The sequence below is a fragment of the Ailuropoda melanoleuca genome, chromosome 4 (genome assembly GCF_002007445.2).
Source record: "Ailuropoda melanoleuca isolate Jingjing chromosome 4, ASM200744v2, whole genome shotgun sequence".
Taxonomy (NCBI): domain Eukaryota; kingdom Metazoa; phylum Chordata; class Mammalia; order Carnivora; family Ursidae; genus Ailuropoda; species Ailuropoda melanoleuca.
In genome coordinates, this window is record NC_048221.1 from 55,108,128 (window position 1) to 55,225,716 (window position 117,589).

Here is a 117,589-nt window from a genome sequence, read left to right on the forward strand (position 1 = left end):
AGAGGGAACACAAGCAGGGGGAGTGGGAGAGGAAGAAGCAGGCTCATAGCGGAGGAGCCTGATGTGGGGCTCGATCCCATAACGCCGGGATCACGCCCTGAGCCGAAGGCAGGCGCCCAACCGCTGTGCCACCCAGGCGCCCCACATATTAGAAGTATTATGAAGATACATGACTGGGTTCTTTTTTTCCAAGTAGCAAGACAGACAATCTTCTGAAAAACTAATTCAGACATCACATCTCCCAACATTCTCCATGAGGCAATAAGCCCAGAAAATTTAGTGACTTGCTGCTGGTCACAGAGCCAGGACACCAACCCTTTCCCAAATCCACCAGGCTCTACTAAGAAAGTTTTCTCTCTTTTCTTTTAAAAGATTTTATTTATTTATTTATTTATTTATTTATTTATTTATTCATTCATTTATTTATTCATTTATTTATTTGACAGAGAGAGAGAGCACAAGAAGGGGGAGTAGCAGAGGGACAGGGAGAAGCAGGCTCCCCCCTGAGCAGGGAGCCCAACGCGGGGCTCAATCCCAGGACCCTGGGATCATGACCTGAGCCAAAGGCAGACGCTTAACCAGCTGAGCCATCTAGGTGTCCCAAGAAAGTTTTCAAGGAGGTCCAAAAATATATAACAAAGCAGAAATATGCCGGAATAAGGGAGATCTAATAGCTTTGCTCAGAATCTTCGTAGAGTGGGATCTATTATGATTAAGGAGAAAGGTAATCACTACAGAATTAAGTACTGCCAACAAAAAGAAAAGAAAGCCTTAGGCACTGCAATAGCCCAGAAGCAGGCAGTTTACACAGAAGTGATTTCCTAATCCCCCAACAACCCTGCAGCAGGCCAGGAGGGAGGTGGTTTGGGGAAGGTTCTCTTATTTCAGACTTGCTTGAAACCCTCCTGTGGCCCTTGTGCATTACTGATGGGAATATAAAATGGTGCGGCCAGAGTGGAAAACAGTTTGGTGGTTCCTCAAAAAGTTAAACATAGAATTACCATATGACCCACCAATTCCACTCCTAGGTACAGATCCAAAAGAACTGAAAATAGAGACTCAAAACAGATACTTGTATGCCAATGTCCATTGAAGCATTATTCACAGTAGCCACAAGGTGGAAACAAGCCAAGTGTCCATCAACAGATGAATGGATAAACCAAATGTGATACATACATTCAATGGAATATTATTCTGCCATTAAAAGGAGCGAACACAGAAAATAACAAGTGTGGGGGAGAATGTGGAGGAATTGGAATCCTCATGCTTTGCTGGCAGAAATGTAAAATGGTTCAGTTGCTGTGGAAAACAGTTTGGGTTCCTCAAAAAACTAAACGTAAAATTACTATATGACCCAACAGTTCCTCTCCTAGCCATATACCCCAAAGAACTGAAAGCAAGGAGTTGAATAGATATCTGTACAGCAATGTTCATATCAGCAGTATTCACAATAGCTGAAAGGTAGAAATGACCCAAATGTCCAAAAATGGATGAATGGATAAACAAAATGAATGGATAAACAATGCATGAATGGATAAACAAATATTAAGGCTTAAAAAATAATGAAATTCTGGGGCACCTGGCTGGCTTAGTCAGTAGAGCATGCAACTCTCGATCTTGGGGCTGTGAGTTCAAGCCCTACGTTGGGTGGAGAGATGACTTAAAAAAAATTTTAATCTTTTTAAAAGTCCTAAAAGAATAATAAAATTCTGACATATGCTACAACATGGGTGAGCCACGAAAACATGCTAAGTGAAATAAGCCAGTCACACAAGGACAAATATTATATGATTCCATTTATTTGAGGTCTCTAGAATAGTCAAATTCCTAGAGACAGAAAATAAGGATGGTGGTTGCCAGGGGCTAGGGGAAAGGGAATGGTAGTTAGTGTTTAATGGAGACAGGTTTGGGAAGATGAAAACATTCTGGAGACAGATGGCGGGATGGTTGTGCAACAGTGTGAACATATTAATGCCACTAAACTGTTTGCTTAAAAATGGTTAAACTGGCAAATTTTATGTTATGTATATTTTACCAGAATAAAATAAAAGCAAATGAAAACATGGCATATTTAGGACCCCCCCTCAAAAAAGGGAGTGAACTTCTTTTTTTTTTTTTTTAAAGATTTTATTTATTTATTTGACAGAGATAGAGACAGCCAGCGAGAGGGGGGACACAAGCAGGGGAGTGGGAGAGGAAGAAGCAGGCTCCTAGCAGAGGAGCCTGATGTGGGGCTCGATCCCATAACGCTGGGATCACGCCCTGAGCTGAAGGCAGACGCTTAACCGCTGTGCCACCCAGGTGCCCCAAAAGGGAGTGAACTTCTGATACATTCTACAACATGGTTGAATCTTAAAAACATTTCTAAATGAATAAGCTTGATGCAAAAGGACAAGTACTGCATGAGTCCACTTAGATGAAATAGCTATAATAAGCAAATTCATAGAAGCAGAAAGTAGATTAGAGGTTACCAAGGGCTGGGAGCAGTGGGGAATGAGGAGTCGTTGCTTAATGAGTACAGAGTTTCTCTTTGGGGTGATGGAAAAGTTTTGGAACTAGGTACTGGTGATGGTTGCACAACACTGAAATTAATGCCACTGATTTGTGCACTTGAAAGTAGTGGAAATGGTCAATTTTATATATATTTCCCCACCAAAACAGACGAAGAAACAAAAACCAAAAAACCCTTTGGTTGCTCCACAGCTTTGCAGAACTAAAAATTCTACACGTCTATGGCTGGCAGGCAGGACCCTCCGTTCTGCCTTTCCAGACTTCTTTTCCACCAGTCCTTCTTCTACCTCTTCTAGGCTGCTCTAGGCCTATGCCCAAATCCTACTGGCCCAGCTCCGCTAGGCCCTCTCCAACTTCCAGTCTGAGAGTCTGGCTCCCTCCTGTGAGTAACCAGCCACTCCTGTACCACGTACCGCCCCACCCTGACCCCTCCTAGGCCTCAACTCTGAGTCATCTGGGCTCACATAGGGCTGTCTGCTCAGCAATTGCATAGACCAATAGAGAGAAAGCAGTTCATGTAGAGGCAGGGGCTGGCCAAGGTCACGCTTCAGGGAACAGCATGCTCAAGCAGAAAGGCTACCAGACTTGCTGTCAGAAGACAGAGGTCCACCTCTGTCACCACCTAAAGAGTGAGCATGGACAAGCCCCCTCTCTGGGTCCGCTTTCTCTTCTGTAAAATGAGAGGGCTGGACTGGTATCTCCAAGAATGGTTCTAATTCCAGGGCCTGGGGACCAAACGTAGGTACACAGTACAGCAAGATAAGCTTCTTTCCTACAGTTTTCAACTGTTAATTTTATCCTCATCAGGGCACCTCGGCAGTCTCTAAAGTTTCTTGAGAAACAAATGAAAAAAAAAAAAAAACCAACAACAAAACACACTGGAGGGTTTTGAAGCCGACTTATCTGATAATCTGAGTGCTCATTATGATATTAGGATTTTCACAAAAGAAATGATCCAAAGAAGATATTTAGTTATTCTCTCTATGCTGAGCCCACAAATGTCAGCCTAAGATGTTGAGCAGAACCTGGATGTTAGTAATGAACAGCTTAATGTAGAAGTCAAAGGAGGCAGTGAAGCGGGTGTGGCCATGGAATACTCGACAGTGTTGACAAGGAACCGAGCAGGACTCCCTGCCACCACACGGATGAGACTCACAACCACACACGGTAGGACTCCCCTTTATCAAATGTCGGGAAGTGGCTGAAACTAATGGGCGGTGATTCTCCGATTCCACCACATGCCAGCTTGAGCTAACTCTTAGGTATTTAAAATAAAATATGGAACAATTAGGGGAAAATGTTTAAGACATTTTAACTCATCATTTTCACTTCTGGAAATTTATCTTCATGAAACGTTTGACAATGTGCACAAATATTTAGTTGTAAGGATGTTCGCTGAAGGATGTTGTCATGGACTGAATATTTGTGTTTCCACCTCCTCAAATTCATATGTTGAAACCCTAATCTCCAGTGTGATGGTGTTTGGAGGTGAGGCCTTTAGGAGGTATTAGCTCATAAGGACGGAGCTCTCCTGAAACGGATCGGTGCCCTTATAAGAAGGGCTAAAGAGCTAGCTTGCTCCTTTTCCGCCACGTGAGGACACCACAAGTCCACAGCCATCTGCAAACCAGGAACTGGGCTCTCAACAGACGCCAGGTCTGCCAGCACCTTGATCTTGGACTTTCCAGCCTCCAGAACTATGAGAAATAAATGCTTGTGGCATAAGCCCCCCAGTCTATAATAGTTTGTTATAGCAGCCAAATGGACTAAGATAATTGTTTATAAAACTGAAAAAGAAGAAACAACCTAAATGTCTAAAGATTATGAATTGGTTTTGTATATATTATATAGACAGATATGATGGCATACGTATAAATAAACATACACTAGTATACATATGCCACTGTAATCAGTCGATCGATATATATGCCAGATATATATCATATGTACATATAATTAAATAACATGGAAATATATTTATATTCTACAAATTCTATAAATCTGTATTTACTTAACATGCCAGTGTATCAGTACAATGGAATGCTATATAGCTATTTAAAATTTAGGATAAGCGTATTTAATCACTTAATAATAGTAACTAACATACACTAGACCTAATTAAGCACTCCACATGTATTATCTCATTTAATCTTTATACTATAACTCCTTATGATAAAATACTTCCATTTTTTATTTTTATAGCTGAGAGCACTGAAGCATGAGGGTTAAGCAACTTGTTCAAGCCACCTAGTTACTAAGTGGCAAGCCCAAAACACATTCATTAATTTGTTTAAGTGAAAAATAAGGTATGCAACTGTATGTAGAGTATTATCTCATTTTAATTGCTGTAGTTTTGTTTTAATTTTTCCAAACATGTGTCTGTACAGATAGGTAAAACATAGCAACATAACATACATACACAACACACACACAACCTCAACAAAATGTTATCAGTGATGGGATTATGAGAAATTATGACTTTCTTCTTTTTGTTTATATGTATTGAGTGGGTGTGCATATGAGCTATAACTCAAAGTCCTAGTTCTGGGCACTAGGACTTGATAAGATTATCAATTACCAACATACGGGGACTGCCCTATCCTAGGGAGGGTCAACACATCATACCAGTGTCAACATATTGGGGTTGCCCATTTGCATATTCATGAGACCTACAGCAGAAACAAATGTGCACCAGTCATACCTAGAAACAACACATAGGGTTTGCCTATTTGCATGTAGCCCAACAGATCAGAGTAAGGAAGGCAATGGGCAATGATTTCACTGAGGAAATCCATCGCAGAAAGCCACTCCCCACTCCAGAGTTCAAGAGCCTGAGCCTGCAGAGCTTGTCGGCATTAGTGCCACTGCAGCAAGGGTGGCGTGCTGTTTTCCCATTCTCCAACTCTTGAAGGTGGAGGGAGACTCCAGTTGAAGGCTCTGGCCTTCTCTCTGATGGGGATGTCTTTGGCCGGCATCCAATCCACAGTGAGCAAGCACCTAGCAGCTGTGAGGAGGGGGCATCCCTAACACGATATCCACCTAGAAGTTAAGGTACTATATATGGCCTCTGCTCCTACCCCACAGAAATTTGCCTCTGTGTGCTGCTGCTTAATAGGAAGCTGGGGTAGATTAGATATTTTATATTGGACAATCTTTTGTTATGTTTAAGAATTTTATAATAGGGGCGCCTGGGTAGCGCAGTCGTTAAGTGTCTGCCTTCGGCTCAGGGCGTGATCCCAGCGTTGTGGGATCGAGCCCCACATCAGGCTCCTCGGCTGGGAGCCTGCTTCTTCCTCTCCCACTCCCCTGCTGTGTTCCCTCTCTTGCTGGCTGTCTCTCTGTCACATGAATGAATAAAATCTTTAAAAAAAAAAAAAAAGAATTTTATAATAAATTCATGCCTGGTTGGCTGGCTCAGTCCATAGAGCATGTGACTCTTGATCTCAGGGTTGTGAGTTCAAGCCCCATGTTGGGTGTAAAGCTTACTTAAAAAAAAAAAAGAAGGAAATATTTGGTTTGATCTCAGGGTCGTGAGATTGAGCCCCAAGTCAGGCTCCACGCTCAACGTGGAGTCTGCTTGAGATTCTCTTCTTCTCCCTCTGCCCCGCCCCATGCTCATGCTCTCTCTCTTTCTCTCTCTCTCTCAAATAAAAAAATAAATAAAATAAACAAGTAAATAAAATATTTTTAAAAGGGAATTTTATAATAAATATGAATAATTTGAAAAGGCCGCCTAAGCTTCTACTTCATTGTATCAAAGCCAGTGGACTCAATAAAGTAGCTTTGACAAGGTCTGTTCTCTAAAGTGTCTTTAATGAATGGGTAAAATTTTTGCTATGAGTGTTTATTGATAAAAAAATATTTAAAACAAAATTTTGAAAAATTAGAGATGCCTGGGTGGCTCAGTCAGTTAAGCATCTGACTTTGGCTCAGGTCATGATCCCGGGGTCCTGGGATCGAGCTCCGCATTGGGTTCCCCGCTTGGCAGGGAGCCTGCTTCTCCCTCTCCCTCTGCTTCTCTCCCTTGCTTGTGCTCTCTCTCTCTCTCTCTCTCAAATAAATAAATATTATTTAAAAAATGTTTTTTTAAAAGATTTTATTTATTTATTTGACAGAGATAGAGACAGCCAGGGAGAGAGGGAACACAAGCAGGGGGAGTGGGAGAGGAAGAAGCAGGCTCATAGCAGAGGAGCCTGATGTGGGGCTTGATCCCATAAAGCCGGGATCACGCCCTGAGCCGAAGGCAGACGCTTAACCGCTGTACCACCCAGGCGCCCCTAAAAAAAAGTTTTTAAATTTAAAAAATATTTTGGAAGAATTTTATTCATTTAACAAATATTTGGGAGGTGACCATGAGCCAGACCACCGAGAGAAAGAATGAAACAAGATTTGTAAGCCACGAGTTTACAGTATGCACATGGAAAAATCCATTTTCCTCCACTCCCCCCCGAACCAACAAGGAAGACCCTAGATTCTCTGTGTCTGGGTCTTTGGGGTATGGGCCCCCTGCCCTCCTGGCAGGCTCCTCCCCCAAGCCACTCTTACAAAGTCTTATGGCTGTTCCAGGCCTGTGGGAGCGCTCCTTTCTCTGGGCTAATCTGTAGTGTTCTTTTTTTTTTTTTTTTTAAGATTTTATTTTTTTAATTTGACAGAGAGAGAGACAGCCAGTGAGAGAGGGAACACAAGCAGGGGGAGTGGGAGAGGGAGAAGCAGGCTCCCAGCGGAGGAACCCAATGCAGGGCCTGATCCCAGGACTCCGGGATCATGCCCTGAGCCAAAAGCAGACACTTAAGGACTGAACCACCCAGGCACCCCAAACTGTAATGTTCTTATAACCATAACAGTTTATATTTATTTAGTGCTTATTGTATGCCAAGCATTTTTTATCCCTACTCTTACTCTTCCCCACAACACAATGAGATATGTACTCTTACCTTAAAGCTGAAAATAATGGATGCATAGAGAGGTCAGGTAACTTACAGGCAGTTACTTACCAGGGTTTGAACCCAGGCATACCAGCCCCAGAGTCTGCATACACTCTTAACCACTTAACTTTGCTTTGCCATATCCACCCCCAATGCCTGCACCCAACCTGGCTGGCTTGTCAAATTCTGAAGGCAGAAATCAACCTAGGTGTTCCTGAATAGCAGCAGACACTACAGTGGTCAAGACATATTGTTTCAAAATCCAATTTTTGGGGGCACCTGGGTGGCTCAGTCGGTTAAGCATCTGCCTTGGGCTCAGGTCACGATCTCAGGGTCCTAGGATCAAGCCCCACATCGGGCTCCCCGCTTAGCAGGGAGTCTGCTTCTCCCTCTCTTGTCCTCCCTGTTTGTGCGCTCTTGCTCTCTCTGCCAAATACATACATACATAAAATCTTTAAAAATTTTTTTTTTAAATTCAATTTTTCCCTAGAATCTGGACCCTTCCTTTTCTTTCGTCCCAGCTGCCTCTGCTGTGCCCTCACTGTCAGCAGCCTGCACGTGATTTAAGCCCCTCCATCAGCTCCACACTAAACCATGGGATGGAGTCCAGTTTCTCGCGTGGCAAGCAAGGTTCTTGATGACCCAGACTCAGCCAACCTCACCAGCTCCATCCTGCCCTCACATGGATCCCACCACACTAGAACCCTCACCGTGCTCAGCCTGCAGAGGCACCTGCTGCCCTTCTGATAGACCCAAAGTGGGCACAGGAGCTAGGTGTCATTAGGGAGACTGACATAAATGACAGACTCAAATACAGTGCAGTAAATGGTGAGAACATCCCGAGAAAGAGAAGGCATTCACTGGGCTGAGAAAAGCAGAAAGGGAGTCCCAGTGTAAAAAGATGTAAAAGGGCTTTTGTAAATTGTGATGTGCTCTGTGCTGTACAAATGTTACTTTATTCACAGTTACAGTGTGAAGACCAGTCTTTGGAGTCAGAGTCGGGGTTGTGATCCAATCCTGGCTCTACCCACTCGGCTCTGAGCTTGTTTACCAAGCAGTAAAAAGGAGATGGGGGTGGGGAGAGATAGGACATTTAAATAAGATATAGGAAAGCCTAGAGCATCATCAAGTGTCCATTTCTTCTCCACTGCAAACCAGACAACAGTGAGCTCTAGGCACATTTGGGGTTGATGTGTCATGCCTTGAACCTGTAAGTTTACTATGAGCCCTGTTTTACACTCAACTATGAAATCATTAATGACCTTATGCTAGCATTTTTTTTAAGATTTTATTTATTTATTTGAAAGAGACAAAGCGAGCAAGAGTATGAACGGGGGAACAAGAGAGGTAGAGGAAGATGGTTTTTAAATTACACAATATATTCAAAATCTATGGTGTTACTCCTGGGAAATTATTGAAACTAATTAATTGAATAAGTAGAAAAGGGCATACGCACAAAGAGGTTTCAATAAAAAATGAAAAATCCAAACAACTTAAGTATCCAAAAGAAGAATAATTTTAATTAATTTATGGATCATTTTGGGGCACCTGGGTGACACGGTTAGGCGTCGGACTCTTGACTTCGGCTTGGGTTGTGATCCCAGGATTGTGGGATCGAGCCCAGCATCAGGCTCCCCATTTAGCTCAGAGTCCGCCTGAGATTCTCTCCCCCCTTCTCCCCTCCCGCTCATGCTCTCTCTGTCTCAAATAGATAAAATATTTTATTTATCCATTTGAGAGAGAAAGAGAGCACAAGCAGGGGGAGCAGCAAGCAGAGGAAGAAACAGGGTCCCTGCTGAGCAGGGAGCCTGATGCAGGGCTTGATCCCAGAACTGTGAGATCATGACCTGAGTTGAAGGCAAAAGCTTAACGACTGAGCCACTCAGGCGCCCCTAAATAAATCTTTTTTAAAAATTTATGGATCATCTCCAGATGGAGTATTATGCAGCCATTAACCATTGTGAGGGCTATAACAAATGAGAAATACTTGTATCTTAAGGGAAAAAAGAGAACACAAAAGTATATATGCATTATGCTTATCGGAGAATCCAGAAACTATAAAAGCAAAGATATTCATATTTTGCTACTTAAAATATTTTAAGTTTTATGACAAAAAAACACTACTGAAAAGTCAGAGGACAAAGAATAGAGCAGGAAAAAACTAATACGTACAACAAAGGTAAACTACCTTAGTAAACAGTTTCTACAAATTAAGATCCAGTAGAAAAATGGGTAAATGATACGAATGAACAATTTATAAGAGGAAATCCAAGAAACACAACCTCTGCACTAGAGAATGCAAATTCAGGCAACAATGAGATACTAATATTCATTTGTGAGATTGGCAAAAACTGAAAAGAATGAGAACATCCAGTCCTTGTAAAGATTTGGGGGAAAAGACATTCCTGCTCGTTGATGGTAGGAGTGTAAACGACCAGAACCTTTTTGGAAAATAATGTGGTATTCGCAAAATTACACTCAGCAGCAAAAAAAGGAGAAACTACTGATATGAACAACAAGATGGACGGATCTTAAAGGCACTGTACCGAGTAAAAAAAGCTGGACATAGTGTCTACACAACGATGATTCTATTTATGTAGAATCCTAGGAAATTGAAACCTGTATGGACAGTGGGAGCAAGAACCTTCAGTGAAAGAGCATGAGAGACCTTTAGGGGGTGATGAAAAGTTTCGGATCTGGACTGCATTGGTGGTTTTGTTGGTTAATACGTTTGTCAAAATTCATTGAATGAGACACTTAAAATGGGAGCATTTTACTATAGGCAAATTATATCTCAATAAAGTTGGGTTTCCAAAACTAAAAATACAGGGACGCCTGGGTGGCTCAGTCGGTTAAGTGTCCGCCTTCAGCTCAGGTCATGATCCCAGGGTTCTGGGACCAAGCCCCACATCAGGCTCCCTGCTCTGCAGGGGGCCTGCTTGTCCATCTCCCTCTGCTGCCTGCTGCTCCCCCCACTTGTGCTCTCTTTCCCTCTCTTTCTCTCTCTGTCAAATAGATAAATAAAAATATTTTTTTTAAAAAACCTGGTTTAAAAATCTAAGCCAGGGGTGCCTGGGTAGCGCAGTCATTAAGCGTCTGCCTTAGGCTCAGGGCGTGATCCCGGTGTTCCAGGATTGAGCCCACATCGGGCTCTTCCGCTGGGAGCCTGCTTCTTCCTCTCCCACTCCCCCTGCTGTGTTCCCTCTCTCGCTGGCTGTCTCTCTGTCACATAAATAAATAAAATCTTTAAAAAAATAATAATAAAAATCTAAGCCAGAGGGGCGCCTGGGTGGCTCAGTTGGTTGAGCATCCGCCTTTAGCTCAGGTCATGATCCCAGGGTCCTGGGATCGAGCCCTGTGTGGGCTCCCCACTCAGTGGGGAGTCGGCTTCTCCCTCTGCCCCTCCCGCTGCTTATGCTCTCTCTCTCAAATAAAGAAATAAAATCTTTAAAAAAAAAGTACCAGTACAGAAGAATATACGTAAGTGGATGTTTTATTGCAGCACTGTTTTTAGAGCCAAAAACCTGGAAATGATAGGAATATTTATCATTAGGAAAATAGCTGAACAAATTAAGGTAGATCCTTCCTGTAGAGTATTATGAACCTATTAATTTATTCATTTAGAGAGGGAGGGGGAGGGGCAGAAGGGGAGAGAGAGAGAGAATCTTAAGTAGACTCCACACCCAGGGCAAAGCCCGACTTGGGGCTCAATCTCACAACCCTGAGACCATGACCTGAGCCAAAATCTAGAGTTGGACGCTTAACCAACTGAACCACCCAGGTGCCCCTATTATGAACCCATTTAAAAGAATAAATTAAATTGGTGGGGCACCTGGGTTGGCTCAGTCAGTGGAGTACGTAACTCTTGATCTCTGGGTTGTGGGTTCGAGCCCCATATTGGGTGTAGAGATTACTTAAAAATAAAATCTTTAAAATAAATAAATTGGGGCGCCTGGGTGGCACAGAGGTTAAGCGTCTGCCTTCGGCTCAGGGCGTGATCCCGGTGTTGTGGGATCGAGCCCCACATCAGGCTCCTCCGCTACAAGCCTGCTTCTTCCTCTCCCACTCCCCCTGCTTGTGTTCCCTCTCTCGCTGGCTGTCTCTATCTCTGTCGAATAAAGAAATAAAATCTTTGAAAAAAAATAAATAAATGAAAGAATAAGTTAAACTGGTATCTATTGACCTGGAGAAATATGCATGTCATATTTTTTTAAAAAGTGATTTGTCAAGAAATGTGAATAATACCCTATTCTTCTAAAAACAAAAAATATTTATTTTGCATATTTTTTATATCTGAAAGATAGAAAAATATGCATCCAGGCTGTTAATATTTTTTACTTTGGGGAATGGAATTAGTGTAAGGCAGATATAATTTTTCTTTCACAAAATTCTTTATTATTGGGGCACCTGGGTGACTCAGTTGTTAAGCGTCTGCCTTTGGCTCAGGACATGATCCCAGGGTCCTGGGATCGAGCCCTGCATCAGGTTCCCTGCTCTGCTGGGAGCCTGCTTCTTCCTCTCCCACTCCCCCCTACTTGTGTTCCCTCTCTTGCTGGCTGTCTCTGTCAAATAAATAAATAAAATCTTAAAAAAAAATTCTTTGTTATTTCTCTTGTAACAGATAAGCATGCATTGCCTTCGTAGTTCTTTCAAGTCTTAAAACTTAAGAATGACAAAGACTGTAATAGTAAATATTTTGTAATATAACAGAATTAAAATATTAAATTGACTTCATGCTGGATTACAACTATAAAAATGAAATATGCATGTGGATAAGGGCTGGTAAGGAGAACTCAAACAGGTTTTTGAGTTTTTTGGAGCGTGGGAGTATGCATTCTTTTTTTTAAACCTGTGAATGCTTGTGGGCAATAACCGGAATAGTTCTATTATGTAAAATATGCAAAATATGGATACAGTGAACAAAGTATAGATAGAAATGCAAAAATTAAAATTCTTTAGTAAGGATGGTAGGCCTATGAATACATTTTTTTTTAATTTCCCCAACTTTATGTAATATTACACCATCTTAGGATAAAAAGTAACTCCTCCCCTCTGAAAAACTAGGTTCTCCTTTTTTGGAATTAACAACATTAGAACACAAATTTGTATCATGCTACAACTAGAGCTTTGTCACAATATACCCCTATATGGATAAGGGCTAGACAACATTAGAACACAAATTTGTATCATGCTACAACTAGAGCTTTGTCACAATATACCCCTATATGGATAAGGGCTAGATATGAATGCTGAGATTGTGGAGGGTTTTCTAATTTTTATTCCCTTTATTGTAATGTTGCAAAAATACAAAGTGAGAATAGAGGGAAAAGACTTTTAACTTGTGCTTTTCCAGTTCCCAGAAGCTCAATCTTCTTTTTCAAGTTACACAAAGTCTCTCCTAAATACAAGCTGATTGGGTCATCCCTGAAACACATTAACTCGAGCTGCTGACCTTTGGAAAGCAAATCAGAGACCGTAACCAGAAAGAACTGTAATCAGGCCTGGCCACAGTGAAAGGTATTTAGGACAGAGGCTCACACTCAGTTACAACTGAACCCTGGGGGGCGGGCGGGGTCACTGGAACATATGACAGCCACTGTGTAAGGGACACAAGTGGCAAGGATCTGAAACAGGCTGGTTTTCAGGAGAGAGGCACAGGACTTCCTTGGCAATCTCTGCCAAGTGAGGGGACTGTGATTGGCCAGCAAGTGTTTTTGCTATATCTGAACATGGGGTGCAATTGAACATAATCCAACCAGGTTACTTTTCCCTGCAACTTAAAAAACAAAGTCAATCCTACATTTGATATCGTTCAAGTCAGCTGGAGCAGAGGGCCTCTTAAGGGGCTGAGTGAGGCTCAGGCCACTTCTAATTTGTTTTTCTATATGAAGAAATATCATATCAGGTTTAAAATCTGTGTTATACTTTAAATGCTTACTTTAAATGATTAACACTTTGAACACACAAGCATTGAATTTATAATAGTGCTATTCTAAAGATGACTACAGAATTTTATATGCATGTATGCAGATACATATATTTCCTTTTTGGAACGTATAGGTATTTTTGAAAGTCAAGAAACAGGATAAGTTTGTTTTAAAATAGTATATTAGTTACCTTTCAAATCATATGTTCAATATTTGTTTATTTTACTCCTAGCAACTTTTCCAGGTTAAAAAAAAAATCTAAACTTAAGATCAAGAGATCTGATTGTTCTCTTGAAAAAGTACATATATTATGAAATTTTTACATACATATGAATAATCTATCTATCTATCTATCTATCTATCTATCTATCTATCTATCTAACTATCTAACTTCTCATAGCGTACTCCAGGTGCTCTGGTTTGATAAAGGAAGACAAATTCAAGGTAATATGGTAAGCGTCTTCTTTTAATCCTGCCAAAGTGTCTCTGACTCACGCACACCCTTATATGGAGATGAGGCTCTTGGAGAATGCGCAACCTGGCTACCAGCCCATGGCAGGCCCTGCTATGAGACAGCAAGAGCTGCAGGCAGTGGACGAACCTATGGCACAAAATCAAAGGACTCATGTTGGTATTGCAGTTCTGCCATTTCTTGTGTTGACTCTGAGCCTATCTATGTCCTCCACGGCAAGATGGAGATAGTAATCAAACCTTCTTCACAGGGTTGTGGGGAAGAATAACTGAGGTAATACATAGGTTAGTGCCTAGCACCGGGGTTGCTCAAATGTTTGCTTCCTTGGACTGTCTCTCCCTGCTGGACATGAGGATTACCTTGGATGATGTATGTGAAAACAAATGGTGGTTATAATTAGAAATGGGTAACAGGGGCCCTGAATCTATGTCAAGACAGCATATCTGTTTGTATTGTAGATGGTAGTGGTGGAGGTCTTTGACTGCGTTGCCTCCCAACTCCCAGAACAGGGATGTTAGGCTTCAAATGCTACCATATATTTTAACCTCCTTTTGAGCCCCTCCCTTTTGGGCAGTTGCCAGATCTAGCTAGCTTCTCAGAAGGGTTCTGGAAAGGCACAAGGCCAAGCTTGTAGGCAAGGAAATATGGGTCACAGCTCCTGACATTCAATAAATACTTCAAGGCTGCATCCAAAGGTCCAGCAAGGCACCTGCCTGCTTCCTCTGACCTTACCTCCTATTCTCTCCAAGCTCTTCTCACACTTCAGTCACTCTGGCCCTCTTCCTGTCCCTAAAACATATCAGGTTGAGTTTTAGTCAAGGCATGTTCCTGCCTCCTTCCTTTGCCCTTGTTCTCTCTTCCTAGAACATTCTTCTCCAGATCATCACATGGACAGGCCCCTCTCACCACTTAGGTCTCCGTGAAGCTACCCCTCCAAGGAAGGCCTTTCCTGACCTCTTTAACTAAAGTAGCCATCCCTCAACCCCTAGTTACTTTTTACCCTATTATACTATTTGACATCCTTCTTAGCACTTATCATTAACTGAGATTGCCTTATTTGCGTATGTATTTAATATTTGATACCCCACAGAGGCAGAAGCACATCTGTCTTGTCCATACTGAATTTCCAGCACTTCCACACTCAAGAAATGTCTGTTAAGTGAATGAATGAGTGAAAGCCTCTATAACAGCTTCAACAGCAGAATGAATAGCCTCCTCCTGGTGACCCATGGCAGTATATCTATTCCTGCATGTGATGCATATTTCAATTGTGCTAGATAGGTACATTGGCGGTCTCCAATGAAACACAGCATCCAGTATTCATGCATGCTCTTTAGTCCCTCACATATGAACTCCAGGTTTGACCACATGACTCGCTTTTGTCAATAGGACGTTAGCAAGTGTGACGCAAGCAGAGGCTTGATAAGTACTTGAATGCTGGTTTGTCCTCTTGGGATGCTGTCTCTTGAGGTCCTGAATTACCTTGTAAAAGAGCTACCCTGATGAAGAGACCACATAGAGAGACAGGTGAGCCCAGCCAGCCCCCACTGTTTCAGCCATTCCAGCTGAAGTACTGTCAATGTGATTGAAGAAGTCTGCTGGACATTCCAGCCCGGGAGATACCAGGTAGAACCACCTAGTGGAGCCCAGCCCAGATTGCAGAACCATGAGAAATAATAAATCATTATTTTTTATAAGTTTGGCATAGCTTTTTACACAGAAACAGGTAGCTGAAATACCAGTTTACCTTCCATTGTAAATGGTTGTGTATGAATCTATTCCTAGACTGTGAGCCCAAGGCAAAGGGATGCAATATAATTACCTTTGCTTTCCCCACTTTGCCTGGCATCCTGCACAAGCTAAGTCAATCTAAGAGTCTTCATTCGAAGATTTGTTGAGCTCCTCTACACGCTAGTCTCTGCACCACCTGTGTGCAGATAGTTGTGTATTTGTGTATGTCGGGGATGGAGAAGGAGCCAAAAGAAGTAGTGAAGATTCACTCCCCAAACACTTCACAAGGCTGTTCTTGAGGGCAAAGATGATACCCAACTCCCAAGATGGCAGCCCAAGTCCAGGAGGTTGAACATCATGTCCAGAGAAGTCAAAAGAAAGGTCTGTGGGGGCCCAGAGAGGGCATGGCTAACTGCCACCCGAGACTTGGGGGGAAGACTTTACCCACCTCGGGAGCAGCTTTTGAGCTGAGCATCAGTGTTCCAGCCACTGTCCGAAAGCAGGGAAGTTGGCAAGATGAGTGCAGTCGTTTGCACATGTGATCTTTAAGACCACCAGGTGTAATAGGTTCGTTACAGTCATAGCTGGGCTACAATGAGTGAGCTCCCTGCAGACCTTCGAGTCACTCTGCCCTGTCCCTGACTCTGGAGGTTTCGGCATCACATCCCCCCCTTCCTGTGCCCTGGGCAGGCACACACCCATCCTATCTCCTGGCCCCCTTTTCCGCAGCCCCAGCTGCTCTTTGGGGGGGGGGTCTGCCTCACCTTGAAGCTCATTCATGTTTTTAAAAACCAAATCAAACGCAATTCTACTCTATATGCCTCCAAACCTAAGTTTAAGTTATTTCTTTTTCCTCTTTTTTAAAAAAGAGTTATTTATTTTAGAGAGAGAGAGAGAGAATGAGCACAGGGGGAAGGGGCAGAGGGAGAGGGAGACAGTCTTCAGCAGAGTCTGTGCTGAGCTCAGAGCCAAACTTGGGGCTCGATCTCACAACCGTGACATCACGACATGAACCAAAACCAAGAGTCAGATGCTTAACCGACTGCACCACCCAGGCACTCCTCTATGTCCTCTTTTTTCCCCTCTTGGATGGAATTAAGTAAATTCAAAGTGATGACACAATTTATTTCAAGGAGATTAAAAGTGATGATTGGTTATTTAAGAGTAAAAAAATAATTAACTTTACAGTTACAAATAAATACATTAAAAATTTTTAAATGGGAGGGAGTAGGGATTCTTTTATCCCTAAAATTTTTATTGCAAAGAAGTCTAGGGGCACCTGGGTGACTCAGTCAGTTAAACGTCTGCCTTCAGCTCAGGTCATGATCCCAGGGTCCTGGGATCAAGCCCCATGTTGGGCCCCCTGCACAGCAGGGAGTCTGTTTCTCCCTCTGCTCCTCCTCCTGCTTGTGTTCTCTCTCTCTCAAATAAATAAATAAAATCTTTTAAAAAAAAAGTCAAATATACAGGAGAGTTAAAAGATCCAACAGAGGTGCCTGGGTGGCACAGTCGGTTAAGTGGCTGCCTTCGGCTTGGATCATGATCTCAGGGTCCTGGGATAGAGCCCTACAATGGGCTCTCTGCTCAGCGGGCAGTCGGCTTCTCACTCTTCCTCCTACTCTCCCTCTCTCTCTCAAATAAATAAAATCTTAAAAATAAATAAATAAATAAATAAAACAAAAGATCCAACAATTAATAAGTGGTCATATTCGGGGCGCCTGGGTGGCACAGCGGTTAAGCGTCTGCCTTTGGCTCAGGGCGTGATCCCAGCGTTATGGGATCGAGCCCCACATCAGGCTCCTCTGCTAGGAGCCTGCTTCTTCCTCTCCCACTGCCCCTGCTTGTGTTCCCTCTCTCACTAGCTGTCTCTTTCTCTGTCAAATATATAAATAAAATCTTTAAAAAAAAATAAGTGGTCATATTCACCGTGTGTGTGTGTGTGTGTGTGTGTGTGTGTGTGTGTGTGTATTTTCCTCAAAGTTTTGGAGGCAAGTCCAATTCTTCTACATAACCACTGCAGCATTGTTGTACCTAAGAAAATAAACTATAATTAGACAGAATCTTTGAACGCAGGCCTTGGAGGAAGGAGATAAGACCTTTATCTCCATCTCTTATCTGGGAGCATAGGAAGGTCAGCCAGGATGCTCGGCCAAATGTAGGGGGTGTGAACAAAAGGGCTTTCTGATCCTCAGAGACCTGAACAAATGTGTGAAGTTGGCATCATTCAAAGGGGTATTTAAAACCATATGGGGTGGGGGTGCCTGGGTGGCTCAGTCGGTTAAGCATCTGACTCTTGATTTTGGCTCAGATCTTGATCTCATGGGTCATGAGATCAGAGCCCCTCATTGGGCTCCACACTCAGCAGGGAGTCTGCTTGAGATTCAGCAGTGTCTGTGCTGAGCTCAGAGCCAAACTTGGGGCTCGATCTCACAACCGTGACATCACGACATGAACCAAAACCAAGAGTCAGATGCTTAACCGACTGCACCACCCAGGCACTCCTCTTTGTCCTCTTTTTTCCCCTCTTGGATGGAATTAAGTAAATTCAAAGTGATGACACAATTTATCTCAAGGAGATTATCTCTATCCCTACCCTCACTTGCACTCTCTCTTGAAAATCAATCAATCAATCAATCAATCTTTTTTAAAAAAGGAGCTCCTCAGTTTGTAGATTCTGAGCATGTGTAGTTAACTGTCTGCATATTAGCAAGCCCAAGCAGACTTCACTGATGGACAGCATGAAAGTGACATGAAACACTGAAGTGAGTAAGTCCTTGAGAGAAGAAACAAACTGTAGACACAAGTCATCTTTGCACACATGAGAGAGAAAAAGAAAGAAAGGATTCAGCGCAATTTCTGCTGTGAATGAGCCCAGGTCTTCCCAGGGGAGATATAGGTGGGGCAATTTGACTGAGGAAGGAAATGAGGCTCCAGGCAGGAGGAAATTCTTCACTGTGTTAAATTAATAAAGAATGTGCAGAACTAATACCTCACTCTAACCACCTCTGCCAGCTCTGGCTACAGGGGATAATTCCTGCCCTGGAAGGCTTTTGGAGAAACTTTGTATGCATTTATGACGGGATGAAGCCTACATTCCTTCCTCTTTTCCTCCACCCCAAACACTCCCTCTCCACTCCCTACAGACTATTTTTCTTCATCCAAGTCCTTAAATGTCCTCATCCATATAATGGACTGGTGACATCTGCTGGCAGGGCAGCTTTCAGGTAGGCTACGTGGGGTGGTGTAGGCAATGGTGTCTGGCAATGTCAGGCACAACAGAACAGGCCCTAAGTAAGTGGTGTCTGAATCATTTCCTGGAGTGCTCCTGTCCTTGTGGAAACTACATTTCCCAAGCTCCCTTATCAGTTGGCTCATGGTTGGGTCAGCCAATGGGAGATGTTATTAGGAGACTGACAGGTAGGAGGGAGGGAGAACCCAGAGTCGATCTGCCTGTCCCCCTCTGCTTGAGGGTGGGATGGGAGCTGACGCTTCCTCCGTACAGCCCCTCCTTCTGTGGCCCCAGTGGCCCCCAGATGTCCCCACCCATCAGTTCCCACAGATGACCCCAGCCTCTGGGCTCTGGGAAAACCACGTCCAGTCCTAAGGGCAGGAGAGGCTTCCGGCTGCTGCTGCTAATTTCTGGGTTCCCTCAGTGCCTCCTGCTTATCTTCTCAGCTCTTCCATCACCTGTGTAACCAACTCCTTCTATTAAATCCTGTCTATTTTAAATAGCTAGAATGCTTTCGATTTTCCTGGCTGGAGTCTGGCTGATACACGTGGTAATTTTTTAAACTAACCACGCAGTAAAGGATTAACTCAGCAGGCTTGGGGTGCTCGAACCCTGCACAAGCCACAGAAAGGACTGGTCCTTGGTTGGCTCTGGGAGATAACCTATAAACCCTTGGAATATTCTGCCTGATAAGAGTATCTTTCTATACTTGGGGCATTGGATCACACCAAATAGCTTATGCTAACAATGTGACTTAGGGTGAATGCCTGTTTTTATTTGCTTGGGACCTTGGCCATGCTGTTTCAGTCTGGCTTGACTGGGGCTGGGGAGTAGTTGTGGACACTGAACACCCGTGGTCAGTCATGCTGGCACTCCATGCCCACACAACTGACCCTCAGTTAAAACCCTGGACACTGAGGCTCAGGTGGTTAGCAACATTTGTGTGTATTGTCACACGTCATCTCTAGAAGTCAGCTCTGTCTGTAAGGCTCCCCTGGGTAGGGACAATGTAACCACACACCTGGTCTCTCCTGGACTCTGCCTGATGCACTTTTTCCTTTGCTGATCTTAAACTTTATTCTTTTGCTGTAATGAACTGTAACCACGAGCTTTTCTGAGTTACATAAGTCTTTCTAGCAAATCAAAAACCTGAGGGTGGTCCTGGGGACCCCCAAAATACCAATTACAAAGGAAACTTTTTGTTCACAAAATGTCTAGGGTCCCCAGAATTTAAGGAACTTACCAGAACTGAATGCAGGTTCTGCCTGACTCTTAAGGTCTACCTCCTGTCACCGTGCCACCTGCCACTCTTGAGTGAGAAGTGTGGATGCAGAAAGACCACTTGACTGGAAATTTGAAGTAAAGATGCTGTTAAGGCCCCTTCTGACTCCAACGGTTTATAAATCTGTAAGTTAATAACACCTATTGAACTCTTAGACAAAGCAATTATTTGCTTTCCAGGGAGCCACTACAGAAGGTTTGTGTGGGCAAGGCGGCTGGAGCTGCAGAGAGAAGGAGGGCTGGACAGGAATGAAACAGGGTGGAAGCTACTACAGAAGTCCAGGAGACAAACGGGCAGCCAGGACTAGGGGGTAGCAGTGGAGACGGAGGGACAGGCTGGATTCAAGGGACCATGCAGGAAATGACCTCTTGGCTGGGCGCATTGTTTTCTGTCCCTCCCCCACACTGGTGGTGTCCTAGGAGACCCCCTTTCAAAAAATGTTATTGGCTAATTAAAGCCAGACAGGCATTCTCTTTGCTCCCTTTCCTTTGCCTCACTCACCCACAGCAGATCATGTTGATTCTGCTTCCAAAACATTACCAATGTGGGTCCCTTTCTCTCTCTCCCCATCCTCCACCTCAGCCCAGCCCAGCCCCACCTCTCGCCTTTGCACTGGCTGTTCCCTCCCCCCTGCCCCTGTGCTTGCCTCGCTGGTCCCTTCTCATCCCTCTGGTTTCATCCAAAATATGGGCTTCTCAAAGAAGTCTCCCCTGCCCATCCCAGTGAGAGGAGCCCCATGCTCCTGTTCTCTTCTATAGAATCCTCTTTTTGGCTTCATTCTCAAGGTTTCTTACTTAATCTAACAAGTACCATTTGTCGAGCCTACTTACTATGTGCCAGATAAATCCGATTTTACATTAATCTTCAAGTTAAGGAAACAAGTTTTAAACTGCTGTGTCAGCTAGAGTGTGGGCATCAAGAGGGCAGCGATCTTGCCTATCCTGTTTGTTGCTGATCCCCAAAGCCAAGCATACAGCCTGCTCCCTAAGGAGGAACTCTACACATATTTGCTGAAGACACAGTGAAGAATGTAGATGGATTGGATGTGGAGAATGAGGGGAAAGAAGATGTCAGGATGGTTCCAGGTTTCTGGATTATGCAACTGGGTGGTGCCATTAACCAGGTGAGGAGCCATGCAGAGACAGCCAACGGATAGACTGGAGACATGGGTATTGGTTGGGTTAGGGAATGTGGCACTGAGAAGTTAGTTATTATGTTTCCCTGGAGCTCAGTTTTGGGTGGTGGATGTGGATTTAGGAGTGGTCAGCACGTAGGTAGTAAATGGAGTCTGGAGGTAATTAAGATCACCCAAGGAAGTATGTTGAGTGAGATGAGAAGACCTAGGGCAGAACCTTATGCAATGTCAACATCTAATGTTGTGAGAAGAAAGCATCTAGCAAAACAGCAGCTAAAAAGTTAAGTGGGAAACCAAGGTAGTGTGATCCCCCCGCCACCACAGAAGCCAAGGAAAAAGAGAAGAGGGGTGCGATGTGGTAGCTACAGGCATTATTGGGCTGGAGTACACTTTTTTTTTTTTTTGGTCTGTCTTCTCAGCCTGCACAATATTTTAAAACACTTTGAGTTAGTTGCTACAATTTAAAAATGAGAGTATTTCTTTTGAAATCTCTATTCCAGGGGAGCCTGGGTGGTGCAGTTGATTGGGTGTCCGACTCTTGGTTTCAGCTCAGGTCGTGGACTTTGGGTTGTGAGACTGAGCCCCACACTGCGCTCAGTGCAGAGTCTGCTTGAGATTCTCTCCCTCTCTCTCTCTTTATTTGAGAGCGAGAGAGCACGTGCATGGGCAGGGGGAAGGGCAGAGGGAGAGGGAGAAGCAGGCTGCCTGCTGAGCAGGGAGCCCCATGTGGGGCTTGATCCCACACCCCAAGATCACAACCTGAGCTGAAGGCAGATACTTAAACAACTGCATCACCTAGGCACCTCAAATAAATAAATCTTTAAAAAAAAAAAAGAAATCTCTATTCTAGTTTCCCTGGAAAAATCATAATATGGGCCATTCTGGGCCTGAACTCCTGTTTGCCAAGAGCCAGACGCCGTGAGTCATGGCTGCCCCCATTAGTTGAGGCGTGTGCTCTCCTCTCTGTCTCAGTCTCCACCTATCCTTGTCGCGTCCCTAACACTGGAGGCCTGGCAAATGTCATTCACCATCTTAGTCAGCATGGGCTGCTATAACAAAATACCACAGACTGGGTGGCTTACACAATAGACATTCATTTCTCACAGTTCTGGAGGCTGAGAAGTCTAAGACGAAGATGCTGGCAGACTCAGTTCATAGTGGAACCCTGCCTACTGGCTTGTATGTAGCCACCTTCCGCTGGGTGCTCACATGGTCTTTCCTTGGTTCTTTTCTTTTTTTAAGATTTTATTTATTTGTGAGAGAGCAAGTGAGAGAACATGAGCAGAGTGAAGGGCAGAGGAAGATGCAGACTCCCTGCTGAGCAGAGTCTGGTACGGGGCTCGATCCCAGGACTCTGGGATCATGAACTGAGCCGAAGGCAGACACTTAACTGACTGAGCCACCCAGGTGCCCCCTTCCTTGGTTCTTATGATAGAGAGATATCTCTCTCTTCCTCTTCTTATAGGGCACTAATCCCATTATGAGGATCCCAGCCTCATGAACTAATCTAAATCTCCTAATATCATCACATTTAGGGTTAAGGCTCCAAATTATGAATCTTGGTTGGGGGGGGCACAAACACTCAGCCTATGACACCATCTCAATTGCATTATTGCTTTTCTTCTAATAGAATCAAAAGAAAGGAGAAGATTTCTTAAACGTATGTTTCTATTGAGAGTAGGAAAACAAAATATAGACTGAGACAGGCATTTTTGAAAAATGGGAGGAGCATATTTCTCAATGAAATGCCTTCTCTGCCTATGAGATTTCTAAGATGGTCCCCAAGGATTCTTGCCTGCTGGTGGCCATGCCCTTGTGTCATCCCCTCCCTTTGAATGTGGGCTGGACCTTTACTTGATTCTACTCGGTAGAGTATAACAAAAGATGTCACTTTTGTAATTATAGTCTTTCATATCTGGCTTAGATTTTTTTTAAAGATTTTATTTATTTATTTGACAGAGCAAGAAAGCAAGTGGGCACCAGCAGGGGGAGTGGCAGGGGGAGAGAGATGCGGGCTCCCTGCTCAGCAGGGAGCCTGAATCAAGGCTCCATCCCAGCACCCTGGGATCACGACCTGAGCCGAAGGCAGTTAACCAACTGAGCCACCCAGGAACCCTCACTTCTCCAATTAGATTATAAAAATTATGACTTTTACCTTGCTAACAGACTGTATATTGCCTTCTTGGTTTGCACGCTTTGAAGAAGTAAGCTGCCACTCTGGAGAGGCCTACATGTCAAGGGACTGGCGGTGGTCTCAAGCCAACAGTACACAGGAAACTGAATCCTGCCTACAATCATGCTGGAAGAGGATCTTTCCCCAGTCGGGCCTTCAAATGAGACCCCAGCCTTTGTGCAACCTTATGAGAGACCTGAACTAGAGGACCCAGATAGCTATGCCCAAATTCCTACCCACAGGAACTGTGAGATAATAAAGGTACTTTTTAAATTTTAATTGTGATAAAAGTACATAACATAAATTTTACTATCTTAACCATTTTTAAGCATACAGTTCAGTTGTGTTAGCTATATTCATGTTGCTGTGCAACACATTTCTAGTACTTCTTTGTTTTATAAACTGAAACTCTATATCCACGAAACAACAACTTCCCATTTCTCCTTCCTCCGAGACTCTGGTAACCACCACTCTACCTTCTGTCTTTATAAATTTGACTAATTTAGATGACTTATAGAAGGGGATTCATACAGCATTTGTCTTTTTGTGACTGGCTTACTTCACATAGCATAATGTCCTCAAGGTTCATCTGTGTTGCATTGTACATCAGCATTTCCTTCCTCTTTAAGCCTGAATCATATTCCATTCTATGTATAGACCACATTTTGTCTATCCATTCATCCATCAATGGATACTTGAGTTGTTTCCACCTTTTGGATATTATGAATAATGCTGCTATAAACATTGTGTATAAATATCTCTTCAAGATCCTATTTTCTGTTCTTTCAGATGTACACTCAGAAGTGGGATTACTGGGGGCACCTGGGTGGCACAGTGGTTAAGCGTCTGCCTTCGGCTCAGGGCGTGATCCCGGCATTGTGGGATCGAGCCCCACATCAGGCTCTTCCGCTATGAGCCTGCTTCTTCCTCCCCCACTCCCCCTGCTTGCGTTCCCTCTCTCGCAGGCTGTCTCTATCTCCGTCGAATAAATAAATAAAATCTTTTAAAAAAAAAAAGAAGTGGGATTACTGGATCAAATGGTAATTCTGTTTAATTTTTTCAGGAACCGCCATACTGTTTTCTACAGCAGCTGCATCATTTTATATTCCCACTAGCAGTGCATAAGGGTTTCAATTTCTCCACATCTTTGCCAACACTTGTTTTCTGTTTTGGGGTTTTTTTGGGTTTTTTGATAGTGGCTTCCCCAAAGCACATGAAGTGGTGTCTCACTAAATGTGTGTTGTTTTAAGCAGCTAAGTGTGGAGTGATTCTTACATAGCAAGAGAAAAGTAATATACCACTTCATTTTGTGAGTTCCAAGAAGGAAGTAGTTATTGGTTTCGAATGTGGCTTAAAGTTTGAGCAAGAGGCGAACTGAAACAAAAGCTCCTGCAGTCATCATAGAACAAAGGTGGAGACCTTGGACAGAGCAGACTCCCTGGGTGGAGGTGGGGAGAAGGGGGTTGGCAGTGGCAAATGAAGAATAAGGGCAACTTTTTAAGGAGTTGTTTTTGTAATTTTTTAAAAAGATTTTATTTATTTATTTGAGAGAGAGAGAGAGCAGGGTGAGGAGGAGGGAGAGGGACAAACCGACTCTGCACTGAGCACAGAGCAGACAGCCAGACAGCCAGACACAGGGCTTGATCTCACTACTCTGAGATCATGACCTGAGCTAAAATTAAGAGTTGGCCACTTAACTGACTGAGCCACCCAGGGGCTCCAGGAGTCGTCTATATAATTTTTATGGATTGTCTATGATTTTCCTGAGAGTGCATGATAAATGGAGGGGGGTGGTAGTCAGAAAGAGGGTTTTATTCTCTTTTCCTTTTTACGACAGGAAAGAATTGATTATGTTTAAATACCTGTGGCGTCTATGGCAGGTGGGACTGGAGCTCAACCTGAATGGCTTCTGAACTTGTACACTTATCAAAATGTTTTGCTCAATTGCCCAAGTCTGAAGCAAAATAAAAAAACAAGACAATATAAACCAGCAATGTTCTAATTTTTTTTTCTCCCTGATGGCTATTCTGACTGGTTTTTGGGTGGTAAATATCAAATATTTAATTACTTCAAGGATTCTCTCTCTCCCTCTCTCTTTCTCTATCTCTCCTCTTGGTGCTCCTGTTTGGCTGGGGTGCAAATACATGCTTAATCTGTCTCTTGGGCAATCCAGCTCCATGCCCTTCGTTCCCCAACAAAACAACTCTTGTTCAAGTCTCTTCCAAGCAAAGCATAATGTATAGTAGGCCCCCAATGACATTTTTTGAAAGAGAAAACGAAATCACCCCTATAGCTGAACTTCCTGGGAGTTCCTGAGTCAAAAGTCCTCCACAAACTGCACCATAAACACCCTCCAGGGCAATGTCAGAACCAAGTCCTTCACATGAAATGTGTTCCTGCTTTATTCACACAAGTATGACTTGTGTATACCCCACCACATCACGCATGTGTCTTTTAGCTGTTTATGAAAAGGCAGACTTGTTCTGGGGAACTTCTGAGTATAGAATCCTCAGACCCTGGCACAGGGCGTTTTGGGTTGTATAAAGCAGTCACTGAGGGGTGGATGCAGGCCTCAGAGCTTATCACAGATACTCCCTTCGGATATATTGGAAGGTCATTATTCTTCAGTCTGATGGGTGGAATGTTCTAACCCTTTCTATTCATTGTCATCAGCTCCTGATGAGTCACTAATAAGTATTCAGCTACTCCGCCCCTTCTGCAGATACTGCTTCTCCTCCTACTTTGCAGTGACAGGAAATCATCTCTCAGTAACCTTGAAGCTTTGCTGCAGGCCCAGTTGACTTTCAGTCGGCTCACAGTCACACGCTTGGAGAACAGCAGCATGGATGTTAACATGTTGCTTGGGAACCGAGGGTCCCCAAGAAGCTGAGTACTGCCCTCAGAATCCCAATCCAGGGCTCTGTCATCACACACACAAAAATCACTCATTTGTACATGGACACTGATTTGACTTTAGATGTTACATCATTTTCTTTTCAGTAAACTATCAGTGATCAACGTGAAGTTATTTATTACAGAAAAAGAATAAATGTGAATAAAGGGAATAAATGGGAAATTTTTCAGATCAAGGCTGGGATCTAGTCTCTGTCATTCATTCATTCAGCTGCTATTACTGCACACCTACTATGTGCCAGGTGCCAGGGACAAGCACTCAGGGAGCTGCCTTAGCAGCTAAAGTTGGAGAGATGACAATAAACAAGTGTGATGGCTAATTTTATGTGTCAACTTGACTGGGTCACGGGGTGCCCAGATATCTGGTCAAACATTTTTCTGTTAGAGTCTGTTTGGATGAGATTAACATTTAAATCAGTAGACCAAATAAAGCAGATTGTGCTCCTCAATGTGGGTGGGCCTCATACAATCAGTTGAAGGCCTGAATAAAACAGAATTGCTGACAAGAGAGAACTACATTTGATTGACTTCAAACTGAGATATCAGCTTTTCTTCTGCCTTTAGACTCGAATCGAAACATTGACACTTCCTGAGTCTTAAACTCGTCGGTCTTTGGACAGAAACTACACAATCAGTTCTCCTGGTTCTCAGACCTTTGGACCTGGACCACAACCAAATCATCAGGTCTCTTGAGTCTTCAGATTGTCGACTCACCCTGCAGATCATGAGACTTGCCCACTTCCATAACTGCATGAGTAAATTCCTTAGAGTAAATCAATTTCTCTCTCTCTCTCTCTCTCCACACACACACACACACACACACACACACACACACATACACACACACACCCTGTTGTTTCTGTTTCTCTGGAAGATCCTGACAAATACAGCAAGCAAATCAATGACCAATCTGAGAGTGATAAACTGCCACGATGAACATAAAACAAGATCACGGAAAAGAGAGGGGTGGTACTTTAGCTGTGGAGGTCAGGACCCCCTCTCTGAGGAGGTGGCCTTTCAGCTGACCCAGAGTGGGAGAGCAACAGCTATGCAAAAGACGCAGGGAGATGGTTGGGCAAAGGCCCTGTGGTGGGCAGGATCGTGGAGAGCTGAAGGGACAGAGAGAAAACCAGTGTGGCTGGAGGGGAGCATGGTGGGAAAGGGAGGCAGGATGCAGGGCATTAGGGATTCATAGGCCATAGGGTGGAGTTTGGATTTTATTCCAAGGCTAAGGAGAATCCTTTGGACGGTTTTAAGGAGGAGTGTAACACTCTGGCTGCTGGCATTCCTCGCTTGCTGTATGATCTTGGGCAAATGAATGTACCTCTCCGAACTTTAGTTTCCTGACATTGTTGTGAGGACCAAATGAGATCATATAAGAGAATGAGTTAGTACTGTGCCTGGCCCAAAGAAGTAGCTATAGAAATGTCAGTTTCTTTTTCTGGTTGTTCACTAGGGGCAATGACTGGTAAATGCTGACACTAAAACAAACTGGAGAAGTGGAACTGACATGAATTTGCTGGAAGGCAGTATCAGCACATCCTTTGACAAGGGGCTACCTCCCTTGTGGCCTAGGGAAACAAAGAGAAACAGAGACAAAACTTATACCAAAGATGTTTGTCACAATGTCATTTATACATGGGAAAACTGGAAACAACTAAATGTTTGGGGTAAGGGGTGGTTTAAAGACACTTTTGTGGGCACCTGGGTGGCTCAGTCAGTTAAGTGTCTGCCTTCAGCTCAGATCATGATCCCAGCGTCCTGGGATCGAGTCTTGCATTGGGCTCCCTGCTCAGCGGGAGACCTGCTTCTCCCTCTGCCTGCTGCTCTCTCGTGCGTGCTTGTGCGTGCATGCTCTCTCTCTCTCTCTGACAAATAAATAAAATTAAAAAAAAAAAGAAAATGAAAAGACAAGTCATGAACTGAGAGAAGATATTTGCAATAAATACAACTCTCTCTGACAAATAAATAAAATTTAAAAAAAAGAAAATGAAAAGACAAGTCATGAACTGAGAGAAGGTATTTGCAATAAATACAACGGACAAAGATCAGCACTCATAAGATATAGAGAACTCTTACACATTGATTACCCAAAAACAACAAAAGACATGAATGGGCATTTTAGAGAAATTTCATAGTTGTCCAAGTTTTCAGCTTCAGGGAAAAGCAAATTAGACTCCAGTGAAATTCCATTTATAGCCACTAGATTGACAAAAAATAATTTTAACAATACTGAGTTGGAGAGGATGGGGATTTATGGTGTGAATATAAACTGGTACAAAAACTTTGCGGGGGCGCCTGGGTAGCGCAGTCGTTAAGCATCTGCCTTCGGCTCAGGGCGTGATCCCGGCGTTGCGGGATCGAGTTCCGCATCGGGCTCCTCGGCTGGGAGCCTGCTTCTCCCTCTCCCACTCCCCCTGCTTGTGTTCCCTCTCTCGCTGGCTGTCTCTATCTCTGTCAAATAAATAAATAAAATCTTTAAAAAAAAAAAAAACTTTGGGGAACATTTGGCAATTATTTTGCATGGTTTAATATCCTAGGCAAGTCGTCTTATATATACCCAAACGGCATTCCTGCATATATGCAACAGAAAACAGGCACAAGAATGTTCACAGAAGAATTTTTGTGGTAATAAAAAAATAGAAACAAATTAAATGCCCGGCAACAGGAAAACAGATAAGTATGTTGTGGTATATTCACAATGGTGTATTACACAGCAATGAAAAGGATGAACCACAGCTACATAACCTTAAGATAAATCTTTGATAATGCTAAGTACAGAAAGTCCTGGAATACTACCTATGGTGTGATACTATTTTTATAAGGCCGTCAAACAACCTACAAGCTTCATTGTTGAAGCATGCATACGTAGATGATTCTTTTCCGAAAGGCAGGGAGACAATAAACTAAGGGTGGTAGTGACTTCTGGGGGTGGGCAGATCATGACAATGTAGAAGGACTCTGGTTATTGGTAAGGCTCTAGATCTCCATAAGTTTAGGGGGGTCACTGCATTATTATGCCCCCAAACTTATACATATGTGACATAAATTCTTTTGTATGCTCCAAACAGAAATAAAGATGTAATTAAGAAAAAGGAGGGATGCCTGGGTGGCTCAGTCAGTTAAACGTCTGCCTTCAGCAAGGGTCATGATCCCGGGGTCCTGGGATCGAGTCCTGCATCAGGCTCCTTGCCCAGTGGGGAGCCTGCTTCTTCCTCTGCCTGCTGCTCCCCCTGCTTCTGCACGCTTTCTCTCTCTCTGACATATAAATAAAAATCTTTAAAAAAAAGAAAAAAGGAATAGTTAATTTTCTACTTTTCATTTTACTTTGCTGTATTGTCCTAAGGTTTCCTCCCCCCAAATATATATGCTTTTTTTTTTTCTAATTGGAAAAAAAAGGAAATATATTACATTACCTGGGAAATGCATCATGCTAAATTCAGGAATCATTTAGAAACAGAACTGTGTTAGGATTCTTGGAAGAAATGGTGTAAGGAAAGCATATCTAGGGGGCTGACTGATACCCCAGGGCCTCTAATAACTATGTGTTCAGCACAAAACTTCCTGGAGGTGGCTTCTTCCTGAGATTTCCTTTCAGTTGATGGCTTGGGGTTCAGGAGAAGAAGCAGCAGCCTTCGGCAACCTGGGAACCTAGTTTCAAATGCCAGTTCTGTCATTCAGTAGCTGGGTATCCTTTGGCAACATACATAACTTCTCTGAGATTCTGTTTTTGTGACTGTAGAAGCAGTGATGTTTACTCTGACCTTTCTTTGGCTAGGTTAAGGATAAAATACATGAAGTATCTGTCTTCTGGTGAGTCCTTGATAAATGCCAGCTCTTATATTGTGATCCTCCAGCCCCAATATTGATCGTACCTTATTATAGTATAGCCCTTTACAGTTTGCAAGGGTGTATGGGGAGTTATGCCCATTATCTGATCTTGAAAAAAAGGTTAATTTTTATTAAGATAAGACCTTACGTGTATAGAGTACTTGCCATGTTTATAAGAACTATGATAGTGGGCGCTCAGTAAGTGCTGAATGACTGACTGAATGAATGAATGAATGCTTTCAAAGGTGGGTATAAGCACAGAAAAAATAATGGAGTGCTTCTTTGACGGGAATTCATTCTATGAGACTAGAAGCTGCCTCTAAAGCAAAGGTAGCCGTGAATCTCCATTATATTGAGAGGACTTTCAGGGCAGGCCAGGGCTCTGAAACTGCCCTGAGTCATTCTGCTGGACGCCAGAGTGTGGCGTCCTGCTCTTGTCAAAATACCCTGGCAGGGTTTTTCCCTGCTCTGACTTGTGAAAAACTAGAGGTAAAAAGAGAGAGAGTTGGTGCCACCTGGAGGGTGAGAGTAGGCACCTCAGAGGAAGGCTAGAAAAATTCTTACAACAAAACAGCTCTTTTAGTTCAGAGGTACAGGTGGGGTGGTAGTGGTAAGAATGCACCCTAAAAATAATCTCTGGGATGCCTGGGTGCTCAGTCAGTTGAGCATCTGCCTTCAGCTCAGGTCGTGATCCCAGGGTCCTGGAATCGAGTTCCACATCAGGCTCCCTGCTCGGCGGGAAGCCTGCTTCTCCCTCTGCCTGCTGCTCCTCCCTACTTGTACTCTGTCTCTCTCTCTCTCTGACAAATAAATAAATAAATCTTTAAAAAAATAAAAATAATCTCTGCTTTTTAAAAATTTAATTATTATTGAGATAATTATAGATTCATGAGCAGTTTTAAGAAATAATACAGAGAAATGCCATGTATCCTTTACCCAGTTTCCCCCAATGGTAACATCTTGTAAAACTAGTACATAGGGTGCCTGGGTGGCGCAGTTGGTTAAGCATCTGACTCTGGGTTTCAGCTCAGGTTGTGGTCTCGGGGTCATGGGCTGAGCCCCCAGGTTGGGCTCTGCGCTCAGCACAGGGTCTGCCTGAGATTCTCTCGTCCTCTGCCCCTCCCATTCATTCTAGCTCTCTCTCAAATAAATAAATAAATCTTAAAAAAAAAAAACTATAGTATATAGATCAGTTGAACAGAATCTAGACAATTCAATGGGCAAAAGAATAGTCTTTTTTTTTAAAGATTTTATTCATTCATTTGTCAGAGAGAGAGACAGAGAGAGAGAATGAGCACAAGGAGGGGGAACAGCAGGCAGAAGGAGAAGCAGGCCCCCCGTCAAGCAGGGAGCCCAATGTGGGACTCGATCCCAGGTTCTGGGGATCAGGCCCGAAGCGGAAGGCAGACGCCCAACCAACTGAACCACCCAGGCATCCCAAGACTAGTCTTTTTGACAAATAGTGCTGGGACAACTGGATATCCACATGCAAAAAAATGAAGTTGGACCCCTACCTCACACCATATACAAAAACTAAAATGGGTGAAAGACCTAAAATGTAAGAGGTAAAACTATAAAACTCTTAAGAAAAAAACACAAGGCTAAATATTCATGACCTTGGCTTAAGGACTAATTCTTATATATGGACACCAAAAGAACAAGCAGTGAAAGAAAAAATAGATAAATTGGACCTCATCAAAATTAAAAAAAAAAAAAGCTTTTCTTCTTCAAAGGACACTGTAAAAAAAGTGAAAAAACAGCCCACAGAATGGAAGAAAATATTTGCAGATCATATGTCTGATAAGGCTCTAGGATCCAGAATATATAAAGAAATCTTACAATTTTAAAAAACCCCAATTTTAAAATGAGCAAAGGATTTGAATAGACGATTCTTCAAAGAAAATAGACAAATGGCCTGTAAGCACCCAAAACATCATTAACCGTCAAGGAAGTACAAATCAAAACCACAAAGAAATACCACTTCACACCTACTAGGATGGCTATAATCAAAAAGATAATAATAAGCATTAGTGAGATGTGGAGAAATTGGTGGTGAATTGCAATTGCTAGTGGGAATATGAAGTGGTGCCGATGCTTTGGAAAATAGTTCCTCAAAACGTTAAACAGTTATCATATAACCCAGCATTTCTACTCCTAGGTATACACCCAAGAAAAATGAAAACATCTGTCACATGAAAACTTGGATACAAATGTTCATAGCAGCATTATTCATGAGAGCCAAAAAGTAGAAACAACCCAAATGTCCATGATAAACAAAATGTGGCATATCCATAAAATGGAATAATATTCAGGGGCGCCTGGGTGGCACAGCGGTTAAGCGTCTGCCTTCGGCTCAGGGCGTGATCCCGGCGTTATGGGTTCGAGCCCCACATCAGGCTCCTCTGCTATGAGCCTGCTTCTTCCTCTCCCACTCCCCCTGCTTGTGTTCCCTCTCTCGCTAGCTGTCTCTATCTCTGTCAAATAAATAAATAAAATCTTTAAAAAAATGGAATAATATTCAGCAATAAAAAGAAATGAAGTACTGACTCATGCCGTGACATGGTCGAACTCTGAAAACATTATGCTAAGCGAAAGAAGCCAGACACACAAAAGGCACATACTGCATGATTCCATTTACACAAAATATCCAGAAGAGGCAAATCCACTGAAACAGAAAGTAGATCAATGGTTGGAGAAGGGAGGGGAGTGAAGAATGCTAATGGATACTAGGTTCTTCCGGGAGTGATGAAATGTTCTGGAATTAGTGGTGATGGGTACACAACTCTTTGAATACACCAAAAATTACTGAACTGTATATTTAAAACAGTGAATTTTATGTGGTATTATACATTAATATTTTAAACAATTTTTAAACTAGCAAAATTAATTAAAAGTAATAACACAATCAGTATACTGATATTGATACAATCTACTGATGACATTCAGATTTTCCTAGTTTCTCTTATACTTTCAGTATTCTGTGTTTCTACAAAGGACTTAGCAGTTATCCTGAAGCGTAAAACATAAATATAAAACAACATTAAAAACAACATAAAAATAATAAAAGCTCTACAATTATATATTATATATATTAATATATTAACATACATATTAACATATATAATATTATATATATATGCCCATATATATATATGGGCCCATAGTTAGAGTTGGAGTCACCACCGACAATTCCCATTCTCAGAAAGGTATTGTAAAGATTGTACATTTTGGCCTTGGAATATAGTTTTATAGAATTAGTATTAAGACACAGAGGATATTTTAGCCCAATACAATTTATCTGTATTTAGCCCAATTCATCTGTATTTCACCCTCTTAACATAACAATCCAAATTTCTGAGGTTCTTTTCTGCTTTTTAACCACGAGGCATATTTATTTCACCTTAATTGTGAACACTTTTACACCCTGCTTTTCTCGTCTGTCTCATTTATTATAAGAAGTTTGCATATTGCCTCCCAAGTCATCAGAAATATCCCTTTATAAAGGGTGAGGAATATTTCATCTGATAGATCTACCATAATTTCTTTAACCAACCAATTATAGCTGGGCAATTAGGGTGTTTCCAATTACCTTACTGCAAACCTCTGCAGTGGGCAAGTTTCATTTTCTTGTGGATGATTTCCACCGGATAAGGGGTGGGGTTACTGGTTAAGGATTTTGAATATCTTTCTGGCTTGACAATTTCACCTTGGCGCAATATCCCCCTCCCCTGCTTCCCCCTAGCCCCCAGCCTCAGGCTCCGCAAAGCCTAACCCTAGAGTCTGGCCCATCCCCCTAATTCCACTCCTCCCGCTATGCTGTTACACCCTCTTTCACTTACGGGCCTCTGACCCACCCCCTGCCGCTCCTCTCCACCACTGGCTCACCAGAGCTCCTTCTCCTCGCCTGGCTTAGGGCAGCCCCCTCCCTAGGCAACCTGGTGCCTGACACGCATTGCAGCGCTCGGCTATCCTGACTCAGGTTTGCCGTAGCCAAATGCAGTTTGGCACGCTGGCACGCACCATCCTTACCTTAGTCCCGGGGTGTCCCGCGCAGGTGCCCAAGAAGACAAACTGTGGGTGACGTTTCTTTTTCCCCTTTCAGTCCATTCCCGCCTCCAGTGCTAGGGCGGCGCATCTAGTAGGCTCTCGATAAATATCTAAAGTATTTTAAAAGCACATTGACGTTTCTATGCTGGTTTTTTACTTTAGATCCCTGAAAGTTAATAAAGTACAAAACAATTTGCACCAGAATTAGATGTGATTGGGGGTGGGGTGGGCAGATATGAATTATTAGGAGACAGTTCATGCATTTCATGCATGGAAGTTCATTCGTTCAACAAGAATTGACTGACCACCTACTATAGGCCAACATTATCCACGGCAGTGAATAAAAGACAATAAAATCAATAAAATAAAAATACAGTGTGTTAGATGATGATTCGAGCTGGGGAGAAAAGTCAGGCAAGGTAAGGAGACTGACAGTGAGGACCCCCGCCCGAGAAGCTGACAAAAATAACAGGTACCAATCGGGTGTCTACTGCGGGCCAGTGTGCTAGGGGCCTCACCTTCGAAAGCCCGTTTAAACTAACGCCACAATGCAGTAGGGGAGGAACCACTGTTCCCATTGCACAGAAGGAGGACGTAAGGCGCAGAGCTGGGATGCACGTTAGCCCCGAGTCTAAGGCCTCCACCCTTCCCGGCGAACCCCGGGACCTGCGCCCGGTCCCTTCCCTGCAGGGAAAGGGTTAAAGCCGGGAGCAGCGCCGGGTTGTGCGCTTGCGCAGAGGGCAGATTGCGCTTGCGCAGAGCGCAGGGCGACGTGGCCGGCCGGAAGTTGCCTGTGCGGAACCGCCGCCGCATCGCCGCTGCTTACCGCACGGGTCTATCGCAGGGCTGCTGCGTTGCGCCCCGCTGGCACCACCATGCTGAAGAAATTCGACAAGAAAGACGAGGAATCGGGTGAGGGGGCGTAGGCTTGGAGGAGGCTGGACCCTAGCGCAGGCTCTCTGCACACCCTCTCTCGGAGCCCTCCTTCCGGGCCTCTGCCTAGACCTGAAGCCGAGACCCAGTTAGGGACAGGGGTTGTGCCAAGGTCCGCAGCTGGTCAGTGGCAGGCCTCGGAGAGCCCGAGCGTGCTCCTCTACCCCATCTCGTTAGTTCGGACCACGATTCGCGGAGTGACCTTGGGCGGGTCATGCGCCTCTGTGGGTCTCAGTTTCCCCAGCTGTCAGGGGGAGGGGCCCGGCCAGATGCATCATTGTGACTTTCTCCGTGAGACCTCTTGGGATTCGCCGAGGCTGCGCTGCTGCTGGCCAGACGGGCGTAATCTGTGGAGCCAGTGTTCTGTGGCTGAGAACCCTCTTCCATTCATTTATAAAGCAAACATTTATTGAGCGTTTATGGTATGCCAGACACTGCACTGCGCTCTGAGACTGCAGTAGAATCAATGAGACGCTCAGTGCCTGGGCTGGAAATAATACGTCACAGGCACAGTGGAGAAGATAGACACCAGCCAGATAATGACACATGTATTTGATTACAAATGTGACATTTGCTGTGAAGAAATCCTAGTCACTAGGAGATGGTGGTCCCCACGCATTGTAGGAACTCAGTTAAGTACAAGTTGCATAAATGAATGCAAGGCAAGACGCTATGAGAGGCACAGAAGGACTGTACCAGGGCTGCTGGGTGACTAAGTGGTTTGGGGTAGAGGGAGCTCCCTGCAGGAGAGTGGTAGGATCTATATGCAAGTTGTAGAGCTTTGATTGCCATTCTGGAGTAATTTGAACTCGACTAGGTAGACAGTAGTGTTATCTTTTCCTTCTCTGTGTTTGGAAGGTTTGCAGTTTAGGCTTACAACCTAGACTCAGTCTTCTCTGTTCTGTAGGTGGAGGCTCCAACCCATTCCAGCATCTTGAGAAGAGTGCAGTACTCCAGGAGGCAAGTGTCATTTGCCATCTTTCTTCCTAAGTGTTCACAATCAATGTGCGCAAAATACTAACACATTCAAAGCGGTGGTTTAAAGAACAGTAAGGGGGGTGCCTGGGTGGCACAGCGGTTAAGTGTCTGCCTTGGGCTCAGGGCGTGATCCTGGTGTTATGGGATCGAGCCCCACATCAGGCTCCTCCGCTATGAGCCTGCTTCTTCCTCTCTCACTCCCCCTGCTTGTGTTCCCTCTCTCACTGGCTGTCCCTATCTCTGTCGAATAAATAAATAAAATCTTACAAAAAAAAATAACAGTAAGGGAGAAAACCTGTTCGTGGAAAGACAGGAAAACTTTATTCCTGGAGAGACTTCATTATGCTTGCAGTTGTTGTCCTCTGTCTCTGTTTCTAGTTAACAAGTGTTCACTAAGCATCTGTTAGTAAGTCAGTACATCCCTAACTAATATTTAGGGAAGATTTGAGGAGTTGTTAATAGATGAATTAAGGAAAAAGCAAAATAAAAACTGTTCCCTTGCGAAAATAAGCTTATTCAGGCAAATGTATTTATTTACCCTGGGACTTCTCAGACCTTGAATGTGCTTGAGGGCAGTCAATGGGAGGGAAATAAACTAGGCAAGAAGGCAGTGTTCTTGGTTGCTTCTTCTTAGGCCCGTGTATTTAATGAAACTCCCATCAACCCTCGAAAATGTGCCCACATCCTCACCAAGATCCTTTACCTCATAAACCAGGTAAGAGGATGGAGCTTGGGGGTGGGAAAATGGTGCTGGGGGTTATTGGGAGGGTTGCTAAGTCAGATAGCCCTTAGGGTTTTGACAGCTCCTGTGTGGTTGTCATCCAGCTCTGGGTCCCCTCAGTGTCTAACTCTGATGTGTTGCCCTCGATGGAGCCTCTATAGGGTCTGGGGATCTGGCCTGGGCTGATGTGGCAGGAAGAGCCTTCTGGCCTCTCTGTCCCAGGCTGTGATTTCTTTTTTGATTAAAACAGGGGGAGCACCTAGGGACCACCGAAGCAACCGAGGCCTTCTTTGCCATGACCAAGCTCTTTCAGTCCAATGATGTAAGTGCCCTCAGTCAGTATGGTCTACGTCTGTGTGGATTGGAGTTTTCCTAATCTTGGCCCTCATGCTGAGCCAGGGGTGATAGTGCTTTTCCTATTTCTTTCCCAGCCCACACTCCGTCGAATGTGCTACTTGACCATCAAGGAGATGTCTTGTATCGCTGAGGATGTTATTATCGTCACCAGCAGGTGAGTCTTGGGTCTATGGATGGCTCCTTTGATGGATGCCATTGCCACAGAGGCCTTTTTTTCTCAGTGTATTAGGCAGTGAGATTTTGTTTGACATAATGCCAGGCACCCTTTCCTCTTTTGTCTCCCTCATCTTTCAGTTATTGCTGCCCACCGCATGGCAGACTCTAGAGTGTACAATTTAGCTTTTAATTCTCTGGACTTACTGTAGGCACAAATCTTTCCTTGCCTTGATTCCTCTCAGTCAACTGAACCAGCCTGGAACTTTCACAAAGACTTTAGTGAGTACCAGGAGAGAACACAAGAAAAATAGACATGGAGGGTGCAGGGGGTATACAGACAGGCTCACTTACCAAGTACTGGTTTCTGCTTTAGAATGAGTTACTCAGGGGACAGATGTGACTAAAATATAATCCCTGTCCTTAAGAACTAGGGCTCAGTTCTCTTATTCTTGCCACACTTTGGGGGTGGAGGGGGATGTCGTACATTCCATTGTAGTTTCATTTAGAAAATATTTATTGAATGTCCACCCGTCCCTGTGTATAGCTCTGGGAATATATCACCAAATAAGACCAACATGAGCTCTGCAGCCCCAGAATTAACAGTGAAATAGCCAGGCAGACAGGCGTTAAGATATAATAGAGTTTGGGGCGCCTGGGTGGCTCAGTCGATAAGCGTCTGCCTTCGGCTCAGTACGTGATCCCAGCATTCTGGGATCGAGCCCCACATCAGGCTCCTCTGCTAGGAGCCTGCTTCTTCCTCTCCCACTGCCCCTGCTTGGGTTCCCTCTCTTGCTGGCTGTCTTTGTCAAATAAATAAATAAAATCTTAAAAAAAAAAAAAAAGATATAATAGAGTTTATCCTGGGAAGTATGATAGACTTTGAGAACAGACCAGAAGGATATACAACTTGAATTTGGATTAGGAAAGGTCTCCTAGACCTGTCTGAGTAAAGTCCTGAAGGATGAGTTGGAAATAGGACAGTGCTTGCTTTGGCAGCACATATACTAAAATTGGAATACAAAGAAGATTAGCATGGCCCCTGCTCAAGGATGACTGGCAAATTTGTGAAGCATTCCATACTTTTCTGAAAGAAAGAAAGAACCCATTGAGAACAAATCTCTTCCAAAAACTCTTATTAAAAAAGACAGGAAGGGAGGGAGGGTGGGAGGAAGGAAGAGAGAGATAAGGGTGCCTGGGTGGCTCAATTGGTTAAGTGTCTACCTTCAGCTCAGGTCTGGGATCGAGCCCCACATCAGGCTCTCTGCTCAGTGGAGAGTCTCCTCCCTCTCCGTCTGCCCCCTCCACCTGTGCTTTCTCTCACACTTGTGCTCTCTCTCTCAAATAAACAAATAAAATCTTAAAAAAAAAAAAAAGAAAGAGATAGAAATTTAGATAGATAGATAGATAGATAGATAGATAGATAGATAGATAGATAGCAGGACAGAGGTGGAGGGGGCCGGGAATGCTCCAGGCTGAGGGAATAACATATACAAAGACCTGGAGAGGAGAGATCATGGCCTGTTTGGGGACTTCTCTGTTAAGGAGTTTATACTTGATGGTAATGGGCAGTAGGAAGCCTTGGGAATGTTTTAATCCAAGCCAGAGAGTGACCTGGTCGTTTCGAGTTTTATAAAACTCTTTCTTGCTGTGTAGCTTGTGCCCAGGAAGGAGTAAGAATACAGTGAGAGCGCTGGTTAGGGGACTCGTATAGTAGTTCAGGCAGCGTGGTGACTGGAGCTGGGAAAGAGTGGATGGGGACATGTGCTTGGGAAGGGCCAGCCGATCTCCTGTGTGTGGACGATGCCTTCCCCTTCCACAGCCTGACAAAGGACATGACTGGGAAAGAAGACAACTACCGGGGCCCGGCTGTGCGTGCCCTCTGCCAGATTACTGACGTGAGTCTCCTGCCCCCACCGAGCAGCCATTCTCCTTCCCTGCTTCTTGCCAAGGCTCAGTCATGATCCTCCTTCACATGCATTTGGTTGTCCTGTGTCTCCTGGGCAAAGCACTGAGCCAGGCGATGTGGGGGTGCGGGTGGGGTGCAGGAACACCAGAAACAGGTTTGCCTCCTTCTTGCCCTCACTCTTCCCACCCATCACCTGCGCTCCTGATGGTCGCCAAGGATTGATTGGGTCCCCTCCTGCCCCCACTCATCCCCACAGAGCACCATGCTGCAGGCTATCGAGCGCTACATGAAACAGGCCATCGTGGACAAGGTGCCCAGTGTCTCCAGCTCCGCCCTGGTGTCTTCCCTGGTGTGTAGCTAGGGACCCTGGGGGGCTGGGCGGCAGATTGGGAAACTGAGGAAAAATCAGAGTTGCTTTTCAGTAGGAAAAAAAGTGTTTCTGTATCCCCAGATCTGAGAGTCCCACCAACTTTCTTAGTGAAGCGTGCTGGGGAACTCTTGATCCATCCCTTGGGGTGACAGATTGTTGGAATTTGGGTCTGGTGGGAGATCTGCCACCAGGGCAGAGAGTGAGGGTAGGAGCTATCCTTGTGCAGTGTCTCACAAAAGCAGCACAACGGAGAGGCTCTGGGCTGTGCCTGAGGGAGGACCCAGAGCTGGACTGACCTGTGAGCTGGGGCCAGGAGGTATGATGGCAGAGCATCCTGCCTGCCGCTTCTTACTGTGCTCTGTTGCCCATAGCACCTGCTGAAGTGCAGCTTTGACGTGGTCAAGCGCTGGGTGAATGAGGCCCAGGAGGCGGCATCCAGTGATAACATCATGGTCCAGGTGAGGTGTGAGCAGAGCAATGATACTTAGAATTCTTAGACAGATGGCATGGCACTAGCCAGTCAGAATGGACGCTCACCATGGAGACCCTGGTGGTCCCTAGCAGGAGCAGGTTTTACTCTTTTGTCATTGGCTTGTGGGGAGACTTGGGCGTTTGGGAAAAGAGTCCAGGGTACCACTTGGGAAGGTTAAAGTTAGAGGCTGCTTACCAGCTGGGACTGAAACATCCAAGTATTTGATAACCAGCTGAGTAGCGTTTTAGGGTATGGGAGGTAGCAAACGTGTCCCAGGCAGGCAGAGGGCCTTTGCCAAGCTGCCTTTGTTAGTGATGCATATTAATACTTTGGTGGGGCTTTCAGCTACTTAACTCTTTTTCAGTGACCTAGGCCAGGATTTCCCTTTACCTTTGTGAGTCTCAGCTTCCTTGTCTGTAAAATGGGAACAAAAGTTTCTGCCTCACAAAGCTGTGAGGATAATATGAGACAGTGTCTAGAACATTTGAACATCTGCCTTCTGCTCACGTTATGATCCCAGGTGATCAAGCCTTGCATCAGGCTCCCCGCTCTGCTTCTTCCTCTGCCTTTCCCCTGGTCATGCTCCTTCTCTCTCAAATAAATAAAATCTTTAAACGAAAAACAAAACAACAACAAAAGACCCCATCTGATCTATTGGGCGCATACCTGTAGGTGCTTCCTGTGTGTTTATCTCTTTTCTTTCTTCGCACCCCTTGTGCTCTCCTCCTCCCTCCCCTCCCCTCCCCTCCCCTCCCCTCTCCTCTCCTCTCCTTTCCTCGGCCAGCTGTGGCCCCTCAAAATACTTCCCAGGGTCAGAGAAGTTTCACATATAAGACTCCCACGGTTGCATGACTTAGCCTTTGAATGCCATTCTGGTAAAGAAACAAAGAGCAGGGGGATAGGAAGTAACACTGTGCACCCTACATCTCCAGAAGGGGAATCCCTTAACTTTGGGCACTCCAGACCTAGCTTTGCCAGCACCGGCCACAAGTCCTTGGACAAGTCAGTGGGACTACAGATACCTACCTTCAGGGGCGTCGTAAGGTTTAGCGCTGTAAGGTCTCATGGGAAGTGTGCCGCACGCCACCCTTACCACACATATCCATGCTCGGGGCCTGGCTCCCACTTTCTCTTTGTTGTTGAAAGACACTGCGTCCCATTCTTTCATCTCCGTGGCATCTGTTGTCCCCTCCACATCTGTCCTCATGCTGCCTGTTAGGACCCTTGCCAAAATCGGGGGCAGAAGCTAGATTACAGATACACTCACGTGGTTTGTTGAACATTGTGCCAGAGGCGATCTGTACAGAGCATCTGGGGAAATTGTCACAGCCACTCTGAGGTAGCTACTGTGATGCCCACCTTGGAAACGAGAAGGCTGAAGCCCAGAGGGATAGAGTGGCCTGCCTAGGGCCACACAGCCAGTAGACCTGAGCTTCACACGCCTGTGCTCTGCCATGGTCCCCTGTCCTCTAGTACCATGCTCTGGGGCTCCTGTACCACGTGCGTAAAAACGACCGCCTGGCTGTCAATAAGATGATCAGCAAGTTCACCCGGCACGGCCTCAAGTCTCCCTTTGCCTACTGCATGATGATCCGGGTGGCCAGCAAGCAGCTGGAGGAGGAGGACGGCAGGTAATGGCTCTTGTCTCCCCTGGCCAGGTGATGCCTCATTCAGTGCTGGGCCAGCCCCAACTTCTTGCCACCCGTGTTCTTTTGTAGCCGTGACAGCCCACTGTTCGACTTCATTGAGAGCTGTTTGCGCAACAAGCACGAGATGGTGGTGTACGAAGCCGCCTCGGCCATCGTCAATCTGCCAGGCTGCAGCGCCAAAGAGCTGGCGCCGGCTGTGTCAGGTTACCAACATCCCTTCGCCCCAGCCCCACACGTTCATGCCCAGTGGGAACTAGGCCCGGGGCTGAGGGTTGGGGGAAAGAAAGAAAAAGCCCTCCAGCGGCCACAGTGTAGTGTTAAGAAAAGGATTCGGGATCTAGTATGTGTCGGTGCCAGGCACTATACCAGGCTCTCTCTCAAGCATTATTTCTGGGATAGGGTACTTTGAGTTCCATTGTACTGTTCATTAAAGAGCTGGGGCTCTGGTAAGAGGCAGAGGTGGGGTTCAGATCCACTCTGCTGCCTGTCGGGCTGGCCAGCCGTGGCAAGAGGGCCTGGTGGAAGAACCCGAGATTTAGAAAACCAGAACATACTCCACAGGGGCCAAGCTGTCTCAGACAAAGGAGAGAGTAATTCGGAGGGGTCACTCAGTGTCACTCAGACACTGGAGCCCGATGGCCTGGGTGGGAGGCCTGGCTTCCTGACAGCCAAGGCACAGGAAGGGATATGCTGCCTGACGTGCCACCACGTAGGCTAGGAACCAGGGCAGTTGGTGAAGCCAGGACTGAGGTAATTCTGCTGATTTCCGTTCGTGCTCAGGAGAGAGGAGTGCACTTTTCCTTCACAGGGGTAAAGGGCTCAGGCTTCAGGTGCAGGCAGTCCTGGATTTCAGTCCTGGTTCTGCCATTTACTGCAGCTAGTCTAGAGTTACATTCGCAGCTCTACCCCTGCGTGCCTCAATCTCTGTATCTGTTAAACGGGGATCATAATAAGAGCTGCTTCGTGAGGTGGGGAGAAGTCAGTGAGACGAGGCACAGCGGCTCCTTCGCACAATGCCTGCCACGCGGCAGGTGCTCAGTAAGCAGCAGCCGTCACTTGCGACACCCGCCGGCTCTCACGGGCCTGTCAAAGCCTGTCTGCTCGTGAGCTCTCTTCCTTGGTCGCTGTGAGGCTGCCAGCAGAGAAATGAGCACAGGGTTTGGGTCTGAACAGCATCCTATCCCTGGCGTGCCGTCCGTGCCCTGTCCTGCCCTTCTCCTGGAGGCCTGGGCCGTCCCAGCTGCTGAAGGGCGAGGGCAGCCCGGCACATGGCATCTGTCTCCCCACAGTGCTCCAGCTTTTCTGCAGCTCACCCAAGGCCGCTCTCCGCTACGCTGCTGTCCGCACCCTCAATAAGGTAAGGGTTTAGGGGTGGGCAGAATGGGGGACTGGCCTTTTGAGAGGGTCAGGGAGGTGGCCTGATCCAGCTGGAGGTGTGTCGTGCCCCCTGACCTGAGTTGCAGCAGGTGTGGTGCTGGTCACAGTTGCTTTCTACCAGGCGGTGAGATGGGCTCATGCAAAGGACCTCTGACCAGGCCCAAGCCATCCAGTGGAATAACTGAAATTCCTTTTTATCTCTTTTCTCTCTGTCCTCCCAAACAGGTGGCCATGAAGCACCCGTCCGCAGTGACGGCCTGCAATCTGGACCTGGAGAACCTAGTGACGGACTCAAACCGCAGCATCGCCACACTGGCCATCACCACACTCCTCAAGACTGGCAGCGAGAGCAGCATCGACCGCCTGATGAAACAGATCTCGTCCTTCATGTCGGAGATCTCGGATGAGTTCAAGGTACCTGGGCATGCCTGGAACACCCACCGTCCCCAGAGTGAGGAGGATACTCTGTGCCTGCTCCCCCACGTTCCCCAGCCCAGGCCGGGATTGACCTGGGGGCTGGTCAGCCTTGAGGACGTGGTGGAGAGGGGGTGGCACGTCACCCTTCACAGGGCTCAGCCTTGGGAGATGTGCACATCCTGCTTGGGGTCTTTGTCCATATTGTTCCCTTGTGAGGCTGGGGAGGGCCCAGAGTGAGGACTGAGGGAGCAAATGTCAGAGATTTCTTGTTTTCTGGTGTGAGCTGATGGTGGTGCTGTTGATCAGTTTGGGGAAGGAGGGACAGTCAGGTCCTGGGTGAGGAGAGCGAGAAGGTAATGATGGTGATTGCAGACATGCTGAGTTTGAGGTGCCAGTGGGCATCAGGTGAAGTTGCCTGGTGGACATTTGGAAACACTGGTCTTGAGCTCAGACAAAGGTTTGGGAGTGAGTGGCATAGAAGAGGTAGGTAAAACCACACGAGGAGGTAAGACTGCTAAAGCGATAGCTTGCAAAGGGAAGAGGGCCAAGGCCAGAGTACCCAGGGAGGAGTGAGAACAGCTGATGGGTGAGATCGTGGGGGTGGAGGTGGGAGGAGAAGCAGGACAGGTGGGATGGAGAGGGGCCTGTGGACTTAGCTTGAGGTCTGAGAAAAGCAGAGTTTAGGGGACCCAGAGTCTGGATTTGGGGCCGTTGGGACTGGTGTGCATGCCACCCTAGTTGGATGGGCTGGGGATCATGTGCTCCCTGAGGGTAGAGATGGAGTTCCTCTCTCCTTGCCATCTAGGTCCACGGCCTGGCTGGGCCTAAGAAAACACTCCGTTGGGACTTAGTGAACTAAGTAACTTGACCCTCGTAGCAGGGGCTGCTGCTCACGCATGTCTGTTTGACTCAGGTGGTGGTGGTCCAGGCCATCAGTGCCCTGTGTCAGAAGTACCCTCGCAAACACGCTGTGCTCATGAACTTCCTGTTCACCATGCTGCGGGAAGAGGTAAGAGCAGGCATTTGGGGCATGACAGGTCTCATTCAGGGACTGATCTGGCTGCTAGCTCCATGCTCAGTTTGGAGCCAAGATCCTCTTCTTGGGGGGTGCCCAGATCAACCCATTAACCAGGTGAATTTCCTGGTGCCTGCGGCCATTTATACTCCTCACGGACCACAGTATAAACATTCACCAATTCCTAGTCATTAAAGTAATAACCAGTGACTCAACAACCTAGCTCTAAAGACGCAGCAGATGCCCTGTGGCGATGCTTGTTCCAGAGTCAGAAAACCTGTGTTCTTCACTGGCGTCTAGTATAGAAATTTTCTGGGCCATTCCAGGGGCTCCAGGGTTGGTTTCTTCTGAAATTGATGCTCATAATGTGACATTAGGTTATGGTTTTGTTTCTGATGTGTTTTAGTGATTGACCTACACTGCCTTCCTTGGGTGTCTCAACAAAACCAATTAATTCAGAGGAGCAGAAGTGAAGGGTTTTAGAGTAGATTTGGTCCCCAGATATCTGGTGCCCGTTTGCCCCAGCCCAGAGTGGCCCTTGGACCAAGGCAGGTGAGGATCCCTTGCCTGGGGTGTCTCTGGGGCTCCTGAGATATTAGAGGAGAGGCGGGCACTAATACTTAGGGATCCCTCAGCTAATGGGTCCAGGACTTTAGAGACACTACACAGCGTACACAACCTTGTGATCCTCATAACAGGCCTTGTCACCAGACATCATTTTCTCCCTTTAAAAATCAGCGATCTGAGACTCAGAGAGGTGAAGTGACCTGCCTGTAGTCACCTGCCCAGTAAGTATCTGAGCCAAGATCTGAACTGACATGTATCTGGCTCCAGACTCTGTGGTTTTCTCCCAGACTTCTTTCCTCCCAGAAAAATTCATGGTTTCAAATAACAGTCAAGTGTAAGACCTTCACTCATTGGAGTGCAGCCGTCAGACGCTGAGACCTTGTCTTCTAGAAATGGGTCTGTTGCTCGTGCCCATGGGTGTGTCATTCTCTGGTCAGAGCAGCTTCCTGCAAAGCCTCACTGAAGTTACTCTGAGCTTCTTGCTGCCCCCCATGCTGCTTGGCTGGCTGTAAAACTGATCCTGAAAATAGTGTTTGAAGGTTTACAGTGTGCCTACTCACGTAACAGCCTCACTGAAGTACAACAGCATACAAATAGCATCTTACTCTTCACGATAACCTGTGAAGTAAGTACACTGAGGTCCTTATTATGAAGGTGCCTGAGGTTCGGACAAGGAAAGTGACTCACAGCCATAAAACAAACTAATCTGATAACAGGGGCCAGATTTGACCCGCAACCAAGTTTTTACTTGGATTGTACAGAGTTTTAAACATTTCAAGTTAGTGGCCATTATTTGCAAATCAGGAAAACAGCCACCAACACCAGCACAATGGATTTCTAGTTTCTCCTGCAAAATTCGGAAGATCTGGCCACACTGGGTTGAGTGGCTATTTCCCTCTTTAGGTGCGACGGGCACCGTCCAGTGCCTCACCCCTCCCATCCACTCCACTTCTGTTGCCAGATTACATGCCTGGCACCCACGGGCATCTCACCACCTCTGTCATTAGAGTCTGTAAGTCACAGAGCAAAGATTTGGTCTGGTATCTTCTGGTTCTCTCCTGCTCCGTTCTGTTTTGGGTTGTTGTTTTTTTTTTTTCCATTGTGGTAAAATACACATGACAAAATTTACCATCTTAACCTGTAAAGTGTGTAGTTCAATATAGTTAAATATGTTGACATTGTTGCAGAGCTAATCTCCATAACGTTTTCATCTTGTAAAACTGAAACTCTGTGCCTATTAAACAATAACTTTATATTTCCCTCTGGAGTCCCCAGAAACCACCCTTCTTTCTGTCTCTATAAATTTGATTACTCTAGATATTTCACTTAAGTAGAATCATGCATTATTTGTTTTTTTGTGAGTGGCTTATTTCACTTGGCATAAATGTCATTGAGTTTCACCCGTGTTGTAGGACATCTGAGAATTTCCTTCCCTTTATGGCTGAATAATCCATGTTATGGATAGACCACATTTTATTCATCCATTCATCCATTGATGGACACTGGTTGCTTCCACCTTTCGGTGATTATGAATAATGCTGCTATGAATGTGGGTGTACAGCTGTCTTTTCGAGACCCTGCTTTCTGTTCTTTTGAGTATATACCCTGAAGCAGAAGTGCCAGATCATATGGTAATTCTGTTTTCTAAAATTTTCTGAGGAACCCCTGTACTGTTTTCCATAGCATCTGTAGCAGTCTGCCTTTTCCTTCAAAGTTGGGAAGGAAAGTGAGACCCAAAATGTTTCTGTTAAACTACCTACTATCAGAACTGGAAGGGCACCAGTGAACATTCAGTCCACACCTTATGTTTTACACAAAAGATCAGATAGAGTGCCTGGTCCTGGTTAGGTGCTGGGCCTCACAGCTCATTTCTGGAAAGAGCAGCCTCCTTGCTGAACTCACCCCCCTGCTGCAGGGCGGCTTTGAGTACAAGCGGGCCATCGTGGACTGCATCATCAGCATCATTGAGGAGAACACGGAGAGCAAGGAGACCGGGCTGTCGCACCTGTGCGAGTTCATTGAGGACTGCGAGTTCACTGTGCTGGCCACCCGCATCCTGCATCTTCTAGGCCAGGAGGGGCCCAAGACCAACAACCCCTCCAAGTACATCCGCTTCATATATAACCGCGTGGTCTTGGAGCATGAGGAGGTCCGGGCAGGTGGGTCTGAGCCAGTGCTGAATGGGGGCTCTTAACTGCTTCTTGAGCGGGTGACCTGCCAAAGGGACCTGAGCCCAGCCCACGGGTACTCTTGTGTTCTTGCCTCACAAGCTCAGTGATTTGTAACATTGTGGGAAGGACCTTAGATGCGTGGATGTCACCCAGTTGAATGGTTCTTTAGCTGTCTGATTTGTGTTGCTAACTTTTGGTTTTTAATGTTCACTACTTGTTAGTGTTTAACTTTCTTTTCTTTCTTGTTTTTTTGTTTGTCATGTTTTGGTTAGCTTTTTTTTAAATGGTAGCTTTATTGAGATACAATTCACATACTGGAAAATTCACTTTTTTTTTAAGAGAGGGAGCATGGGACACCTGGGTGGCTTAGTCGGCTAAGCATCTGCCTTCGGCTCAGATCATGATCCCAGGGTCCCAGGATTGAGTCCCTCATCGGGCTCCTTGCTCAGCGAGGAGCCTGCTTCTCCCTCTGCCTGCCATCTTCCTGCTTGTGCTCTCTCATTCACTTGCTCTCTTTCTCTGACAAATAAATAAAATCTTATTAAAAATTTTTAAAAAGGGGGGCGCCTCGATGGCACAGCAGTTAAGCGTCTGCCTTTGGCTCAAGGTGTGATCCCAGCATTATAGGATCGAGCCCCACATCAGGCTCCTCTGCTATGAGCCTGCTTCTTCGTCTCCCACTCCCCCTGCTTGTGTTCCCTCTCTCACTGGCTGTCTCTATCTCTGTCAAATAAATAAATAAAATCTTTAAAAAAAATGTTTTTTAAAAAGGGGGGAGCAGAGGGAGAGAGAGAAACTTAAGCAGGCTCCATACCCAGTGCAGAGCCTTATGCAAGGCTCAATCTCACAGCCCTGAGATCATGACCTGAGCCAAAATGCTTAACCAACTGAACCACCCAATTGCCCCAAAACCACACTCTAAAATGAGTGTACAACTCAATGTGTAACTGTCATATTCTTAATTTTATTTTAAATCTATTCTTTTCTTCTCATGCCCCCACTCGACAGATTTTTCTTTTTTTTTTTTAAAGATTTTATTTATTTATTTGACAGAGATAGACAGCCAGCGAGAGAGGGAACACAAGCAGGCAGCCAGCGAGAGAGGGAACACAAGCAGGGGGAGTGGGAGACGAAGAAGCAGGCTCATAGATAACACCGGGATCACGCCCTGAGCCGAAGGCAGACGCTTAACCGCTGTGCCACCCAGGCGCCCCTCGACAGATTTTTCTTGTTTCAGCAATTGATATTCATTAATAATAGTTCATTTTCTCATTTATATTAATCCAAAGGCTAATAACTGTGAGTTGAGGCCATTTGGATACAGAAGCTGAGCAGCCTATATGTGGCTGGCTTCTGTGGCCTCTTCGTAGTCAATGCTGAAATGGCTCCTGCCTTTTCCCTGACATGGATGAGGGAGTTGAGGCCCAATGGAGGTCCACGCAGGGCCACTTATTGCATTAGAGGCAGGTTTGGGCCTCCATGCTCGGGACTGCTTGGCTCTGGGGCTCTTCTGCTCAGAGACCCATTCTAAGCACTGTAAGTGTCCAAGCTATGAGCTGTCACGTACATTGGGTAAATCATGTTTGCTTCATAAATACAGGCGCTGTGAGTGCTCTGGCCAAGTTTGGAGCCCAGAATGAAGAGATGTTACCCAGTATCTTGGTGTTGCTGAAGAGGTGAGTCTAAGCCAGAGGTCCCTGAGGGATGACAGTGTTCTCTGGGGGAGAGAAGTTATACAACTATGGGTTGTAGCAAAAAAAAAAAAAAAAAAAAAAAAAATAGAAAGCATAGAAAAGCATGAAAAACAGTATCATGCAAAAATTCCATGACCGTTGTTGAGTTCTTTTTCTTTTTTTTTTGAGTTATTTTCTTTTAAACAGCTTTACTGACATATATTTCACAAGCCATAAAGTTCATCAATTAAAATGTATAATGTGGTGGTTTTTAGTATATTCACAGAGCTGTGTAACCATAACCATAATCTGAGTTTAAAACATTTTTTTAAAAGATTTTATTTATTTATTAGAGAGAGAGCGAGACAGAGCACAAGTGGGGAGGAGAAGGAGAAGCAGGGTTCCATGCAGGGTTTGATCCCAGGACCCCGAGATCATGACCCAAGCCAAAGGCAGCTGCTTAACCAACTGAGCCACCCAGGCACCCCAGTTTAAAAGATTTTTATCATCCCTAATAGAAACCCTATATCCATGGTGCTTACAGGGCAGAGTAAATGTCTGTTGGGTTAGGGCAGTCTTCGCAGTGTGGGTGTGTGTTCCCAGCGTTAAGACTCTTTGGTTCCTGTGGTTTTCTTGCAATGTGTGAAGTTTGATGAGGCTGTTTTCAGCTGTGCCTACTTGGCTCTTTTGCTGGTTAGCTGGTGAGGGTGGAAAGAGAAAGAAAAGAACCCTATATCCATTACTGGTCACTTTGCCCTTCCCCCAAAACTCCCCCACCTAGCCCTAGACAACCACTAATCTACTTTCTGTCTCTATGGATTTGCCCTTTTTGGTCCTTTCATAGAAATGCAATCATATAATCTGTGGTCTTTCATGTGTTTGGCTTCCTCATGATGTTTTTTTCAAGGTTCATCTGTGCTGTAACATGTCCCAGTACTTCATTCCTTTTTATAGCCAAAGAATTCATTGTACGGGTAGACCACATTTTAGCTATTCACCAATTGACAGACATTTGGGTTGTTTCTACTTTTTGGCTCTTGCAAGTAATGCTGTTGTGGACATTCATGTACAAGTTTTTGTGGACCTATGTCGTCAGTTCTCATGAGGATACGTCCAGGAGGGGAATTTTGGGGTCATATTAAATTATTTTTGACATATGCCACTGGATATAGGAAATTGCCTCCTTCACTGGGCGGACTTCAGGGAGAGGGCCCGGGGACTATGAATATGGCCACCCCTAGGTAGTTAGAATATTACAGGCTCTTCTGTGCATTTGATGCCTGGATCGCACATCTGGGGACTGAGCTTTAAGAGACTTGCTTCCTTTGACTACCTTGTGATGAAGCCCTGCAGCATCCCTCCTGCCATCCCTGGGGGGCCCCCGTCAGGAGTACTGTGTGTTCTGGCTGCAGGTGTGTGATGGATGATGACAATGAAGTAAGGGACCGAGCCACATTCTATCTCAATGTCCTGGAGCAGAAGCAGAAGGCCCTCAATGCAGGCTATATCCTAAATGGTGAGTCTCACTGGCTGTCTTTGACTTGGTCCCGCCAGGGCTGTGGCCCTTCTCACCACTCCAGAGCAGGTGCACCCTCCCTGGGTAGAGGAAGTCCGAGGCAAGACATTTTCAGCTTGACTTTCATGGCAACTTCATGGCATCACTGTAACCTCAGGAGACCTAGAATCTTGCGGTTCACACCAGTGTGGGTAGAAACAGCTCGGTGAATTGAAACACTAGTCATTAATAAAAACCTCTCTTTGCATAGTACTCTGCTCTCTATAAATCACCTTCTTACATACATTTAACCCCATACCAGCCCTGTGAAGGAGAATGTAGATGAGAGAGTGGAGCCCCAGAGGGTTAAGTGGTTTTCTCAGTGGTCTAGGGTCATACAGCGTAGACCCCAGGGCCTCAGTCTTTTGTGGGGGATTCCGAGTGCTCGTCCTGTCATGTGTTCAGGCAGTATCTCTCTCCCACTGGATTCTAGGTCTGACCGTTTCCATCCCTGGTCTGGAGAGAGCTCTGCAACAGTACACTCTAGAACCATCGGAAAAACCTTTTGACCTCAAGTCTGTGCCCCTGGCCACCACGCCAATGGCAGAGCAGAGAACAGGTAAGTAGTACCTGTGGTTTTGGAGGCCTTCAGATCCAGGCCTATGTTGGAAGGTCTGCATGGGCCATGAAGCCACTAAACCTAGCCACGATGGGGGGCTTGTACCAAGAGGATGGAATAATCCTTTCTGTATCTGGCTCCAGGAAATGGAGACACATTCACACTCTGTTTCTCACGTGTTCTGTACTCTCGCATGCTTACACTCTCAGAGGGGTTGGAAGTAATAATCCCTAAGTAACAGCTCTGTGGTCAACACCACACTGCCCCATTATTGGCATTGTTGGTCACCAGGTATGTTTGCTCCTGCAGAAAGCACCCCCATCACAGCTGCCAAGCAGCCTGAGAAAGTGGCAGCCACCCGGCAAGAGATCTTCCAGGGTGAGTAGCAGTGCTTGGTGGAGCTCTCAGGACCTGGGCTTGGTCTCCTCAGCTTTAGGGTAGTTGCTCTCTTCGGGGGAATTAGGAGAGACTCGATCAACCACAGTTTTGGGGGTTTTTTTGTTTTGTTTTTGTTTTGTTTTGTTTTTTGTTTTAAGATTTTATTCATTCATTTGAGAGAGAGTGAGCGTGAGCAGTGGGGAGGGGCAGAGGGAGAGGGAGAAGCAGACTCCCTGCTGAGCAGGGACCCTGATGTGGGACTTGATCCCAGGAACCCTAGGATCATGACCTGAGCCGAAGGCAGACGCTTAACCAGCTGAGCCACCCAGGTGCCCCTCAGTGACAGTTCTTACTCTTGAATGAGAGTACTTTAGACAGCACATTTGACCTGAGAGTACTTTAGACGGCACATTTGACCCTCAGGTGGAAGTTATTCGGTCCATTTGGTATTGGAGGAATTAGAAGTTCAGAGAGAGAAAGTGATGAGCGTAAGGTTGCACAGCAAGAAAGTAGAGGGGCTGGAATTAAGATTCACATTAAACCGGCTCAGAGCTGCCACTCAGCCTTGGTTCTGAGGGTTTGGGTCCCTGGAGCTCAGGCTGGTGTCAGTGTCAGATTCAGTACAGTTGGGGTCCAAAGACTCTAGTACTTTTTTTTGGGTTCCAGAGGCATTCAATCCACATTGTCTGGGAAGATTTTGTTCAGGTATTTATCTGTCCCTCTGATCTTGTATCTTTTTAAGGGCAGAGGCTGTGTGTCTAACTGCCAGACCATAGTATCTACTAAATTCCCACATTCAAGGACTAACACATGCCCCTCTTCCTTCTTGAAGGATATGCTGTGCTCATCACTTCTACTCCAGCTCTTCTGTCTTCTCTTAACTAGTCGTGTCCTTTTATATGCTCCATCATAGCTTTTAGCACAGTGCCTTTCTTTCTCATGGTGAGTTCCCAATTATTGTTGAATTAAATTAAAACCCCCCCATTCCATTCCATTCCATTCGAGAATCCTGTCTTCTGTCCTCTTTCAAATTCAGCAACACTAGGATCTGGAGCTAACTGGGATCACTGTAACACAAAACTTTTCCTTCTGTATTACTTTCTCCTTGCTGTTACCACAAATCACTGCAAACTTAAGTGGCTTGGCACAACACCAGTTTGTTTATTACCTTACAATCTGAGGGCAGAAGTCCAAAATGGGTTTCACTGCATTGGCAGTGCTGAGCTCCCTCTGGGGGCTCTAGGGGAGAATCGTGTCTTTGTGTTTTCTAGTTTCTAGAGGTCTCCTCTATTCCTCTCCTGGTGACCCCTTCCTCCGCCTTCATAGCCAGCAGTGTGGCCTCTTCAAATCTGACTCTCAGCCTTCTGCTGCCTCCTCTTAAGGATCCTTAAGATTACATTGGGCCCACCAGATAATCCAGGATAATCTCCCCCATCTCAAGATCCAACTTAATCGTATCTGCAAAGTCACTTTTACCATGTGATACAACATATTTGCAGGTCCTGGGAGTTAGTTTGTGCACATCTTGGGGCCACCATTCTGCCACACCTTCGAAGGAAGACTCCTCCTAAGTCTCTTAAAGGGTATCAATTTCATCTTTAAACAATCTTCCAAAGCCTGACATTTATTGCCTCATTTAGCTTCACAACAGTCCTGTAAACGAGATTATTATATCTATTTTATTGGTGAAGAATTGGAAACTCGGAGGCATTAACTGATAACTTCTAACAGAATCCTTCAGGGTAGTTAAGTGTCAGGTCTAGAAACCTGGTACCCGGTGAAATAAATTCCCATAGAGAAGCACTGTGGTGCCTAATGATCATGATGGCCCAGAAGTGCCCACTGGTGTCTAAGCTGGCTCTTTCTGGACTTTTTACTGCCTATACGTTCATCAGATACAGTCCTTCGGGTGGCAGAGGGCTGAAGCGGTCACAAAGAGAAAGCAAAATAATAATAACAGTAATAATAATGATGATGATGTGTACTCTCTGTCTCTATCCACAAAACATGAATTGAGTACCTACTAAGTTCAGGACAAAATATCAGATCCCTGCCCCCAGGGCAAGTTCCTGTCCTTACAGAGTTCAGTTTAATTGGGAAGACAAGTTAAAAATCTTAGAGCAGTGGTCTTCAAATATCAGTGTACATCAGAATCATCTGAGAAAATTTCTTGGAAATGTAGATTCCTGAGTCCCAAAGCCAGAGATTCTGGTAGAGCTTATTTAGGGTGGGCCAGGAGTCTGAGTTTGTTTTTTTTTTAAGATTTTATTTATTTATTCGACAGAGATAGAGACAGCCAGTGAGAGAGGGAACACAAGCAGGGGGAGTGGGAGAGGAAGATGCAGGCTCATAGCGGAGGAGCCTGACGTGGGGCTTGATCCCAGAACACCGGGATCACACCCTGAGCTGAAGGCAGACGCTTAACCGCTGTGCCACCCAGGCGCCCCAGGAATCTGAGTTTTTAACAATCCCCCGCCTGCAGGTAATTCTGAGACCGGTGATCCATGACCGTAGTTTGAGAAACGCTGCCCCTGCCATAGAATAGGGAAGAGGGCAGTAGGCGCAGCCATCATAGGTGGACATCGTGTGCAGCCTGCTGCCAGAGGTCTCCTTCACCTGGATGGGCCAGGGTGGGGGCCTGTGGGCCAGAGGACCCAGCCCAGTGCTGGGACCTGGCTTTGGGGTGTAGGAATAGGCCTTACCAGGTCCCCAAAGACCACTTGAAGTAGGGTTTTCTGCAAGTCTGAATCTGAAACCTCTCCTTACTGGCCATTTATCTTTTTTTTTTTTTTTAAAGATTTTATTTATTTATTTGACAGAGATAGAGACAGCCAGCGAGAGAGGGAACACAAGCAGGGGGAGTGGGAGAGGAAGAAGCAGGCTCACAGCAGAGGAGCCTGACGTGGGGCTCGATCCCATAACGCCGGGATCACGCCCTGAGCCGAAGGCAGACGCTTAACCGCTGTGCCACCCAGGCGCCCCTACTGGCCATTTATCTTAACTGACAAATGTATAGGACCAGTTTGTTCTTTTGCCTGCTTCTGTGGCTGTAACATCACTCATCTCATCTTTAGAGTTTTCCTTTTAAAAATCTTTGCTGAGCTTCTAAAGCTGTAGGAGTTTGCAAGTGTATTAGGCCTAGGCCTTGGGGTCTCCCAGTCAGTTTTCTGTGGCCGAGGTCTTTTGTGAGACAGAGGGGAAGAGAATATATTCATGGTGGGGGGTACAACTTGAGGAAAGTTAGCAAGAGGAGAAAACGCATTGGTATATTTGGGAAATAGCGAGTACCTTGTTGTTGTATATACATATCCATCCATCTCAGTAAGGTGAAAGACCTGGAAAATTGGCCATGGGTGTTTATTAGAAACCATCGCGGTTGGTCTGGGAACTGAAAGGCTGAGTGAATTTGTGGCCTGTGGCTTTCAGAGCAGTTGGCGGCGGTGCCAGAATTTCATGGGCTGGGGCCCCTCTTCAAGTCCTCGCCTGAGCCTGTGGCCCTCACTGAATCAGAGACCGAGTATGTCATCCGCTGCACCAAACACACCTTCACTGACCACATGGTGTTCCAGGTGAGCAAGGAGGGCTGAGGCCCTGCTGGGGCTTGGGACTAGGGAGTGGTCCCAAGTGTGATGGGTCCTGTAGGGTCCCACACCGAGTTGGTCAGGAGCCCAACGTGATGACAGGTTCTGTCACCAGCTGGTATGTATCTTGCAGCATTTTTTGTTTGTTTGTTTGAATATTTCATTTATTTATGTGACAGAGTGAGAGGGGGAACCCAAACAGGGGGAGTGGGAGAGGGAGAAGCATGTTTCCCGCTGAGCAGGGAGCCCATTGCGGGGCTCGATCCCAGGACCTCAGGATCATGACCTGAGCCGAAGGCAGATGCCTAACGACTGAGCCACCCAGGCGCCCCTGTATCTTGCAGCCTTGACCCAGGACTTCTCTGGCTCCTCTGTGTCAGCATGGCAACAGGGAGCCTGTGTGAGGGTACTGGGAGAGGAGTCATGGGGTGAGCTAGGACCTCCGGGCTTTTCCTCTACAGTAGGGCTTGGACCTAGAGTAGTGTCTAAGCAACCCCTCTCCTCCCTGGTCCAGTTTGACTGTACAAACACACTGAACGACCAGACCTTGGAGAATGTCACAGTGCAGATGGAGCCCACTGAAGCCTACGAGGTGCTCTGTTACGTGCCTGCCCGAAGCCTACCCTACAACCAGCCTGGGACCTGCTACACATTGGTGGCATTGCCCAAGGAAGACCCTACAGCCGGTGAGTCCCTCTCCAGGAGCCACCCTGGCCTTGTGGGAGCCCTTGGGATCCAGATGGGGTGGGCTGGTTGTGTGCCAGCCGTTTGTCTCCTATGAGAGCTTCAACTCGTTGATTTCAGTCTTGAGAAGAAGAAGGAAGACTGAGTCCTGGAAGCTTGTCATACATCGTCCCATTTCACCCTCATAGAAGACCTAGGGGGATGAGCACTGCTCTCTCTATTCCTAGATGAGAAAACTGAGACTTAGGGTAAATGAGTCGCCTAAGTTCATATGTGCCTGGTAAGAGGCAGAACCCAGGTCTCTCTGGTCCTCAACCAGAGGCTCTTTCATTTCACCATGAGAGTACAAAGACAGGCACAAAGACTGAAAACACCCCAACTCCACTCCTTCCAAGGGATCCACCAGCGTCTTTTTCTAGGCTGTGGACAGTGGACATTTGACTGTGGTACAGGCTTAGCCATCCTGTAGCACCTCTGCTTTTCCTGGTTCTTCTTCACTCTGAGGGGGCTCCTCAGACCCATGTCTTGACTCTTTTGCCCTTCCACGAGGTGGTATCTTCTGTTCAGATTTGTGGGGTCGGATGGCTACTTGTGGGATTGCTGCTACTGATAATATAACAGAGGCCTGCGGAGCAGACCGTGGCCACCTGCCCTGTGGAGGAGCTCATCCCCCGCAGTGGCTAGGGACATCCTGACCACCCAGGCTCTCTTCCCTGCAGTGGCCTGCACATTCAGCTGCATGATGAAGTTCACTGTCAAGGACTGTGACCCCACCACTGGGGAGACCGATGACGAAGGCTACGAAGATGAATATGTGGTAAGAAGCTAGTGTCAGGAAGCTCAATTTTGTGCCTGAGACTGCAGAGCAACCCCCTTCAGAGACTAACAACTAGACTTGAAGCTGCTTTTTGCTGTTTTTGGGTCTTTGAAAGAAAGTTTTTTTTAAACTTAAAAAGAATATATGCTTTAAAAAAAGAAAACTTGGGGAATACAAAAACCAAGTATGAACAAACAGGAAAACATTACTCAATCCTTGGGAGTCATGTGGGGGGGGTGGGGAGGAGTTACATAATTGAGGTCATTCTGGACATTATATATCTTGCTGTTTCCACTTAAAACCATAGTGTATTTTCCTGTGTGATTACAAATACTTCATAAACAAAGTTTTTAAGGACTTTAAAATACCCTGGCATATAGAGATAACTCACTTGACCTTTATCCCTTCAATGTTGGGCATTTGGGCTTCCAAATTTCACTGTAAAGGCTGCATTAAGTGTCCCTTCGGGTACAAATTTTTGTCTGCATTTCAGATTATTTCCTTAGGGTAGATTCCTAGAAGTAGAAAAATTGAATCAAAGGATAAGCATGACATTAAGACTGATTCCTGTTGTCAAATTGCTTTCTAGAGAAGTTGGATCAGTTTGCATCTGTTGAGTGGTCCTTTCATGCACTCAAAGGACTTCTAATTCCACTTTTCTGAGCTTGGATGGAGCTGAGTACAGGATCGCTCTGGGGTTTGACGGAGGGGCAGTGGCTCAGTGCCATCTGAGGGCAGACGATTATACTCAGCCTGGGGATGCAGATTGTTCAAGCTCCTCGTGACTAGAGGGACAGTTACTGTGGAATACAACTGATATTCACCATTGTCACAGTGGAGCCATTGTTGAGGGGACCTCCCTAAGCCAGCAGTGACCCTAAGATTAGGAATTGCCCTAGTGGGCACCTGGGTGGCTCAGTCAATTAAGTGTCTGCCTTCGGCTCGGGTCATGATCCCTGGGTCCTGGGATCGAACTTCACATGGGGCTTCCTGCTCAGCAAGGAGTTTGCTTCTCCCTCTCTCTCTGCCTCTCCCCCTGTTTGTGAACTCTCTCTCTCTCTCTCAAATAAATAAATAAAATCTTTAAAAAAAAAAAAAAAAGGAATTGCCCTAGGACCAAGTGAGCTCCTTGGGAGAACTGACCCTGAGGCATTGCTTCTGCTGTGGGAGCTGAGTCCTACTTAGGCACACCTTAAACATCCCCAAGAGTAGGGGCTCAGTGAAGATCTGGTGGGTGAATGAATGGGGAACCTTTATGTGCTCTCAGTTCAAGGTGGGGGGTATTACTGTGTGTCAGGTTCAGGGAGGACACAGCTAAGATGGAGGTGGGGGTCTAGAACGTGTCCAGGCTCAGAGAATACAACTGAGGCAGAGGGTGGGATCTGCCGAGTCAGGAGTGATAGAGCCGTAGGAGGCAGACCTTCTGGATCCTTGAGGCAGGCACTGAGTCTAGGCAGGCTTCAGAAGGGATGTGATCTTGCAGCAGACATCCTCAGGTGAGTACTTGGGTCAGGGCATTTCTATTGAAAGGACACCACTTAGCTGTATGCACTTGAAGGACAGATATCCAAGTTACTGTATGTCCCCAGAGCCGAGCACAATGCTCAGAGCCTAGCTAGCACCTACTGAATGCGTTGCAGAAAGGGATGAGCAGTGAGTTCAGAGCAGAGGTGTGCGAAGCAGGAACTCATTCCCCTGGAGCTGTTTGCCTAACTTCCACCCCCATCTCCCCAGCTGGAAGATCTGGAAGTCACCGTCGCTGATCACATACAAAAGGTCATGAAGCTGAACTTCGAAGCAGCCTGGGATGAGGTAGGGGATGAGTTCGAGAAGGAGGAAACATTCACCTTGTCTACCATCAAGACACTTGAAGGTAAAAATCCTTGGCTGCTGTTGAAATGTGTCCTCTCCTTTCACCCCTGCCGGCCTTTGCCCTCCAGAGATCCAGGGCCCTGTCAAGAGCACATACTTCAGATGCCACTTCATGAAAAGCTCGCTAGAGGAGCGCCTGGCTGGCTCAGTGGAAGAGCCTGCAACTCTTGATCTTGGGGTCAAGAGTTTGAGCCCCACGTTGGGTGTAGAGATTACAAAATAAATAAGCCAAAAAAGCCCCTTAGAGCAGGCTTAGGGAATGGGGGCGTGGCGGTGACACAAAGGGGAAAGGAGATGTGGCTTAATGATGCTGGGATTTCTCCCTACAGAGGCTGTGGGCAATATCGTGAAATTCCTGGGAATGCACCCTTGTGAGAGGTCAGACAAAGTGCCAGATAACAAGAACACCCACACATTGCTCCTGGCTGGTAAGCAGCACTTCTAGGTGGGAAGTGCCTGTGTCGCTCACAGCCTGGATGCCACTGCATCCTGGGTTGAGGGCTCCCACTGGGAACACAGGGATTCAAATTCACAGCATTGAAAATTCACAAAGTAAGAAAAGACCAGCAGTGAAATATCCTCCGACTCCTGCTCCCTGTCATCTACTTCGTTCTGACAGGCGACCGGCACTGCTATTACAAACAATGCTGGTATATCCTTCTGGTGGTTTTATGGATATGAACTCTAACATGTACCCATTTCCCTATTTTAACTCAAATGTTTATGTGTAAATGGTATATACATTGTTCTGTACTTCAGTCTTCACTTGACAAATCTTTCCTATGCCTGGCTGGCTCCGTTGGTAGAGCATGGGACTCTTGATCTCAGGGTCGTGAGTTTGAGCCCCACATGGGGGTGGAGATTACATTAAAAATAAACTGAAGAATACATAGAGTTTCCTCTTTTTCTAATTGTGGTAAACTGTACATAATGTAAAATTTACCATTTTGAGCCCCAGTATACAGCTCAGTGGCGTTAAGTATATTTGCATTATTTTGCAGTTATCAACACTGTTCCTTCTCCAGGACTTTTTTTATCATCCCAAAGTGAATCCTCATACTTTTTTGTAGCTTCCTTGTATTCCACTGTATGGGTGTACCATATTTTATAGAATCAGCCTGTATTGATGAACATTTAGATTGTTCCAGGGTTTTGTTCTTAGAAACAATGCTACAGTGAATAATCACTACATATGTATATATACACATACTTTATTTTGCAGGTATGCCCTAAGGCTCTCTATAGGATAAATTAACCAAGGCATTACCAAGTCAAAGTGCATTTCTCATTTTGATAAAATTTCCAGTCGTCTTCCATAGGAACTGTATGCCTTTCCTTCCACACTGTGGACAACATCGTATATTATCAGTATAATACAGTAATCAGTAATATACACAGTATATTATCAAATCATTATCAAATGATCTTTGCCAGTCTGGGTGGAAAATGGTATCTTAGTGTAGTTTTTATTTTGCATTTCTTATATATTGAATGATGTTAAGCTTCTTCCCAGATAACGTGTGCCATTTGTATTTTTTTTCTCTGAATTATTTCCATATCCTTTATCTAATTTTCTACTGGATTGGTTGGTCTTTTCTAATAGGAATGGGATTTTAAGAAGTCAACGTGGAAATTTTCAAACTTAGACAAAAATCGAATAGTACAGTGAACCCTCACGTGCTCACCCTCTAGCTGCAACAACTAACAGTATCTGTACCACCACTCACTCTAACTCCCCACCCCAGGTTATTTTAAAGAAAATTCCAGATATAGCAGTTTGTATGTAAATGTCTCTGTATGTTTCTCTAAAAGATAATAGCGCTTTGTTTAAACCAGTAGGGGTAATACAGTTGTCACACCTAAAATTGAACAAAAGGATATGGGAGGGTTTTTTTTTTTTTTTCCCCCGAGTGTTTATAAACAGAGTTGGGAGGCAGCTCTGCTTCAGTGCCCTTCTTACAGCTGATAGACCCCAAGCGGATGTTTCTGGCCACACTGAAGCAGTCCCCTGGGTCTTGCAGACACCTGCAATGCAGTTTTATCATGGAGGGGCTGTCCCTACATCTGTGCTTTTAGATTTAGCCAACATGCATGAGAGCCTCTGCGTTCCCAGGTAGAAGCTTTGTATGTTCATCAATTCATTTGCACGTGGCAAAGCTTTAAAAAAAAAAAAAAGGCTAGTGTAATTATCTTCTCTACTTTGTAGTTGAGAATACTGTTGCTCAGAGAAGTAAAATGACTTGCACAAGATCTCACTTAGGGATTTCAGACCAGCTCCCCTGCTTCTAGGCCCTTTCCCATTTCACTACACCACAGCTGCCTTGATCAGTTGCTGTAAATGCCACCCTCAACCTACCCTCTGCCGCTTACTTCTTCCTTACACACCTGTACTTCTGTCTTCCCTCTAGGTGTGTTCCGGGGTGGTCATGACATCTTGGTGCGCTCCCGACTGCTGCTTTTGGACACTGTAACAATGCAGGTGACAGCCAGAAGTTCAGAGGAGCTGCCAGTAGACATCATCTTGGCGTCTGTGGGCTAAGAGGCCAGGCTGCAGGAGCCCTACTCCTACCCTTTTCCCCCCAACACTACGCAGAAGTCACGCCTTCATCCTGAATCCAGTGGAAACTCCTTCCCAAGCCTCTGTATCAAAAACAGTTAGAAATCACTGAAAAAAAAAATTTTTTTTTAATTTAACCCTTGTCCCAGGATGGCCAGGGGGTAACCTTTTTTTCTTTTTTTAAATAGGGGATGATTTTAGCTTGTCCTAGAACCTGCTGCCCTGTCAGGGTAGGGACATCAAAAATGAATAAAATGCTCACACCTTCTCTTGAATTTATCCCCAAGAAAACCATCTTATCCATATAAATAAATCAGCATGTATTTATTGAATGCCTGCTACTTCTGGAGACTCATGTTTAAGGGCTCCACTTTCCACTTCCCCCTTCTGAGCCCCCACCAAGAACACCTGCTCTATCCCCTTCCCACCCACAGCCTTTTCGCTTCTGTACTTGAGGTCAGACCACTCCCACTACTCTCCACCCAAGCCCCAGGAACAGGAGTGGTGCAGGTTTGCTGAGGGGATAACGGCAGGCACTGAGGTCATGTGCCTGTTCTTGCATCCTCACCATCGCCCTCCTTCTCTAGGTGATGAATAGAGCCCTCAGAGGGTTTGTGGGGGATTATTTGGGCATTCCCTAGCATGTACACTGGGGTTTGCCTGCTCCCAATTCAGTGAATGCACGGAAGGGAAGAACAACCCTTAGAGAGCAGTCTGTTGGCTGAAGATGGAGAAATCCTTGGTTTATGTACCAAGGGAGCAGGCTCAGCGGCCACCTCGTTTGCTATTAAACTCAAGCCAGGTGCCTTTGCTAATTTCATGGGTGAAATACACCTGCAAAGCCTGTTTTTTAAGAAATCTATGCCTCACCCTTAGAAATTCATTTTTGGGGGTCGGGAGGTAGGTGAAGTCCCTGAAAAGTCGCATTCTGGTGCCCACGGAAGTATAAGAGTGACTTGTGTGATTCATGGAAGTTTTCCTGATGATTTCTCAATTTTTGCCCCAAAACTCTTGAGGCGGTTAGCCTCACTGAAAAGTCATGAGAACGTTTCCTGTTATCCCTACAACGACCCCGTGCCCTAGTTCTGGCTCCCGCCATACAGACAAGGGCGCTTCATGCTTCCTGGAACACAGAGGGTCTCTGCCAGCGCCGTGGAGATGAGCCGCCCGAGCCGGTTCCTGCAGCTGGCCCTGGGAGAAGGGTTCAACCCCGCAGGGGCACGGGCGAAGATGGAGAACGGGGACCGGGGGGTCCCCAAAGCCGGTCATAGCCTTCTTTTGGGGTTCTTTCAGAAGATTAAAATTCCGAGGCTCGCGGGACGCCGCGGGAACCTCCCGCCACTTGGGGGTGGGGCTGGCCGCGCTGGGGGCGGGGCCTGACGCCAGAACGCGGAGCGGCAGAGTCTGAGCGCCTGCGGGGAGAGAGCGTCGCGGGCGGAAGGGCCGAGGTGGGCGTGAGGTGAGGGGACGTGAGGCGAGGTAAGGTGAGCTGAGGCGGGCGGGTGGCCGGGCCCAGGTGGACGTGAGGTGAGGCGGGCCAGGCCGGGCCCAGGTGGACGTGAGGTGAGGCGGCGGCGCGGGGGCCCCGGCCCTGGGGAGCAGGTCGAGTTTCCGCTGGGAGAGCCGGCCTCTTGGCTGCGCGGGCGGCAGTCCTGGAGATTAGCGGGCTGGAGCTCCTCCCCCCGCCCGCAGTCGGTGCCGGGAGGGGAGAGGAGGAGGGGAGGGGAGGAGCGGGGTCGGGACGCGGAGGCCGGAAGGGGTCCGGCGAAGGCAGGCCGTGCGGCTCCCGCAGCGACCGCAGCCTGCCCCCGTGCCTCTCTCGGCCGCCGGGCGGAGCTGAAGAACGGCGCCTCGGGGGGGCCGCTCCCCCGCAGTGCGTCCTGCCTCGGCGAGGCGGACACCGGCCGCCGTGGGGGCCCCGCGATGGGGACCGTGAGCTAGCGCGACCGCTCCGCCGTGCTCTCGTCTCCAGGCTGTCCCGGGCCGCGCGCGAGCATGTGCGGGCGCACGTCCTGTCACCTGCCTAAAGATGTGCTGGCCAGAGCGTGCGCCTATCGGGACCGGCAGGGCCGGCAGCGGCTCCCCGAGTGGAAGGACCCCGACAAGTACTGCCCCTCGTACAACAAGAGCCCTCAGTCCAGCAGCCCAGTGCTTCTGTCGCGACTGCACTTTGAGAAGGTAACCGCGGGTGTCTGCGCCGCGCCGGCCTCCGGGCCCGCAGGGGATGCTCATCCACTTGGTTTGGGTTTGTCACGCGCTCAGCCTCTGCTCAGGTCAGCCTTCTGACCCCTGGTTGAGAACCACGCCGGACCTCACTGCAAAGAGAAGTTTGATCAGTATCTTCTCATCTAAGAACATGATTCCGTGTTCTTCGGGCTCATTTAAGGGCTCGTCGGAATGCGTGCCAAATTTATTTGAACCCCACCCCCATTTGAATACGCTTTTTAAGACCGCATCTTTCAAACCTCACTGATAATCGGGGTCATTTGAGTATCTTTAAAAATAAATAAAATAAATAAAATAAAATAAAAAGATTTCTGTGCCACTTACCAGGCCAGATGAACCAGAATCTCTAGGCCTAGAGCAGGATTAAGACGAGCTAATCTGAAACACCTCTGGTGTTTCTTGAACATGGAAGTTTCTATTTTTTTCTGCTTGTGTTTATGTTTGTCTTTTACCGGAGCTAGGAACAGATGTGGTTGGTTTGGCTGTCAGGAGTTTAATTGCACTCATTATTTCTGTAGAATTTACCTCTGTGGCGTTGGAGTGAACAGTAATTCATAATCTGTTTTGGTTCTTTGCTTTACCTCCTGAATGTGTGTTTGGGCGTGTGTGCATGCACGTGGGCACCAGTGCTAGCATGCAGTAAATGAAATGCTTAATTCCAGAAATGAATTATTTCTCCATGTCTTAAGCATTTTATTTTATTTATCTTAAGATTTTATTTATTTATTTTAGAGAGCACAAGTGGGAGAGGCAGAGAGAGAGAGAGAATCCCAAGCAGACTCCACACTGAGCAGGGAGCCTGCTGAGGCTTGATCCCAGGACCCTGAGATCAGGACCCCAGCCAAAACCAAGAGTTGGACACTCAACTGACTGCGCCCCTCATAGTCTTAAGCATTTTAAATGCCCTTGATAAGTTATTAAAAATGATTGTTTCCATCCTGGATTTTTATTCTATTTGGTCCATAATGCTTAAATCACTTTAGAGTCTGTTGTGCCCCTGCTACTTGTCAGAATTCTTGTGATAATATTGTAGTCGAGGTTCATTTCTATATTATTTGAAATAAGCATACCAAATAACATTGATCTTTTTGGTTGAATGAAGCTATATACTTGAAATAGTTTATTCTTGAGCTATTTTTACTGGGTGCATCCTTCCCTGTTGAAACTAAAAAGTTTTTTTTTTTTTTAATGAGAGGGAAATCAAAATAAAACAGCATGGGGAACTTTAGCTGGGAAAGGAAAGAATAAAACATGTTTCAAAGGAAGGCCTAATTTGAAGTGAAAAGACGGGTTGCATGTATGTGCCTTTTTTAGCCTTGGTTCTATCACATCTTTAGAATTATAGAATGAATGTTAGCTGGAAGAAAAAATTAACAGCTGTGAAGACAGAAGTGCAGAGATAACCTAAGACTTGTCTTAGGTTACCTAGTGAGTGAGGGGACAGAGCTGGGACTGAGGTCCAGATCATTTTTCCCCCACTCCAGTGGATGCTTCCTGGAACTAGGAATGGAGAAGGTGGAGCCCCTAGCAAACAGAACCCCCTCCCCCTTTCCATCAGTGGTACAAATTTACTAATGTAGTGTTTTGACTCCACGTCTCTAATAAATTTTGTTAAGATTGTTGGGGTTTCCTAATTTTGATAAATATGAGGTTCCATTTGTCTCAAACCTGTAAATTGTAAAACAAAATTAGAATCATTTCAGTTGTTCATTAAGCCATATCATCAATGGCCAACACATGTGTATAGATTGCAACATTTGCATTTGAAACCACTGATTTGCAAATTACTTCCTCTTTCGTTTATCTACCCCAACTGTACCAGCTGTTCTGGTCACAAGTCCAAAAAGGTAGAAGGAAAAGATGACTAATACTGAGCAATATTTTCAGTATTTTGGCTTCTCAGCCACTTTCTATTCATTATTCCCAGTAGGGGGCAGCCTCGTGTTTGGGTTTGGCTTAGAATTGTCCAGTGAACACACTAACATTGAAGGTGATGATCAGTGGGATTGGGAAGGTAGGATTTCTCAACCTTGGCACTATTGACATTTTGGGTGGGGTGCTGTCCTGTGCATTGCAGAATGTTTAGCAGCATTACTGGCCTCTACCCACCAGATGCCAGTAGCATACCCCCTTTTCTCCCTGCTAGATCTTGGTGGGGAAGGGTTGTCAAAATTGCATGTTGAGAATGTCACATTTAGAGTATTGTTTTGCAAATTCTGATGAAAGATCATTTAGACGACCATTGTATACTGTTCTCTCATTTATGCTTTGGATAGGGGGCTCTTCTGCTTGGAAGGCACATTTGGTTCTCGAAGAGAGGATTCACAAAAGCTGTCTTTCTTCATTTTGGGTTGTTTGGGTTTTTTTTCAAGATTTGTTTCAGAGACAGATCACCCACGTGTGCGCTTTAGTATGGAGAGGGGCAGAGGGAGAGAATCTCAGGCGGACTCCCCGCTGTTTTCAGAGCCCAAAGAACTTGATCTCACAACCCAGAGATTACAACCTGAGCCAAAATCGAGAGTCCTGGGGCACCTGGGTGGCTCAGTCATTAAGCGTCTGCCTTCGGCTCAGGTCATGATCCCAGACACCTGGGATAGAGCCCCTTATCGGGCTCCCTGCTTCTTGAGCCTGGTTCTCCCTCTCTCCCTGCCTCCTCCCCCTGCTTGTGCGTTCTCGCTCTCTGTCAAATAAATAAAATCTTAAAAAAAAAAACAGAAAACAAAATGAGGAGTCAGACTCTTGGGGCGCCTGGGTGGCTCAGTTGTTAAGCGTCTGACTTCAGCTCAGGTCATGATCTCAGGGAACAGATTTTTCTCCTTTCCTCATTCTTCTAGGCTTGAAAATTTAATCAGTCCTGTTTTCTTTTTCCATTTACCATCACAATTTTATTTCTAGTCTGTCTTCTGGTGGTGTATTTTATTCTTACTACCATCACAAGCCCCACCATATCCTTACCCCCAAACCATTATGGTAGCACCCAGAATGCACTCTCTGCTCATGATGTCTTCCAACCCATGGTGTACTACACCATGTAGAATAGTGCGTGCGTGTGTGTGCGCGCACGCAGGTGCGTGCGTATGTGCGCAGGCATTTAAATCTGTAGATTTCATCAAGTTCTCAGGGGGCCAGTTACCCCCCCCAAATTTTAACAACCGTATGCAGGGTTCCCCCACATTTGGAGGTTCGTTAGGAAGGACTCAACGTATTAAGGTGCTTTATGGCTAATGTTTATTGCAGTGAAAGGATACATAATAGAATCAGCAAGGGAAAAAGACACCAGTAGGAATCTGGAAAAAAATCCACGCACAGGCTTCCTTTTTCTTCTCTCCTTCCTGTAAGGGGATACACCAGGCGTGTTCCTTCTCCAGAAATGAAAAACGTAGTAATGGGCAGTGTTTCTGCCTGGGGCAACCCACTAGAAACTGAAAATCCAAGATCGTTTTTTATTTTGCTTTGTTTTGTTCCATTTTGCTTTTAAAGATTTTATTTTAGGGGCTCCTGGGTGGCTTAGTCGTTAAGCATCTGCCTTCAGCTCAGGGCGTGATCTCGGTGTTCTGGGATCGAGCCCGGCATCAGGCTCCTCTGCTGGGAGCCTGCTTCTCCCTCTCCCACTCGCCTTGCTTGTGTTCCCTCTCTCGATGGCTGTCTCCCTCTCTGTCAAATAAATAAAATAAAATCTTTAAAAATAAATAAAAATTAAAAAAATAAATATTTTATTTTAGGGATACTTGGGTGGCTCAGTCAGTTAAGTGGCCAACACATGATTGTGGCTCAGGTCATGAATCAGTCCTGGGATTCAGCACTACATTGGGCTTCATGCTCAGCGGGGAGTCTGTTTGAGGATTCTCTCCATCTGCCTCTCCCCCCACTCACGCACACACTCTCTTTCTAAAATAAATACTTAAAAGTAGATTTTATTTTTTTTAAGATTTTATTTATTTGAGGGAGGGAGCACAAGCAGGGGGAGTGGGAGAGGGAGAAGCAGGCTCCCCAGTGAGCAGGGAGCCTGATGCAGGGCTCATCCCAAGACGCTGGGGTCATGACCTGAGCCGAGGGCAGACGCTTAACCGACTGAGCCACCAAGGCTCCCCTATTTTATTTTTTTAAAGAGGCTCCACACCCAGTGTGGGGATCAAACTCAATGACCCTGAGATCAAGAGTCACATGTTCTACCAACTGAACCAGCCCCCCAAAAGCCTAAGGTTTTTATTGGGTACTCTGCCTAGCAAGCAATAAAATTCCAGACTCTCAGAAGGAAAGCAGATATTCGGCATAAACCTCATTTTTGCACGGACTGGGCACAGTAAACCAAACCATTCCTATCAGTTAGGAAAAGGGGAAAACTCAAAATCCAAGGTGCCGGATGCTGAGGGCCAGCCTTGTAAGCAGGCCCTCCTAAAAATAGCATCCTCAGGCTTGCTATTATTTTTCTGCACAAAACCACTTCCTACACATTCTTGACATTGCCTCTTTGTTCGTTTAAGTTCTTTTTTTTTTTTTTTAATTTATTTGCTTTTAATAATCTCTACACCCAGGGAGGGACTCCAACTTACAACCCTAGGGGCTCCTGGGTGGCACAGCGGTTAGGCGTCTGCCTTCGGCTCAGGGCGTGATCCCGCGTTATGGGATCGAGCCCCACATCAGGCTCCTCTGCTAAGAGCCTGCTTCTTCCTCTCCCACTCCCCCTGCTTGTGTTCCCTCTCTCGCTGGCTGTCTCTATCTCTGTCAAATAAATAAATGAAATCTTTAAAAAAAAAAAAACTTACAACCCTAAGATCAAGAGTCACATGCTCCTCCAACTGAGCCAGCCGGGCACCCCTGTTTATTTAATTTCATATCTGGTCTTCCCTCCCATCTCTTTGTCTGAATTCTTTACCTCTTGTGGGATCTAATTTAAGAACCACCCCACCCACCCCTGTCCTTTTTGCCCCTTCTAAGGAGTTGATACTTCTGCATTCCATCTCTTACAGATCACTTTCCGCTGAACTCCTTTGCTACTCCTATTACCACTTATATGGCCATTAGCCTGTTGTTTCTCAAATTATTAATATTTTTATGTCCTTGTGGCCTTATATGTTCTAGTGCAAGCCCTTTGAGGTGAAGCACATTGCATGTGCCCCACAACACTGTCTGCATCCCTTGATCATAGCATGTAGCTCATTGTATTCTTGTCTGTGACACATGCTTCTTGAGAGCTGGGACCACATGAACTACTAGGCCTAGCACTATGTCTCTCTCATAGGAGGCACTAAGTAAATGTTTACAGAGACTAAACTTCTTCGTATCACCCACCCTACCTAAGCAGTATGTCTTACGTTCTGATAAATGCTGAAGAACTTGAATTACTGAAGAACTCAAGTTACTCACATCGTGATAAATCATTAAAATTGTTTTCAAGGGATGCCTGGGTGGCTCAGTCAGTTGAGCGTCTGCCTTTGGCTCAGGTCATGATCCCAGAGTCCTAGGATTGAGTACCGCATCAGGCTCCTTGCTCAGCGGAGAGCCTGCTTCTGCCTCTGCTGGCTGCTCCTCCTGCTTGTGCTCACTCTCTCTCTCTCTGACAAATAAATAAACAAAATCTTTAGAAAAAACTCTTAAAAAATAAAATTGTTTTTAAGTAGAATCTTCCCCTTTTAATAATCTCTGTATTTTTGGTATTTCAATGTATTGTAATACATGTGCTACATTTGGCTTTCTAAATTTCATTATGATCTCCTCACTGGATCTTAACCTTTTCCCATGACAGGGTGCAGACTCATCTGAACGTATCATTGCTCCCATGCGATGGGGGTTGGTCCCATCTTGGTTCAAAGAGAGCGATCCTTCCAAGCTGAAGTTCAATACTTCCAACTGTCGTAGTGATACCATAATGGAGAAACGTTCCTTCAAGGTAGGTAGCGGGTCTAGGGAAAAGGCACATACTCTGTTCTTTTTTCCAGCAGAGCTGTTACTGCCTTATATACCTGAGAAATAAAATAAGGTTCTCCTGGAAAGTGTGTTCCCAGTTGCTAATAACATTGAGTGCTGTTATATATATTACTGCATAAGTCATCCCAAAACTTAGTGGTTTAAAACAAAACTATTATTATTTCTCATATTCTGTAGGCTGACTGAGTTCAACTGGACAGTTTTCACTTGGAGGTTCTCATGTACTTAAAATTAGATGCAGCTGGGGCTGGAGTGCATTATTTAATATTTTCAACAGCTGTGTGAGTGGTGACTTTATGCATAAGAAAAGGGAGAAACAGAGAAGTTAAATAACTGTTCTAAGGTCATCCATTGGTGGACCTGAGATTTTAACTCAAGTCCATGACACATCCTGTCACTAAGACCCTATCTTGTTCACATTTTCCCTCAGGTACCTCTTGGAAAGGGAAGACGCTGTGTCGTTTTAGCAGATGGGTTCTATGAGTGGCAGCGATGTCAGGTTACTAGCCAAAGGCAGCCATACTTCATCTACTTCCCCCAAGACAAAACGGAAAAGGTATTGTCAATAGCACTCATGGTAGATACTTCAAAAGGGATAAAGAAGCTAATCCAAAGGACATTTTGTTTCTTTCTTCATAGAATATTTTTTTAAATAACTGCTTTATTGAGGTACAATTCATGAAATTCACCTTTTTAAAGTGTGCAAGTCAGTGATTTTTTTAGTATATTAAAAGTTGTGCAGCTATCACTACTGTCTAATTTTACATTTTCATCACCCTGAAGAGAAACCCCATATCCATTATCCATCACTCTCCGTTCCCTATTCCCTCCTGCCCTGGCAACCACTAATCTTTTGGTCTCTATAGATTTGCCTATATTGGACATTTAATATATTTAGAATCATACAATATGTGGTCTTTTTGTGTGGCTTCTTTTACTCAATATAACGTTTTCAGCGTTGATCCATGTGGTATCATGTGTCACTACTTCATTGCTCATTTATGGCTCGTCCATTATGTGAATAGGCCACATTTTGTTTATTCATTCACCAGTTAATGGACACTTAGGTTGTTTCTATTTTTGACTGCTACAAATAATGCTGCTGTGGGGGCACCTGGGTGGCACAGCGGTTTATCGTCTGCCTTCGGCTCGGGGCGTGATCCCGGCGTTATGGGATCGAGCCCCACATCAGGCTCCTCTGCTATGAGCCTGCTTCTTCCTCTCCCACTCCCCCTGCTTGTGTTCCCTCTCTCGCTGGCTGTCTCTATCTCTGTTGAATAAATAAATAAAATCTTTACAAAAAAAAAAATAATGCTGCTGTGAATATTCATGTACAAGTTTTTATATGAATATATGTTTTAATTTCTTTTGGGTTTATGCCTAGGAGTGGATTTGCTAGGTCACATGGTGACTCTATATTTAACATTCCCCTCATAGAACTCTCATTTTAAGGGACACTTGGGTGGCTCAGTCAGTTAACTGTCTGCCTTCGGCTCAGGTCACGATCCCAAGGTCCTGGGATCAAGTCCTGCATCGGGCTTCTTGCTTGGCCAGGGGGCCTCCTTCTCTCTCTGCCAGCCACTCACCCTGCTTGTGCTCACTCACTGTCTTTCTCACACACACATAAATAAATAAAATCTTAAAAAAACAAAAAACAAAAAAACCAACCTCATTTTAAGGCAAAGAATTTAGCCTCTTCGCATAACATAAGGAAATTGAAAACAAATTAGACATGCCAACATCATGTTTTCATTTTAATCCCATTTATTGCTTCGATACTGCTAAAGTGTTTGCATTTTCATCACAGTTTGCTTCGTTAAAATTGGGAGTTATTGTGGGTGGGGAGATGGGGTAAGCGGGTGACAGGCATTAAGGAGGGCATGTGATGTGATGAGCCCTGGGTGTTAGATGCAACTGATGAATTACTGAGCTCTACATCTGAAACTAATGATGTACTATATATTGGCTAACTGAATTTAAATTTTTTAAAAAATTGGGAATTATTGGGGGTGCCTGGCTACTTGAGACACACAAGTCAACAGTCATAGGCCAGTGGTGAATGCTCAAGGAAGGCATGCTTGTGAAGTTATGGGGGCATAGAGGAGAGCATATAACTCAGATTGGGGCATCATAGAAGGCTTCCTAGAGGAAGGAATTTTGTAGTGTTTAGAAGATACAGTTGATGTAATTATCAATCTGATGGGGTTAAAAATTCTTTATTTTGCTAATTGTTTTCTGTTTCATTCATTCACCATGTTTCTCATGTTTTTCTTGGCTGCTTTTTTTTTTTAATCTTTTTGTTTTTAAAGATTTTATTTATTTGCCAGAGAGAGAGAGAGCAAAAGTAGGAAGAGTGGTAGGCAGAGGGAGAAGCAGGCTCCCCACTGAGCAAGGAGCCCGATGCAGAACTTGATCCCAGGACCCTGGGATCATGACCTGAGCCAAAAGCAGACGTTCAACTGACTAAGCCACCCAGGTGTCCCTCCTGGCTGCTTTTAAATTGAGTACTTTTTATTTTGTCTCCACTTCTGGCTTATTACTTTTACTTGTTTAAAAAAAAAATTTTTTTTAAGATTCTGTTTATTTGAGAGAGAGGGAGAGAAAACGCAAATGGCGGGGGGGGGGGCAGCAAGCAGAGGGAGAGGGAGAAGCAGGCTCCTCACCAAGCAGAGAGCCTGATGTGGGGCTTAATCCCAGGACCCTGGGATCATGACGTGAGCTGAAGGCAGACACTCAACCGACTGAGCCACCCAGGCACCCCTAAAAATGTTTTTGTTAGGGGCTCTGTAGGAAACATTTTAAATTAATAATCTGCATTCAAAGAATAAATTGCTTCTTGTGTAGTATAAGAACTTAGTATGGTCTTGATTCCTCCTATCTTTTGGTATATTGTCATACATTGTACTTTTTCTTATGCTATAAATTCACAATACATTGCTACTGTTTTGATTTAGAGAGTCGATTATATTTTAGAGTGATAAAAAATAAGTTTTACACTTACCTTAATTTTTAGCCATTTCCATGGATCTTTACTTTTTGGGTAGATCCAAGTTTCTGTCTGGTATCCTATCCCTTCAGCCTAAAGAACTTCCTTTAATACTTCTTGTAGTGCAGGCCTGCAGGTAATGAATTCTATTTTTGTTTGTCCAGAAAACTATCTAGTTCATTTTTTAAATCATCATTATTCTCTTTATGAGATATAACTTACATGTAATAAAATTCACCCTTTTAAAGTACATAGTGGTTTTAGTATTCAAAATGTTGGGTAACTATCATCAGTATCTAATTTCAGAACATTATTACCACCCCAAAAAGAAGCCCCATGCCCATTTTTTAATTCAGTTAGCCAACATATAGTTCATCATCAGTTTCAGATACAGGGTTCAGTAATTCATCAGTTGCATATAACACCCAGTGCTCATCAAATCACATGCCCTGCTTCATGCCCATCACCCAATTACCCCATCCCCCCACCCACATCCCCTCCGGCAACCCTCAGTTTGTTAAGAGTCTCTCATGGTTTTCTCCCCCATGCCCATTTTTAATCATTCTCTGGCCCCAGCACCTGGCATCACTATCTGCATTTTTGAATGGTGTTTTCACTTTGTATAGGATTCTGGGTTGGCAGTTTTTTTGGTTTTTTTCCAGCACTTAAAAAAAATACTCCATTGCCTCTGACTCTACTAGTTTCTTTTGAAAGGTCTACTGTAATTCTTGTCTTTTTTCTTCTGTTTGTAATGTGTGCTTCCACCGCTCCTCTTTGCCTAATGCCTTCAAGATTTTCTCTGATTTTCAGCAGTTTGAATATGATGTGTGTAGTTTTTATGCATGTGTGTGTGTGTTGGCATGTTTTCTGAGCTCCCTCAGGTCTGTGATTTGATGTCTTTCATAATTTTTGGTAAATTCTGCCATCATATATTCAGGTATTTCTTCTTGCTCTTCAGTTTCTGGGATTCTAATTACATGTTAGACAATTTGATATTGTCCCATAGTTCTTGAATGTTCTCTTCTGTGTATTTTATTTTTCTCTGTGCTTTAGTTTGGGTAGTTTTTATTGTCAAATCTTATTTTGCCAAGATTTCTTCTCTGTAATGTATGTTGTCTACGTTTTCTACAAGAACCTCTAACATATTAATTAAACTTACTTTAAATTCCCTTTCTGATAGTTTTAGTATTTGGGAAGAGAAATATCTTGGGTCTGGTTCTGTTGATTTCTATATCTCTTGGCAGTTCATTGTGCTTCCTGGATTTTTTTTTTGTCTTGTAATTTTTGATTGATTGCCAGACGTAGAGACTGATACATATAATATTTATGTCTGGAAATGGATACACTTATCCTTCTAATAGGCCATTAATGTGTGAGGTTGAGCCGATCTTATCAGGAGTTGAACTGGTTTTGTTGTTACAATTACCTTTATTCACTACAGGCTTTAAATTCTCTGTGCCATCTTGTTTTCAGGGTAAGGGTGATTTTCCAGAGGGTTTTTCGTAGTAGCCCTCCTTCCTTCTGCTGTAGTACCTCCCTTTAGGCCTGTGCTTTGGAAAGGATCTCTCTATGCTCTCGCCGCTTCCCTAGAATTAGGCTGCTGTTGCTGTCCATGTGGTGCTTGCTGACCTAAAGGGTAGGAGAGTGTTCTTCATTGTCTTCATACAGCCTCAGTCTCAGGCAGATCTGTGGCCCCGGCTGTCAGGCTCAGGCTTTCTCGGGGATCCTACTCCTTCCTCAGGGGAGTAGAGGGATTTTTCTTTTACCCTTCCCCAAACTCAGTGGGTCTTTTCCTGTATCTTAGGGGCAATAGGCTTTATTACCCATACCCTGGGCCCTGAAGGCTTTTGCTCCTTAGAGGAGAAGTGATTGGGTGAGGCTTCATGCCTTTCCTGATGTATGGGAGTTCCACTCCTCTAGACATGCACCAGCAAGGAAGGCTTTCTCTAGTCTCCTGCTCTGCCTCCATTTTTCTTGTGAGCAGCTGGGGACGTTCGTGGAGAAGAATCCAAAAGCTCTTGCAAACTCCCCTGACGTCTACAGCTCCCAGCAATTCTTGACTCTCAGGCTAGCCCACACACTGCTTTTAGCAATTTGGTAATAATTTTATCTGAATGAAGGCCTTGTCTTCCTCCTGTTGCCACCAGTAAGCCAGTACTTATGTCTCTGTCTTCCCTTGGAGGTCCCTGTATTCCCATAAAGTTCACATCAGTTGGTTGCCCACTGACCTCAGTTTTCTGATGAATTTAAGAAAAGTTATGATTTGGGGGGCACCTGGGTGGTTCAGTTCGTTAAGCGTTCAACTCTTGATAGGAGCTCAGGTTCATGAGTTTGAGCCTCGCATTGGACTCCACATGGGGCTTGAAAGTAAAAACTAAAAAATAAAGATAAAATAATAAAATGAAATTGAAAAATTGATTTTTGTAGATTATCTAGCTTTTTTCTTATTATTAAGGTGGAGGGGGTACTCTTCCCGGCTTTCTATATTCTAGGTCTTTAATTGAATCTTAAATGGCAAGTAGAAGCTGGCATGATGAGAAATGGCAGGACATTTTGGGCAGAGGAAGTTGTTCTGGCAAGATAAAAAGGCACGAAATTGCACAAGGGCTTCATTTACAGACAGCTGGGTTTGGGTCAAATTAAAAGTATTAGTAAAAGCTAGAATGATGGGCTGGATTGTGGAAGTCCTGAGTGCCCATTGGTGATGTTGGATTGTATTCTGAAAGCATTAAGGAGCCATAACTCCATAGCTTCAGTGGGTACTTGCCATCAAACTTCTTTCCTTTGGCAACAGTGGTTCAAGAGGAGTTAATAACACCTGGGCTGAAGTACTTGTAAAATGATTGCCATGTTAGTCTGTAGCAGTACCCAACCTGTGTGCAGGAGGGGCTGCTGAGTATCTAATCTGCCCACGTATTTTGCTTCCAGTCAGGTAGCGTTGGTGCTGTGGATGGTCCTGAGCACTGGGAGAAAGTCTGGGACAACTGGAGGCTGCTGACAATGGCGGGGATCTTTGACTGCTGGGAGTCCCCAGAAGGAGGAGACCTCCTGTATTCCTACACCATCATCACAGTAGATTCCTGTAAAAGCTTGAATGACATTCACCCTAGGCAAGTCACAGTTCTTATCCCTGGGTCCAAAAGGATTCAGAGGAGGGTTTGTACTCTGCTTTTAGATAAGTAGCTTTTGGATTCAGTGTTTCCGTATGCACAGATTTAGAGAGTAGCAGTTGCTTTGCAAAATACAGTTACAGTCAATTTGGCTATAATATGACGTGCATTCCTAAAAGTCACTACACTATGTCAGACTGTACAGTGAAGACCCAAGAACTTATGGGAAAAGTTAGGGGGACAACACATAAAAATTTATCAGGAACGTGTTAAAAAATAATAGGGATCTGTTAAAAACAGTACCACAGTTGTCTATGTAGATATTACTTTAAATATGGCACTTTACCTTAGAAAGTTCTAGAATTTGCTTGTGGAAAATGAGTGTCAGAGAAGTTGTAGCTTATAAGCTATTGTGAAATGGAGGGAGGATTATGCAAAATTTGTGATCTTTTGCGGCCTTAAATCCTGGGGCATGTTTTTCTGCTTTTGAAATGTTCCTTCAGGGGGTGCTGGGTGGCTCAGTTGGTTAAGTGTCTGCCTTAGGCTCAGGTCATGATCTCGGGGATAAAAAAAGAAATGTTGGGGGCGCCTGGGTGGCTCAGTTGGTTAGGTGTCTGCCTTCAGCTCGGGTCATGGTCTCAGGGTTGTAGCATTGAGCCCTATGTAGGGCTCTCTGCTCAGTGGGGAGTTTGCTTCTCCCTCTTAATCTCCTCTGTGCTCTTGCTCTCTCTCACTCTCAAATAATCTTTTTTTTTTTTTAAGATTTTATTTATTTGAAAGAGAGTGAGAGAACACAAGCGGGGAAATGGCAGAGGGAGAGGGGGAAGCAGACTCCCCACCAAGCAGGGAGCCCAACATGGGGCTCGATCCCAGGACCCTGAGATCATGACCTGAGCTGAAGGCAGGCATTTAACCGACTGAGCCACCCAGGCACCCTGATAAATAAAATCTTTATTTTTATTTTTTATTTTTTTAAAGATTTTATTTATTTATTTATTTGTTTGTTTATTTTTTTATTTATTAATTAGAACAAGCATGAGAGAGGCTCAGAGGGAGGGGGAGAAGCAGGCTCCCAGCTGAGCAGGGAGCCCGATGCAGGGCTTGATCCCAAGAGGCTGGGATCATGACCTGAGCCAAAGGCAGATGCCCAACTGACTGAGCCACCCAGGTGCCTCTAAATAAAATCTTAAAAAAAAGAAAAGAAATGATCCTTTAAGGCATGCATTTATAATAGATACGTGTTTAGTCAAAATTAAACATTTTGATCCAGTGTATAGCCCTCTCCTGCAATTAGCTTCTGTATTAACTGCTGAAAATTCTTTAGCAGTGTTTTCATCCATACTGATATCTTCTCCTGACACAGAAAGCTTTGGAAATTCCATCACCGTTTGAAACGACCAAGCCATCCGTTACTAGCTCTCAGAGGAGCCACTTCTGTGGTATTTCAGGTCTTTATGTATAAATAGTGCATTCTCTTTTTGAGAAAGCAGTTTTTTCATTCTTTGACATTCAGTCCTTATGCTGAAGAATCTCTTCATTGTTTCTGTTTCTTTAGGCCTGATTGATACTGACTTCATGATACTTCTTGAAGTTGTTGCAGCCATAGACATCCTTTTATTTTCACAATGCTGTTGCTGGTGGATTCCTTTATGTCTGTTGCTAAGGAGATATCACATGTTCTCTTTTTACTTTCAGGATGCTCTAATAGTTCACGCTTCTTCTCAGTACTTAAAAATTTTCCACCTGCAGGCACTGCTTCACATGTTTTGAGCTACAAAGTTTAGACATGTGTGAGATGTTGAATGAAGAGGTTTTTTTTTATATAGGGAGAAGTTCACAAATGCAAAAAAAAAGAGCAAAACACAAGTTTGGAAGATACTGTGCAGTGAGCCACAGTAGCTGTCAGTGTTTTAGGTGTGTGTACGTGTGCATTCTATGTGTTCCTAGAAGGCTCTGTTCAGTTGGGTGCAGTTGTCTGTGTGTTCACCTTGTGTTTCTCACAGATAAAACTGTAAAGTAAACATGAAATTTGCATTATGCTGAAATTGCTCTCTATATAGCAATCACATTGGCATTGGAACAGATGACATTTTAAAAACAAGCGTCAGCGGGGGCACCTGGGTGTTTCAGTTGGTTAGGCATGTCCCTTCGGCTTTGGTCATGATCTCAGGGTTCTGGGGTTGAGCCCCAGGTAGGGCTCCTTGCTCAGCAGGGAGCATGCTTCTCCCTCTCCCTCTGCCCGCCACTCTTCCCTGCTTGTGTGCTCTCTCTCTGTCAAATAAATAAACAAAATTTAAAAAAAAAAAAGCGTTAGCAGAATTGACTATATGTGTATAGCACTTTAACAAGTTTTGCCAGATCTGAGTGCCCTCAGAAGTGATGCTTGATGTTTTGCTGAAAAGAATGCAGTGCTGCACATAATAGGATTATCTATTTTAGCTTGTCCTAAGCATTGTATGTGAAATTATACTTTCATGTGATAGAGTGGTTCTATTTTTTGCTAATTTAAGTTCCCATTTCATCTAATCTAAGACACCATTGATTTTATACGCTGTTAAGTAAAGTGCTCCCAGTTACTTCCAGCTGAACTATAATACAATGCAGAGACGCCATTCATCAGAAAATGCTTCTAGATTTCAGAGACTAAATTTTTTTTAAAGATTTATTCATTTGAGAGAGAGCTAGTGAGCGGGGGAGAGGCAGAGGGAAAGAATCTCAAGCACACTCCCCACTGAGCATGGAGCCCGCCGTGGGGCTCCATCTCATGACTCTGAGATCATGACCTGAGCCCAAATCAAGAGTTAGATGCTTAACCCACTGAGCCACCCAGGAGCCCCAATTGTAAAGTATTTTTTATTTTTTATTTATTTATTTTTTAAAGATTTTATTTATTTGACAGACACAGCAAGAGAGGGAACATAAGCAGGGGGAGTGGGAGAGGGAGAAGTAGGCTTCCCGGTGAGGAGGGAGCCCGATGCAGGGCTCAATCCCAGGACCCTGGGATCATGACCTGAGCCGAAGGCAGACGCTTAATTAAAGTACACGTTTGATTTGTTGAAGTTACACCTTTTCATTATTAAAATAGATGTTTGTGTGTTTATCTCCTAAAATCAACTGTACCACCCACCAGTAAATGTGTAGCATGCTTTGCGTTGGCCTAGGACATAAAACTGGAAGCTAAACATAGGATCTTTTCTTGACATCTCCCTGGGTACCAGGAGTCATCTTAGGTAGCAGCATCCTTGCTTTTGAGGCATAGTTTCCTAGAGTTCACAATTATGTGAATAGCTCTTACTGTAAATCTAGAGATTATTACTGATAGACAAATTTTCCCTTTAATTTTCCTTTAATTCAAGGCTGAGTCATCTTAGAAAGTTCACCAGTGAGGATGTACACTGGAGTGCACTGGATCCAGTCATAGCACTATTCACTGTCTTTGCCATAAAACTTTGTAAGCTAGCTCTTCTAGGGTTGAATTTCGTGTCCTGTCAAGTTGTGGTCAGGGAGCGTGTGGCAGCAAATCAGCGCATGAGGTGGAGAGAAAGGACAAGTCTCTCCTTAGAATGATTTGTGCTGACTCAGGTCTCCCTTCTGTCCCTACCCTCCCTCTACCTCCCAACTAATGTCTCTACCTCACTGCCTAGGATGCCTGCCATATTAGATGGAGAGGAGGAAGTCTCTAAATGGCTTGACTTTGGTGAGGTCTCAACTCGGGAAGCTCTGAAGTTAATCCACCCCACAGAGAACATCACCTTCCATCCAGTCTCTCGCGTGGTGAACAACACCCGAAACAACACTGCTGAATGTCTGGCTCCTCTCAACTTACTGGTCAAAAAGGTAGGCGCCTGTGACTCTGACGGTNAAATATATATATATATATATATATATATATATATCTTTTAGGATTTGGTCTTTCACAAGTAGATTTAATTTAAACCACCTAAGACTCACATTTCCTTATGTATGGCAAGGTCAAGCAGAACGCTATACACAAAGCTGGCTGTGACTCAGACTCCTCAGGAGAGCTCTTTCAAAATGTAAAATGTTGGACTGTATCTAGATCTGTTGAGTCAGTATTCAGGGCCGGGCTTCTGTGTCGTTAAGAGCTGTGTCAGTGAGTCTGATAAACCAAGTTTGAGGACTCCTATCTAGAGGGTGATTGCAAGAAAGACAAAGGAGCCTTGTCCATAATTGTATCTTTGTCTGCAGCTGTGGAGTTTTTTTCTATCTCTTTTCTGTACTCTGCTTTCCCAACTACAAGTTGGAGGAGTTCCAATCCTTATACTCCTTCAGGAGGATTTGAGAACTTTCCTGCCATGAACTTTAACTTTTTAGAATTGGCAAGGATCCAGTTATATTTTGAAGGGAAGGTGAACAGGCCAAAGACCTTCAGTGGGAACAGAAGTTCCAGAGCAAAGGTTTAGGAATAGCAGTTTTTTCAGGTGGCACCAAGGGACTTAAGTAGGACATGACTCTGAGTGTTCCAAGAATAGACATTTTAGAATGCCTGAGAATTGTTAAGGACAATGATTGCAAAACAGCTATTTTCTGAAGGTTTCTAAGTTTTCCATACTCAGTGTCTTCTTTTTTCTGTTGTCTCAGTTCTCTTAAAACTCCCACAATCCTGATCCTTTTATTCATTAGATGTCTCCAAAAATATAAAAATGTAATGATACACATTCATTTTGTGCTAGATACTGCCCCATTTCCGCTATAGTCTTTACTCCTGAAGAATTCCCATTCTAGAGAAGTGGCATTACAGGAATTCAGAACCTTTGGTTCAGGGTTGGGGTGCAGGTGTGAGAGCAGGAGGGAGCAGTGCAGGTTGAGGAGAGGCTGCACAGTGGGGAAACAGGTCATCCTGTTCAGCCTTAGCTGAATCCTTAATCGTGGTGACTGTTTGAAGCCGTACTTCTCCAGTTTCATGACCCTGCACTCAGCCTGGTCACACTGAATTATATCCTCTTCCCTGAGAATGCTTTTTTCTCTGCACCTGTTTGGAAGGCCCATCAGCTCTCTTCTGACTGACTGGTCCCACACACCTCATCTGTGAGGCCTGCTCTAAGAGCTCCTCCCTATCCCTTGCACCCCTTGGAGCATACTCGGTTGCTCCTCTCTTCTCCCCACTCCTGACCAGTGGGCCCCATCTGGCTCCCAGTAACATTTTCTTTTTTTCTTTTTTTTTTTTTTTAAAGATTTTATTTATTTATTCATTCGACAGAGATAAAGACAGCTAGCGAGAGAGGGAACACAAGCAGGGGGAGTGGGAGAGGAAGAAGCAGGCTCATAGCAGAAGACTGATGTGGGGCTCGATCCCATAACGGCGGGATCACGCCCTGAGCCGAAGGCAGACACTTAACCGCTGTGCCACCCAGGCGCCCCTCCCAGTAACATTTTCTAAGCCTGGGTCAGTACCTAATGCCTCTTTCCCTGTTTCTTCCCTTGAAGTTGGCTTATTCCCAATTGCTTGAGCTGGGTGGTTTGAACATTTTCTTCTTTCTCCTAGGAGCTCAAGGCAAGTGGTAGCAGCCAGAAGATGATGCAGTGGCTGGCCACAAAGTCACCGAAAAAGGAAGAGCCCAAAACACCCTCAAAGGCAGAGTCAGATGTGCCCCAGTGGTCCAGCCAGTTCCTGCAAAAGAGCCCACTCCCCACCAAGAGAGGAGGTGCAGGACTCCTGGAGCGATGGCTAAAGCAGGAGAAGGAGGAGGAGCCCGAAGCCAAGCGGCCTCACAGCCAGTAACACCGGATTTTCAGAGACTATGACCGCGATTTCCTATACTAAATATTGTTACGATAACAGGTGCTTGTGTTGTGTGTGTGTGGATTTGCTTTGGGATGAGATAGCACAGTTAGAGTTGTGGATTCATGAGTGAGTGGCTGTCCTGGCTGCAACCAGGAACTCACAGTGGAGCAAATGGGCAGCCTGGGTAGAGTAGGGACCACCACCATCAATGATTCATAGGGGCCTTTATACCTGGTTTGACCCGTGGAGCCTTCTCTCAAAGCTAGACCTTGCTGGCAGTTCTCAGTCCTGACCTGGTACTGCTCACAGAAGGCTGTTTTCTGCTCAGCTTTTGGGTTCTGTCAGCCTTTTGGAATTAAGTTCTTAAAACACTGTATTTTTTTCCTGAATAAATTATATTTGATAAACTGTTTACATTTCGGAAAATGCTGCTGCAGGGGAAGTTCTGGATCTTACTGTTTCCTCCTGGCATCGGTCCTAAGAAATGGATTTTGTCACGAACATGGAGCACTGGAGCTTTCTGTGAACAAAACTGTTTTGGAAACCGCAAAAAGGCTGGAGGTTGGGGGGAGTGGTTGTTTCTTTGTTGAGTCTGTTCACTCAATACTTAGGAGTTTTGTGAATCCTTTAGCTTAAAACCAAGCTGAGTGCTTGCCAAAGGAGACGGGAGGAGAATGGGACACAGAGGCCAAGACCCTGTCCTGACCACAGGGACCATAGGATCTGATTGAGGAGAAGCCCCAGTCATAGCCCACCAAGCCTCATCCAGATTCCCAGCCTCTGGGCAGAACAGGGCACAGAGGGTGAGATGGGCTTGGGGCTCAGCGCAGGCTGCCTAGAGGGCTGATCATCTGCCCCAGCCTGGTCAGAACCCCTGTGATTTGCTCTGCAGGCTCCTTCTTGGCACTGAACCACTTTATAATTATTTGAAATGGTTATCTATTGTTTTCTCCCCACCCAGCTCATTAGCTTTCTGAGGGCAGGGGCCGCTTTTTCACCATTGTTTTCTCCCAGTGTTAAGGATGTGTAACTACTTGTTAGGTGACTGCGAGCGCTTACTACATGCCCCGCCCTGTACTGGACAAGGAGTGACAGGCATTAAGACACAACTACACCCAGCAATTGTGTGTGCACGCGCCCTGAAGGGATACAAAGAGCCAGGGCCGCCGTCGATTGGGAGGGGGGGCTCCAGCAAGGTTTCCGCAAGCCTCCGGGGAAGAGCGGGTGCACAGGCCGCGGGGAGAGCACGCGGGGCGCTGGTGAGACAGGAAGGGGCCTTCCCATGGATCCCGGGGTGGGGCACAGAAGAATCTCCAGGAGTGCCTGGACCGCTCCGCAAGTTCCTCTTTGGGGCGTCCGGGAGACCAGGACCGTAAAACGCTGCTCCGGGTTCTGGACGGAAGTGGGGCGACAAGCGCGGGGAAACCCGGGAGGAGCAGGCCTCGGGTGGCAGGCCGCCCACTGCGATTGGGCCCCCGCGCAGACGCAGCCCGCGGTCGGCAAGGGCGCTGGCCCGAAGCCCTATGCAAATCAAGGATCGCAATTTCCACCAATCAGAGAAGGGCTCCGGCGCTGTTCCTGCTAATGAGACTGCACGGCACGCCTCCCAGCTGGTGTCTCGGGAGGCGGGGAGCTGCGTGGGGGCGGGGCGCGGGGCCAGTCCAGGATCTCCCGGACGTGGACCGTCGGCGGCGGCCGCCCTCCCTTGCTCTCTAAATTCCTCTTTGGAGCGCCCTCCCTTCCGGCCGATGGGCGGGGTTGGTCTATGCTGGTTAGCTCCCCGCGCCCTGAGGGAGGGGGCGTTTCCACTGCGGCCTCCAGTTTTTGTTTGTTTTTTTTTTTTTTGTTTTTTTTAAGATTTTATTTATTTATTTGACAGAGATAGAGACAGCCAGCGAGAGAGGGAACACAAGCAGGGGGAGTGGGAGAGGAAGAAGCAAGCTCACAGCAGAGGAGCCTGACGTGGGGCTCGATCCCATAACGCCAGGATCACGCCCTGAGCCGAAGGCAGACGCTTAACCGCTGTGCCACCCAGGCGCCCCTCCAGTTTTGTTTGGGCTGGCTTGCGTGGGGTTTTGGTTGTTAGTATTACCAAGAGATTTAAAAATACAGATAATTTACCAGAAGGTTGACTCATAACTATTTTGTCATATTTGCTTCAAATTCAATAAGCAACAAAAATGAAAATGAAATTCCCTTTCTTTTTCATTACTATCTGTCCACCATTTGTCAGGGTTGTAGATCACTGTGGTGGGAACTTTTCATTTTAACATGAAAGGTCTGGATGTCCTCAGGGGCATGTATCCTTTTCATTCAGGTTTTACTTGCACATAAATGTTGAGGGCACATTCTTGTACCTGAGAACATGTTTTGTGATTTTCAGGTTTACATAAATGGTATCTTCTGCGTCTCCTGCAATTTTTTTTCTTAACTGGGTCATCAGCTGTAATAGGTATTGCCAAATTGCTCTCCAAATTTTCACGGATTTCAGGGGCACATGAATCACACCTTTCGCCAATACGTAGCTTGCTTACTAGAGTAGTGGAGCGCCTCCTGTCCTTTGTGGGTTTTTTTGTTTTTTTTTTTTTTTAGTTTAATTTTTTTCCCTGTCCTTTGTTTTTAAAGAACAAATCTCAGAGACAAACAAGGCAGCCTTCACCTGCCATTCAATGTGGCCAAGTCAGCCCAGGACACCAACTGGTTCCTGGAGCAGGTGGGATAGCCCTAAAATGTGGCTGTCTGGCCCCTTGGCAGCACTCCCAGATGGCAGCCCTCACCCCCACCCCCGCTCTACCTGTGCAGTGACCAGGTTTGGGTCCAGGCCTTAGGGGATTCTTTCCTCCTCTGTAGCCTTAGAGGTAGCAGAGGGTCCTCGGTACTCCAGGTCCTAATAGACAGGTATCTGCACCCACCCCCACCCCATTCCCCTTACCCCCCTGCCGCTACTGTCTGCATCCATCTAGATCCATCTGTGCAAAGCCCGGTTCTTAAAGCCCAACCTGCTTTGTACAGAGGCCGAACAGACCTCAGGCAAGGGAGGGGCTTGGCCAAGGACACACACCTAGCCTGGGAGTAGTGTTTAAGCTTAAAGTCTGGACAGCTCCTGTTTGCTACTGCAAACACTCAGAGGGTAGATCGGCGGTGGAAACCAGAGAGTAATGAGTGCCTTGGACTCCTAGATCCCCACCTGGGCCTGTGCAAACTCCCTCCGCCTTCTCAGCCAGAGCAAGAAATAAATGGTGGGAAGGGTGGAAAATCATTCCTTGGGGAAAAGAGTTTTGGCTCAGGCATTGACCGAGTCCTTTGGCACCTCAGAGACTTGGTTTGCCCATCTGTGAATTAGGAGAGTGGGTATCCACAGTTGAACTCCTAGGAGCCCAGAGAAACAGATGCTCATTGTTGGGAGACCAGAACCCACCTACCTCCGGGCTAGTGCCCCTCATGTGGAGATAGATGAGGATGTCCCCCTTGCATCCAGGACTTCAGCGAGGAGAGGCATGCTGCAGACTTCCCAGGCAACACTCCCGTGGGCTACAGAAGCTAGAGGACGATTTGGAGGAGCTGGGGGTATCAGTGTAAGGAATTGGACAATCAAGCTGAACAACACAAAAAGTTTTCAAGGGCAGTCAGGCTGGGTCAGGGCCCCAATGCCAGACTCCTGGCCCCAATGGAGGCAGCCAGAAGAGAGATAGGAGCTAGGAGAGGCAAGTTGAAGTGGGTGAGAAAAGCGGCCTTTGGAAGCGTGGATCTGCAGGGTGCAGTGCACAAGGCTCAGAAGTCTTAATGACAATCCTCTGTGCAGAGGTTGTTACCTCAGGTGCAGGCCCACAGTACTGGCAGGCTGGGTCTCTGGTTTCACCACTTTATGGCTTCCTTTGGCTTAGTTTCTTTCCATCAGGACACCACCATCCAGGACCTCTTGTCTTGTGAAGCAGCCAGAAGGGCCCTGGTAGATTAAGTTGAGGGATCTCAAAAGGTGGGGAGCTGCAGGCCACACTGAGCTCACACATGATTTTGTTTGGCCCATGTACTATTTGTTTTAAATTGTGATAAAATACACATGACATAAAATTTGCCACCTTAACCATTTTTAAGTGCACAGTTCAGGAGCGTTACATATATTCACGTTGTTGTGCAACCATCTCCAGAACGTTTTCATCTTGCAAAACTAAAATTCTGTCCCCATTAAACAAGTCCCATTTCTTTCTACCCCAGAGGCCCTGGCAACCATTCTGTTTTCTGTCTCTTATGACTTTTACTGTTCTAGATATTTCACGTAAGTGGGATCATATAGTATTTGTCTTTTTGTGACTGGTTTATTGCATTTAGCAACATGTCCTCAAGCTTCATCCACGCTATAGCATGTATCAGACTTTCTTCCCTTTTTAAGGCTGGATAATCCTCCATCATACGGATATGCCACATTTTGTGTATCGCTTCTCCCATCGATGGACAGGTATGGTGCTTCCACCTCTTAGCTACTGTGAATAATGCTGCTATGAACATGGGTGTACAAATCTCTGAGTCGATACTTTCAATTCCTTTGGGCACGTGCCCAGAAGTAAAATTGCTGGGTGATATGATAATTCTCTGTTTAATTTTTTGAGGCACCTCCGTACAGTTGCCCCAGCGGCTGCACCGTCTCACATTCCCACTGACATTGCACAAGGGTCCCAATTTCTCTGCATTCTTGCCACCACTTTTTTTTTTTTAATTGTAGTTGTCCTGATGGTTGAAGTGGAGTATTTGGTTTTTTTAAGCCCACATTTTACAAGTGGGAGGTTTCACCAAAAAAAGCGTATGGTTTCTACATAAAAAATTCTCAAAGGGTGCTTCTGATGACTGAGCCCCATGTGGGACCACTAGCAGGCAGAGGCTCCCTGGATGGCCCAAGCCACTCCCTGCCTCTGGAGGGGAACTTAGATGCATTTTCAGGAGGTGCTTCTGACATGGTCTGAGAACTGGGAAGCCGTCAGCAGAACTGGTAGTCATTGCCCCTCTTCAGGTGGGGTCTGTGTCCTCCAGCTGGCCAGACTGCCCGGCCTGGCCTGGTGCCTATGCACATCTGTGTTTGAGACAGTCCAGTTCCTCCTCGCCCTTCCACACATGCCCGTTTTATAATGTGGAACAGCAACGGCTTTGTCGTGTGTCAGCTTGGCCAGGCTGAACTCTATTTCCCACAACTCTCATACTCATAGGTTTCCCATAGGGTGGGCCACAAGGTTCTTGCCAGATTTGGAAGGAAGCCACCATTTTGGTTGCTGATCAAGTGATTTACCTCCTTGATGTGAAGCAGCCCCAATAACTCGACTTTCCCTGGATTCTCCTTCAGTTTTGCTGACTTGGGTGTGTGCATGGTTAACTCTGTGACAAAGGGTCTCAGCTTCTGCAGGATAGCCTCATCACCAAGGTCAGAGGAAACAAGAACCAAGCCAAGTTTCAGTCTGTCCCGGGGTTCCAGCTTGTGCAGTGTCGGCCTGCTGGTGATCTTCTCCTGCTGTCTGGGCACTGCAGGCTCCAGCCTCGGTCGCAGAAATTCAGCCTATGAAAGCTAGTTCCTCAGCCCCGCAATCCAATCCATATGTCCAGGTGTGTGTGTGCCTCGTAGCCCTCTGGTTCTGCTTCTCCACTGAACTCCGACTGAGAGGGGAACCTGAAGCCCTGCTGACCCTTCCTGCCTCGTGCCTGCTCAGTCTGCTTGCCGCTTCCACCATTCCCCAGACTCGGGAGTTTCTGCCACCCTGGGGGCTGTGCTCGTGCTCCAGCCTGGACTGTCCCCGGACAAGCCGCTGGTTTGTCTGTCCTCCTGTACACCTTCCTCAAGAACAGGAAGCAGGTCCATTTGGCCCCCATCCCTGCCTCTGGTCAGCCAGCGTGTGCTGAATGAATGAGTGTGGACTAGGCCATACAAGACCTCATTCTGCTCTCGCAGTATCTCTGCAAGGATCGGTGCCCCCGTTTGCAAGTGCAGGTGGCCCCAGTAGCACTTGCTGTGGAAAGATCCAGGGACTCTTCGCTGCCTCTTTTGACGAATGGAGCTGCCAAAATGGCTAAAGGGCCCTCTGGCTCTATCAGCCAAGGTTCCATTCCTGGGACAGAGGGATGGCAGCACCCCTTGTGCTGAGTGCTCGAGCCCCCCACCCCCATCAGGTTCTGTGCTTGGTGCTAAGCCTTGCCCTGGCAGAGGGACAGGTTCAGCTAGGTAAGTCTACAGCAGTCCAGTCGGTGGAGACTCCATCATACGGGTCACTAAGGCTTGCACAGCCTGAAATGGGCCTTTCCAGTGACTTCAGGGCTGTCCTGGGACCAGGGAGAAGTCAGATCTAGGGACCCAGGAGGTAGACCTGAGAACCTGAGGAGGTTTGCAGGGAGGCAGATCCCAGCCTCATGAGAGGAGGGAGGTAGGGAGGCAGGAGGAAAGTACGCTACACCCCGGGGGCAGGGGGCTGTGGGGAAACCTGGAGACTCTGACTAGAGGCAGTGTGTTCCCACCCCCTGGTTAGCTGATGGGTGAGTAAAAGAAATCTTTCTTGGCTCCATTTATAGGTAAGGAAGGGGAGGCACAGGGAGAATAATCTTGCCCAGACCAAAAGACACCGTGGACCAGACCTGGAACGTTGATCTCAGCCTCTGGAGACCTGGTCCCACCCAAACCCCCTTCCCCTCCTTATCAGGGGATGTGGAGAGGAGCCCAGGCTGGTGCCATTGCTAAGCCCCTATTTTACAGACAAGCCAATACACGTGGTCCTTTGCTTCCTCCTGGCACCGGGGTCGCCTGCCCCAGGACATCCTCCTCCAGAACCTCACAGTATCCTGTGCCTCTAGTGTTCACCTGGAATTGAGGCTCCTCGGTGAGGTCTAAGAGACACAGGAGGTTGACGGCGGGTCCTGAGCTCCCCAGCCCCGTGCAGGAGCGGAGTAGGGGGTCATGGCAGAAAATACAGCCTTCCCAGTCTCAGCACCAAACCCTCAAGCCCAGCTTTTGAACATCCTCCCCACTGGGGCTGTCACAAGGCTGAGATGTGGCCTGGGCAGCCTTCCTCAGAGTGCCTGGCACACACCAAGGCCTCACATGGGGCAAGTCACAGCCATCCATTCTCCAACTTGGGGTGCAGGTCAGGTCAGTGACGTGGGACCCATGCAGAAGTGCAGCTCAGCTGAAGGGTCTAGTGAGCACCCTGAGAAGAGAGGACGGGAGAGGCCTGTGGGTAGACAGTGGGACACTGGGAAAGCCCTTTCAGAAGAACAATTTAAAGGAATGACAAGGTCCAGGATGTGAGCACGGGAGGGTAAAGTGAGTCAAAGGAATGAGAGACCAGATTGCAAGTGACAAAAACCAATTCAAATGAGCCAGCATAAAAAGCATTGTGGCAGTCACGTCTAAACTATCTTCAGGCATGGCTGGATCCAGAGGCTCTGTTAATGTCCTCAGGTATCTGTCTCTCCACTTCGTGGTTCCAACTTTCTGTCTTGGCTCCTTTTTCAGATGGGCTCTCCGGGTGTATTGACAAAGATGACTACTGACAACTCTGGCCCCCTGTCCCTACCGGGGGAGAGAGCACCTCTTTCTCGGTAGCTCCAGGAAGAGTCCCAGGATTGACTCTCATTGAACTCACTGAGGTCAAGACCTATATCTGATCCAATGTTTGTGGCAAAGTGAACAACTGAACACTCACTGGCCAGGTCTTCAGTCACATGAACATTCCTGGGAATGGAGAGTCAGATCTCCAGGGCCAGGTGGCTTGAGAGCAGGGTAGCTTGGGTCCCCAGAAAAAATATGACCGTGTTCCTTATTATCAGAAGAGTGAGAGGCCTGCCCCATGGTGGGCTGGTCCACAGGAGCGCCAGTGCTCCTGGAACAGGCAGGTCTCAAGATGGAGACAGCCAGCCAGGGCCCCAAGTGTGCAAGGAATGGAGAGGGGGACAGGAGAGAGGTGCGGGCAGCAGCACCAAAGCTCCAGACTGTATGAGCGACAAAGGGTGGATTTGGGTGGGAAATAGGGAAAGGCAGCGTGGAATACAAGGGACCTGAAGGGCACTTTGGGGTTATGGTGCTCACGAGATGTCGCAAGGGACAGACGGTCGGGGATGGGGGCCTCTGGTTAGGAGGGGCTCAGAGGAAGAGATGACACTCCATGTGATTTTTGCACAGAAGGTGCGGTGTCCATGTGCCCAGGGCCCCTGTAGCAGCCCTTCTCAACCCTCTTACAACCTGAGTACCTCAGATTGCGACTTGGACAACTGGGGTGAGGGGTGAGCCTAAGTGGCATTTGGGCTTGGGTTTCTAATTTAGGGGCTGGGGATGGAATCTGAGGGATCACAGTCAGCTGGTCAGGAGCACCATCCCCCAGAATTCCGGGTAGGCTGAAGCCTCTCCTGGCTTCTAGCTGCTGATGGCCTATTAGCTGGCCTGCAGGCAGTGTGGGACAGGAGTGGGCTGGCACCATGGCTCTGCAGCAGGGCACTGGGCACCCCCCCCAATGCTGCAGAATGGAGGAAACTGTTACTAACCAGCAAGTGGCCAGGACATGGGCTGGCAGGGTGGGTGGACATGTCAGCCCCTGTCTCCTGGATGCACATGGTTGCCCAGAACCAGAACAGTAGCAGCCAAGGCTAGCATCCCATTTCCTCCTTTGCCCCAGTGACAGGCCCCCCTACTGCCGTCAGTCACAGGGCTCCATACTGGGGGGGAGGGGTGGTTCATCCTGTTCTCAAACCTTCTGCCTAGACAGCAAGGATGGGCAGAGAGACCTGGCTGTGACTTGGTCTTCTCCACTGGCAGGGACGCTTGGGCAGGGCGGGAGCCTGTGCTGGTTTTGCCCACCACTGCGTCCTCCCTCACAGCCCAGCCCAGAACAAGGCAGGGAAGACTCATGCTGGCACTGGGCCCTGCAGTTCCCAGAGGCAGGAGGCAGCGGGCAGCAGGGAGACCCAGCAAGATTTAAAAAAACTGAAAGACCACATGGAGTGGCCACTTACCCTGTGGGGAAGGGTTTGCCCTGTGACCCCACTGTGTGCGCTGGGGAAGGGTAGTGCCTGCCAGGCCTGGGTCAGGGATACCAGCAAGCCAGGGGGGATTCTCCAGTGATGCTCCCTCCCCTCCCCCACTGCCCTTTCCCCCACCACCTAGTCTCTAACAGAGATCATCTGCATCTGTCACCCACCGCTAGCCGAGGCTTACCCAACTTGGTACATGTACATACCCACTGTTCTAGAATATTCCCTAGCTTCCCCCTGCCCCAGAGCCTTCCTTTTGCAGGGTTGTCTTCATAAGAACACCCGTCATGGGCTCAACTGGTCTTAAGTACAACTATCACATATACTGGACATCGGGGCTGAGATCATTCTTCCCAACTTGTCCAATAACCCTCTGGTCCCGTGTGCACTCCAGATCAGCCAACAAGCTGAGGATCAATGCCTTCCTCAGGCCACACCTCGGGCTGTGCTGTGAGCCAAAGCCCAAGGCCTCCACATTTCCAATATCCTCATCGCATCAACACAAAATCTCAGTGAATTCAGACTAACTCTGCAAAGGCCCAAGCCTGTGACTTTGTACGTGCTGAGGGGCCCTGACCAGCAAACCCCGAAAAGCCAGGGCTGTCCCCTCCCCCCAACCCTTAGCGGGAGCCCGACCAGCCGATCTCCAGCATCTTTCCACCTCCAGCTCACAGGAGATCCGTCCCTTGAGGCTCTCTCCGGGATCAGCCAGCCGCCCCCTCCCCCGCAGTTACCACCCCGTGCGGAGTACTCCAGGCCTACCTCGCTAACATCCGGGGAGCCCAGGACCCTTGGGACCCCATCCAACCCAAGCCGCGCGCCGACAGCGCCCATCCCTACTCCACTCGGAAGAAAACGAGAACGGTTCAAAGGTTTAAACAATTTATTGTGCCCCAAAAAGGCCGGCGGGATGAAGGGAAGGCCGCGCGGCCCGCGCCCCGAGCGATTGTTTGTCGCGCACCCAAAGGCGGAGGATGGGGAGTGGGGAAGGGCGGAGCGGCAGCCGGGTCCCCGCACACCAGGGCCCGGCCACCCCGCGGCCCCCGCCCGGGCGGGCAGGCGCGGCCGCGGCCATTGGCGCCTAGGGGCCGGTAACCATGGCGACGGCCGTTGCCAAGGGCGAGAGCCAATAGGGGCGTCGCCAGGCCGTTTCAAAAATCTAAAGCAAAAACAACAACAAAAAAGGCTACGGCGGCGGGGGAGGGGAAGCGGAGAGGGGATGGAGCGGGCCCGGGGCCCGCCGTGCGGCTCAGAGCAGGCGGCGGCGGCCCGGCCGGACAACCGTACAAAACCTACATACACTTGGGGTAGAAAAACCGAACGCCGGGAACACCCGGCAGGCCGGCGCGCTCACTTGCGGCCCTTGGGAACCTTGGGGACGCTGGGCTTGGCCGCCTTCTTCACCTTCTTGCCCCCGGAGGCCGCCGCCTTCTTAGCCTTGCTGCCTTTGTCCTTCTTGGAGGCGGCGCCCTTCTTGTGCGAGCGCTTCTCGGGCTTCTGGCCCTTGGCCGGCTTCTTGTCCGCGCGCCGGGAGCCGGCCGCGCCCGGGGCCGCCTTCTTGGCCTTGGTGCGCGGCGGGCGCCGGGGCGGTGGTGGCCGCCGTGGCTCCGCGCCGCTCGCCGCCGCCCTCCAGCTTCTTGCGGTTGAGCTTGAACGAGCCGTTGGCGCCGGTGCCCTTCACCTGCAGGAGCGTGTCGTTCTGCACCAGCGCCTTGATGGAATACTTGAGGTAGGTGCGCCCGTTCTGCTGATCGAACCACGCCACCTTCTTGGCCTCCGTGTAGATCTTGGCCAGCGACGAGCCGTTGCGCTCGCCCAGCCTGCGGATCGTCTCCACCACCAGCTGGCTGTACTTGCCCGGCTGGTTCTTTTTCTTGTTGNGCCGCGGCCGGGCCTGGGGCCGGGCGGCAGGGCTGGGGCGGGGGCCGGGCCGGCCGGAGCGGGGGATCCCGGGCCGGGGCCGGAGCTGGAGCTGGAGCTGGAGCCGGAGCCGAAGCTGGAGCCGGAGCGGAGGGGGGTGTCGGGGCGGAGAGGGCCGGAGCCGGGACCCAGCCGAAGCGGGGAAATCGGCCAAGTGAGCGCCGCGGCTGCCGCTACCAATGCCGTCGCCAAAGCTCGCTGGGCGTGCGCGCTGCGCTCTGGTGAGGAGGGCGCTCCGCTCCGCCTTTATAGCTCCATGGCGGACCACGTTGAGAACAACAACAGCCTGGTCTGGAGCCAGCGCCAACTTGTGCTTCTTGGAGCCCCTTCCTCGGCCGCTGGCTTCCCGGCCCGCGCCTCCCGGGCGCCACCGAGACCACGGCCGAGCGCCCCGGACAGGGCCCGAGCCTGCGGCGCAGCAGAGAGGCGGCCTGCGCCCGGGAAGGGCTCGGTAAAGGGGAACGGAGGGGTGCACCCTATGCTGCGGGAGCGTGAGAGGAGGGGGGCACCCGGTTTGGGGGCGAATAGCGCGGGCCCCGGGGGAGGCCGAGCGGCCCGGAGCTTTGCGGCCGGCAGCCAAGAGTGCGCCACGGCCACCCAAGCCCTGAGCGCGGTCAGGGGGCCCCTGGCCTGCCCGCAGGACGAGCTTTAATTTGTCCGAACTAACACAGGGCACGCCCTCACGTGGTCGGCTGGGGCAATGTGAAGTGTGCTAGGACATCTTCGAGGGGGGTCTCCGCCCGAGTCCAAGGGGACGGCGGCTGGAGGCGCCCTCCAGCTGCGCGCCCGGGGTCTTGTTTTGCCTCACCGGCCTGGGCACCGCCGGGAGGAAGTGGGGGACGACCGCAGGTGTCTCTCGGCGGACATTTCCTTACCACCCCCCAACTGGCGCTGATGCTCCAAGTGCCCCATTTTGTGGTGCGCAAGTAGCCGCCACCGGTCGCCCCAAAGCCAAATGGCGGTTCCGCGGTGCAGCTGCTGGAGCGAGTGTTGGGCAGCGACCCCCGAAGGAGTTCTCAGACGGGATGGGGGAGGAGAGGTGCTGCAGCCCTCCCCCTCCCCGTCCTGCGGGAAGGGGGGTGAAAAGCAGGTCCTGGAAACTGCTCTCCCAGCTCCCGCTCCCCTGGTACCAGGAGAAGTCGTCCGCGGGGGCCTGTGCGAGTCTGGCAGCTCTGAGCTGGGCGGGGTGCGGCATAACTGGTGCCGAGGAGGCGCTGAACAGTCTTTCTCGAAGCCAAAAAAGCCTCTACTTGGGGAAGCTGAGACCATGGGGAGACACGTCGGGAGGAGAGCTGATCCCTTTGGAGTAGGTGATTTTAGGCTCGAACATGGCGGGGTGGATGGGACTGGGACGGGACGGTAGAAAATTGGGGTTCCAGGGTGGAGAGAGCTGGAGGCCGTGAAGTCCGGAAAGGGGGTGTGGGGGGGGGCGTTCTAGGCTTTCTACCCCAAGAGGCCCTTGTCCGCTTGCACCCTTTTCCCAGAGCAGGCACAAGACCCCATTTGCCCCTCAGACAAACTAGTGAATAAGGCCCAGGAGAGGAGGAAATCGAGGCTGGGAAAGGTGAGACCGGGGTGGATTTTTTTTGAGGGGGGGGTCAGTGGCATTGAGCCAGAGAAGGGCTTCGTCCCTCAGGGCAGTGAGTACAGCCTATAGGAGAAGGAAGATAAGTCCAGGTCCCTGCCAAGAAGGCCAAGCCCCTCTCCCAGGAAGGAGGACCCCGTCCCCCCACCGCAGTGAACTGTGTGTCAAGCCAGGAAAACCTTGCTGGCCTAAGACCTCAGCCAAGGTGAGGAGACACCATCAGGAATCTCCTAGCAGAGATTGGGGTGGGTTTCTGAAAGTGCCACTGGCTGAACCCCGGGGGCAGCTGGGGAGCAGAAAGGTGTTGCAGAGACCGCGTGGCTTGCGCAAAAACCACAGGCTCCGGAAATGGGAAGCATGCGCAGGCTGGGCGACGCGGAGGATGTCGTGCGGTGAGAGAAGCAGTAAGAGGGGCTGCTGCAGCCGCCGAGGACTTTCTATTCAGGAGCAGAAGCCATCCGAGACGGAGTAGAGGGCACCCCAGGAAGGTGGGTATGGCGGCCCTAGCATGGTGGACCAGGGTGCGCGGAGCTGGGGCGGGAACAGGACCCCCGGAAGAGAGCTGGCCCCAGGAGACCAACTGGAGGGGGAGGCAGCCAGGTGACTGGCCCGGAGGGGCTTGAGCTTGGTCTCGGAAAGGTCAGAGCAAGAGCAGAGGGTGATGCCCCTGGTGGCACCCCAGCATGGGCAGCAAGGGCACCCTCAGACTGGTATTTGTCCAGCCATCCCGGAGAGAAGGTCGCTGGAAATGTGAATCTGGAGCTGGTTGCAGCAGCAGGCTGGGTCAGGGGTGTCTTCCCAGGTCATTGTGCAGGGAAGAGGAGGATGTGGAAATGGTAGGAAAGGGAGGGGTGCTCCATGCGAGACAGAGGAAGAACGGTCAGAGAGGAAGGAGGGAACCCGGTGTGGCTGTTGTCATGGAAGCTAAGGAGGAGAGAGTTTCAAGAAAGAAGGGCTGGTGTGTGACAATGCGGCCCATTCAGAAAGTGGGTAGATCCGTCAGCAGAGTGGACAGGTTCAGCAGAGCTGGAGAGACTGGCAAGCTTCTAGCTTCCGAGACCCTCTGGCTGGAATCTGCCTGTTTTGCCCAGTGTTTTAAAAACAAAACAAGTAAATTATGTCCAGGATTGAAAAATCAGGTGATTTCAGATAAAAATGTGTCCAGATTTCAGCTTTCCTTTAAAAAAAAATCTGAAGATTCACCCTGGTTGGGGGCAGAAGAAACAGGGCCTGAGGGAACTGTTACCCCTCTAAATGGGCCAGACTCCCAGCACCTGGTCAGTTTGGGGAGTGTGGCCACTGTGGGACAGATGGAAGGTTCTCCAGCCCCGGGGGGAGGCCTGGCTGTGGAGAGGAGAAGGAATTGAGGGAGTGGACACATGAGGCAGGGCAGTGTGACTCAGGCCACTGGGAGGACGCAGAAGACAGGGCTCAGAGTCCACATCAGCCCTGGTGGGCTCCTTGGCCTATGGGTAGAGCGGGTGCTTTTGTTGGGGGCAGGGGGTTGCTGCCTGTGGACCTGTGAAGCAGGGCTCCAGGAGACGGATTCTAGGGCTTTGGGAACTGGCAGAGACTAAGTGGCTTCATCCCACTGGCCTCGTTTTACCCATAAGGACACAGGCTTGGGGGACGGAGGATAGTGGCTTTGTCCAGTTAGCCAGGATTCTAGGCCTGGAGTTCTGCCAGCCTTCAGGGATGCTTCTCAAACCCCACACTCCCCAGCCCCCCACCCCCCGTCACTTCTCTAAGGAAACGTAGGTGGGGACGTCCTCAAGTAACGAAAAAAAATGATGGAATTTGAAGAAAGAAACATCTGGAAGTGGCCAGGGCCTAGCAGAGACGACCCCCTCCCGCATCAGCCCCAGGCCAGGCCAGTCTTGGAGTTACGCTGGGGGGCAGAATCAGGGTGGGTAGGTGGGTCCTCTCCCCTTAGGTGAGCTCCTCCTCCAGTCCTGGGGCTCCAAACACCATCCATACACTGATGACACCCCGTTTATGTCAGCCTTCATTCCTGTCTCTCTTGACGGACAGACTGGCCGCCGGCCACCTGCCGCTAACTCCACTGGGATGTCCAAGCACGTCTGTCTCCGGGTGACAGCTAAAACAGAACTCTGTCTTCTCTTGCAAACCTGGTCCTCCCCGAGGGTTCACAGACAGTTCTAGCCCCAAAGCACAGACTTGGCCCCGATTTCTTTTCTCCTCTACTCTCTCATTGAACCTATCGATTCCGGTCACATCTATTCCCAAAACGGGGTCCTCCCCAAGCCCCCGAGATCTCCACCCTTCCCCTCTGGGTCCTCCAAACCTCTCCACGCAGCAGCAGATGGAGCGGCTAACACGGAAGTCTGATCTCCTGTATCCCCCGCCTCCCTGCCGAAGGGCCTCGGGCAGCTTCTCATCAGATTTAGGATGAGTCTGCACTCAGCCACACCAGCCTTTTAGTTCCTCACACAGACGTGGCTGGGGGGGGGCCCTCAGGGCCTTTGCACTTGCTGTGTGGCTGACAGCAGTTACTCCTATCTCAATCCTCGAGATCCTCTCCAGGGTAGCCGCCTAGCCAGCCAGGCCGAATACCTCTGGAGAATTCCTGTATCACATCGCCCTGCTTGATTTTCTTCATAGCACTTATCATCATCTGACCCTAACCGGTCTATTTACGTGTGTACTGGGCGTCTGTAAGAACAGAGTTGGGTCTGCCTTGCTCCCCGCTGGACCCCGGGGCTGGGCACACCCCCTGCCCGGTTGCCGCCCTTGCTCGCTGCCGTCCGCCGCCTGAAGACAGCACTGGTTTGCCTGCAGCTGCTGCACCAGGAAGGTGGGCTGGAGGTCAGGAGTTCCTGGTTGGGCTTAGAGCCTGGCACTACCACAAACTTCGCGTGTGACCCATCACTGCCCCCACACTACTGTGCCCTCAGTTCCCCAGTTTGTGAAAGGGGGTCCGCTGTGTGCAGGACCCTCCAGCTTTGGCAGCCTGAGTCTGGACTTCTGAACTGAGATGTCCTCAGGAGAAGGGAAGACCGGCAAGAATACAGCCTTTCTGGAGAACGAGAAGCAAAACAAAGAAATCCTGCCTGGTGTCAGGCAGAAGGTGGCAAGTCTCAGTCTAGGATGCCGAACCCTGGGCTCTGGGAAGGCTCCTGTGTTTCTGTCAGCCTCAGTGTTACCATCTGTAAAAGGGGTATCTGCTCTACAGCCCAAGCGGGGGGGCACCTCCACCTGGGAGGGTTTCGGAAGGCCTGGGTGGGAGTCCCCAGCCTCAGGGACAGGATTCAGAGGCCCTGCCACCTGACGGCCCCTCCCCAGGAAAGGCCCTGTTGGCTGTTTCCTGCTGAGGGTAACAGTTGAGGGCCAAAGAGTCTGTCTCCCCAAAACATGTGTTAAACTGAGATGCTGGTTCCATCCTAGGCCTGGACTGGGAAGGAGGGTGGCAGAGCCTAGTTTGGAATTTCAAACGTAGAGAGGCATTAAGTACTTTTCAGCATTTAAGGGGAGACAAAGGGAAATTCTCCAGGCAAGACTGTGGGGAAGGTTGCCTTTAAGATGCAAATGTGTATTGTGAAGCCCTGAATGGGGACATTGTTCGGGGGCCCTGGCCCCTCACCCCTGTGGCTGGGCGGTGGGCTCAGAGGGGCCGGTGGGTCTGAAGAACCCGGGCGAAGCAGCCAGAGATCAAAGGAGTGGACACGTCGATGCTGAGGCTGAAAGGGTGCGATACGTGGGGACCGAGAGAGCTTGGAGTTCCTGGAGGCCTTGCTTGGAGGGAGCCTGCTGGCCCCTCCAGCCCGGCAGGGTCCCAAAGGAGGAGCTGGGCCCCAGCTCTGCAGGGAGAATGGGACAGGCCAGGGGGCTGGTTCCTAAGTGCAGACGGCCCATGCTTAGGGCACCAGCAAAACAGGACCCCCTCAAAGGGTTCTGTTAGGGTACACATTGTTTTAGGAATGGGGGTAAGTGGTGTGCATTAGGGAAGAAGCCAGACCTTGTGGGACCTCACACAGCATTAAAGTGCTGTGTTCATTCCGAATTGCATTAGGGGAGAAGGGGCAGGAGGCCCGCGTGCACACGTCTGCATGGGCCTCGAGGGAGGGCTCCACCCCAGGGACCTGGGGACCATGGGTGTCGAGTAAGAATCCCCAACCTAGAGATAAGGCCCACAGAGGTGATAGGAGTTGAGGATGATGGGAGATTTGAACCTGTTTGCAGAATTGAGCCACCTCCCGTCTGTCCGTTTTCCAAGAGCTGTGAAGGCTGCTGAACCGAGCAGACAGCAGGTGCAGGAGAAAAGGGAGGTGGGGGCCCTGGGCTCTGCTGTAAGTCACCTGCCTTTCCCCAGACCTTCTTTTCCCCCATTTCTTTAAAAGCCCATTAGTTTTTAATCAGTAAAGTTATTCGTGGTCCAAAACCCAACAGTGCAGAAGGATGCGAAGTGAAAACAAAGCCTCAGCCCCGCTCCCTGCTCCCCGCAGGCGCACGCGGCCCAATGGGCGGGCGCAGGGGTGCCTCTCGCTCTGTTAAGCCGGATGGTCCGGTCAGCACATCCGGCCGCAGCGTGTTCTCCGGAATAGCTGCGGAGCGGCCCCCAGCGTGTGCCTGGCTTTAGTTAACCAGCCCGGTTGATGGGTGTGCCCCGCCCTTCCAGTGCTTCCACGACTCTCCTCACTAGCCCAGAAATATCTGCGGGAGTCATCCTGTAATTGGGGTTTCTCTGTCAAAGAGAATTGTTAACTTTTGGTGACCTGTGGCCAGGTTGTCCTCAGAGCCTGCCCCTCCCCCCGCACCCCCATTTCCTCCTCCGCTGCCCGGTGTTCCCCACCTGGGGCCTGTTTCCATGAACCAAGGGGGGAGTACTCAGACCTCAGGATACGTTTTTCTTTCTTTTCGTGTTTTGGAACCCCCGGCTTGTGTATGTGTGCTCTCCCCTGGACCCCCATCTCAGGGGCTGCCATCACTCCTTAGGGCCACCCCCGATGCCCCCTCCTATGGGCTGTGGCCGAGTCTAGCGGCCTGCCTTCTGCCAGCTTTTCTAACTTCGTATCCCGTTCTTCATCCCTGTCAGACGCCTCAGCCGCCCGCCTGTCTGCCTGGCTGCCCTGGGCTCTGTGGTTCACCAGAGCCCTGACTCCCCCGCCCTGAGGGTCCCAGGGCTTGGAAGTGGGGTCTCTGCCCAGCCCTCCAGCCCATGTGGGCACAGGGCCTCAGGCGCTCAGAGCTCGGACGAGGGCTGAGGGTTGGGAAGAGGGAATGAGCGGTGGGAGCCGGCAAACGGCTTCTCCAGGCCGCGCCCCTGAGGAGCTGTGCCCACCGGGCTCACCCTTGGGTGGGGACCTAGGAGAGCAGCTCAGAGGGGCTGGGCTGCCAGCGTCGGGGAGGCGAGGCCGGGGTGAGGGGAGGGTAGCTCCCAGCCCGAAGCCTTCAGGGGGATTCCTTTCCTTGGGGGACAGAGGTGTCCCGGGCACTGTCCTAGGGCTCCCCCTGGCCCAGGGCCAGCTGACAGGCTCCGAGGGGGAGCGCTGGCCCGGCTGGGGCTCTGGGACCCCGCAGCCTCGCCTCTGCCCCTGTGGGAAGTGCCGGCTCTGAGGAGCCTGCCCCGCAGGGCTTGGCTTCCTGAGGCTGTTGGTGCCAGAACGGTTTCCTGGCCTCAGACCCGTGGTAGAGCTTGACAGCTCTCTTCCAGAATCCTCTGTCTGAGGCCCGAGGAGCTGGGGCAGGATGGAAAACCCGTTCTGGGAGGGGGCTCCGGACCACCAGGACAAAACCTGACAGAGAAACCACCTTTCTAGGTCTCCCTGCACCATCAGCCCGGGCGGCCTGCTTTGGCCTCCGCAGCAGCGAGATCCCTGTTGGCTGGGGTGCAGGCGAGGGAATCTCAGCTTTATCTCCCTTTCCTACAAGCAGTCTCAGTTTGTGGACCAACTTTCTTCCTGGGGAAGAACTGAGAGCAGCCTGCGGCCCCCTGCTCAACAGATGGAGCCCGGGTACCACAGTTGCCAGGAATCGAATGTTCCCCGGGTGGTTGCATGTGCCTGGCTGGTGTATTTCCACCTCCACTATCCAGATAAGGAAACTGAGGTTTCGGAGAGGTTAGGTAATGTCCCTGATGATATACGGCCAAGAAAAGATGGCAAAGAATTTGCTGTTTACTCCATTGCAAGTAGCCCCCCTCTGCCACCTCCAGACACTCATACTTTGCTTTATACCACTTATCACTTTCTGAGATTATCCTGTCTTGTGCCTGTCGTCCCCACAAGAGCAGGGACCCTGTCTAACTCACTGCTGCATAGGGCCCGGCACATAGTAGGCCCTCAATAAATATTTGTTGAATGAATGAGATGGGATTCAAACCCAGGTCTGGCTGGGAGGCTTGTGCTTCCTGTCACAGCAGCAACCCTACACGGGTCACAACTCAAAAGTGTGTGTGCACTGGGCCTGCTAGGCCACCTGGCAGAGCGGGCAGGGACTCCACAGGGTTGTGACACCTTTGAAAACCCTAGTGGAAAGCCTACTGTGATCTTTGCAAGGCTCACAGAGTTTTATTTCATAGTTACTTGCTTGTCCAATTTGGGGATCCTGAAGTGGTCAAGAGTGAGTTAACAGATGCCCTGGAAGTTTCCGCCCGAGATGAGGCACAACCTCAACCTAGACTCTGCTCCCTAACTGCCATTATCTGAGGAGGGGCCCTGAAGAGTGGGGACATTATGGCTCACCGGGCCACTTCCGACGGCCACCTGCCACCTGGCTCTGCCACGGCCTCCTCCTCCCCCAGGTTCAACCCGAGCTTGTTGCTGTCCTGCTTGGACCTGCCAGCGGCCCCCGCCAGGCCCTGCAGCTTTCAGGCCCTGCTGACCTCTTCGACTTTATCTCCCAGCGCTCCGGCCCTCCCTGCAGGCTCCCTCTCCACCGGGCACACCCTGTGCACACGGACATCCTGCCAGGCATCCTGCTGCCCGGCCCCCCTTCCAGACCACCCCCCTCTTGTCCGCACAAGCTCCCTCAATCCTGTCATCCTGATTCCTTTTCTCATAAGGTTCCTCTAGCTACATGAGCTTTTATTTGCTTGCTTCCTATCTGTCGCTCTGCCTCCAAGACCTTGTCTGTCTTGCGTAGAATCGAATGATGAAAATCTAGAAATGAATCTAACTCCTGGCCTTAGGTTCAGAAATATATTTGGGGAAGGGAAGAAAAGCCCAGCCAAATCAATGCCTAATCTGGAGCCTGACATAGCTCTTAGAAAATGGGTTCCTTTCCTTTACTCCCCTCTCATCAAGTGATCTTTCTTGAAAGAGGTGGCTTTTGAGGAATGCTTTGGGACCGCGAAGGGATTGAATGGGAAGGATCCTTAGCCCACGTCTCATAGTCCCATCTGCCCTGCACCCCACACCCCCCGTTTTACATGAAGAAGCTGAGGTCCAGAGAAGAGACAGGGCCCGCTCAGGCCATTTGGATTATACTCCAAGTCTAATTCCCAGTCCAGTGCTCTTGCCCCACCTGACCCCCTCGTCTGTCCAGTTGAGAAAGCCTCCAAGTGGGACTCCCTGTTGCCAGATCTTCACAGAGGCCAGGTTTTCGCCAAGCCCCCATCGGATCCTGCCCACCCCTGCTGAAACACTTGGGCAGCTTCCCATCACACTTAGAGTAAAATCCAAACCTCTCCCCACAGCCCAGAAGGCCAAGTGTGGTCTGAGCCCTGCTGGTCTCACTCCTGTACCCTGGCTCCCCTTCACTGCTGGCCTCAGACAGCCAAGCCACACACCACAGCAGTGCCTTTGTGCTGCTGTTCCTTCTCTTCGCAGACTTGCACAGCCTTTGTCCCTTTGTGGCTATCAAGTTAATGTCCTCAGGGAAGCCCTCCCTAAACACCCCATCTGAAGTAGGATAACCCCCCCTCCGCATCTTTCACAAATCACTGTTCCATGTTTTCCTTCATACGTGGGAGTGTTTGCGTTGATAGCCCTGGTTTCTCTGCCCCACCCTAAGGTTGGTGTCTGTACCTGGCACACAACAGATGCTCAATAAACATTCGTTTGAATAAATGTAATAAAAAGGGCCCTCATGGGGTACAGAGGTTTGGTCTGGTCTTTTCTGCCCCAAGTATTAAACTAGGTGTCTGGAGAGCCTGGGGTGGTGGTGGAGGCGAAGACGGCCTCGTCCCCCCAGCCCACATAACTGTCAGGACTAACGAGAGGCGGCCGTTCGCCGAGCCCAGCGCAGAGCGGAGCATGTGCAAGAGCCGCGACGGCTGGCCCTGGCGTGTGCGGGGCATCCGGACTCCCCGCGCACGGCCCGCCGCCCGAGGAGGGGTGGCTTGCGGGGCATGTGGGCGGGACGGGCACGCCCGCTGTGGCCTGAGGGCTGCTTGGGATCTGGGGAGCGGGAAAGACCTCCTCCATGCCACGGTTCTAAACCACCCGTGAGGACGTGGCCTAGTTCAGGTACGCGACCACCGAAGCCAGGGTCTACGGTGGAGACCTCTGGGAGCGGAACGAGGAGGGTTCCCGGGAAAGACGTTCGGGGCTGGCTCCCGCGCTCCCGGCCCTTCAATACTGGGGGAGGCGGCGCTGAGCGCCTGGCCCGAGCCGGGTTGAGCAGCCTCGGTCAGGGCCTCGCCAGAGCGGGAGTGGAGTAGCTCCCTGCGGCCCCTCCGTTTCACGGGTGCCCCGGGCACTCGGGGGGCGCCCTTCCTTCCCGCCCCCGGCCGCCCAGCCGCCGCCCGAGGTCAGAAGCCGGGCCCGCCCGGGTGACCGCAGCCGGGATGCAGCCCCCGCACTGTGCCCAGCGCGGCCGTTAGTCTTTGGCGCGCGCCCCGCCCCCGACGTCACCGCCGCCGCGGCCCGGCCCCGCCCCCGTCTCCACGGAGACCCGCAAGCTTCCCGGCGCCCGCCTCCCAACGGCAGGCCAGCGACTGCTCGCGCCTGCGGCTCGCGCGGCTCAGCACGCCGTGAGCCAGTGTCTCCCAGACGCTTATTAACATGCAGACGCCCAGACTGCCTTCTCTGAAGAGTCAGGCAGTAGGTTCCGGGAGGGTCATGGGAATCTCTCCTTTGCCGGGGCGCTTCTTATGATTAATGAGGATCGGCAGGTTTGGGAAAGGAATTAACCGAAGGCTGGAGAGTTTAGACCCTTGGGCATTGTTACTGGTAATCCAGGACCTGCGTTAGAACTTGGCTGCAGCACGGTTCTCCTGATACGTTGCTAATGTTTCCCTGGGGCGGAGCCGAAGCCAGACTCCAGGGGTTTGTGCCCTGGGCACAGATCACCCTGGATAACTTGCCCCCCACGGGGCTGCAGTGAGGGAGGTTCTGAGAGGGTGTTGTGTAAAGGGCCTGTCTCCCCTCCGCTCCCCCAAGAAAGCCCCGGGAAAGACACTGTTTTGGGAACTGCCAATCCGCAACAGATCCTAGCGGGGCTATCACAGAAGCCCTGCAAAGCTGACACTGTCTTTGATCTTGAACTGGGAGGCTGAAAGAATATTCTAGCATCCACTTGTGGTCTCTCCCACTTCAGGCTAAGCCACATCTAAGCCTGCCCGGAAGGCCAACTGCTGGACTTGGAACACCCCCAGAACAGATTTTTAGCTGTCTAGCCCCTGCAGAGGAACCCATGAGTTAAAAATATACATACTGGGGCACCTGAAAGATGACTTCTAGGGTATGAACTGAAAGCCGGTGCACACCTGACTTAATGCAGGGGCAGCTAGCAGAGCTAGCCTCCAGAATGACCTTTTAACAGATCCCCACTTACCACAGGATGAAGGCACTGTTCCTGATGCTGCCTTCAGAGCCTGCGCGACAAGCACCTGCTGGCCTCTCCATTTCAGAATCCATGTGGCCAGCCCCAGTGGTTACTATGAACACTGGGGACCAGTGCTTCCCAGGCTTGCCTGATCATAAAACCACGGGAGACATAATCACACCTAGAACACCACGCTCTGCACGTCTCAGTACCTGGCTCACACCCAGACCTGAGATCCCCAAACAAAGCTCAAAAAAGCTATAACTAATTCTTGGGCCCCTTTCTGGCTGGCTTATGTGCTAATTAACAACCTGCCTTTGTCGGTAACCCAGCACCCTGCTCAGGCACACCAGTGATCAGGGATCACATTGTTCTGGGGAGTCCGGGCCTCCTTCCTATCCAGGTGAGGCTTCCCGAAGGTCTGGGATAGTCACAGTTGCCTCCGTGACCTTACTCGTGTGCATACAATAAGGGCATGTGAAGAGCAGTTCTGCAGACTTCAGGCCTTAAGAAAGGAAAAGAGGTTTTTCTTTTCCTACACAGAAAAGCACAAAGCAGGGATAGAAATAAACCTCTGTGCCCACTAATACTAGTCTCTTGCCAACCTGTCATCTTACAGGGCCAGGGATGCTAGAATACAGTGACTCCCAGCTCGTTTTCCTAGCTCTGTATGGAGCCTTGAGCCGAAAGCCTCTGTGGATGAATCAGCATCCAGAAGAGTGGTTCTCAACTACACACTCGGATCACCTGGTACGCTGTTTAAAAAAATACCAGTGCCTTCTCTCAGACCAGTTGAATCCAAAGCGCTGAAGATAGGGCCCTGGCATGAGGACGTTTTAAAATTCTAGCTCTCCAGACAAGTCTAAGCGTCACCGAGGGGAGAATGACTGTTTGGGGACATGTGTAAATGCCGCCTTGGCAGCTCAAGCTCTGGCAACCGAAGGAGATGAGCTCCAGGGGCTCCCAGAGGTCAAAGGGCAAGCTTCTGGGCATCCCAGCTTCTGGAATGGCCGTCGTGAGTGGGAGCCACTCCAACAGGAGAGAGCAGGCTGAAGTTGGGATAAAAGGGAAGCCTGGAAGGGGGCGCATCACCCTTCCCTGGACCATTTCACAGGGGAGGGATGGGCACCCAAAGGCATTCTCTTTTCCCTTCTCTTTTCCCTTCTGCTAATACCTCCTTCCAGGGCAAAGCTGGCAGATTCATACAAGGGAGCTGCAAGCAGAAGGCTCAGAACTCAGAACTCGGTAGATCTCAACCTGGCCCGAGAGCTGAGTTTATATCCCTTCGTCTTGCATGCCGTCTGATCTTGAGTACTCACAGCCAGCGTCCGCTGCAGCTGGCTGGGACGGCTGATACCAACGAGGTGGCCTTTGCGCGGAGACGTGGGGTTTCTGTGAGGCTAAGCCCTATTTTCAGGTTTGTCGACTTTAGATAGTAATTGCCTCCGACCTTTTTACATAAACAATGTCCTTTTTAAAATAAAATGTGCATAACATAAAATTTACGATTTTAATCATTTTTAGGGTATAGTTCAGTGCATTAAGTATATTCACAAGTTGTGCAGCCATCATCACTATTTCCAGAGTGTTTCCATCATCCCAAATAGAAACCGTACCTGTGAAATAGTAACTCTCCATTCCCCCTGCTCCCAAATTCGTCTCTCCCTTCCTTCCTTCCTTCCTTCCTTCCTTCCTTCCTTCCTTCCTTCCTTCCTTCCTTCTTTCCTTCCTTCCTTCCTTTCTCCCTCCCTCCCTCCCTCCTTCCCTCCCTCCCTTCCTTTCTTCCTTCCTTCCCTTTCCCTTCTCTCTCTCTCTTTCCTTTCTTTCTTTCGACAGCTTGAGCGTGCAAGCAGGGATGGGGTTTTGGGGGAGGGAGAAAGCTCCATGCCCAGTATGCAGCCTGATGTGGGGCTCCATCTCATGACCCCATGACCATGACTCCAGCCGAAATCAAGGATCAGACGCTTAACCAACTCAGCCACCCAGGCGCCCCAGGAACCCTTGCTTTTAAATGATCTCGACTAATAAGAATGTCTCTCATAGAGACCATTGTAATTCTAGGTTGCTTTTAGTAAGATTTCACCATGTTTGGAAATGTCTATAGATCCTGATACTGGAAGATGTCACACTTACGAGTTTAAATTTAAAATATTCCATTTCTTTTAGCTAAGCCTTTTTTGGGTCTCTTAGAGCCTGACGGATGTGCCGTGGGTTTGCGGATTGTGTGGTGTTTCTAGTGAACCTTGTGGTGCAGAAATGTTCTCGAGGTTGGCAGGAGACCCAGTGTCATCTCTTCCATTCCATGACCAATACCCTAACATGGGAATCCTTGGGTTAGGTGGTGACTATTCTAACAACTTCTAAATGGCTCAACCTGTGCCCACCAATTTTGTGGCTGCTTCTGAGTTTCCCCTTAGCAATAGTCTTTATCTACACAAAACAAGACGAGCATGCACGTTAATACTTTAGTGGTAACCAGGAGATGCTATGGCTTCCTGGCCAGGAGACGCCCCCGTGTTACCACCACCAGTTCCCACCATGGAGACTTGCACTGGAGAAAGGACTGAGCCGCAGACCTCAACAAATGGGGACTTCAGACTGTGGGCTCCACATAAATGAAGAACCATAAACTCTCACTAACAGTTCCTGTGTGGATCTTGGGACAGAATCAAGGGTTAGGGGTTTCCCCTGATTAAGAATTGTGGTCGGAAATAAACACTAGGGGCTTGGGCTCTGGGAAGGACTGTCTGACAGCCCAAGCTCACCTGTTCTGAATTCCCCCGTCCTCAACTTCTACTCTACTTTCAGTTTCTTAGATTTTTCCTATTCTAGACCCTTCATAAAAGTGGAATCCCACGTTACATATCCTCTATGTCAGGCTTATTTTATTTAGCATAATGCCTTCAAGGAGCAGCCATGTCAGAGCATGATTCAGAATTTTATTGCTTTTTATGGTGGAATAGTATATATTCCATGGAATACTATTCAGCATAAAAAGAAGTAAAATTATCACATTTTGTTTATCCATTCACCTGCCGATGGGCGCTTGGGTTGTTACCAGCCTTTGGCTCTCGTGAAGAATGCTGCTAGGAGTATGACGTATGCATGTATCTCTCAGAGTCCCAGCTTTCAACGATTTGGGGTCTGTACCTAGGAGTGGAACTGCTGGGTCATATGGTGTTTCTACGTTTAACTTTTAACTCTGTTAACTCTTGAAGAATGGCTAAATATCTCCCACAGCCGCTGCACCATACGTTCCCTTCAGCATGCACGAGGGTTCCAGCTTCTCCACATCGTTGTGAACACTTATCATTTTGTATAACAGCCACACTGAGGGACGTGCGGTGGTTTGGATTTGCATTCCCCAAGTGACTAATGACATTGAACATCTTTTTCATGTGCTTATTGGCCACCTGATTATCTTTGGAGAAATGACTATTCAAGTCCCTTGGACATTTTTGAATTGCAGTGTTTTGTTATTGAGTTGTAGGATTTCTTTATAACTCTGATATTAATCCCTTATCAGATATATGATTTTCTAAAGTTTTAAATGAAGTCCAGCTGATCAATTTGTTGTTGCCTGTGCCTTTGTTGTTATATCCAAGAAATCATCGCCAAAGCCACTGTCATTAAGCGTCTGCCTATTTTTTTTTAATTTTATGTATTTATTTGATAGAGCGTGAGAGAGAGCACAAGCAGGGGGAGGGGCAGAGGGAGAAGGAGACTCCCCGCAGAGCAGGGAGCCCAAGGTAGGGCTGACCTGAGCTGAAGACAGACACCCAACTGACTGAGCCAGCCAGGCGCCCCTCTATGTTTTCTTCTAAGAGTTGTACGGTTTGAGCTATCGTTCTGTGATCCATTTTGAGTTGTGTATATGGTGTTAGGTAAGGGCCCAACCTCTTTCTTTTGCACGTGGCTATCCAGTTTTCCCAGCATGATTTGTTGAAAAGACTGTCCTTTCCCCATTCAATGGTCTTGGCACCATTGTCGAAAATTAATTAACCATACATGTAGGAGTTCTTTTTTTTTTTCCACACCCAACGTGGGGCTTGAGAGTTGCGTTCTCTAGTGACTGAGCCAGCCAGGCGCCCCAATAAGGGTTCATTTCTGGGCTCCCTATTCTCTTCCACTGGTCTATATGTCTGTCCTTGTGTTAGTACTATATTGTTTTGATTATAGTTTTTTTGTTTAAAGGAGACAAATTGATTGAATACACTGCAAAGCAGCAGCAGGCAGGACCCCAAAGAGAGACTGCTGTGTGGCAGTGTTTTTTTTGTTTTTTGGGTTTTTTTTTTGTTTGTTTTTTAGAGAGGCAGGGGGAGGGGCAGAGAGAGAATTTTAAGCAGGCTGGATCTCACCATCCTGAGATCATGACCTGAGCCAAAATCAAGAGTCAGACACTTAACTGACTGAGCCACCCAGGCGCCCTGACAGGTTTTTCTATTGCTGCAAAAAAAGCATGCGGGGTTTTTTTTTTTTTTTAAGATTTTATTTATTTGACAGAGAGCGAGGGCAAGTAGGGTGTTGGGGTTAATGCAGAGCACGAAATCAGCCATAACCCCTGGCTTGCTAAAATGTAACAGGGAGGCCGCTGAGGGCAGGGAAGGTTTCCGAGAAGGGCATAGGCCCTTGGAATGCCGAGGCCTGGTGACCACTCTGCCCTTGGAATGCCGCTGAATGCCGCGGGAGTTGCCTTCCCGAAACTTTCCTAGCCCAAACGGCAGCCCTGTGACCTAAGAGACTAGACATTGTCCCTTACTTAGGCTATGTTTAGCACAGCTCATAGAACAGACAAATTAGCATATCGTCGTATCTTTCCGGTAAAGAGAGCCTCCCAGGTTCGGTAAGACCCCTTGTCACACAGCATGTGCTTGAGAAACAGGGCTAAGGATTTGTGGTGATCCCGAGGGACCAAGAAAAGCGAGGGGTCTTTGCGTCGGAGCGTTGACTCTCTTGCTTTCCCCTCGCTTTCACGGCAAAGTTTGGAGTAACCTTTCATCGGTCGGCCCCCCAGCCCGCTCCCCCACCAGCAGGGGGCCCTACGTGGGGCTCCATCCCAGGACCCTGGGATCATGACCTGAGCCGAAGGCAGACGCTTCACCGACTGAGCCACCCAGGTGTCCCTGATTTTGCGTATTGATTTTGTTTCGCAATGTTATTGAATTAGTTACCTTTAACATTGTGTATATCTTTCAAGGTTTTCTATGTATAAGAGTGTGTCATCTGTGAACACAGACACTTTATTTCTTCCTTTCGAATTTGGAGGTCTTTTACTTCTTGCCTAATTGTTCTGCATAGGACCTGCAGTACTATGTTGAATAAAGTGGGCTCCTTGTTTTGTTCCTCATTTTAGGGGAAAAGCTTTAAGGCTTTCACCACTGAGCATGGTGTTTGCTGTTGGGTTTTCGTATGTGGCCCTTGTTATGTAAAAAAAAAGTTCGTCTATTGCTATTCAGTGTTCTTACCACGAAAGGGTGTGGTGTTGAATTGTCTTTTATTTATTTATTTATTTTTTGAGTTGTGATTGACATGTTCTATCAGTTTCAGGTGTACAACATACTGGTTTGATACTTGTATATACTGTAAATGATCACAGTAAATCTAGTTAACATCCATCAACACAATTACAAAATTTTTTCTTGTGATGAAAAAATTTTTTAAAGATTATATTATTTATTTATATGTGAGAGAGAGCGAGCCAGCACAAGCAAGGGGGAAGGGCAGAGGGAAAGGGAGAAGCAGGCTCCTTGCTGAGCAGGGAACCCGACTTGGGGCTCGATCCCAGAACTCTGGGATCCTGACCTGAGCCGAAGGCAGACGTTTAACTGACTGAGCCACCCAGGTGCCCTGTGATGAAGACTTTTTAAGATTTACTCTTTTGCAAGTTTCAAATATGTAATACAGTACCATTAACTACAGTCCCCATGCTGTACAGCAATGACATCATGGGCTTCTTTGTAACTGGAAGCACGTACCTTCTGACCCACCCTCCACCCCCCACCCCCTGCCTCTGGCAACCACCAATCTGTTCTCTGTAGGAGTTTGGTTTTTTGTTTTTTAGATTCCACATATAAATGAGATCATATGGTATTATGTCTTCGACATATACTTAGCACAGTGCATTCAAGGTTTATGTTGTCAAAAATGGCAAAATTTCCCTTTTTATGGCTGTGAGTATATGTGCGTGCACACGCACACACACACACACCCACACACCCACGCATCATAGATGGACTCTTAGGTTGCTTCCATTCTTGGCTACCTACCATAAATAATGCTGAAGCAAACGTTGGGGTGCATATGTCTTTTGACCTTGTATTTTCATTTCTTTTGGATAAATACACAGAAGCGGGATTGCTGGATCATACGGAAGTTCTATTTTTAATTTTTTGAGGATTCTCCACACTGTTCTCCCTAGTGGCTGCACAAGGGTTCCTTTTTTCCCTCATCCTCACCAACACTGATTTATCAGCTTTTTGATTTAAGCCGTTCTGACGGGTGATAGCTCCTTGTGGTTTTGATTTGCATTTCCCTGATGACGAGTGATACTGAGCACCTTTCACATACCAATCAGCCATCTCTCTTTGTAAAAATGTCTATCCAGCTCGTCTGCCCGTTTTTTTTCTGTTTATAGGAGTTCTTTATACATATATTGGATATTAACCCGTTATCAGATATATATATATATCTAATGCGTAAATATGTATGTGATGGATACTTTCTCCATATTTCTTCAATTCTTGAATATTTTTCAAATGCTTTTCCACATCAATTGATGGAATCATGTTTTTTTCTTCCCTCCATTCTACTTTACTTATTTGTCAGAGAGAGCGCACAAGTAGGGGGAGTGGCAGGCAGAGGGAGAAGCAGGCCCTCCACTGAGCAAGGAGCCCCATGCGGGGATCGATTTGAGGACCCTGGGATCATGACCTGAGCAGAAGGCAGACACTTAACCGACTGAGCCACCCAGGTGCCTGCATCTTCCCTCCATTCTATAAATATGGATTATACTGATAGATTTTCATGTTGAATCATCCTTGCATTCTAGGAATAAACCCCACTTGGCCATGGTGTACAGTCCTTTATTAGGCTTCAGTTTCCTTTCCTCCAAGGAAAGCAGACAATCAATGACCTAATAACATTTTGGTGCTCTTCAGGATAACCTGAATTAATGTCAGACCTGGAGGACCCTATCCCATGGCAAGGAATGAAAAGACAGCAGGAAGTTTCCTGGCCCTTCCACAACTCCCAGATAAAACAATCCCCAAATAGTCCTTTCTAGGGGTGGAAAAGTGACCAGAGCGAGCCCGGGCTCTTTTCTGAACGGACAGCCACGCTAGAAGCAACAGGTACAGATGCACGTCCAACTGTTGAATTGACCCCTTCGATTCAACAGGCCCTCCAATGTGGCTTTCTCCTTCCTTAAAGCTCGGAATTTGTTATGCCTTTACCCTTTCGCCTCCCTGGCCTAAAGTAGGGAGTAATAATTCACCCCTGAACTAGACTAAAGCCTAAGTGGCTAACAAATTCCAGCACTGGCTCCCTTCGTGTAATTCCAGCAAAATTACATGTACTGCAGCAAAAGACGGCATCCTCAGCCTCGCCGTGTGAATGGAGGTGGGACTTTGGCCAGAGGAAGAGGAGCCAGCAAAGGTAACGTGAAGGCACCGTGCTCGTCTCCTCGAAGGAAGGAGGGAGGGACAGGGTGCGCCATGCCAGCACCCTGGTCAGGACATCCGGCATCTCCCGGCTGCCCAGGAAACCACGGGTACGGAGACCTGGTAGCGTGGGACGGGCGGAGCCGTGGGACGGGCGGAGCCGTCCTGCCAGTGCCTCACCACAGCCACACACCAGCTCGGAGCACGTGTATTCCACTCGGAATTCTTGGCCAGCCCTTGCAAAAGGCGCTTTATGACGTACGGGGAAGGCAGGCACGTTTCAAATGAGGGGAGTCCTCAATTAGTGATCGTGATGGGGTACTGAGGAATGAGATCGCAGCCGGGCATCTTCTTCCAATCGTTTTTAAAACTTATTTTCAGTGTGTTAATTTCAGTGTGTTGGCTCTGCAGGTGCCCTCAACAAATTTTCTTTTTTTTAATGTATACACTCAGCGTGGGGCCTGAACTCACAACGTGAGCCCGAGATGAAGAGCTGGACGCTCCGCCAACGGAGCCAGCCAGGCGCCCCTTCCCTTCAGTTTTTTAAGAGCAGCCAGAAAACTGGATATTGTGTGGTATCTTCCGGTTTAAAAATATTGGTTGGAGGTCAGGAAAGTGGGGTCAAAACTTCATGGGCAGGGCTGCAGGTAGTGTGTGGCACGCATTTGAGCTTTCTTTTTTTTAAAGCCTAAATCCTCTCTCCTGGCTCTTAGGAACCGGCAATGGGCCTTATATGTAATTGTAGCTCATAAAATACTTAGGGTAATATTTTCACCACCTCAACTCTGGCTGCACGTTAGAATCACCTGGAGAGGGCACCTGGGTGGCTCAGCTGGTTAAACGTCTGCCTTCGGCCCAGGTCATGATCCCAGGGTCTCCCTGCTCAGCCCGGCCTTTGCTTCTCCCTCTCTCTCTGCCCCTCCCCCTTGCTTGTGCTCGCTCTCAAATAAAATCTTTTAAAAAAGAAAAAGAATCACCTGGAGAGGTTTTAAAAGGCTACCAACCTTGGGGGCACCTGGGTGGCTCAGTCGGTTAAATGTCAGCCTTCGGCTCTGGTCATGATCTCAGGGTCCTCGGATCAAGCCCTGCTGGGAGTCCACTTCTCCCTCTCCCTCTCTGTGCTTGCGCTCTCTCTCATAAATAAACCTTTATTAAGGAAAAGAAAAAAAGGCTATCTTGGGGGCACCTGGCTGGCTTAGGTGGTAGAGCACATGATTCAATCTCCAGGTTGTGAGTTCAGGCCCCATGGTGGGTGTAGAGATTACTTAAAATCTTAAAAAAAAAAAAAAAAAGGCTACCTGGGATAACCTAGCAATGTCAAGTTTAATGAATTGGGAGGGATCCAGGCCTCCAGCTGATTATTTTTTATTTTTATTTTTTTTAAGATTAGAGAGCATGCACAAGTGAGGGGAGGGACAGAATCTTTTTTTTTTTTTTTTAAGATTTTATTTATTTGACAGAGAGAGAGACAGCCAGCGAGAGAGGGAACACAAGCAGGGGGAGTAGGAGAGGAAGAAGCAGGCTCTCAGTGGAGGAGCCCGACACGGGGCCCGGACCCAGGGATCACGCCCTGAGCCAAAGGCAGACGCTTAACGAAGAGCCACCCAGGCGCCCCAGAGGGAGAGAATCTTGAAGCAACTTCTTGCTGAGCGCAGAGCCCAAAGCAGGGCTTGATCCCAGGATCCCGAGATCATGACCTGAGCCAACACCAAGAGTCGGATGGATGCTTAACTGACTGAGCCGCCCAGGCAACCCCCTCCAGCTGGTTCTAATACACAGCCAGGCTTGAGACAAAGGAACCTTCTCCCAGCCAACTTCACTTTTTTAAGATTTTGTCAGGGAGAATGAGAGCACATACAAGCACGGGGAGTGGCAGGCAGAGGAAGAAGCAGGTTCCCTGCTGAGCAAGGAGCCCGATGTGGGACTTGGTCCCCAAAGGCAGTCGCTTAACCGACTGAGCCACCCAGGCATCCCTCCCAGCCAACTTTAGACAAGTTGTTTCTCTTAACTGTTTTTTCTCTTTACAGAGGGTAGTTCTCACCTTACAAGGTTTTTTTTTTTTTAGAGATTTTATTTATTTCTTAGAGAGAAAGCAAGAGAGAGCACAGAGGGAGAGGGAGAAGCAGACTTGCTGACTGAGAGGAGAGCCTGAGGCGGGGCTTGATCCCAGGACCCTGAGATCATGACCTGAGCCAAAGGCAGATGCTTAACTAAGCCACCCAGGCGCACCCCCCCCCCCCCCCCTTTTAAGGAAAGGAAGGGAAAAGTTTTAAGTTAGGAAGGGGGAAACGTNCCCCGCCCTTTTTAAGGAAAGGAAGGGAAAAGTTTTAAGTTAGGAAGGGGGAAACGTGGCATGAAGCTTTAAGAAACAAAGACAAGTAGGGGCACCTGGGTGGCTCAGTTGTTACGGGTCTGCCTTCGGCTCAGGACGTGATCCCAGGGTCCTGGGTTCGAGCCCTGCGTCGGGCTCCCTGCTCCGCTGGGAGCCTGCTTCTTCCTCTCCCACTCCCCCTGCTTGTGTTCCCTCTCGCTGGCTGTCTCTCTGTCAAATAAATAAAATCTTTAAAAAAAAGTCTTATAAAAAACAAAAAAAAAAACAAAGACAAGTGAAGAGTTGATGACAGACATAGGAGCTAATATGTAGATAGGATATGTTACAGGCTGAACTGTGTCCCCTCCCAAATTCATATGTTGCGGTCCTAAGTCCCAGTACCTCAGAACATGAAGACAAGCTCTTCAAAGAGGTCGCTGAGTTAAAATGAGGTCATATGCGTGGGCCCTAACCCATTATAACTGGTGTCCTTATAAGAAGAGATCAGGACAGACACACTGAGAGGGAAGACCACGTGAACAGACAGGGAAAAGATGCCCACCTACAGGCCATCAAGAGGAGCCCCCAGAAGGAACCAGTTCTGCTGACACCTTGATCTCGAACTTCTAGCCTCCAGAATTGTGAGAAAATAAAATTGTTAAGTCACCCAGTCGGTGGTATTTGTAATAGCAGTCCTCGTAAACTAGTAATACAGGACATACCCAAGAGAAAAGCCAAAGGAAAAGAACAATATGGGGTCTGTGAGGTGACAGTAAGTTGGGACGTAGGAAAAGTCCTCTAAGTCAGGTTCATGGTCAGGTTCAGAGTTGGCTTCATGATGAAGTTCAAGGAGTGGCAGGTCAGATCATGTGTCAGGAGGAAGGTAAGAGGATAAGGATCACAGTGTTAAGGATAAATACCATTTCAGGGTCGGGTGGGTTAAAGTGGGTCCATCAGTACAGTGGCCGCATCAGTAGGAAGGTAATGTTATTTCAAGGTCAAGTTGAAAAAGGTTTAAATGACTCAATGTCAAAGTGAGATCTAGGACGGGGTCAAGGTCAGGTTAAAAATGAAAGCAAGATACAGTCGTCATGATAGTCAGTCAGGGTCAGAACTAGAGTCAGATTCAAGGAAAAATTCAAATTCACTTCAAGGTCAGGGTGTCTCGAGGTAAAGGATGGTTGTTGGGGTCCGAGAGTTCTAAGGGGCAACCTGGCTGGCTCAGAAGAGCATGCAACTCTTATCTGCTGTACAGCTTATTTAAAAAAAAATAAAGTCTTCAGAATTTAAGGTCAGGTTCAAGATCCAATAAAAATTTAGGATAGGATATGGTCAGAGAACTGGTTTGTATCAGGCTAAGGGTCAGGTCAAGGGTCTGAATAAAATGAAGGGCCAGGATCAAAGTCATTTTAAATCCAGGGCAGCTCAAAATCAGGACTATCATCAGTGACACGATGATAGATTCAAGGTCAAGTGTAAATTTGGCATGACATGGCCTGGACCGGACAATGATCAGGGCATTTCAGATTTAGGTTCAGGGTCATGAAAAGCGTCAGTGTTTTTGGTTCAGTACCAAAGGCAAGGTCAGTCTGAGCAAAATACGGTAAGGATGATGGTCAGGGTGAAAACAAAGGTCAGAATTAGGGCCTGGTTCAGGATCACTTTCAAATTCAAGGTCAAATTCACAGTCATTCCAAGTCCAGGGAGGGTCAATATCAGGATGATGGTCGGTGTACAAGGTTGAGGGTCAAGTTCAAGATCAAGATGAACAGTGGTGGTACAGTCAGAACATGAGATCCAGGTCAGGTTCCAGGTCGTTTCAGGGTTCCTCCTCAGGATCAGCAGTGTATGAAGGACAAGATCGGGGTCAAGAAGTTCTAGGTCAAAATCAGGGACTCAGTGTAAGATGGCAGGGTGATTAGAGTCCGGGTAACGGTCAATTTCTTTTTTTTTAAGATTTTGAGAGAGAGCTCAAGCAGGGGGAGCGGCAGAGGGAGAGGGAGAAGCAGGCTCCCCGCTAAGCAAGGAGCTTGATGGAGGATTCAAATCCCAGGACTCTGGGGTCATGACCTGAAACGAAGGCAGGTGCTTAACTAAGCCACCCAGGCACCCCAAGGGTAAATCTCAAGGTCACTTCAAGATGATCAAACTTAAGGGTAAGTTCAGCATTGATCTTGGGTAATTAAGATTTTGAAGTTCAAGTTCATTCCAAGGTTGTGATGAATATTAATGTAACATTTAGAGTCAAGTTCAGGTCAAGCTCATAATGAGCGCAATTCAAGAGAAACGTGATATCCAAAGGGTGAGAGACTGGATCAGGGTTAGGATCAGGGATAAAATCAAGTCCAAGATTATTTCATAGGCAGGGAGGGTCAAGGCTGGGTTCATGGAGAAGATCCAGTTTAGGGGTGCGTGGGTGGCTCAGTCGGGTAAGCATCTGCTTTTGGCTCAGGTCATGATCTCAGGGTCCTGGGATCCAGCCCCGCATTCAGCTACTTGCTCAGTGGGAAGCCTGCTTCTCCCTCTCTCTCTGCCGCTCCCCTTGCTTGTGCTCACTCGCTCTCTCAAAATCTTTAAAAAAAAGAAAAGATCCAGTTTGAGGTAAAGTACAAGGTCAACTTACAAGTAGGATGAGACATGGTCAGAATGAGTTTCAAGGTCCTTTCAAAGCCACAAAGGGTCAAGGTCAATGTGAGGTACAGGAAGATTGTCAAGGTCATAATGAAGGTTAAGATGTATGACATCAAGGTCATGTTCACGTGCAAGGTCAGACTGGGGGCAAAGATCACAGGTCTTTAGAGTGTGTCTGGCTGAGCACCAGGGTTTGGGTCAGGATCAGTGAAATAAGATGAACAAAACTCAGCAATATACATTCACCTCAACAGCCAGCTCTGACAGTTTGAGCCAATTAGGAGTTGTCTAATTAATGGAAGCATGCGGTCTCAATTACGTGATTTACAAAACTCCTAACTGCATGTTAGCATAAACCAAGATGGACACAAGAAGTGTGCTCCATACACTCATCTGACACATTCTTGCTCTGAGGTAGAGTGAATTAGCAATGAATCTAAGGGGTGTTCCTGAAAAGCATCATTTAGTTCAAGTAAGCTGTCTCAGACATTCTTCCTAAAGGCAAAACCTTATTGCTGGTTAGTATTAACATGAACATAAGCAATGCAACACACATTCACCTCAAAGGCATATTCTTAAGAAGCGCGAGGAATTAGGATCGATCTGAATAGTAGTACGGATAAGAATTCCTGTTAGTGCAGGGCACCTGAGTGGCTCAGGTCATGATCTCCAGGTCTTGGGATCAAGCCCGGCATCTCCCTCTCCCTCTGCCTGCTGCTCCCCCCCACTCGAGTGCTCTCACTCTCTAATAAATAAATAAAACCTTTAAAAAAAAATACAGTACAATCAGGGGCGCCTGCCTGGGTGGCTCAGTCGGGATAGAGGCCCACGTGGGGCTCCCTGCTCAGCGGGAAGTCTGCCTCTTCCTCTCACTCTCCCGCTACTTGTGCTCTATCAAATGAATAAATCTTCAAAAAATAAAGATTCTTCTTAGTGCAACGAACAGCCCCAGACTCCTTATAGATTGTTGGAGTAAACTGCAAGCAAGCACTGCGATGCATTCATAGTGTGAGTTGGTGAATTTGGATCAAACTAAGGCATACTATTTATTTTACCTATTTATTAAAAAGATTTTATTTTTGAGAGAGAATAAGCAGGGGGAGGAGCAGACAGGGCAGGCAGAGGGAGAAGCAGGCTCCCCACTGAGCACAGAGTGCCAATGGGGAACTTGATCTCAGGACCTCAGGCATAACCCGAGCCAAAGGCAGTCGCCTAACCAAGCCACCCAGGCGTCCCTAAGGCATACTATTTAAACAAATTTACATTAGTGCAACAAATTCACTCCCATTCTTCTCGAAAGTAACTTCTTGTTTATCAGAGCAAATGGAGATGAATGAAAACACAGCAACATACGTTCGTCTCAATTCACAATTCACTTTTTTAAGATTTATTCATTTGTGAGAGAGCAAGAGTAAGAGTGCATGAGCCCTAGGGTGGGGGGAGCAGCAGGGGGAGGGGGAGAAGCAGGCTCCCGGGGAGCCCGACGCTCGATCCCAGAAACCTGACATCATGACCTGAGCTGAAACCAAGAGTCAGACTCTCAACTGACTGAGCCACCTGGGCGCCCCTCAGCCGTTACCTCTTAGTGTAAGGGGTCATCTCAGAATGAAAGAAGTCAACGTCACGATGGTCATGTTTTAGACTGATGGTAGTGATCAGAGGTCAATGTCCACTTCCATGTCACATTTAACGTTAGAGCCAGAGAGTATGATCGTGGAACAGGAGCCTGGTTTGTAGAAGTGAGCATCACGTGCAGGTCTATAAGCCAGAGAAGGTCTAGGCCATGAGGCACTAGCCACGGTGGAGTTCTAATTGTGAGGGTCT

General features: G+C 47.6%; 4 protein-coding genes, 1 long non-coding RNA gene and 1 other non-coding gene across 11 annotated transcripts; 4 read left to right on the forward strand and 2 right to left on the reverse strand.

Moving 5' to 3' along the window:
* Window positions 1–18,056: 18,056 nt before the first annotated feature.
* LOC109489377 lies at window positions 18,057–34,869 on the reverse strand. 3 transcript variants are annotated; one of them, XR_004624796.1, is made up of 3 exons: window positions 34,695–34,869; window positions 34,159–34,286; window positions 18,057–20,141 (listed from the first exon to the last, which is right to left on the reverse strand). It is a non-coding gene; the product is annotated as an uncharacterized LOC109489377 (long non-coding RNA). The 3 variants fall into 3 exon arrangements; XR_002142351.2 differs by lacking the exon at window positions 18,057–20,141 and adding an exon at window positions 28,109–28,166; XR_004624797.1 differs by lacking the exon at window positions 18,057–20,141 and adding an exon at window positions 29,538–29,575.
* Window positions 34,870–34,937: 68 nt separating this feature from the next.
* COPG1 (COPI coat complex subunit gamma 1) lies at window positions 34,938–61,273 on the forward strand. Its single transcript, XM_002917640.4, has 24 exons — window positions 34,938–35,088; window positions 36,017–36,069; window positions 36,722–36,802; window positions 37,059–37,130; window positions 37,240–37,319; window positions 39,141–39,216; window positions 39,484–39,576; window positions 39,969–40,055; window positions 41,543–41,700; window positions 41,788–41,921; window positions 43,008–43,075; window positions 43,321–43,509; window positions 44,426–44,521; window positions 47,010–47,253; window positions 48,866–48,941; window positions 50,351–50,454; window positions 50,927–51,052; window positions 51,362–51,430; window positions 54,857–54,999; window positions 55,526–55,697; window positions 56,415–56,512; window positions 58,247–58,385; window positions 58,714–58,812; window positions 60,793–61,273. The coding sequence occupies exons 1-24, from the start codon at window positions 35,052–35,054 to the stop codon at window positions 60,921–60,923; spliced, it is 2,625 nt and encodes an 874-aa protein (XP_002917686.1). The 5' UTR covers window positions 34,938–35,051; the 3' UTR covers window positions 60,924–61,273.
* LOC117802169 lies at window positions 38,302–38,405 on the forward strand. The gene has a single exon (XR_004625210.1). It is a non-coding gene; the product is annotated as a U6 spliceosomal RNA (small nuclear RNA).
* A 1,020-nt stretch (window positions 61,274–62,293) lies between the features above and the next one.
* On the forward strand, window positions 62,294–81,351 carry HMCES (5-hydroxymethylcytosine binding, ES cell specific). Of its 4 annotated transcripts, none has more exons than XM_002917639.4 (7): window positions 62,294–62,400; window positions 62,914–63,119; window positions 68,914–69,057; window positions 69,526–69,651; window positions 75,010–75,191; window positions 78,836–79,028; window positions 80,698–81,351. In XM_002917639.4, the coding sequence occupies exons 2-7, from the start codon at window positions 62,937–62,939 to the stop codon at window positions 80,932–80,934; spliced, it is 1,065 nt and encodes a 354-aa protein (XP_002917685.1). In that variant the 5' UTR covers window positions 62,294–62,400; window positions 62,914–62,936; the 3' UTR covers window positions 80,935–81,351. The 4 variants fall into 4 exon arrangements, with proteins under 4 accessions (XP_002917685.1, XP_011221253.1, XP_019653544.1 ...); XM_011222951.3 differs by having other exon boundaries at window positions 62,299–62,425; XM_019797985.2 differs by having other exon boundaries at window positions 62,302–62,420.
* Window positions 81,352–90,799: 9,448 nt separating this feature from the next.
* On the reverse strand, window positions 90,800–91,852 carry LOC100482999 (histone H1.10; the record flags this gene model as incomplete). Its single annotated transcript, XM_011222962.2, is given in 2 exon segments — window positions 90,800–91,500; window positions 91,502–91,852. Coding segments are annotated over 2 exon segments (567 nt in total), but the record flags the coding sequence as incomplete, so codon positions are not given.
* Window positions 91,853–91,866: 14 nt separating this feature from the next.
* LOC117801939 lies at window positions 91,867–102,360 on the forward strand. Its single transcript, XM_034658868.1, has 3 exons — window positions 91,867–92,305; window positions 92,988–93,160; window positions 93,491–102,360. The coding sequence occupies exons 1-3, from the start codon at window positions 92,111–92,113 to the stop codon at window positions 93,909–93,911; spliced, it is 789 nt and encodes a 262-aa protein (XP_034514759.1). The 5' UTR covers window positions 91,867–92,110; the 3' UTR covers window positions 93,912–102,360.
* The last annotated feature ends 15,229 nt before the right edge of the window (window positions 102,361–117,589 follow it).

Bases quoted from the DNA above. Each gene is read 5' to 3' on its own strand.
- LOC117801939 (XM_034658868.1), top strand. From the start codon at position 92,111: ATGGCGGACCACGTTGAGAACAACAACAGCCTGGTCTGGAGCCAGCGC. The intron at 92,306-92,987 runs GTAAAGGGGAAC...CCCTGGTACCAG, and splicing joins CTGCGCCCGGGAAGGGCTCG to GAGAAGTCGTCCGCGGGGGC. The intron at 93,161-93,490 runs GTAGGTGATTTT...TTCGTCCCTCAG, and splicing joins GGAGAGCTGATCCCTTTGGA to GGCAGTGAGTACAGCCTATA.
- COPG1 (XM_002917640.4), top strand. From the start codon at position 35,052: ATGCTGAAGAAATTCGACAAGAAAGACGAGGAATCGG. The intron at 41,701-41,787 runs GTAATGGCTCTT...GTTCTTTTGTAG, and splicing joins CTGGAGGAGGAGGACGGCAG to CCGTGACAGCCCACTGTTCG. The intron at 58,386-58,713 runs GTAAAAATCCTT...TTCTCCCTACAG, and splicing joins TACCATCAAGACACTTGAAG to AGGCTGTGGGCAATATCGTG.
- HMCES (XM_002917639.4), top strand. From the start codon at position 62,937: ATGTGCGGGCGCACGTCCTGTCACCTGCCTAAAGATGTGCTGGCCAGA. The intron at 69,652-75,009 runs GTATTGTCAATA...TTTTGCTTCCAG, and splicing joins CCCAAGACAAAACGGAAAAG to TCAGGTAGCGTTGGTGCTGT. The intron at 75,192-78,835 runs GCAAGTCACAGT...CTCACTGCCTAG, and splicing joins TTGAATGACATTCACCCTAG to GATGCCTGCCATATTAGATG.